The following is a 144179-nucleotide window of genomic DNA, read 5'->3' on the forward strand; positions in this document are numbered from 1 at the left end:
ACGAGTCGGATTGGGTAAACAGGTTAAACGGGTCGGATTGGGATGGGCAAATAGGTTGCCGGTTTATTAAACAGGTTAAACGGATCGGGTCAGGTTACCTATTTATTAAACATGACAGGTTCATGTTGTAATTTCTGACCTATTTAATAAACAAGTCGGGTTCAGATTTATAATTTTCTGATCCGACCTGCATGTGACCCAACTCGTTTATGATCCGACCTGACCCGATTGCCACCCCTAGATGAGTCTCCCTTGAGGCAGACCCGCTCCACACCAAGTACCTGCCACGCATAGGATATACCATCCCAAGTTGTCCGCAGCTCTGCCCTGACCACTGTGAGTCCTAGCGTGCGCCGCCCTTCTGCTGCAATCATCCTACCAAGGTGGTCCCTGATCACAAATCCAATCCCTCCAGTCACACCATCCACTGACCGACTGCCGTCGAAATTTACTTTAAAATAGCTAAGGGATGGGGGTACCCAAGAAATAAGGGCAAACAGGAGCGCTGAAGCAGCATGAAGAGTATCCTAGATATCCCTGGATATCCCAGAAGAAAATCCAACGGTAGCCGCAAGAATCTCCCTCGCATATAGCGTCGCTCTGTCCACCACCATCCTCGGGGGCGACCTCCTCCCCTCAAACAGGCCGGCATTCCTGTCCAACCAGATGTGTTAGGACAAGTACGCCACCAAAATCCCTGCCTCAGCAGATCTGGGACTCCGCGTGGACACTCTCAGCAGATGAATCATATCCTGCGCAGAAACCATCGAATCGGGTAGTGGGACCAGTGACCTCCTCCATATCTCTCGGGCTCTAGGGCATTGCAGAAGGACATGCTCGATCGTCTCCTCAATGTCTGCACACTCCTCACAGCACTGAGAGACCACCATGCCATGCTGGACTAACAAGCTCCTCGTTGGAAGGCAGCCTCAGGCTACCTTCCAGATGAATAGCGCCACCGGGGGTGAATCGGCAGCCTCCATATCCAACCACCCTCAATCTGACGAACTGGCTCCCTACTGATCAAGGCATGAAGATCTCTAGCTCGAACCCGCGACCGTCTCGTCGGCATCCATACTAGCCTGTCAACCCCCCCCGGTGGGGACTATAAGAGACAGAGCCGACTCTACCAACTGCTCCCCAAAAGCCTTCCGGATCAGCTCCTCCCTCCATCGACCCCCCTCTAAAGTCAGCAGCTCGCTAACCCAGTAGCCTGCTCGTCGAATCCAACATGGTTGGCATACAACAGATCGACAGCTCGATCACCCAGCTATCCTCCAGCACATCAATAGAACGACCGTCACCTATGATCCATCTGATCTTCAGAAGCACCACCTCGGCTCTAGTACACATCTTCCTCCAGACCGATGAGTGGTGACGGCCAGCTCGCACCCTGGAAACCAAGGCGCCATATTTGGCCCTCATCAGCGAAGACCATGTTGGGGTATGTGGAGACCATTGGTGATGAAGAGAATTGAAGGAGAATCAATTCTGCATAATTCTGTTTGGCGGACTGTCGGAGTCGACTCGAGCTACAGTCGAGTCGACTCGAGAACAGTCGAGTCGACTCGGGAACAGTCGAGTCGACCCGGGAGGAGAAAGGCCAGAAGACCGAGAAAATCATGTTTCTGTCTCGACTGTCAGAGTCGACTCGAGATACAGTCGAGTCGACTCGAAGCATCATCGAGTCGACTCTAGATCGTGCCAATTTTGTCCAGACGTGCCAGAGTCGACTCGAACCACAGCCGAGTCGACTCGGGCTCGCGAAAAATCGTACGGACGATTTTCTTTTGGTGTTTTTGGTGGCGTTTCGACGGCTATGATCATCTGAAGGTCTTGAGACTATATATAGGACTCATGAGAGCCCTAGGAGGAGAGATATTCAAGGATATTTTTGAGAGAGACTCTTGTTTTGTGCGGCTAGGGTTCTAGAGAAGAAGAGGATTGGGATCCTACTTCTTGTGCAAAGGGAATTTTGTGTGAATCTCTTGTAGAGCGATCGCGTGTGATCGTTCGGGTGTGTGCTATCTCTGTAATCTGTTTATCCTAATTGAGATTTGGAGCGGTGGAGGACGTAGGCTACTTGTAGCCGAACCTCGTTACATCTTTGTGTTTGCTTTGCTATTTTCTTCCTATTTCTTCTTCTTTTGGTTTGATAATCCGCTGCGGTGCTCAAGTGTTTTACCCTATTGATACCACGGGGTAATCTTTTGCCCTTCGTAGCGGAAGCGAAGCGGTGATCCTTGAGTCCGGTGTCGAGGGAGCGAGAGAGTGCTTATCCGTTTGCTTCTCTCTTTGCTTGTCCGACGTTGGTGGTTGTACCGGTGTGAGTGGGTTCCGGTGCGGGTCGCTGCCAACAAGTGGTATCAGAGCTATTGGTATTCTGCAATGGCGGATGAAGGAAAGTTGCGAATTGAGAAGTTCAATGGCACGAACTTCGAATTTTGGAAGATGCAAATAGAGGATTATCTTTACTAGAAGGATCTTTATTTACCTCTTGGAGGTAGAGCGAAGAAACCAGAGAAGATGTCCGATGAAGACTGGGAGGTCCTCGATCGGAAGACGCTCGGCACCATTAGATTGTCACTTGCATCCCAAGTAGCATTCAACATCAAAAACGAGAAGACGACGATGGAGTTGATGGCAACATTGTCGCGGATGTACGAGAAACCCTCAGCATCAAACAAGGTATTTCTCATGAAGAGGTTGTTTAATCTTCGTATGAAAAATGGCGGCAGCGTAGCAAAATACTTCAACGAGTTCAACGGACTCACGGCCCAGTTGGAGTCAGTGGAGATTAGTTTTGACGATGAGATTCGGGCATTGCTAATCCTCTCCGGACTGCCTGATAGCTGGGAGGGCCTGGTGATGGCGGTGAGCAACTCTTCGGCGATGGGGAAGTTGATCTTTGATGACGTTGTGGGAGTGCTTCTGAGTGAAGAAGCAAGAAGGAAATCTTCTGGAGCTACGGAGTCGTCTGGAAGTGCACTAAACATCTCTAACCGGGGAAGACAAAAGAAGGACGATCGATTTCGAAGCGACTCGAAGTCGAGATCCAGCAGGTCTCGAGCACCTCAGAACAAGAGAGCGAAGTGCTGGAACTGCGGGAAGATGGGGCACTTTAGGAGGGACTGCAAATCTCCTAAAGGGAAGCAAGGCGACCACACCGAAGGAGTCAGCAAGGATCTGGCAAATCTTGCTGAAAACGGTGACATGGATGCCCTCGTTCTATCTTTATCTATCGGTGACGAGTCTTAGGTGATAGACTCAGGCGCGTCTTTCCATGCTACATCCCAACAGAAGCTTCTTGGAGGATATGAGAAGGGAGACTTCGGCAAAGTCTACTTAGGGGATGGAGAGCCTTGCACCATACAAGGAAGGGAAAGCGCGGAAGTGAAGTTGATTTCTGGATCTTCACTTGAGCTTGAGGACGTACGGCACGTGCCTCAACTGCAGAGGAATCTGATTTCTGTTGGACAGTTGGCGAGCCAGGGGTACAAGACTATTTTCACAGCTGATCAGTGGAAGATATCCAGGGGTTCGTTGATGGTGGCTAGTGGCAAGAAGGTTGGGACACTTTATATCGCCAACGGCACGGAAAACTCTATTGGAGTTGCTGCAGCAGATGTGGAGCCAAGTTATGGCATTGCAGACTTGGGCACATGAGTTATCAGGGACTGGAGGTGATGCACCAGTTGGAAAAGCTGCAGGGTCTCAGGAGTGTTGAGATGGACTTCTGTGAGGATTGTATTCTCAGAAAGCAGAAGCGTGTTTCATTCAACAAAGAAGGTAAACCTCGGAAGCAAGAAAAGCTAGATCTCGTGCACACGGATGTGTGGGGGCCTGCACCGGTTTCTTCCATTGGTGGATCTCAGTACTATGTTACTTTTATTGATGATGCTACCAGGAAGCTTTGGGTGTTCTTCTTGAAGCACAAGTCAGAGGTATTTGGGGTCTTCAGGAGATGGCAGGCAATGGTAGAACTCGAGACAGGAAGGAGGTTAAAATGCCTGAGATCAGACAACGGTGGTGAGTATTGTAGCAGAGAGTTTGAGGACTACTGTGCAGAAGCTGGGATCGTCAGGCAGAGGACAGTTCCAGGGACACCACAACAAAATGGAGTTGCTGAAAGGATGAACAGAACAATTAATGAGCGTGCCAGGAGTATGAGGATACATGCTGGATTGCCACAGCAGTTTTGGGCAGAAGCAGTTAACACTGCTGCCTACTTGATCAACAGAGGGCCATCAAAGAAACTTGAATTTGGAATTCCTGAGGAAGCATGGACAGCGAAGAAGATTGATTTGGCGCACTTACGAGTATTCGGTTGTACCAGTTATGTCCATGTTGATTCCAATCAAAGAAGCAAATTAGACGCCAAATCAAAGAAGTGCATTTTCGTTGGATACGGAGGTCAACAGTTTGGGTATCGTTTTTGGGATTCCGAACACAGGAAGATCATTCGTAGTAATGATGTGGTATTTAATGAGAAAATGCAGCAGAGCACTGAATCAGAAACAAAACCTGTTGAGCCGTGTTTTGTGGATCCTGAAGAGGAGTCTACAAATTCTGGTTAGAAGACTCAGTCAGAGCAAGAACCTGAAGTATTGGCACCCTCTCCACAACTAAGAAGGTCCACTCGTAGTACTCATGGGAAGCCTCCTCAAAGGTATGATGGGACTCTTAGTTATTTGCTGCTCACAGATAATGACGAACCTGAATGCTTCATGGAGGCATTGGAGGTTGATACCAGGAAGGAGTGGGAGTTGGCCATGGATGATGAGATGGAGTCATTGGAGCAGAATCAAACATGGGATTTGGTGGATCTGCCCAAGGAGAAGAAAGCACTGTCAAACAAATGGGTTTACAGGCTGAAGGAAGAGCGGAATGGGAAGAAACGGTACAAGGCCTGGCTGGTTGTAAAAGGATTTCAGCAGAGAGCAGGTATCGACTTCACGGAGATCTTCTCTCCTGTAGTCAAGATGAGTCCTATTCGGGCAGTGCTGAGCATGGTGGCAGTAGAGAATCTTCACTTAGAGCAGCTTGATGTGAAGACAGCTTTTCTTCACGGAGATCTCGATGAGGAGATATATATGCAGCAGCTGGAGGGATACATTGCAGCTGGCACGGGTGACTTGGTTTGCAAATTGAAGAAAAGCATCTATGGTTTGAAACAGGCGCCCAGGCAATGGTATCTCAAGTTCGATAGTTACATGCTTGAGATAGGATGCAGGAGATGTCAGGAGGATCACTGTTGCTACTTTCGGGACTTCGGTACATCTTATATTATCTTGCTATTATATGTTGATGACATGTTAGTTGCAGGAGCTAGCATGCATGAGATTGCAAAATTGAAGCTGAAGCTGTCAAGAAAATTTGCAATGAAGGATCTAGGAGCAGCGAAACAGATCCTTGGGATGCGGATCAGCAGAGATAGGTCTAAACATATCCTTAGACTATCTCAGGCGGAGTACATCAGCCGAGTACTCAAGAGATTCTGTATGGAGGGTGCCAAACCTGTTGGCACACCACTAGGTGCCCACTTAAAGCTTTCAAAAGGACAAAGTCCGAAGACGCGGGTGGAGGAGCTCAATATGTCAAAAATCCCGTATGCATCGGCGGTGGGGAGCTTGATGTACGCTATGGTCTGTACGAGACCTGACATTGCTCAAGCAGTGGGAGTTGTGAGTCGCTTTATGAGCTGCCCAGGCTTGGAGCATTGGCGTGCGGTCAAATGGATACTGAGGTATCTGAGAGGCACGGAGCACATATCAATGTGCTATGGAGGTTCTGAGATTCGGTTACAGGGCTTTGTGGACTCAGACATGGCAGGGGACTTGGACGGCAGGAGGAGCACGACAGGGTACTGGTTCACCCTGGGCAGTGGAGCCGTCAGTTGGATTTCCAGGTTGCAACCAGTTGTTGCACTGTCGACTACGGAGGCGGAGTATGTGGCAGCCACAGAGGCGTGCAAGGAACTAATATGGCTTCAGGGCTTGATGAAGGAGCTTGGGAAGGAGTAGAAGGATTGCATGTTATATTCAGATAGTCAAAGTGCAATTCATCTGGCAAAGAATTCAGCTTTCCATTCAAGGACGAAGCATATTGACATACGGTACCACTTTGTAAGGTCATTGCTCGAGCAGGGACTCGTCAAGTTGGAGAAGATTCATACAAGTCAGAATCCTGCAGATATGTTGACGAAGGTCGTCACGGTGGAGAAGCTGAGGAGTTGTTCAGCTTCTGCTGGTCTTCATGCTTGAAGACGTTGAGGAGGCATCGTACCTATCTCACTAGGATGATTCAGTTTCAGTGGGAGCACAGAGGAGAGCCAAGTAACAAGAGGATATACCCAAGGTCTCCAAGTGGGAGATTGTTGGGGTATGTGGAGACCATTAGTGATGAAGAGAATTGAAGGAGAATCAATTCTGCATAATTCTGTCTGGCGGACTGTCGGAGTCGACTCGAGCTACAGTCGAGTCGACTCGGGAACAGTCGAGTCGACTCGGGAACAGTCGAGTCGACTCGGAAACAGTCGAGTCGACCCGGGAGGAGAAAGGCCAGAAGACCGAGAAAACCATGTTTCTGTCTCGACTGTCAGAGTCGACTCGAGATACAGTCGAGTCGACTCGAAGCATTGTCGAGTCGACTCGAGCTACAGTCGAGTCGACTCTAGATCGTGCCAGTTTTGTCCAGACGTGCCAGAGTCGACTCGAACCACAGCCGAGTCGACTCGGGCTCGCGAAAAATCGTACGGACGATTTTCTTTTGGTGTTTTTGGTGGCGTTTCGACGGCTATGATCATCTGAAGGTCTTGAGACTATATATAGGACTCATGAGAGCCCTAGAAGGAGAGATATTCAAGGATATTTTTGAGAGAGACTCTTGTTTTGTGCGGCTAGGGTTCTAGAGAAGAAGAGGATTGGGATCCTACTTCTTGTGCAAAGGGAATTCTGTGTGAATCTCTTGTAGAGCGATCGCGTGTGATCGTTCGGGTGTGTGCTATCTCTGTAATCTGTTCATCCTAATTGAGATTTGGAGCGGTGGAGGACGTAGGCTACTTGTAGCCGAACCTCGTTACATCTTTGTGTTTGCTTTGCTATTTTTTTCCTATTTCTTCTTCTTTTGGTTTGATAATCCGCTGCGGTGCTCAAGTGTTTTACCCTATTGATACCACGGGGTAATCTTTTGCCCTTCGTAGCGGAAGCGAAGCGGTGATCCTTGAGTCCGGTGTCGAGGGAGCGAGAGAGTGCTTATCCGTTTGCTTCTCTCTTTGCTTGTCCAACGTTGGTGGTTGTACCGGTGTGAGTGGGTTCCGGTGCGGGTCGCTGCCAATAGACCACATACTCTTAGGCTCGAGCACAAATCTAACCGCGTGTCTAGCCGCTAAGGCCTCCCGCCTCGCCACCAGGGACTGCACCCCCAAACCTCCGTAGCTAGTCGGCTGACACACAACATCCCATGCCATCAAGGTATTCGAATGATGGCCCGCCCTCTGCACGACTCTTGATGCACCCTCGCTTCTCACTTCGCTTTTTTTTTGCTAATGCGGATGGATCATACCTGACGGGTACGAATACATCCAATAAAGTCAAAAAATAGGATACCTCGGAGCGCTAAGGGCAACTCCCCATCACTAGTCTACAAGGTGCCTCCGGAGTGACAAGCTACATACGCAGCCACCTAATCCGCAGCACCATTGGCTTCACGGTAAATATGCTTGGCCTGAAGGGCCTATCCATCCCTCGCCATAGCCCAAATGTGACGGAGCAAGGGATGGTCACTACCGCCACCCCTTGGACCCCCCAGATCCAACTGATGACGGTGGCTGAATCACCCTCCAGGATGATGGACCTGGCCTGTAACACGCACCGGCATGGCGAAGGCCCGCCCAGGCTGCTCTCAGCTCCGCACTCGAAACCGAAGTGTCAAATAATTGACTACCACCAGCAGTCACAATCCTGGCAGACGGGTTCCGAATAACAAAACCCGCGCCTCCCCTCGTGCCACCATCTAGGACAGACCCATCAAAGTTGACCTTAAGGAAACTCGGAGGTGGGGGCTCCCAGGTGAAAAACACCATACGGGATACTGCCGAAGCAGAGTGGGAACCTCAGATGTCCTGAGTTATCAAAGTTCCTCCAACAGAGATGGTCTAACTCAGCTCTGCCGCTGATAAGTGCTAAATAATGCATAAATTAATATCTTATTCATAGCACTTATCATTATTTTAATTCATATATTTTATAAATTTAACTAAAAAATGTGTCACCGTCATCATTTCATTTTAATAAATTATTAAAGGTAATTCGAGTTTTACTTATTTATTTACTGATTGAGTCTAATGTATGCAGGTCGAGTCAAACCCGCTTGGGATGATCGCTGAATCTAAATCACATGCACCCTGCGATTCAAATCCTCTCGGATTTTCGATTCAGTCGTTCATCCCAACTCTATTGTTTCTTTCACATCCAACTGAGCTCGACTTTTTTTTCATGTTCTAATATTTTGTCCCAGAACTTCCCACGTTGCAAACTCATATCACATTCATTAGACTTTATCCCAGTTGAAACCAGCCAGTCCAGTCATCCCATCATCCGCGAATTAATTCTCCTGCTTTACATCTCGTGCATGATCTTCCCGTTCACATTTTTCTTATCCTCTCCTTCTTCCACGTAATTCCTCCCACACATCACAGCCTATTGGATTAACCCAACCGCCCGCGACGAATTCCTCCCGAGTATATCCACAGCTCCAAGTCCAACAAATTCCACATCCTTATTCACAAGCTCCCAGCCGATTATACAACTCATGTTCCATCCTTATCCAATCTCCCCATCCTGTGAGCATTTCAAACAGAGCCATCCTCCGTGGGATAAACTCAAATCCCAGCATCCTTATCTTTCTCCACGTCCGTTCCAGCTCCTCTGTTTCACGCAGCCGTAAGCTTGAATCCAGCCATTCACTTGGGTAGTTTTACGTCCACTGTCCGCGATCCAAGGCCTCCTCCATCGACACAGGATAAGCTCTAAATCCAACTGCATCATCCTCTGTTCCGCACCTCACGAATCAGTTCTCATCCCATGAAGCATCTCAGTCTGTGTTCATCCCGTTTGCATGTCATTCGAAACCCATCTTGTTCAAACTCCCAGCTCCCGTATCCCATTTCAAATCCAACCTTCACCAAATCCGGCGTCTTCAACCAACCCATCCTCATCCTCCCTCGTCCAGATCCTCCTCCTCTTCATCCTCATCCCATAGCCATCCCAACTAACTTCAATCTTCATCCCGATCCGAGTTGAAGCTCTGCTCCATGTCTGGAATCCATGCATCCCATGAATCACGGATCATCACATCCTCCTTGCTCCTCGACCACGTCCTCAACCGAATCCCCTGTTTCTCCGTGACCTCCTCCATATCCATCTGCATCATCCGAACTTCCTCAGCCAAGGATCCTTCCACGTCAACAAACAAGAGCTCTTCCGCATCTAAAGAATAACTTCACCGAGCCAAATCCCCATTCTTCCGGATTTCTCTCACCCGAAGCCCCTGCATCCCAAACCGATTAATCCCAAATAGATTCACATCTCCCTGTTATCAACCGTATCCACCGATTCTAAGCTTCAACAACGTCCTCCCCTGTTCCAATCTCATCCTTCCGAGTCCCTAGCAGTGAGCTTCTCCCACGAAATGCTCCATGTCGCAGCTTCATCCTCCCAAGCTTCACGGAAACAGAACACAACAGCATTCAACCGGATGAGCTTCATCCTTGCGAGCTTCACGGCAACCACTCCTGCGTCTTTTCCGTGATTCATCGTCATCTCCTCTCAACCGGGAATGGAGAGCCTATAAAAGGGGTCAGGCGTGAGCAGAGGGGGCATTCCTCCTCTTCCACACGAGGGGAGGGGGCTGATCCCATTCCTTCTTCCCCCACCGGGGGGGGGGCTATTCCCACTTCTCGGAGGCTGAAATCCCAGTGGATGAGGGAGGAAGAAAGGAAGCTGATCATGATGCAAATGGGAGCCCGCTGCTGTGCTGCTGCTGCCGCCCACAACTTCATGGAAGGCTGATTTCTTCTTTAGGGCTGGATGCAGCCCTAACAAAGGGCCAAGGGTTTTATATTTTTGATTTCTATTCTTGGAGTTGTATAAACCTTATTTTGCTTCTAATGAATATTTTATTTCATCTCATATTTAATTTCTGTGATTTTAAATGTGAAGTTTATACAACTGTTCTTCATGATCACTAGGTAAATATAAGATAGTCCATGCTTAGGGAAGATGCGATGTGCTGCCACCTTAGATTAGGGTAGACATTTCATGCCAACCGAAGATGGATTATGCCCAAATTACTTTTGTGAATTTTTATTTAAATGCTTATTAGGCTTGTAGCCAATTTGCATGTTAACCCAAGAACGAAATAAAATATAAATAACCCTTGTTCCGATGTTAGTGGTGAATTCCTTGCCCTAGGTTCTCCTAAACTGATATCCCTTTAATTGCATTTTTTTATTCAATTGCTTAGTTTAATAGTCTTCACAAATTCATCATTTTAAATATTTTTAAGAAAAATAACTATACCCCAATCCCTGTGGATCGATACCCGTAATCACTATCCTACTAGATACGTGCTATTGCGTGGTCTTTAAAATTGACTATCAATTTTTGGCGCCGTTGCCGGGGATTGGTAGCATAGTTGTTTTTCTTTTTATTAAAAATTTTTTTTTTCAAAAAAAAAATTCGAAAAAAAAATAAAATAAAAATAGTTTCTATTTTTACTTTCTTTATCCCCTTCTTCTCTCTTACTAATTTGTGATTTTTCCTGGTATCATTTGATCAGGAACCGAAGGGGAAGTTTGGAACAATCAGAAAGGGAACAGCTGAAAAAGAAATACTGTAAAGGTTTGCTTTAAAAATTGCTGGGGAAATTCCTCTTGGTAACATCTGAACCTTTCTTATTTAAATTGATTCCCAATTAGCCTGAAATTTTGTGGTGATTGTTTGATTTTAATTTCAGCAAAAGTGTGAATGCATGCTTGATACACATACACCAATTAATCCGCACATAGTAAGGGCAATCACCCCAACAAGATAAGAACTGGATTTCATCACCAGATTCTTGCCCAAATTAGGTGAATCAATTCTCACATAGCTATCACGTTAAATAAAATTAATTAGACGTTGGCCCCTAGGGACATTCGAGCTCAATAGGACGAAGATCACCGAAAGTTGCACCAATTTCGCTCTGTGGCTCAGTTGATGTCTAGGCAAGCTTTGTCCCTTTAAGGGAGACAGTTCATCTGTTCGAGGCAAGTGGGTTTTAAGTGGGACCTTTGCAAACGCATCGTGACCCCTCCACTTACCTGGGAGCTTACCTGGTCAACTCAGTTCATTAGACCGGATTGGAGGCTTAGGTGCCCTCTTCAAACCAGTTAGGAGCTGTCTAGTGATTTTGGGGCAAATATGAGGAATTGATGTGTTTTTCTTTTAATGCATGCTTAACTGCACCTGATGCGTCTGGCTGAAGACGTTAAACTTAGCGCTTGTTGGGAGGCAACCCAATTCTCATAGGTTATTTTTGCATATTTTCTTGTCGCATTTTTTTCAGGAGTCCTCATATTACTGATGCAACTAAGGTAAAATGCTTCTATCCTCCATATGCATCATATTTTCGTCCAAAATAAAAAAACTATATAAAACAATAAAAATAATAATATAATATTCAAAAAAAAATTCATCAAAAAAAAAAACATTGAGGACAATGTCTGATCTAGGTTGGGGGGGTATAGGATTCGAATTTTTGCAGAAATTTTTCGCATTTTCACATTTTTAAGTGAATTTCAAAAAAAAATGAATTTCAAAAAAAAAAAAACCTAATTTCTATGCTTTAGTGCTGAAATGATAAACACACAAAGTATATAAAATCTAAAAAGCCCAATAACTAGTCTGGAGTAAGTCAATTTGAGTTCTTTTTATTAAAAGTTCTTTTAGTAAGTTGTAAGATAATTTTTACTTGGGAATTTCACAACACACATGGCCTGCACTTCTAAGGGTTAGGTTCAACATGATGTTGTTAAGTTTGGTAGCAACCTTGAGTCCTGATGAATCATACCTATCTAATTCACTATTAAAAAAAAAAAAAAAGTGAATTTAGTCAGGTACATCGAAAAGGGCTACCTATCGTCAAAGGTCAGCAGGCTTGTAATGAGGAACCCGAGCATAGGTCCGTAGGGGAGTCTTGATGCCCAACACCTTACGCCATCTGGTGTGGGAGTGTTGACTGAGTGCTCGCTACACGGAGGAATCATTACAAGAGTAAAAGTGCGTAATTTATAAATCTCAAAAAAAAAAGAGAAAAAGAAAAAGAAAGAGAAAATAATATTGACCTTGAAAAAGACGATAGTGTGAAAGCCGTCGTTGTAAAAATTCGAGTAAACTGGAATATTACAGATAAAGCCCATGAGGTATTAAAGTAAACATCCACAACTCTCGAAATCCTGCAAGGTAGGATGATTTTGAATCAGTGATTAGGTCTTATCTGACCAATTCTTGGAAGCTACTAGCTTTAGCAGTATTTTGGGGATCTAAAGCCTTAGCTTGTGTATGGTCCAGACATCACCGAGCACCCAAGTATAAATTAGCCTTACAACTCTCTAACGGAAACTTAATGACTTCAACTTAAGTTGCATCTTGACCTAGGATTTGGGCTGATTTAGTAATTAAAACTTTGTGTGCTTTTGAAATTATTGGCACTTATGCATTTGAAATTAGATTTTATAAAATAATAAAATAAATTCTTTCGACAACAGTTTGTGGGTATCTGAGCCGAAAACCCTCACGAGACAAAACTCGTCCACTAGGGCCACCTAGGGGTTTAAAGCCTTATTGCATACGGTAAATGCAATCGCGATTCCTGCGAAAGTGAGTTAGTTTTATTTTGCTCGAGGACTAGCAAAATGTAGGTTGGGGGGTGTGATAAGTGCTAAATAATGCATAAATTAATATCTTATTCATAGCACTTATCATTATTTTAATTCATATATTTTATAAATTCAACTAAAAAATGTGTCACCGTCATCATTTCATTTTAATAAATTATTAAAGGTAATTCGAGTTTTACTTATTTATTTACTGATTGAGTCTAATGTATGCAGGTCGAGTCAAACCCGCTTGGGATGATCACTGAATCTAAATCACATGCACCCTGCGATTCAAATCCTCTCGGATTTTCGATTCAGTCGTTCATCCCAACTCTATTGTTTCTTTCACATCCAACTAAGCTCGACTTTTTGTTCATGTTCTAATATTTTGTCCCAGAACTTCCCACGTTGCAAACTCATATCACATTCATTAGACTTTATCCCAGTTGAAACCAGCCAGTCCAGTCATCCCATCATCCGCGAATTAATTCTCCTGCTTTACATCTCGTGCATGATCTTCCCGTTCACATTTTTCTTATCCTCTCCTTCTTCCACGTAATTCCTCCCACACATCACAGCCTATTGGATTAACCCAACCGCCCGCGACGAATTCCTCCCGAGTATATCCACAGCTCCAAGTCCAACAAATTCCACATCCTTATTCACAAGCTCCCAGCCGATTATACAACTCATGTTCCATCCTTATCCAATCTCCCCATCCCGTGAGCATTTCAAACAGAGCCATCCTCCGTGGGATAAACTCAAATCCCAGCATCCTTATCTTTCTCCACGTCCGTTCCAGCTCCTCTGTTTCACGCAGCCGTAAGCTTGAATCCAGCCATTCACTTGGGTAGTTTTACGTCCACTGTCCGCGATCCAAGGCCTCCTCCATCGACACAGGATAAGCTCTAAATCCAACTGCATCATCCTCTGTTCCGCACCTCACGAATCAGTTCTCATCCCATGAAGCATCTCAGTCTGTGTTCATCCCGTTTGCATGTCATTCGAAACCCATCTTGTTCAAACTCCCAGCTCCCGTATCCCATTTCAAATCCAACCTTCACCAAATCCGGCGTCTTCAACCAACCCATCCTCATCCTCCCTCGTCCAGATCCTCCTCCTCTTCATCCTCATCCCATAGCCATCCCAACTAACTTCAATCTTCATCCCGATCCGAGTTGAAGCTCTGCTCCATGTCTGGAATCCATGCATCCCATGAATCACGGATCATCACATCCTCCTTGCTCCTCGACCACGTCCTCAACCGAATCCCCTGTTTCTCCGTGACCTCCTCCATATCCATCTGCATCATCCGAACTTCCTCAGCCAAGGATCCTTCCACGTCAACAAACAAGAGCTCTTCCGCATCTAAAGAATAACTTCACCGAGCCAAATCCCCATTCTTCCGGATTTCTCTCACCCGAAGCCCCTGCATCCCAAACCGATTAATCCCAAATAGATTCACATCTCCCTGTTATCAACCGTATCCACCGATTCTAAGCTTCAACAACGTCCTCCCCTGTTCCAATCTCATCCTTCCGAGTCCCTAGCAGTGAGCTTCTCCCACGAAATGCTCCACGTCGCAGCTTCATCCTCCCAAGCTTCACGGAAACAGAACACAACAGCATTCAACCGGATGAGCTTCATCCTTGCGAGCTTCACGGCAACCACTCCTGCGTCTTTTCCGTGATTCATCGTCATCTCCTCTCAACCGGGAATGGAGAGCCTATAAAAGGGGTCAGGCGTGAGCAGAGGGGGCATTCCTCCTCTTCCCCACGAGGGGAGGGGGCTGATCCCATTCCTTCTTCCCCCACCGGGGGGGGGAGGCTATTCCCACTTCTCGGAGGCTGAAATCCCAGTGCATGAGGGAGGAAGAGAGGAAGCTGATCATGATGCAAATGGGAGCCCGCTGCTGTGCTGCTGCTGCCGCCCACAACTTCATGGAAGGCTAATTTCTTCTTTAGGGCTGGATGCAGCCCTAACAAAGGGCCAAGGGTTTTATATTTTTGATTTCTATTCTTGGAGTTGTATAAACCTTATTTTGCTTCTAATGAATATTTTATTTCATCTCATATTTAATTTCTGTGATTTTAAATGTGAAGTTTATACAACTGTTCTTCATGATCACTAGGTAAATATAAGATAGTCCATGCTTAGGGAAGATGCGATGTGCTGCCACCTTAGATTAGGGTAGACATTTCATGCCAACCGAAGATGGATTATGCCCAAATTACTTTTGTGAATTTTTATTTAAATGCTTATTAGGCTTGTAGCCAATTTGCATGTTAACCCAAGAACGAAATAAAATATAAATAACCCTTGTTCCGATGTTAGTGGTGAATTCCTTGCCCTAGGTTCTCCTAAACTGATATCCCTTTAATTGCATTTTTTTATTCAATTGCTTAGTTTAATAGTCTTCACAAATTCATCATTTTAAATATTTTTAAGAAAAATAACTATACCCCAATCCCTGTGGATCGATACCCGTAATCACTATCCTACTAGATACGTGCTATTGCGTGGTCTTTAAAATTGACTATCAGCCGCCTGAACGCGGGCACTCTCGACCATAAATCTCGGCGACATACGTCGTTCGCCGAAAATACGAGTATTCCTGGCCAGCCAGATCTGGTAGGCAATGCAGCTCGCTCGAACAGCCTCCTGACGAAACACCGGGGACTCCGAGCCTTGACGCATGGCCTGTAAGAACTGGTCCTTATAGCTCCACACCACCTGTGGGACCCCTGCCAGATGCCAAGTACCCCTAGCCCATGTGCACCGAAATAGGGCATGGCCCACCATTTCGACCACACCGCAAACCCCACACTCCAATGGGATCCTCACTCCTCGACCTCCAAGTACAGCTCTCGTAGGAAGACGGTCCCAGACGACCTTCCAGAGGAACAACGCGACCCTCGGGTGGAGTCCCAATCGCCAGATTCAGGCACAATCCAGGCTAGGCTCGTAGTCCTACCTAAGAATGCGGGAGAGATCGCCCATCCTGACCCTGGATCTGATCGAGGAACTCCTCACTCATACATCTCGTCCACCACTCCGTGGTAAAGAGAGGGAGCGGACCCGCTCCGCCAGATGCTCCTCGAAGAAACGGGCCAATCGAATATCATCCTTGCTGGCCACCTCGGGGGTCATAAAATCACAGACATGTAGACCCTCCCCAACCTCGACACCAACCATAGTCGGCCAAAGATGCAGAGGAAAGTCATTAACCCATGGATCCCCGGCCACATCGATGCTACGTCCGCCGCCTATTAGCCATCGGGTGTGACTCGACACCATAGGCAAGTACCTCGCTATCTCACGCCATAGAAAGAAATATCTCCGCCCTCCTCAGGCCCAACCCTCTGGGCCTGCCCCCCCATAACAGATAGTCATGATCCGGCTCCAAAACCTTTGTGGCTCCAGGATGAAGCGGGAAGCATGTCGGGCGAGGAGCAGCTCTCGTCTATCCAGGAAAGACAACACCCCTAGACCACCCTCCCTGAAAGGGAGGCAGATCCTCTCCCATGCCACCAGGTGCACCCCACGGCCCCCTCCATGTGAGCCCCATAAGAAGCCCCGAAGAAGTCACTCGATCTTCAGTAGAACTGACCTTGGCACCTCCGTATTTGCCATGAGATAGATGGGCATGGAACTCAATACAGATCGAATCAGCGTTACTCTACCCATCATAGACAGAGATGCTGCCCGCCAACCCTCTAGCCTGCTCTGGACCCGTTGCACCAGCCTGGTACACTCGGAAACTCGCAATCACCTACCTGAGATCGGAACACCCAGATAGGTCCAGGTCCCGTCCTGCTCGAGCATTTCCAGAATCCTCCGAATCCTCCATCGAACCCCGAGTGATGTACTCGAGCTAAAGAAGATGGTGGATTTCTGGGCATTCACTCTCTGACCGGATACAGTGCAGTAGACGGCCAAAACCCTCTTGATAGCCTGAGCATCCGCTATGCGAGCCCGAGTCAGGAGGAAGCAGTCATCGGCAATGTGATATTGGCTGGGCCCCTGGAGCTGGGACGTAAGCCTCCAGCTCTCCGGTGGCGCATGCAGCCCGCAACGATCGAGACAAGACATCAGAACAAATTATGAACAAGTACGGAGATAACGGGCATCCCTGCCGAAGCTCCATAGTAGATCTAAAAAATGGGGATGGAGAGCCGTTAACCAAGATAGAAAACCTCAGTCCCCAGATACACCCCAGAACCCACTCAATCTAGGTCTTATGGAAACCTAGACTCTCCAAAGCTAGCCTAAGAAAACTCCACCTGATTCTATCATAAGCTTGTTCCATATCTAGCTTGACAGCCATCAGGCTTCGCCGCTTCGAGGTCCGTCGAAGATCCCACATCATCTCTTGGGCCACCAAGACGTTATCAGAAATACTCCTACCTCTCACAAAAGCACCCTGCTCCTGATAGATAATGCCAGAGAGGAAGGGCTTCATACGATCCATTAGTATTCTTGGCACAACTTTGTATAAAGTTGTGCACAAACTGATCAGCCTAAAGTGGCTCGACTCGGCCACATCCTGACGCTTTGGTACAAGCGTGACAAATGTGGCCTTCCAGTCGTCAGGCATCCCTGCCCGACTGAAAAAACACAAGACCGCTTCCATCACTGCAATCCGGACGATACCCCAGTATCTCCGAAAGAAGAAAGGTGGGAAGCCATCTGGACTAGGAGCCCTATCCTCACCCAGTGCCCAGATTGCCTCATGCACCTCCCCCTCCGTCATTGGTCGAACCAACAATGCATTCTCAGTCGCACCAATTTGGAAATCAGCCCTCGAGAGCTAGCTGGCAGCGTCAGACCCACTATCCTCCGTCCAACGAGAGCGAAAGAAATCGAGTAGGATATGGTTGATCGCCGAATCGCCCTCCACCCGCTGTCCCCGCTCATCCCGCAAGGATCGAATCATATTCCTCTGCCTTTTGATAACCGTAGACCGGTGAAAGAAACTAGTGTTCCGGTCACTCTCTCTGACCCACTGAATTCTGGATTTTTGTCTCCAGAAGATCTCATGTTGATGCAGGATCGAGTGGTGAGTGGCGAGAAGTCCCCGGAGGCTCACCATGTCGGCCATATCCTCCAACTTCCTAAAGATATCGCCCACTACCTCACGGTTCCAATGTCGTAGCCGTCGCTTAGTCAGCTCCAATTTGCATGAAACCCTCTGTATGGCGTCACCGCGAACCGGCAAACTCCAAGCTCCTCGAACAATGTCCCAGGATTGAGGGAACGACAGCCAAACCTTCTCGAAGCGACACTGGTGACTAGATGACTAACCCTGTAGGAGGAAAATCTGATGAGCCAGTCAGTGGAAGCAACAGCCCTATCAAGCCACTCCCACACCCTGGCTCATCCGGACTGGTTATTCTACCAAGTGAACTACGGACCGGAGAAACCTAGACTACTAGGCCGTTACGCGAGAGGAAATCGTGGAACTCCCTCCTATCCACAATGTCGGTGAAAGCCCTACCCCCTCGTTTCTCACTCCCCTCCAAGATGCAATTGAAATCACCCACCAGCATAGTCGGAAGACCCTGAGCGATTAAGTGGGTGAGCTCATCCCACAAAATCCTTCTGGTCCGATGGTCAATACTAGCATACACTCCACTCAAGACCCATGGTGCAACATTAGATTCCGAGATAATCATAAGGACCTGTTGGGAGCAGTTATAGAATACATCGACTGTAGCCATACCCCGCTTCTACAGAGACACTATGCCCCCGGACAGCCCCTGGTATTCTACTACATATGACTCCCAATCAACCTCAAACCGCCGTAATACACGACCGAATCCTCTACCGGATAGTCGTGTTTCATAGACTAGGCAGATCTCTGGACTATGGATCTGAACCAACATCCTAAAGGATGACATAAAGGCCGGCTTTGCCGCCCCCTACAATTCCACGCAAGAATCCTCATGGGGAAAAGTCCGAGAGGTCGGCCACAAGCACATCAACCCTCTGGGCCGCAAGGTCCATCACCACCTCGTGATAAGGATCGTCCCACTGACCCTTATCCACACTAGCCCCGGACACGACTCGCAACACTGCCGCCTTCACCCGTTGTACGACCGTCGAGTAATCCGCGGACCTGCTAGCCGCCCCCTCATAACCACTTGAGTCACCTACCCCCGGCTCCACAAGTGCAGGCGCATCCCGCCCCACCAGAGGGTCACTCATAGGGCAGTCTACGCAAACAAGGAGCCCACTAGTCCTAGTCGCGTCGCCCAGATCGGGCCCGCCCGAGGCACCATCCCCCTGCCCCACATCCACCTCTAGAGGGCCTAGAGTAGTAGGGATCTCGGACGGCGGATCCACCCCCGGGGCCTGGGCCCTAAACTGGAAACCAGAAGCACTAGGCCCCACAAGCTCGGCCAGCGGATCAGGCCCGATGGTAGGCCCCATAGGGCCCAATTGGGCCGTGAACAGTGAAAGGCCCCCACCCATAGGGGCCTTCCCAGAAGCCTCCGCGCGTGGCCCAGCCAATTTGGGCCACGCACTGACCACCGCACGACAGGCCTGGGAACCCGTCGCGCGGTTCACCGCGCGCACCATGCGGGGCACACGTGCCCGGCGGGTCGCTAACTCGGCCGGGCCTCCCTTGTGGCCCGCCCGACCCTGTCCCAGGAAGTGGCCCACTTCCAGTAGCGACCTAGAGTTCCTGGGCCGCTTCTTGGATTGGTCTGCATGCTGGCCCACCGACCCAGCGCTCGGCCCGGCCTAATCCGACTGGCCGGCCTGAACCCCAGGTGGCCCGGTCCTACCGACCACGGGCACCGAGTCAACACCTCCCACGAGCGTGTCGTCGGCCGTGTCAACTCGAAAGCCCTCATCTTGCCCACCGGAGGCCAAGGCCCCCACCACCACCGGCGGGGAGTGGCGGCGGGCCACCTTGATAGGCTTTTGCCAGCCCTCTAAGTCCGGCGGGGACACCGGAGGGCTGGGCGGAGCAACCGGCGAGGAAGGTTGAGAAGGGGGCAACCCAGCTGAGGGCTCAGCCGCCTTCCCCAGCTGCGGCGGTCCTTTCTCCTGCGGCTGCCGGGCATGGGATGTCACCAACCATGGGCGTCGATCGGTCTGGTAACCTCCTCCCCCGGTGGACTCACTCCCATCGGCGCCGGAACCCCAAACCGACATACTAGCTCGAGATGTCCGATTCTACCGCACCGAACGCAGAGATCCGAGATACTCTCGAAGACAAAAGGCTGCCAGAGAGCCTTCGTCCTCCAGAGTATCCGGATTTCTGGGAGAAGGGGTTCGAAGGCGTCAATCGCCACCTTAATACGAGCGAAGCCCATGGCTCGTCGCCCCTCTATGATTCCATCCACGTCCATTGGCCGCCCTGCCTTGGCAGCGATTTCAAGAATGGTCGAGGTCAACCAATACTCTGGGGGAAGCCCAGGTAGCCAGAGCCAGACCACCACGGTCTTTACCGGAGTCTCCCTAGGTAGGAAATCTGGCATCCACGGCTCCATGGCTAATAGTTGCCCCGCCACCACCCAGGGCGCGGTCCCGGACCTCCGGCAACCGGAACCACAACTCAAAGTGGTCTTCGGCGAGGGTAACCGCCACCACCTCCCCTGTTTTCTTCAACCGGGCAGCCACATCCTTGGCCACCCACTCGACCGGCACCCGCCAGCCGAGGCTCCGACCGACCAACGCTAGTCCTTCCCACTCCCAGCGGGCAGCCTCGATGGGCTCCTCCGGGAGCTCGATGACCAATGAGAAGTCACTACAAGAAAATACGGTTTTGCCGACTCTTCCCTGCCGACGCTATCAAAAAGCGTAGGCGAATTTCGAGCGGGGGCCGAAATTCGACGCGAAATTTAGATACGACGACGCTTTAAAGCGTCGTCGGAGGCCAAAAGAGGCCCAACTCCCCCGATCCCTCCTTTTTCACCCAGGCGCTCCATCCACGCAGCATTGCTTCCTCCGCCGAAGTTCTTCTTTTAGTCCCACACCGGAGACCCCACCCGTTCTCCCCTTTTCTTTATCTACTGCACCTTTGGGCTTCTCCGTTCATCTTTCTGCTTCTCTTTGGCGTGGGGTGTTGGGAGGGAGAGGATGGGGATCGATCTGAATACAATCGAGGAGGAGGAGGAGGCGGCAGAGCACCCGACCTCACTCCAGCCACCGCAAGCCCACCACCACCACCGGCGGCAGCCCCCTCATCCTCCGCCGCCGGCTGCGGCGTTAGGCGGAGTAGTTGGAGGTTCTTCTTCTTCTGGGGCCTCGCCGCCGATGTGCCTGGAGCTCTAGCATGCCTGCACAGGGCCGTTGATATCCTTGCCGAGGAAGGGGAGAGTGGTGGTGTACTTGCCGCAGGGGCATCTCGAGCAGCTTGGAGACGGCGGCGGCATTGGGCTCCTCTGTTACGATGTGCCTCCCCACATCTTCTGCCGCGTCCTCGATGTCAAGCTTCGCGTCGGTTTCTTTCTATTTTATTTCTTTCTCTGTTGGGCGTTCTTTCCTAAATGTCATTTTTTTTTTGCGTCGGCTTTAGCCTTTTTAGCGACGCTTTTAAGCGTCGCTAAAAATCGACCTTTTACAACGCTTCTCAAGAGCGTCGGGAAAAACTTTTTCCACTCTGGTATCGCCGACGCTTTGGTGACGCTTTTGTTTGCGTCGGCAGTACTTTAGCCGACGCTAAAAAGCGTCGCTAAAGGTCCAAAAAAGCGCCGGGATAGGTCCTTTTTTCTGTAGTGAGTGTTGGCTCAACCGAGCCACCTTCGCCTCCGTCAGTCGGTGAGTAACCCAAGGTCCAGGTCGCACTCGGCCAATGGGTCGCTTCCCTTTCCTCCCCAAAGTCATACCTTTTCCTTGAGCTGCTATCTCCGCCACATCCTCGTCGTCGGCGCCGCAGTATGCTTCATCGAAGCTTTGCCTTACACCGTCGACGACCCCGATGCCTGCTTCTCTACCGAGCCCGTCGACCCCACCATCGGCTGCTTCCCCTTCGTCGGGTCCATTGGATTTTCTGAAAAGAACAAGCAATACACAAGAGCGAGCAAACCTTCGTGCATAGAATGTTAGTCAAAACCCTCGAGTCCCGGAGGAGACGCTCGCCGAGCACCAGATTACAGCAGAGCTCAGAGCTCCCCTTCCGCCGAGCACCACCGGCGAAGAAAGTCATTAGGCACGAGCAGATCTTTCTCTCTTCTTAGAGTTTCTTACTCTAAAGAGTCGTTCGTCTTTTACTAAGCAGCATAGCTTTTCCAATTGTTTGTTTGTTTGTTTGTTTTGTTTTGTTTTTTTTTGGTTTTATTATTATTATTATTATTTTTTTCATTGATCATATTTTTGCCCTCTCCCCGTCCCGCGTACCAAACGAGTCCAAAGTAGGGGTGGCAATCGGGTCGGGTCAGGCATAAACAGGTCGGGTCAAATACAGGTCGGGTCAGAAAACTATAAATCTGAACCCGACCTGTTTATTAAACGGGTCAGGAATTACAAACCTGAACCTGACCTGTTTATTAAACAGGTAACCCGACCCGACCCGTTTAACCTGTTTAATAAACAGGTAACCTGTTTACCCAACCCGACCCGACCTGTTTAACCTGTTTGCCCAACCTGACCCGTTTAACCTGTTTAGACCTGTTTAATCTGTCCAACCCAACCTGTTTAACCTGCCCAACCCGACCTGTTTAGACCTGTTTAGACCCGTTTAACCTGTTTAGACCTGTTTAACCTGTTTAACCCGTTTAACCTGTTGAACCCGTTTAACCTGTTTAGACCTGTTTAACCTGCCCAACAGTTAAACGGGTTAAACGGGTCAGACATCTAAAACCCGTATCCGACCCAATTAATAAACAGGTTAAACGGGTCGACCTGTTTACGACCCGAACCTGTTTAGGCCAAACCCAAATCTGTTTATGGCGGGTCGAATACGGGTCGGGTTGGCGGGTCGGTCATATTTTGCCACCCCTAGTCCAAAGTTCTTTTATTAAAAATTTCCCAGCTGCCAACCTGAGGCGAAGCTGACCCCGTCCAAATTAAAAAGGAGAGAAAACGGACACCGGGAGGAACGAGCAAACGAAACCCGGGACCAGCTCTCGGTTCCTCCTCCCATTCTTCTTCCCCTCCCGATCCCCCCTTCTCTCTCCCAACCCTAACCCTAACCCTAACCCCTAATTCCCCACCGATCCCGCGCCGAGATGTTTCGATCCGAGTAACCCCGCCTCTCCGGCACGCTGCCGCGCTGCTCCGACCCATCTCCGGCCGATTCCGTCCTTGCGATCGGCCTCCGCTGCGGATCTTGCGTGCGTGAACAAAGGTGAGTGGGGGTGGAGATGCCGTCGCACGCGGATCTGGACCGCCAGATCGAGCACCTGAGGGAATGCAAGTTCTTGCCGGAGGCGGAGGTGAAGGCCCTCTGTGAGCAGGCGAGAGCGATCCTCATGGAGGAATGGAATGTCCAGCCCGTGAAGTGCCCCGTCACAGTGTGCGGTGATATTCACGGCCAGTTCTACGATCTCATCGAGCTGTTCCGGATCGGAGGGGACGCGCCCGACACCAATTACCTCTTCATGGGGGACTACGTAGGTCAGTTTCTTGGGCAAAGGTTTGAAAAAGAACTAATATTTGCTTCTTTAGGGTTTCTTGGCTTCGAATTGTACTCTTTTTACGATTTTGCTGCCTTTTTGTGCGATTTTGATGCACTCTAGTTTAACCGAATCGCTTGGCTGTACTTTGACTGAGATTGGAGCTGATCTGTGTTTTCTATTCGATTCGTTTTTGATTCCTTTCATAATCAATATTTTTCCTCTGTATTGGTTTGATTCTGTCATCGGACCATTTACTTTCATTGTTATCGCTAAGGGCAGAAATCAAATTCCTGCACAAAGGTTATTTTCAGCGGAATATTTGGAGGCCATAAGTTCTAGAATTGTTTTTGGTGTATTTGATTGCTTTTAAGCTGATTCTCAGTTGAATCTTCAGGCTATTGATGATCAAGAATATTAGATCAAGAAAAGAATGTTTCTTGATAGCATTTTCCTGATGCAAATATTACTCTTGACAAAAGGTCCTAGCTACCCCCTTTTCTGTTAATCTTTTGGCATGGTGTCCTTTAATATGGCTGCTGAAGTTTCACAAGAAAACTGGTATTATAAGTTTCCAATAAGGCGGTGAGTAAAGGTCAAAATTTTTTAAAGTTTGAAGCAAAAAAGTTGCACCTCATATGCTTGGTTATCAAGCTGGGAAATGCATATTATGGTAGCTTACTGGTCAAAATCTATCTTCTGAAAAATATTTTATGTTCTCACTAGTACATCCACTTCGCATTTGTATTTAATCTTATATCTCTTTTCCCAACTTAGTTGCCAAAAATGTTCACAATGAGTAAATGCTGTGTTAAAAAACTTTGCCTTGTTACAGAATTTCTTTACTCGTTCATCATTGGTCACCAACTATTCGAATGCTTTATGGTCTTCATATTTAGCATATTCACTCACAACTGACATTTTAATCTCTATATTATTGGGAGCCTGTTAAAATGCAAAGCTACTGATTTTGTGTGGTCCAATATTTGAACCTTGCTTTCAGCTCATCAGGCTGTCGACAATATTATCTCAAAAGAAATTTTGCAGAGCTGTTGACTTCGGGCAATAACATATTGAAGCCTGATTTCAGTAACCTCTTTTGATTTAGACAAGATTTATATTTAGAGCATTTTTATGTTTATCCTGATGGATAATGGAGCGGATAATTGTATACCAAATCCTGCTAAGACTTCTTAGTACATAAATTTCTACTGGGTATGAACTTGTTGGGTACCATGGCTTGGCCATATTTCTTCAATGTTGGGTGCATGACAAGGAGTGGTTATCTTGAATATCTTTCTAGAAGACATGATGAACTTGGGTAAACTCTGTGATTCATTAATGCTCAGATTCATCTGGAGAATTTTTAATGTAAGGCTCCCTAGTAGTTCTCTTGTGAGTTTGATCATATGGAAATTGGAATTTTACTTCCTCAGATGTGGATTTTCTGTTGGGACCAGCAACATACACTTTTACATTACAGATGAGCATTATGTGGTAGCTAAAAGACTTGGATAATTTTCATTGTTGCTTTGGATTATAAGTCAAAGATCAAATAGGGTCTGTATTGGAAATAGGCTTTGTGACTTAAGCAAAATGTCCATGTTGCTTAAAAGAGATATGGAAATAGAGCAGAAGTTTAAGGATGCTACCTTTTCCCCCAATTAACTTAAGTAGGGTCACAAAAACAATATCCTACTGATTTCAAGGAAAGGGATTCATCTAAGAAGTGCCAAATGTTAGAAATTGTAATGATTTTGAGAGGTTAGTCAAAATTGATAGCCAAGAGATCACCTAGTGGGATGTTTCTTGTTATCTTCTGGGAGAAGCACATCAGAGTTCTATAGAGTAAGGTGCATGAAATGGAGATGTGTAACAATAAGGCTATATTATCATTAAGTCTTATTTGGATGACACTTGTCTTTGTAACCCAAGTTTACTAGTAAGGCTTCCAATGTTGTTTGATTCAAGGTACTGGGCAATAAAGGATATGTAAGCTGGCACGAGTACGGTGTATGTGTGATATGAAGGTGAAGATGTTGCAAAACTAATAAAGGTGAGGCTAGTTGCAAGTATATCAAGGGAGGGAAGTGAATAAATTGCACCAGTGGAGAGTGAAGGGCTGATTAGCAGAATAAGATGGTATAGACATGTGCAGTGAAAATACATCAAACATGGTTAAGCAAGGGGCTTGGATTTGTATCAATAGGCCAAGGAGTGGAAGTTCTCTGGATGGAACTAGGGAGAAAGAATGCAGAAAAGGTCATCATGTTTCCTTCTAATGGGTGTCAACTTCAATCGGAATGATTGAAGTATTTGATTGTCTAATCCAAATAGTTACAATGTCCTTTTGGTTCTGGATCTAGTTATAACTAAAAATGATAATTATGTGTTAACTTCTATAACTAAAAATGGTCGAAAGAAATATCAGCTGGGCTACACTGTAGGTAGAAATATCACATTTTGAATCATCGGGTCTACTCTTATTCTCTTTATGAAAGGCTATGTCGTACCAGTTCCTGATGTTTCTTTTCAATGCAATGTGATCTGCAGATAATTTGGTTGTCCATGTATCTACTTTGTTTAAATTGCATTATCAGATTGAGGCTTGGTGAATCCTTTTGGAACTATTTCAAATGTAAATTTTACCCTTTTCCTAACACTGATTGTTTATTTTGTAATGCAGATCGTGGTTATTATTCTGTTGAGACGGTCACACTCTTAGTGGCCCTGAAAGTTCGTTATAGAGACAGAATTACAATACTTAGAGGAAACCACGAGAGCAGACAAATAACTCAAGTGTAAGTGCTTTGTATTCTAAGAGTCCCTCATGTTTACATAGCTATGTATTTGTTGGTTTCAATAAAATTATAGAAAAAAGCTAGAGGTAACAAAATCAGTAAGTGCCAAAAGAATATAAATGTTGAGTTATTTTTGTGATGGATGACCCCTGTGTGTATTGATCCCTAGTCCTGACCACTATTCAAGCAATTGTTGACTTAAAAAGCTTTTGAGAGAGCCTTTTCCATATCTGATGGAGTGGGAGCCTGCCATAGAAGATTCACATAAATATTTTGAACCACGAGAAGATTCTGATGGTATGTGCTTATTTGCTGTGGTACCTCTGTTATGTATTCTTATACAATCTATCCAGTAGGGTTCTGATCCAACCATTGGTTGCAGAAATCATTTTTGACTCAAAACTCCCAATTAATGCTATCAAAAGTGATCATTTCATTAGCTTTAGAAAATTTAAAAAAATTTCGAGAATGTCTTTTCTATATATGTGGCACATGGTGGAATGAGAAGTTATCAAAATGTTCTTTGAAATAATGACTAATGGATATTTTTGGCCATGATGGGCTTTTGTAGTGATATCTGCTTATTTGCTCTGCACCCTGGTCACTATCTTATAAATCTATCCAATAAGTCCTGATCCTATCACTGGCTGTACAGAATAACAATGGTGTTTTCATTTCATAACCCTTCTCTAGAATGCAGATCACTCTTTAAAGATTTCCTTTATTCAAAAGCATTCTTAGTTTTTTTTATCTCTTTTCCTCAAAGGCAATAAGGTCTTTAAAACCACACAAAACGCTTATTTGCTTCCCACATCAGTGAAATTAGATGTGAATGTGGCATTTTTTAAAGATCCTTTGTAGAGCCTGATTATTCTGACATAAATGCCATGTTAAGCAAGTTAAGGAATTTATGGCTTATTGTTGCTGGTAGTCCAAACCGAGAACGATTGACACAGCGGTGTGAACGGGGTTCCGTCTGAGTTGTCTTGGTTAGTGTTGGTTACGCTCCACCTTCCACCGGGAAACCTGCGAGCAAGCCTCGCACCACCACTGGGGTAGTGGGGGCCCTCCGACGATCAAGTCAGAGGAGATTGGAGGAGAAGGAGAGATAATAATCGCAAGCAAGAGAGTGCTCTGGAAGATATTGCTTACCCCCCCTTCTCCCCCCAGCCGCATATATACCTGGCTGGGGGGTCTCTGAGGGGGGTTTGTCATCGTGGGCGCGGCGGAGTGGCCACTGACATGGCCGTTACAGGGCGTCGTGGAGCAGCGCTGGATACGGCCATGACAGGGCGTAGTGGAGTTCCGCTTTGTACGGCTGATACAGGAGATCGTGGAACAGCATCGGATACAGCCGTTGCAGGGAGTAGTGGAGCAGGAGGCCTCGGCGTGCCTCTGGGAAGCAGCCTGTCGTTATCAAGAGATCTCCGACTCGGGGTCGGAGTGCTGGATCAGGGGGCAGCCGACCCGGGGTCGGGCTGCGGTGCTGAGGATATCCGACTTGGGGTCGGATTGCTAGATTAAGGGGCAGCCGACTCGGGGTCGGGCCGCGAAGCCGAAGATGTCCGACTCGGGGCCGGACTGCTGGATCGAAGGGCAGCCGACTCGAGGTCGGGCCGCGAAGCCGAAGATATCCGACTCGGGGTCGGATTGCTGGATCAAAGGACAGCCGTAGTCTTCATGGGCGCGCGTGCCGGTCACGTGGAGCATGGCGGCTTAGTTCCCCCGTAACAGTAGCCCCCCACTTCCGAGCCTGGAACCAGAAGGGGAACGGGTGAAGGGAGTGATGCTTCGAGATTGCCGCCATCCCTCGGAGAGGCGCGCGCGCTTCGAGCTCCCTGCCTTCTTTATGGCGTATGGCGGTTGTTGCTGACCTGGCAGTCTGAGGATTTCGGCGGACATCCTTCCTTAATGGTGTCGATTTGCCTTTGGGGCGCGAGCGACCCTTCGGCAGCCAGGCGTCCTCTGGCGTCATCGAGGCATCACCCGCCTTTCCGCCTATTTAACCGGGGGCCCTCCCCCGTCCGTCTTCCTCTTTACAGACATTTTCGAGTTTCCCCTTTGCGCTGCCGTTGTTGCCGTCGGACTGTTCGCTTGCTTCTCCTTTGACGCTCTCGGAGCCGTTCTTCCTTCTCTTCCGGTGAGTTACCCCATTCTTCTACTTAGAGCTCTTCGTACTTTCTCCTTTTGTACTAGTGTACCCCAGTCGTTCCGGTCTTTCCCCCCTTCTTGTCCCCGTCCTGACCGTAGGTTTATTGGCCATTAGGAATGGGCGAAGTGAGAGCAGACCGCATTAAGTCGGAGCTGGTCGCCGAGGACTTAGACAAACTCGTGGCTCGGTACCACCTTCCCGAGGCCTGCAACGTTACGCTCCCGGGGCCTGAGGAGAGGATGTCCCATCCTCCTCCAGGGAAGATCGCCATCAATGAGGGCATTCTCCAGGCCGGGTTCCGCTTTCCCCCTTCGGACTTAGTCGTGCAGGTACTCCGGGGTTTAAGAGTTGCGCCGACGCAACTGGTGCCGAACTCGTGGCGTGCCCTGACGGTCTTCCAGGTTCTCTGCCGCATGCACGAGATTCCCGCCACTCTGAATGTTTTTTGGGAGTTCTACAGCCTGAGTGGCCACCCCCAGGACAAAGGGTGGTGGTGCTTTGCGGCGCGGCGAGGGTGCGGCCTCGTCAAAGAGGTTCCTTCCTCCATTCACGGCTGGAAGGAGCGTTTCTTCTTCATCGATGTAGATCCCTCTTGGGAAATCAGGGCGACCTGGGAGACGCCGATGAAGTCCCCGATCGGCCTATCGAGACTGTCGAGGGAGGAATCCGATGGCTTGGCCGCCTTGAAGGGGTTGGTTGCCGAGGGCCAGCTCCCCCCGGTGGCCCGCCTTATTTCCGAGGATACCTTGGTGAATGTCGGTCTGAGCTCGGTCCCCACCGACCGTGAGCCCGCCACCATTTCTTTTTTGACTCTTTTCTCCTCTTTCGTCTCGTTCTTTCCTTCGGTTTCTCAGCCCTCGACCATCTCGTTCTTGTTGCAGAGATTGACGACGTCATGCGGTCGGACAAGGGACCGGCTGTTGGTAGGTCGTCCCTACTGGAAGCGGTCCGGAGGAGGAAACGAGCTCCTCCGAGCGGGGCCCCGCCGGCGAAGAAGTCCCGCAAGGAGGTGCCTCCGACGCCGACCGACGAGTCCGGGCCCACCGATCAGGGAGACGCCGTGGGCACGGACCGGCAGCTGACGCTGTATCAGCCCTCCGGTGGTGAGACTGCCGCTATTCCGGAGGTATCATCCGAGCCCGCTCGAGACGGACGGGTCGGGCGTGATCGGTCCCCGGTCCGGCCTTCGACTCAGCCGGCTCCTGATGATCCGAGGAGGGACGCGCCGAGGCCCCGGCCGAGCGGGGCCCTATCAATTCCTGGAGTGACCCCCGCCCCGAGCACAATCAGCAGGACTCTTTCCCAGGCGATGGATAAGGGTAAGGCTGCAGAACCACCATCCGGCTCCGGGGAGAAATCGGGGTCGGCCTTCACTACCGATGGCGCCCGAAACCTCATCGAAATAGTGCTGCTGGAGAAGGACCGTCGGCGGGTCCGGGAGTTGGGGGTCTCTGACGTCGGGGCTGCCAGCTGTGTCTGTCTCATGTCGGTGAGTGTTCTTCTGGCCGCTTTTCACCATTTATTAGCTCTGTTGTTCTCCGCCTGACGCCCTCACTTTTCCTATCTCTTAGCTCGCCCAGTACATGATCCGTCTAGAGGAGTGCTACAAGGAACAGGCGGGGCTTCTGGCGAAGGCCGAGGACCGACTGAAAGCAGTGGAAGAGGGAGGCCAGGCCGTGGCGGGCAGGACGACCGGGGACCTCGAGGCGAGGCTCCGGGAGGCCGAAGAGCGGGCACTCGGCTTCGCCGCCCTCGAGAAGCAACTGTTGGAAGCTCGGGAGCAACTCAAAGCCGCCTCGGGCCTCGAAAGCAGGGTTAAGAAGGCGGAGGAACGAGCTGAAAAGCAGTCCCGAAAGGTCGCGGACTATCGAGAGAGGTGGGAGAAGGCTCAGCGGTCTGCCGACAGCGCCCGCAACCGAACCCGGTCTCTTGAAGCCAAACTGGGCGAATTGGAGTCAGCCTTGGAGAGGTCCCGCGCGAACGACCAAGAGCTCCGTTCGCGCCTGGAGGAAGCTGAGGCCGCTCGCACTGCTGCCGAGGCGGAGCGTAAGGAGGCTCAGGCTAATCTGCTGAGGGTCTCCTCCGAGGCTGAAGACCGGATTGTGGCGAAGGTCTTGGAGGCTAAGGCTCAGATTACGGAGCGAGCAGAGGCGGCGCTGGCCGAGAAGAGTGCGGAGATCGGGCGCCAGGCGGTACAGGCTTAACGTCAGTCCGCCGAGTTCACCCGTGATATGTCGGAGGCGGTACGGGCCTATCGTCAGTCTGACGAGTTCGTCCGTGACGCGTCGGACGCGGGGTCCGAATCCTTCATCTTAGGCTTCGAGGAGGGCCTGGCAAGGGTGTCGGCTAAGTACCCCGAAGTTGACCTGAGTGGGATTTCCCTTCTCGACTCCTCTCCGGCGCCATCGCCTGCTGATTCTCCTACCGCCTCCCTACCCCCTGCGGACGAGCCCGACACTCCCGACCCGGGGGTTCCTCCAAGCTGACCTCTTGTACCTTTCGTTGTCCTCTTTTTTTGTATGTCGGCATTTTGCCAAATTGTATGGGCCTTGGCCCTGAAACAATGAAAATTAATACAAGTCGAATGTTTCTTCATCTCGCTTTCGTCCTCCTCTTTTTTTTCTTTTTAACTCTTGGCGGCGTCTTGCCGACTCCTGACTCTCGAAGTTCTTCCGGCCCTAAGCCAGGCATCCGAGGGTTAGGCCTCAGGAAATTCTTCCGGCGCTAAGCCAGGCATCCGAGGGTTAGGCCTCAGGAAATTCTTCCGGCGCTAAGCCAGGTATCCGAGGGTTAGGCCTCAGGAAATTCTTCCGGCACTAAGCCAGGCATCCGAGGGTTAGGCCTCAGGAAATTCTTCCGGCATTAAGCCAGGCATCCGAGGGTTAGGCCTCAGGAAATTCTTCCGGCGCTAAGCCAGGCATCCGAGGGTTAGGCCTCAGAAAATTCTTCCGGTACTAAGCCAGGCATCCGAGGGTTAGGCCTCAGGAAATTCTTCCGGCGCTAAGCCAGGCATCCGAGGGTTAGGCCTCAGGAAATTCTTCCGGCGCTAAGCCAGGCATCCGAGGGTTAGGCCTCAGGAAATTCTTCCGGCGCTAAGCCAGGCATCCGAGGGTTAGGCCTCAGGAAATTCTTCCGGCGCTAAGCCAGGCATCCGAGGGTTAGGCCTCAGGAAATTCTTCCGGCGCTAAGCCAGGCATCCGAGGGTTAGGCCTCAGGAAATTCTTCCGGTACTAAGCCAGGCATCCGAGGGTTAGGCCTCAGGAAATTCTTCCGGCGCTAAGCCAGGCATCCGAGGGTTAGGCCTCAGGAAATTCTTCCGGCGCTAAGCCAGGCATCCGAGGGTTAGGCCTCAGGAAATTCTTCCGGCGCTAAGCCAGGCATCCGAGGGTTAGGCCTCAGGAAATTCTTCCGGTACTAAGCCAGGCATCCGAGGGTTAGGCCTCAGGAAATTCCGCTCGTTGGTCGGCCAAAGCTGGCGCAAGCCGAGGCGACCGGTCGGGGCTTCAGGCTAGTCTGCTTCCGGGATGGTCATCGGGTTAGCCTGGCATCCGAGGGCCGAGCCTCGGGAGATTCCGCTCGTTGGTCGGCCAAGGCTGGCGCAAGCCGAGGCGACCGGTCGGGACTTCAGGCTAGTCTGCTCCCGGGATGGTCATCGGGTTAGCCTGGCATCCGAGGGCCGAGCCTCGGGAGATTCCGCTCGTTGGTCGGCCAAGGCTGGCGCAAGCCGAGGCGACCGGTCGGGGCTTCAGGCTAGTCTGCTCCCGGGATGATCATCGGGTTAGCCTGGCATCCGAGGGCCGAGCCTCGGGAGATTCCGCTCGTTGGTCGGCCAAGGCTGGCGCAAGCCGAGGCGACCGGTCGGGGCTTCAGGCTAGTCTGCTCCCGGGATGATCATCGGGTTAGCTTGGCATCCGAGGGCCGAGCCTCGGGAGATTCCGCTCGTTGGTCGGCTAAGGCTGGCGCAAGCCGAGGCGACCGGTCGGGGCTTCAGGCTAGTCTGCTCCCGGGATGATCATCGGGTTAGCCTGGCATCCGAGGGCCGAGCCTCGGGAGATTCCGCTCGTTGGTCGGCCAAGGCTGGCGCAAGCCGAGGCGACCGGTCGGGGCTTCAGGCTAGTCTGCTCCCGGGATGATCATCGGGTTAGCCTGGCATCCGAGGGCCGTGCCTCGGGAGATTCCGCTCGTTGGCCATGCGCCTGTCGCTTGCAGCCCGACGGGGTTTCTCCGTGGCCAGCTGCGATCGTGTTTCTCCTCTTCTTCAAGCGTTGCCTGGGGAACACCAGAAGGGCATTAAACGCTAATTGATGCGTTACCTGGGAAATCGGATCGCCAGTTGCTGCTTGCGAGGAGTGTCAGTTAAGCGGCCGCGATGCGCGCGTTCTTCGAGGCGGATGCGGCCTGGGCGCGGGCGGAGATACGTGGACCTAGGGGTACAGGGCACCCGGAGTGTCCTGCACAAAAAATGTGATTAAGGAGAATGACGCTTAGGAAATCGCGGGAAGATACGCCTTGAGAGCCGGATCGGCTCCGGATTCAATGCACCCGCATTTATTGGAGCCACCCGTATCGGAACGACCGGGGGGCCGCAGTTTGGCTATAAATATAGGTGCAGGTGCGATGGAGCCTGCCAAGCCGGAGCTGTTCAAGTTGCCATGGATCGTGGACCTTCTCTTTGGCGCATGGCTGAGAGACTCCTGCCGAAGGAACGGGAGGCGCGCCCCTCGCGACTTCAGCCAACTAGCCGTTTCATCTGGGATCAGCAAGGAGGGTCTCCCCGGCGGAACTCCGCTCTAGGCGTTTCATCCGGGATCACATCTCCCCTCCTTGAAGTTCAGCCTCCCGATTGAGCTCTGCACCAGGCGCCTGATCCGGGACCGCGCCTCCATATGCTCTTCCCCCTCGTATTCCTTCTCTCCTCTAACACTGGGGAGGACCGGAATATCCCTTGGAGGTGGCGTTCCTCTGGAGGCAGCGGGAGCTTCGTCGGCGGCGGCTCCTCATCCTCTTCGTGGGGCGTGGATGGCGCCTCCGGTTGGAGGCAGTGTGGACTTCTCCTTCGTCCACTTCTTTTTCATCCGCGCCGGCTCTTCGTCTCTTTCGTGAGACGCCGATGGCGCCTCCGGTTGGAAGCACCCACTTCCGACGGGATTGCAACCGCTTCAGATGGAGGTTTCGGGATCCCAGATCTTCAGCTCCTCGGAGTCTCCACCTCTTCTTTACTTTCTTTACACCCTAATTCTCCCCTGGGAATTCCTTGTAATCACACGAGCACGCCGTTGTAACCAGAAATTATTGAAATGCAAAGCGTTATACATTTTTGAACTGTCTTTCTGTTATCGTCGTTCTACTGGTAATACATCCGCAGGTTAGCGGAATTCCAGCTCCTTAGAATTTCTCGACCATCTAGGGCCTCCAACTGGTAGGAGCCAGGTCGGTTTACCCAGCGAACCTTATATGGGCCTTCCCAATTTGGCGCCAGCTTCCCACCTTCCGCAGGTCGAGATGCTTTAGCTCGCCTTAGCACCAGATCTCCGATTCTGAAAAGCTTCGGTCGGACCTTGGAGTTGTAATATCGGGCCACCCTCCGCTGATACATCGCCATCCGAACCTGCGCCATTTCCCTCGCTTCTTCCAAGAGATCCAGGTTCCCTCGGAGTTGTTCCGAATTGGCCTCGGGTCGGTGCGCGGCCACCCGAGGTGAGGGGAGTCCGAGCTCCACGGGGACAACGGCTTCCGTGCCATAGGTTAGGCTGAAAGGCGTCTCCCCGGTAGGGGTCCGATGCGTGGTCCGATACGCCCAAAGGACATTCTCGAGTTCTTCGACCCAAGCTTGCCCCGTCCGACCGATTCGCGCTTTGATTCCTTGGAGGATTGTCCGATTCGTGACCTCGGCCTCGCCGTTGGTTTGGGGATGCGACACAGATGTGAACCGATGCTCGATCCCGAACTCCTCGCAGAAGTCACGGAAATGCTTGTTGTCGAACTGTCGCCCATTATCCGAGATGAGGACCCGAGGTACCCCAAATCGGACAATGATGTTCTTCTTCACGAACTTCCGGACTTGCACCTCCGTGATAGTGGCCAGCGGCTCTGCCTCCACCCACTTGGTGAAGTAGTCGATTGCAACAATCAAAAATTTCCGCTGAGCTGAAGCGACGGGGAATGGTCCGAGGATATCCATTCCCCACTGGGCGAAGGGCCAGGGTGCAGTGATTGGCGCCAAGGGGACAGAAGGGACTTTCTGGACGTTGGCGTGGCGCTGGCAGGCGTCACATTTCCGCACATGATCCTTTGAGTCCTCCAACAAGGTAGGCCAATAATAGCCTTGCCTCATGATCTTATGCGCCAAGGACCTAGCCCCCAGGTGCGATCCGCAGATGCCTTCGTGGACTTCGCTGAGGGTGTAGGCCGCTTCCGAGGGGCGGAGGCACCTTAAGAGGGGGGCGGTGAACGAGGTCCGATACAGCCTCCCTTCATAGAGTACGTAGTGGGCGGACTTCATGACGAGTCGCCGAGCTTGATCTTCGTCCTCTGGGAGGATTCCTTCGGCGAGGTAGGCGACGAGCGGGTCCATCCAAGATGGCTCCGGATCAATCGCCATCACCGCTCCGGCCTCGCCGATGCTCGGGGCATCCAGGGTCTCCAGGTAGATCGCCCTCGACAAGTTGTGCGCGTCTGCGCCCACCAAGCGGGACAGCCTGTCGGCCCTGGCATTTTCGCTTCTTGGGACCTGCTGAATGTCAACACTGCCGAGGTCGGGAATGAGTGCTTGCACCTTCCAGACATAGCTCTGCATGGTCGGGCTCCGAGCCTCGAACTCCCCTCGGACCTGCCCGACCACCAGCTGGGAGTCGGTGAAGACCTTCAAACGCCGGATGCCGAGCTCCTTGGTGAGTTTGAGTCCTGTGACTAGGGCCTCGTATTCCGCCTCGTTGTTGGTCACTGGAAATCCGAACCTCAAGGCATACTCGGCTATCACTCCATCGGGACTGGTAAGGACCAGCCCGGCCCCTCCACCTTCGGGGTTCGACGACCCATCAATGTGAAGCGTCCAGATTGGGAGGTCGAGGCTGGGTGTTTCCGGCGGCCTAGGTTCCGCCTCCTGCACAGTGCACTCAGCGAGGAAGTCCGCGAGCACCTGGGCCTTGATGGCGGGTCGGGGCTGGTAGCGGATGTCGAACTCACCAAGTTCTACTGCCCACTTCACCAGCCGTCCTGCATTCTCAGGATTGCTGAGGATCTGCCGCAGTGGTTGATCGGTCAAGAGGGTGACGGGATGAGCCTGGAAATAGGGGCGAAGCCTCCTGGCCGCGGTGAGCAGCGCGAAGGCGATCTTTTCCGCCTTCGTATACCGCGTCTCGGCATCCCGTAGGACCCGGCTGATGTAGTACACAGGCTTCTGGAGCTTTGCCTCTTCCCGAACCAGTACTGCGCTGACTGCGGTTGGGGAGACCGCCAGATAGAGGTAGAGCATCTCCCCCTCTTGCGGCTTGGACAGCAGGGGAGGAGACGCCAAGTACTCCTTGAGTTGGTCGAATGCCATTTGACATTCGGCCGTCCAAAGGAAGTCTTTCGGGCGCTTCAACACCTTGAAGAACGGTTGGCAGCGTTCGGCCGATTTTGCCACAAATCGTCCGAGCGCGGCGACCCTTCCAGCGAGCTCCTGAACCTCCTTCACTTTGGTCGGAGGGGACATATCTTGGATGGCCTTGATTTTGTCAGGGTTGGCTTCGATCCCCCGCTGGTTGACAATGAAACCGAGGAACCTCCCGGCCGAAGCGCCAAAGGCGCACTTCGCTGGGTTCAGCTTCATGCGAAACTTCCGCAGGGTGGCAAAAGTCTCCTCCAGATCCGCGATGTGCTGGTCGGCATGGCGGCTCTTCACCAGCATATCGTCCACGTACACCTCCATGTTCCGGCCGATTTGCCCTTTGAAGATTTTGTTGACGAGGCGCTGGTAAGTGGCGCCAGCATTCTTCAGACCAAAGGGCATTACCTTGTAACAGTACAGCCCCCGGTCTATTATAAAGGCAGTTTTCTCCTCGTCCTGTGGAGCCATCATTATTTGGTTGTAGCCGGAGAAGGCGTCCATGAAAGACAGCAGCTGATATCCGGAAGTCGCGTCGACCAGTTGGTCTATCCGTGGAAGCGGAAAGCTATCCTTGGGGCACGCCTTGTTCAGGTCGGTGTAGTCGACGCACATCCTCCACTTCCCGCTCGCCTTCCGGACAAGTACGACATTTGCCAGCCATTCGGGGTAGCTGACCTCCCTTATGAATCCTGCCTCCAAGAGCTTGTCTACCTCCTGGTCGACCACTCGGATCCGATCCGGGGCACAGTGTCTCTTCTTCTGCTTTACTGGTCGGTGGGTTGGGTCGACGTTGAGGGCGTGAGAAATGACCTCCGGGTCGATCCCAGGTACATCGGCCGCCGACCAGGCAAATACATCAGCATTGGCTCGGAGGAATTCCACTAACCTGAGCCGAGCTTCCGAGTCGAGGCTGGCACCGACCCGGACCGTACGGTCCGGGCGACCCTCCTCAAGGGAAACTTCGACCACACCCTCGGCCGGCTCCCCGTGCCGCAAAGCCACCTCGTCTCTGGCGTCAAGGGACTCGACGCTTAGGGCCTCCACGGGCTTCTTCCCTTTGAGAGTTGCTAGGAAACATTGCCGTGCGGTCGGTTGGTCACCTCGGACCTCTCCAATCCCGGCCGCCGTGGGGAACCGCATTAGCAAATGGTATGTACAGACTACCGCGCGAAGGGCGTTCAGTCCGGGTCGTCCGAGGATAGCGTTGTAGGCCGAGGGAACACGGATGACCAAGAACCCGAGCCGCACCGTGGCTTCTGCGGGTGCAACGCCCGCAGTCACAGGCAGCTCAACGACACCTTCGGCCGAGATAGCGTCTCCAGTGAATCCTATGAGCGGGGTGGATGTTTTGTACAACACTTGTCGGGACAAGCTCATCTTTTGGAAGGCCTCGTAAAACAAAATATCAGCTGAGCTTCCACTATCTACAAGAACACGCCTTACATCATAGTTCGCCATAGTGAGGGAGATCACCATGGCATCATCATGGGGGGTCTGAACCCCCTTTACATCCTCATCACAAAAAGTGATTATATTTCCGACCCGCTGCCTCTTCGCGACGGCCACCCCTGATGCTTCCACCGAGCCCCCTGCATTCCTCACAGGCCGAGAGCAGCCCCCAGTGATGGTGTGGATCACGCCCGCGACGGGTCGATTCTGCTCCCGAGGCTCCTGAGGGGCCGGGTCGGCCGGGCGCGGGTCTGCGGGGGGACGTCGGTCGTTTACATATCGACCGAGACGCCCTCGGCGGATGAGAGCCTCGATCTCGTCCCGAAGCTGGAAGCAGTCTTCGGTGTCGTGGCCGTGGTCTCGGTGGTACTCACAGTACGCTCGAGAGGGCCTCCTCCCAGGGATTTTCTTCATCTGCCTCGGGACCGGGAGGTTCTCCCGCCCCTTGACCTCCATAAGGATCTGGGCCCGGGGGGCCAGGAGTGGGGTGTACCGGTTGAAGCGTCGGTGCGGAGAACGAGGGCGTGGGGCGCCGTGGTTCCTCGCCGGTGACGGGCTTCTGCGCCGATGTTGAGGCGTCGGGCTCCTCCTCTGGGGTGCCTCTTTTCGCCTTTTCTTCCCGAGCTTTAGAGGGGCCTCGGCGGCCTCCTTGTTCCGGTGGGCGGCTGCCTCCTCGGCGTCTGCATACTGGTTCGCCCGAGACAACAGCTCCGGGAAGCTCCGCGGCAGGCGTTTGTCCAGGGAGAAGGTGAGTCTGCCCTTCCGGAAGCCACGCTTCAGGGCTGAGAGAGCCACCTCCTGGCTCAGGTTCCGGACCTCCAATGTAGCCTTGTTGAAGCGGGTAAGGTAATCCCGCAGGCTTTCTCCCTCGTTTTGCCGGACATCAAAGAGGGAGTCGGAAACCAATCGCCGCCGGCTACTGACGGCGAAATGGCTGATGAAGAGGCGAGTGAACTGGTCAAAGGACTGGATAGAGTCAGCCTCCAGGCCGGCGAACCACGCCCTGGCTGGGCCACGGAGGGTCGCCGGGAAGGCCTTGCAGAGGAGGGGATCTGATGCTCCATGGAGGAGCATAAGAGTCCTGAAACTCTCCACGTGATCCCGCGGGTCCGCCGCCCCGTCATAGGGCTCGATCGCCGGCATTTTGAATCCTGGCGGATTTGGGGTCCGCAGGATCCTCGAGGCAAGCGCCGGTTGGGAGGAGATCTCCAAGTCGGCGAAGAGATCTTTGGAGTGGCCCTTCAGGACCTGGAGTTGTCTGTGGAGATCGTTCACCCGCCGGTCCAGGGAGCGCGACCGGTGGGTGGGAGACAAGGAGCGGCGCGAGGGGGACCGACTGGAGTGCGGGCCCCTCGAGGACTGGGGGGTCGGAGAACGCGCCCGGGTCCGCCTCTCGTACCCCGCGCAGCTTCGATGAGAAGGTCCTGGCAGAATGGACCGTGCTCGAGATCCTTCCTCGCGCCGGCGCTCCTCCCCATGAGAGAGGAAGGAGCGCGGGTTGAGGAAGACAGGTGAGCGCTCGGGGGGCAGCGGCTCCTGGGCCCGCTGTGGCGCTCGAGACATCACACCCTGCAGGTTCTGCACTACCTCCGCGAGGGTGCGAACCTGCTGGGCTAACTGGTCGAACTGAGCGGCTTCGACCATCTGAATGGGGGGTGGAATGGTGGAGTGTTGCTGAGAATGTGTTGGAGACGCAGCGGCCTCCCGGCCGGAGGCGCGAGAGGCCCCGCGACCGGAGGCATTGGAAGCTCCACGACCACCTCGCCGTGCCATTACGATCGCTCTGAGATCAGTGCCCTTCCTTTAGCGCCAACTGTTGCTGGTAGTCCAAACCGAGAACGATTGACACAGCGGTGTGAACGGGGTTCCGTCTGAGTTGTCTTGGTTAGTGTTGGTTACGCTCCACCTTCCACCGGGAAACCTGCGAGCAAGCCTCGCACCACCACTGGGGTAGTGGGGGCCCTCCGACGATCAAGTCAGAGGAGATTGGAGGAGAAGGAGAGATAATAATCGCAAGCAAGAGAGTGCTCTGGAAGATATTGCTTACCCCCCTTCTCCCCCCAGCCGCATATATACCTGGCTGGGGGGTCTCTGAAGGGGGTTTGTCATCGTGGGCGCGGCGGAGTGGCCACTGACATGGCCGTTACAGGGCGTCGTGGAGCAGCGCTGGGTACGGCCATGACAGGGCGTAGTGGAGTTCCGCTTTGTACGGCTGATACAGGAGATCGTGGAACAGCATCGGATACAGCCGTTGCAGGGAGTAGTGGAGCAGGAGGCCTCGGCGTGCCTCTGGGAAGCAGCCTGTCGTTATCAAGAGATCTCCGACTCGGGGTCGGAGTGCTGGATCAGGGGGCAGCCGACCCGGGGTCGGGCTGCGGTGCTGAGGATATCCGACTTGGGGTCGGATTGCTAGATTAAGGGGCAGCCGACTCGGGGTCGGGCCGCGAAGCCGAAGATGTCCGACTCGGGGCCGGACTGCTGGATCGAAGGGCAGCCGACTCGAGGTCGGGCCGCGAAGCCGAAGATATCCGACTCGGGGTCGGATTGCTGGATCAAAGGACAGCCGTAGTCTTCATGGGCGCGCGTGCCGGTCATGTGGAGCATGGCGGCTTAGTTCCCTCGTAACACTTATCATTAAAAACTCTGAGTTCTAGGGCTACCTTCTATTAAGATTCAGGATGAATATTCAGTTACAAATGTGGTTCATTATGCAGCCGATGCGTGTATCAAGATTTTTTACAAGAAGTTCTGATAGATTTTTAGCAGTCACTTAGCGTGTTGAGGACTGAAAAAATATCATACAAAACTTTCTTGTTTAGTGCAACCATTATCTCCTTATTGTAAGGACTAAATATCAAGCCAGTTTCATATAATCATGCATGAGTAGATGCAACCGGATATATGCATATTTAGAATAAGTATTTTCAGCAAGGCAACAATAGCATTTGTTATGTGATGGCAATTAGAATGCTTGTCCAGAGATGCATATGACTTTCAAAAGGTCCAAATTTTTCTAATTAATCAAAGAGCTTGTAATCTATGGCTGTTGTGTGACAGAGCTGGTAATCGGCTGTCAGATATCCTCTTGTTTAATCTCACTGAGTATCAATATCTATTGCAATTTAATGCTTATCAAGGTGGCAGTCATTAAATTTCTGATTGCCAGATGAAGATGCCTTGATGTGCTTTATATCTCAACATCTTCCTATAAATATGACTCTTCTTCATGAACTTTATGGTTCTTGTTTCAGGTATGGCTTTTATGATGAATGCTTGAGAAAATATGGGAATGCCAATGTATGGAAGTATTTTACCGACCTTTTTGATTATCTACCTCTGACAGCTCTTATTGAAAATCAGGTTTCAGCTGCTTGGTCTTTTCTATTTCTCCCAATTTACTTAATATTTAAATTTAATTATCTTTGATCTCTTATATGGGCATTTATTGCTGTAGATATTTTGTTTGCATGGTGGTCTCTCCCCGTCCTTGGATACATTAGATAATATTCGTGATCTTGACCGTATACAGGAGGTATGCATGTACTTTGTTCTACTGCTCTATCGATTCTCTTAGTGGTGTCAAAACAATGAACTTTTAGAATCTGTGTCCAACGCAATAACAGCTGGAGTAATAGCAATTAGTGGGTAATTGCTCTGCCTTTGTATCAATACCACAATAATTGCTTTCATAAGGTAACATGAAGATATTATGCTTTTGTTATGCTTTCTCCATGAAAAAATATGCATGCAAAAAAAAAAAAAATCTGTTTTTGACTGCATTTTCCCCCTCCTTTTACTGTTATGTGAGAAATGAACAATATCATTATTGAGTTTCCATATAGAACTGCTCATGCTTTCTCTATTACACAATCTATCGGTCTTATGCCCAATTTCTATAATGTTTCTCAGCATTCTATTGTCTTAGTTGTTGCTATGTGTTGCCCTTAGTTGGCTGTTATTCGTTGTGTAGATCTAAATCTTTGAGGATGCTTGTTCCATGTCAAGATACATATGTGAAGAATTAAATATTTTTCCGAGGTGACTGCTTCAATGTTTTTCTTGTTCATCGTTGTAACTTAAAAATGGTAATGGACAATATCATAATTAAACTTCTACACGACTTCTTATTCATGTTCTTCTATAACCATACATAACAGTCTCAAACTTATGCCATGTGTAACCATACTTGTTAATCTGTTATATAATGTTCTTAACAACAATCCTTTTTTCAGAAATAATTGCTTTACTCTGATCCTTTTCACTTTACATTTAGAGTTACATGATAGACATGCACAAGTTCCCATGGTTATGTATTATATGCAGATATAAAGTTTATGGTTTTTTAGTCCTCTCTTTTAGCGTAAGTCCACCATACATTGGGGTGCCCATACAAGGTTCTTGTTGTGAGAGGATGATGGAGTCTCCTGGAGTTTTCACTTGCCATGATTGTTTGTCAAGTAACCTATGGTAATAAGTGAAGGGTTTAGATAAGAAAAGGTTTTTTTGTTTGTTTAATTTGAATCATAATATCTAATATGTATACGTACATACATACAAATACACACATTATTAAGCAACTTGGTCTTTTTTTTTCTTTTTCCTTTTATTTGTGTCAAAGGAGAGATAAACTCTATTTTTCCCACAAAAAAGGAAAAAGGGGTGGAAAAATTCTCTGTTTTAAAGTCCAACAGACTTGCATTCTGTACACTAGATTAGGCTGCAAAAACGTTAGTTTTGAAAGGCGATCGATGATGCTAGTAGTGATAGCATGCTGAAATTTAAAATTTTTCAAAATCAATGGCTGTACCTGTTCGGGTTGCCTATGTACCCCTTTGCAAGGGGGATCAAGCCACACGTAGTTATTTTAATTTTGAAAATCGCAGCGGAATAACTGAATTAAACATTTTAATTCTAGCATGCATAAGAAATCAAATTTCAAAGTATCACTACAAGTATTCATGATCAGTATGTCGGGATCGTTTAAACGATTATGCTAAAATCATTGCATGATTAATTTCAGATCTGAAATTGAGATTATTAAGTTCTAAACTCAATTAATCTAACATCCAACTAATCTTTGAATGCCCATCGAATAGGCTCTGAAGATTACTTTGTGAAGAGCCCCAAAAGAGGTTTAACCCTCGGGGATTGGAACCTATAAGTGATATAACTTTGGAACTAGATTCATACCTTTATGAAATCTGAAAGTAATGTATCCGATGCTCGAGCTTCGTAGCCACACATTTGTCCGGCCTCTATGAGTAATCCACGCAAAGCTTCTGGAGCGATCCAATCCCACAGAAGTACTAGCTTGCGCAGGATCGTCCTTTGCTGAACTTGGATCTTCCCGATGCAATCAACTTTTGATTCACCTTCTTGGAAGAACTTGGAGGAAAGGTTTATAGGGATTAAAGAGGACTTAGATCTGATCTAAAAGCTCTTTTCAGGATCCCTAACACTAATGGCGAGATAGACTTAGGGCTCGTTTGGTTCGCGGGAAGTATTTTCCCTCCTAGGAATATGATTCCTGGGAATCATATTCCTAGGAAGAGGATACCTAGGAAAGTATTTTTGGCATGTTTGGTTAACCATGGGAAAGTGATAAATTTCCAAAGTGCTCATGTTTGGTTGACCATCCACTTTCCTAGGAAAGTTATGTATAATTCCTATTATGCCCTTAATAAAAATTAGTTCTTTAATGCCTCTTTAATGCTTCTTTAATGTTGAAGGGTCTTTTTGGAAAAAAATAAAAAAGGAGTGATTCCCACCTCATGGGAAAGTAACTTTCCCATGTTTCTCATGGGAAAGACTTTCCCATGAAATATGGGAATCATATTCCCATGGGAATACAACTTTCCCATCTCTCTCCTTTGAAAACTCCAACCAAACAAGAGGCATTTCATTACTTTCCCGTTGACCATACTTTCCCCCCTCCTTTTCCTGCGAACCAAACGAGCCCTTAGAGGAAATGGAATGGGCGAGATGAAGGCTGAATTTCATTCAATGATTTCATGCTCTTGGTGACTTGGAACTCTTTCTTTTTATAGGCATGCCATCTGATCATTTGAATTCGAAATTCAAATGGAAATTTGGTATCTTGTTGGCGCATGAAGGGGATGGTTGCAACAAGATAGATCTTATCTTTGTTTGAATTCAAAATTCAAACAATAGTTGGTTCATGCGGGTGAGATAGAATCGAAATGGATGGTGATGATCTTCTATCATCACCTAGCCATTTTTCCACATGTTCCACGATCCAAATCCCACCAGATTTTATTGAAAAACAACTTCTGGATCGAATCTCGCAAGATCAGCCTGTCCGCGAGCTCCAGAATTCCCGGAAGGAGTTGACCTTCCCGATCTCGAGTCGACTCCAAGTCGCCTCGAGTCGACTCCTTCCCTTTCGAGTCGACTCCAAAATCAACCCGAGTCGACCCCGATTGAGACGACAGAGAACTTCTTCCCTTGATACGCCCAGCGAGTCGATCCCTTGGGAGCTCGAGTCGACTCCAACTTTCTTCGAGTCGACCCCAAGAAAACTCGAGTTGATCCCACCTGGAAAAACAGAAGAAGTCTTCTTCTGGATTCTCTAAGAGAGTCGACCCCAGCCAGGGTCGAGTCGATCCCCGCCCATCTCGAGTCGACTCCTTTTGGCTTCTAGTCGACTCCAATCAGGTCAAAAACCCTGATTGTGCCCAAAATTGAATCCAATTCAATTTGGCTCATCCTTAGTCCATTTACTCAATCAGATTGAGTTTATTAGTAATCCAATTACTAATTAATCCTCCAATAATTACTTTAATTATTTTATAGAATAATTTGTTAATCGAATTGGCCAAATTATCCCTGAATGATTCTCAATCATCCATCAGCTATTTTGATTAATCATGAAACTTCAATGCGTGTGACCTCATAGGTTCGAACCTAAGCCGGTAGTACAGGAACGACTTTCTGCACTAATCGATGTGACCATCTAGCAATGGTACCCGACGTCCGAATAGGCCGAATATATGCGAAGCAAATATTCTGGAACATTGGACTATGGTTACTGTATAATTCATTCCTTTGACTCCTAATTCTAGGATGATCTCAGAGCTTTGTCAACTCTCTAATCAGTACATCCACTATGTGATCAACTTTAGAAATCTTATGACTCATCACAAGAATTACCCTGGCCAAAGTTTTGCTAAATTGAACACTAAGCATTTTTTCCTGTTTCCAGGAGGGATCAATTCCATCTTGACTCACGCACCGATTTCGCAAGTACTTGACTGCACCCAGTAACCTTCCGTTCCAGAATTAGAAATTTTGCTAGTCCGGTATCAAAGTACAGTGAGTTGCTTGCTAATCACTGTGGTGATCTCAGATCTGAGGGATACTTATATCCATATCCACTCGAAAATCTCTTGACAGTAGAGCGTTCCGAAATTGGTCACGTTCAGTGAAATGTACTCCTACACTTCACCTGTGTGACATATCAGTGTCTCCACACTCCTTGGTTAAGAGGACAACCAACGTAAATATCTCACAACGACCTAATCTCGACAATGCTGTCGTCCTATTAACAACATATCATTTGGTCACGAACAGGTTTAAGGACTTGAAGATAAATCCTTCTTTATCATAAAATAAGTCCTAAGGACTTTATTATAAGAGTTCATTTGAAGATGTACAATGAAATGATGAATAATGCCAAATAACACTTTATTAATTTGTCAATTCACTTACAAAATTCAATCATCAACATGCTGACGATTGACATTTAGGATACAATTCCCAATAAGTTTGCAGGTAGTCAAATTCTTTCTAAGATACTAGGAATTATCTTTCTTAATAGGTAAACATAGGTGACAGATCAAGCCCTCTTATTTTATGATCTCGCGTATGATTGCACAGGAGGGCAAACTAGTATTAGACATAAAGAGACAGAAGATCTCCCTCTGACCTTTCCTTCAACTTGCACCTGGCGACATCAAAATTCTCCATGGGTGCTAACTTGATGGACTATTAATTGATTACCCAGCTCACTGTTCATTTATGGTGCAGGCATAAAGCTGGACTGGTCATGTGGATTTGTGTCTAAACACTGCAATTTTCTTGGTAAAAAAATTGGGTTATCTTATGGCAACATGGACCAGGTGTGAATGAACCAACCAGTTGATAGACAGAAAATACATTATTACCAAATCCACTTGGTCATGATCAGTAGGCAGACTGGTGCTTGGCCAAATTCCTTGACCTGCTGTCCAATTGGAGTAGTGTCATAATCTGCTTCACGGTTAATTACCGCAAGTTAATCCATCTGCAACAATTTGATGGAAAACTTATGAGATTTGGACAGAAACTGTCTGATTTTATGTAGTGGCGTGCTCTTCTCTGGGAAATTGAGTGCTGGTCTTGTTAACTGGTTGCTACATTTCTCGTGGCCTTGTTCTATTTTGTGTAGAAAATGTGGGAGAACGTTTTTCATTGATCATATGTAGTGTGAAATGTATTGTTTGTGATGTCCAGGGTCGGTGGAACTGGTACCGGGCACCATACCGGTTGTCCGACGGAATGAGTCAACACGAGAGAGGAAAGGCGGGGCCTATGCTGACGCAGTAGAAAAGGCAAGGGAGAGGGAGAACAAGAGAGGAAAAGAAAGAGAGAAGAGGGAGGTCGGCAGAGGGCCGGAGAGCCGAAGAGCCGCCGCGTGGAGAAGGCGAAGCCCGGAGAGTCGCCGCGGCTCCCTTTGCGTGGCGGTTCCCTAGCCTCTGTTGGCCGACCGCGACCTTCCTCTTTCTCTCTCTCTCCTCCCTCCCTCCGCGCTCTCTCTTCCTCTTTTTCCTTCATCTTCTCCTTCTTTGGCGTGGGTCTTGTTTTTGTTGCCGGAACCGTCCCAGTCTGCAGCCAGTACGACTCGGGACGCCCCGAACCGGGCAGTTCAGGACGGTTCCGCCGACCTTGGTGATGTCAGTATCCTAGATTGATAGAATGCTTATGATGATTCAATTCTTCAATGGTTGTCTTGGCGGAGAACTTTAGGTGAAAGTTTTGAATTTTTCAAGATTATATTTTTCCCTTTACTGTTCAATCATCGTTTAGCATGTTACATATAATTGTATAGCTTCAAGCACTAGGTTTGATTTTATTTCTTTACATACTTTAACTGGGGGAATTCATGAACCATACTTATTGTTTAATTTCTGAGTATGGTTTTTGAATTTGTGTATACAGAAACTTGTTGGCTTGTTACCCCTCGAGGAAAACTAAAGGCTGTAGTACTTTTGTTGCCATGCTAGTATTTGGATTGTATCCTTTTTATTTAAGCATGCCTTGCATGTCACTAACTTATGAGAAGATTTATATGTATTTGTTATTTTCCTTCAATATGTCTAAATATTTGAATGGGCTTTAGGTCCCACACGAGGGCCCCATGTGTGATCTTCTATGGTCTGATCCGGATGATCGGTGTGGGTGGGGAATATCGCCAAGGGGAGCAGGATACACATTTGGACAGGACATTGCTCAACAATTTAATCACACAAATGGTCTTAGCCTTGTTGCCAGAGCCCATCAACTTGTCATGGAAGGTTACAATTGGTGTCAGGTAATTTATTAGTCTAGGAAAGGAAAACATCTTTCTAGCATCAACTGTTGTCAACTGGATCTTCTTTATCTGAGCCTTTTCTGGTCTGGCTGCAGGATAAAAATGTTGTTACAGTATTTAGTGCACCAAACTACTGTTACCGATGTGGTAATATGGCAGCAATATTGGAGATTGGAGAGAACATGGATCAAAATTTCCTTCAGTTTGATCCAGCACCCCGGCAGATTGAGCCAGATACTACTCGCAGGACTCCTGACTATTTTTTGTGATCTTAATAACCCTTACATCAGCTGGTAGCGATGCTTGTCTGCTGCAGTTTTTGTTCTGTAGAATTGTCCTATAAAAGAGTTTTGGTAGACGGAGAGAGATCGTATGATTCTTTCTCATGGAGTTTTTGCTGCTGCTGCTAGTGTAAAGAGAGATCACAGAGGCTTTTGCCATGCATTACTGTTGTATTCCAAGAAGAACAAGGAAGCGGCGATGGCAAACCAGATATACCGCTTTATACACACATTGTCCTGCATTATTGTTGTATTCCAAGAAGAACGAGGAAGCAGCGATAGCAAGCAAGATATCTCCCTTTGTACACACATTGTCCATTGAAAGGAGAAAACACAAGCATTATGGCTGCCCATACCCATAGCAACTATAAGCCCAAGATTTCTAGTAGACACTGTGTTTATTGTATCTTTATTATATTTTATTACAGTGAAAGCTAATATCTGGAAGGTTGAAACCAGTAGCAGGTCTGTCAATTTTCTCTATGCTTTCCGGGGTTCTCCAAGTTGGTCCTTGAAATTAATTTTCAGTTCGCATAGCTCAGGTGTGGATGTTAAGTTATGCATCTGTTAAAAGTATTTTGGTAGCTTGGTGACTTGGATCATCCAAAAGATGTTCCATGTGTTTGACTTGAAGAACTTTTATTTTACTCGGACTTACTCTTTACTATTTTCAACCGAATGGGTTCTCAGCAGTTAGTTTATATGCTAATGGATGGCTTTGCTTTGAGTCCTATTTTTCATTTTAGAGCTTCCCGGCATGTGATATTCTTCTTTGGTTTTATTTTTATTGTTCCTCGTAATTGCTGGGAATATAAGGGCAGAAGAAAGATAAAATTCTGAATGGAAATAATTTGTCTGGTAAAGCGAGTTACTCTTATCTTTAGTCTTTTTTTAATTAAATTTTTAAACCTTCGGTTCTAGTTCTTGGACTCGTTGATGCTTGTTTTGGAAGGAACTCTATAAATAATGTTATTTTAAAATAAAAGTGCACTATTTAATTAAAAGAAGTGCACTCCAATTAGGAGAACCGAAAGAAGCCAGCTGGTCAAGAGCAAGCGTATTTATAAGATGAGGATTGCAACCACCATCAACGCGGTCTCACGGCTTTTTTTTTTTTTTTTGTCATATGCATCGTCTTCGAATTATAATGCCATTCCGCTCATTTTTTTTCCCGGCCTTTTGGCTAAGATCGAGAGTATTTCTCTTATGAAATCTTCTCTAGCTTGGCTAAGAAAATGCAGCTTAAGCCATTCCAACGCTCAATGATTGATTAGAAATGTATTGACATTATCGTATCTTAGGCGGTGAGCCAGGGAGCACGAGCCACGTGATCAATCAGGCGCATTGCCCGTGCCGACCTGAAGCGTGTGGCCGGCACCCCCTAATCATCTTAAGATGAGCTTTGATGCTAGCGTGACGTTGAAGAGAAGATCCGGAGGGGTTGGATTTGTCATTAGAGATCACCTTGGGCGTCTAGTTGCTGCAGGTGGCTGGTGCACACCAGGGCTCACAGTAGTGGGGGGTGCAGATAGGTATGGTGATGGTCATCCTCTTATTCGTGAAACCCGCAGGCTAGTTTTGAAGATGGACGATTTTGAGGCAATGTATTTCGAGAGGCAAATAGAGCAGCAGACTAGATCATCTCTTATATTGCACAGCATTCAAGGGAGATCTGCTGGGCTTCTACCGTAGAGCTCCCGCTCCCACTGTATTTTTTTCTTTCTTCGGATCTGGCAGGATGTACTCACTTTAGAGCTACATGTAATTGCCGTTAAAAAAAAAAAAAAAAAAGCGCGGCCGGCGGCGATGCATATGAACCGCCCTCCTCACCCGCCGGCGCCGCATCCCTGATATGATTCTGATCTGGCAGCGCGCAGGAGAAAGAAGCCAAGCTCGGCCGCCGCGAAGGAAGAAAACCTGGGGCAAAACCAAAGCCAAATAGAAAGCGAGAGAGGAGCGGAGAGCGAGTGGGGTGGGTGGGGATTGGAGGGGGGCTAATGGAGACCGCGAGGGAGGCTCGTCGAAGGAAGATAATGGAGCGCGGATCCGAACGCCTCGCCTTCATCACCGGCCAATCCCGATCCCTTACCCCGTCTTCCTCCTTCAGTTCTTCTCGTCCTCCCACGCTCCAACAACAGCAAGGAGAGGAGGAGAATCCACGATTCACCCCCGCCGGTACTTCTTCCTTCCTCCTATCTCCGATCATACACACACACACACACACACACACACATATATATATATATATATATATATATCTTTCATCCTTTTCTCTGCTCTAGTTTCTCTTTCTTTATTCTCTTAACTTATCGTCACATCCCTTCTTGCTTTTTCGGTAAGAACCTTGTTGCTTTTTTACTAAGAACATCCCTTCTTGCTTAGATAATAATAATTAAAGCAATCTACTTTACCTAAGTTTCCTACTATAACCATGGGATTCTACAGCCTAAAGAGAAACCTAGTGTTTTTTTTTTTTTTTTTTTTTAATATACAAAGATGTCCTAAAATTTGTGTAGGATCTCAGGGTTGAATTTTTTAATTATAATTCATATGAGATTGGACCTGACCCACCGAGCTATTTGGGCTGATCAAAGGCTAATATTTGTGACCGGATTTGATTGTGTTTACATCCTTAATGAGAAGGATAGCTCTAAGACTTAAATAAGAGGAATATATGAGGAATCCTGTAGGTATGTATTTAGTCTCATGTCGGTTATGTACTGGATTTTGAATACTTATATAGGGTCAATAAATCTAAATAACACCTTTCGACTAGTATGTTGGATGAGATTATGAGTTATCATAGATTAAGTCTCTCTAAAGATGCAACAGTATTATATGATGACTAGGTGATAGAAAGCATTCTTATGTCATGATATGCAAAACCAAATGGCTTTTTCCATTTCCATCACCTTTGCTTATGCCTTCTAATTGAGTATTTCGTGGCAGCTTCTTGTGTACGGATAAGGTTATAGAAGAGATAATTGAGATTGATGGGCGATGATGCAGTTTTCTTTCTTCGTGTCTGAAAAAGATGGGATCGAAGAAATTGAATTGAAAAATCAAGGAGTTCTTCCGGTGGGATGCAGACTCGTAAACCATGAGATAATTATACGACCAAGAAAAAGAATATATCTTAGTGGTTGCTTCAATTCTTTGTTTTAGATGCAGTCTTTTCAGCTTTTGTATTTAACCATTCTTCTTCTTTATTTAGTGGATTGAATACAAAAAATAAACATCCTCTGAAACAAAAAATGGGAGCAATCATGGGGATACATTCTTTTTCTTGGTCTTGCTTTGAAGAATATTATTTATTGGGTTAAATACAAAAATTAAACAAACTGCCTCTAAATTAAAAAATTGGAGCAACAACTATGATATATTCTTTATTATTTATTGGGTTGAATATCAAAATTAAACAGAGTGCCTTTAAAACAAAGAATTGTTGCTTGAATTATCCCATGGTTTACATGTCCGCATCCCACTGGAATCCCTCCTTGGTTTTTCAATGGTGCGAGAATGTGACTTGAATCTTCTCTATGTGGGAAAATGGAAATAACTAGATCCTCCTTTGGAATGCCATTTGCTTCCTGTCATTACATCGTATCTGTGCTAATGTAATGCTTGAATGAGAAGGACTGGTTATGATGTCTTATGAGTGCATCATCACTATGATTTAGAATTAGATTCCTTCTTTTCCACCCACCAGAAGTTCTAGTATTTCTATCTGTTTTAGGAAAGATACTTAAGAAGCTGCAATATTTATCTCAATGCTAACTGTGCCCTCTTTACCACTTACTTGTCGAGAACTAGGATGGGAAAAATCCTGGGTAATATCAGGGTGGGGGCTGGACTCGAACCTAAGTCCTTGTTTCCATGCTGACTGTGCACTTTACCACTTCTTTTTGAGAACTAGGATGGGAAAAATCTTGGCCGAAATCCTTTCTACCGACCCCTCAAAAGGCTTTTATCTACTGCACTAGTTGGAACCAGCAGTGCTCTCTATATACCACTTGGTTAACCCAAAAAGAAGAACCATTTTCCATCTCTTTATGCATTCTAGTCATGCAAAGGGCATGCAAGATCGTGCCTCTCTTTCATTTTCAGAGCATGACTCTTTTTGGGGGGATCAAACTATATAACTGGAAGGAACTATCTATTTATTGAATTTTGTCGAGGCGAGAACCAATCTGGTTATCCCTAGTAAACTTGTATATCACTACTGAGAAATTAGTGATGACAACCACCCTTCAAGGTCTCGAAGTATCCTCCCAAGTTCTAAGTATGCCTAGCATGTGGATGAACATTATGATGTTTTGCAGATGTTCTCTGTCATGATGATGCAACTGGCATGGAGGCACAACACAAGCATCGACCAATTGATCAGACCTTCAGTACTGCAGTGGAGGATGATGAAACAGAACTGCTTCCCAAACACGATCAAACAGAGAACTCTGCATGTGTGAGACAAGCAGCGAATTCGTAAAATGCAAGATGGGCAAAAGGTTTCAAAAAGGTGGGATGAGAAAGGAAGCCGCAGCTAATGCAGAGCAAGATGGCAAGATTGCAGAATTGTCAACCAGTCCAGTAGCTAACTGGTTGATAGAGCTACATGTGTAAACTTGCCAATGAGTCACAGAGTCTTGACATCCAAGCAAGTCAGTCATGCCATCTCAGCTTATGAGAATATCGGTTCAAGAAAGACAGCCTGCTTAGGCAAATTCTCTTTCTCGCTTCGGGTTGAAGAAGAGTCAGGTGGCTTCAGTCCTTCATTGGAAAATGCTATACTTTCGTTATGTCGCTATAGCCTATAGCCCTTTTGGTAGTTATGTCGACCCATGGCCATTCCATGGGTGGCAAAATCTTGGGAAGCATGCTGAACCTTAGGCCACCATCTCTAGTGTTGCTAACTGACGCAGCATTCATCATCGGGCAGCTATTACTAAATCGAAAAAGTCACATTAAAGATGGGGCAGAAGCAAGGAGGACAAGGCAAGAGGAATTTGGTTTTGCTGATAACATAGGTAATGCACTGGCGATTGGCCTTGTTTTCCAGAAAGCCTTGAATGCTGCCTTCATGGATTGCAGCATTTGTGCAGTTATCATGATCTCCGGCTATTTTGTTTAAGGCCTTCCTATTGAACTATAGGCATAAGGCAGTACTATTTGTACCATATTGAATCAATGTACCACATATGATATTTTGAAGGGACTGATGCATTGGCATAAAATTGAACATAGATGTTGCTGGCTTTGTTATCTTTCTTCCAAAGTCTTGCATTGAAGCATCGCATTGAATTGAAATGGTAAAATAGAAACTTACAGGCAGGAGAGATGCGAATGACTTGACAGTTGAGACAAGCTAAGTAGATGTTTATGTTTCAGATATCATACTGGCCTATTTCGTTGAGCTAGTAATGTTGCCGGGCTATCTTATACTGAATGGTTCCAATGACTCTTTAACAGTGAGAATGTTAATTGGGAGGATTTTAACTCTTGGGTGCAACTAAATATAGCCTAGCACTGACCAGCCACCAGAGTATTTTTTTCATAAAATTATGGATCAATTTGGTTTTTGGCTGATTCCAAGATCGATACAGGCAACGGATTCATCCAGATCTTTCAAACTCATCACATTTAAGTCATCTATTGAAAATGGGAACAGAAAATGCATATTTGGTACACCTGTCATGTCAGCAGAAAATATGTACTTCCAGTCAAAAAAATTATTGAGGAAAGCTAGAAATCAGAGAGATGACCAAGGCATCAAAGCTCAAAGTAAACAAGTTAAGCATAGTCATTGATGACATTTGTTGTTCTTCAACCAGTACTTAAACTATATAGATGAATGTTTAAAATCAATATGCTTCAAACAATTCATGTTTAAACTTCTGAAAATACGTTTGACAGAATAAGTTTCATAAGAGAGATTTCTAGAACCCTAGTCAGATATGAATGAAAAGTGAATCTAGATAAATTTTACTTTCAATATGAAGCACGGTGGAGACAAGTTAGCAATTGCTTGATTGTGCTATCCTCCCATAAAAGATACCTGATGTTTGTGAAACTGTATCAGCTAATGAAACTGGAGTTCAGATAACTGTTTTTCTGCCCTGGCAATATGTTCATCCAGCTCTGGTTGCTCAAGATTTTGTGGCACATTTCCCGACATGCAAGGGGATGAGCTTCCACATCCCTAAGAAATGGCGAGGTCAGTAATAAAGCATATCAACATGTATCGTGCGAAGCAAGTGGTAGGCTGCCAACCTTGTTGCAATGTTCTGATCATGTATTAAACCTTACAGATGAAGTTGCACCTATGGTGGATCCAGCAAATCTATATAACCTATACTACTACACTAAAAGAGCGCCAAATATTGTAGCAATTGAGCATTCAAGATAAAAAGGAATATGTAAAGATGCTCATCCTAAAGGCTCATGATGATGTTTAGATAAACGATAGCAGGTAGCCAGGTGTCAATGCCAAGCAGATATGTCATAGTTTTGAGCATTGCAGCTAAACAATAGGTGGGGGCAAAATGTCAGAAAGAGGGTAACTAATTTCTTTTTCTCTTTTTTTGTCAGACTATGAGCATATACCCATTGACATATTCTGGGGAAAAAAGGGAAGTGCAGTTCTGTTTTTTAAATGGTCCTCAACTCTGTTCTTAAATGGTTCTTTGTGAATCCATGGGTGCTTGGCTTTGGAAATGTGCATATTGATTGTTTCTACCATTCAAAGATAGCCATGCTTCAATGTTGGGACCTAATCACCATATTAACCATGATCATTTTTACAAGACGTTGTCTACTTATAATCTGATTGGAGCAATGATAGACAAACTAAGTGATTTAAATTCTCAAATACATCTAACTACAAAAAAAGATAGTTCTACTAAGTAGACATACGAGAGAAATCAAGTTTATCTCAGTTACTCTTTTCGAGCGTCGTTACGTAAGAGGCGGAATTCTGCTTCCAATTTTGTTGGAATTGATCAAGCACTTTAGGGCTCTCCTTCATGGTGGCACACCATAAGGATTGAACTTGTATTTTAAAAAATAAATAAAAGCATGCAAGGTGGGTTTTTTAGGAGGTGAAATCATAAAAGCCAAAAGACAGAAAGCATCACAAGTAGTTACCTGCAACAGACAAGTAGGAATTTGAATAGAGCCTTGCAAAAGGAGATCAACTTTTTCCAGAGTGCTGTGAGGGACAGGTGTAATTAAATAGAGTATATCTTTCGAAATGTCTACAGCTCGCACAAGCCCTGATTGAAACAGGAACCAAGTCAGTGGAACAATCAAGTATGATCTCGCAACAATGCATCCTATTTTTTAATTTTCCTTGTAAAGAAACATCAAGAAAACCAACAGCCATTGCCATATAAGTTCAATTACTACATGCAGACTTATTCAAGAGTTCACAACAAATTCCACCAACATGCAAAAGCAGCTAAACCTAAAAGGTTATTGAAGGAAGAATTACAAACTAAAAAGAGAGGAGGGGTGGGGGGTGCTAAACCACAAACCATATGTGCATGGTTTGGCAACAAACAAAATCTATGACAGATGTTATAAACACAAGAAGATTGTTTTTTCCATAAAGGGAATATAAGAACCATGGAGGTCTAGTATATAGGTTATGCGTGCCCAGAAAGGAGGTAAAATGACATTGATAATACAGAGAGGGTTGCTACTTCCATACACATCATCATCCAAGTGTTCAAGGGCAAGAGAAACAATGACACAAGGGCATTTATCATGGCTTATTCCAAAATCTTTTCATTATTTGCTTTAGCCACAAGGATTCCTTAGATGCAAGGTAGGTTAGGATTTCTTTATGATCATAATATGAAGACCTAAACTTAGTAGCAGGAAACTTTCACTTTGGGTAGCAAACCCACTTTGGATTCTTTCCGGACCCAAACCAGCATCCTACAAATTTCCTCCGACTTTTTAGAAGACCCACTTCCCTGTAAGCACACTTGAACCCACTTCTGGTAACTAAGGTCCTAACAAGTTTAGGAATTACTTGATAAGACTAAATTGAGAACCATTCATGACAGTCTAAATCATGTGTATTTTCATAACTTTCAGAGATGAATCTTCTGTCCTTTATAATAATACTAATAATAACTCCACAGTCTTGGCTAGTAGCTGACATGATAACTAGAAAATCAAGTTTAGGAGTTACTTGATAAGAAAATGGTATTTGATTAAATCATAGACTGCCCATAACAATTAACAAAACATATTTTCTAGGTATCTAAAGAACCTATTTAGGCCTAAACTAGGTGACTTAAAGCCTACAAAGAGTCTTCTTCTACCTGCAGTTCAAAATTAGCAACTTTCTTTATGACAGTTGGCAGGAGATTTCCCTGGGAGCGACTAACCCGACAATGTACCATTTTCCTTCACTTGGGGCATCTAATCCTCATCCTTTGTTTATTAGATATCACATATAGTATATTTAATTGAAGAGGTATTCTCTACTCTCAAATATCAATGGCCTGGTATCTGCTCCACAATATAGATACACATTCATATTCAAACTACTCTGCCTACAGATGCAATTAATTCATAGATCAAACATGTAATAATGAATAATGGGCAAAATGACACAATGACCAAAGATGAGTGGCAAAACATCACAATGCAACAAGATTAGCAAAAAGATGTGCATAGACATAATAAATCGCTAACAATCAAGGACATTCCTGCCTTCATGGAAGTTGAGATGTAAAGAATATCAAGTCACTCATGCATGAAGAAATTCCCAAATACGCCAATCAACATCAAGTTCTGTTCCATCTCCCTTTTCATAATCATGACCAAATGTCTTTAAAATTTGGAGTATTTCAATATATATTTGAAATATTTGGAGTAAGCATTAAATATTTGGATCATTTGAAATCAGAAGCAACGAATAGTAAGCAAAAATGAAATATGGCAAGATGATGACAGCCTTACATGTTCACATGCACAGTGATCATGGTTTTATGAGGGAATGTCAGAAAGATATCAATCATAATAATGCAAAATTCTACAAATGCTGGTTGACCATAATGCATCAAGTGATAGTAAAATTTACCAAGTCCAACACACCAAGGTGTGCAATGTTCAGATGAGGCAGGCACCCCTGAACTAATTGCAAGGCCAACAACTGAAGCATCCAAACCGTGATATAGATTGCTGCTTGAAACCTAACATTAAGAGAAAGCACAGAAGCGATAAAAATATGAGAAACACCATAAATAGGGATCAATATTAGCAGGAAAAGTTTCAAGTTTCAACAAACAAATGATATAGCTAATTGTTACAGAACAAATTTAAACATGTGAAAATATGATATGAAATGAAGTCCAGAGAAAAATTGCAATGTGAGAGGAGAGGGAGGTTAAATTAATTTTCGTAGTTCAAAAGACTGTAACCATACCCACAAAAATTTTAAATTATTACAAGATCGATGGTACTATCCGAACCACTAGGATAGGGGACGTCGACCGGGACGGTTCTGGCCTTCAGATCAAGAAACCGGCGAGGGAGGGCGAGAGGGAGGGAGAAAGAGAGGAAAAGAGAGAAAGAGAGGGAGGGAGAGGTAGAGGAAGGGAGGAGAGGGCGGCGGAGAGCGAGAGAGGTGAAGGGAGGGGGGAGAGAGGGCTTTCAAAGCCCTCTCTCCTCCATGGTGCTGAAACAAGGGTTCCAGCCCCTTTATATATATATTTTTGAATTTTTTAAGTGAGGTCAGCAATTACTGCCGACTTCACTTTAAAAAATTTCAAAAACAAAAGTGAAGTAGGCAGATGCTGCAGACTTCACTTACAAAAATTCAAATATATATATATATATATATATATATATATATATATATATATATATATATATATATATATATATATATATATATAAAGGGGTTGAAGCCCCTATTTCGTTTCGAAACAAGGCCTCCACCCCTATTCCGGCACCGCAGAGGAGAGAGAGCTTTGAAAGCCCTCTCTTCCCCCTCCCTCTGCCTCTCTCGCTCTTTGCCGCCCTCTTCCTCTCCCTCCCTCTCCCTCACACTCTCCCTCTCCTTCCCTCCCTCCCTCTCTTCCTCTCTTTCCTTCTCCCTCTCCCCTCCCTCCGCCTCTCTCTCCACCGTCCTCTCCCTCCTTCCTCTACCTCTCTTTTCCTCTCTCCTCCCTCTCCCCCTTCCTTGTCGGTTCACGCTGGAATGGCTTAGTATAGTACCATACCTTGCCGCCGACCTACCAGCATGGGTGCCAGTTTCAGTATTGCAGATCTTGAATTATTACTTAGAGGAAACATAAAAAATCTTTGGTCTTTTACTACCAAACATCCTCCAAATCCCATGGAAGCGTGATAATATTCTTGATACAAAAAGGATGGAAATGCCATAATAGTAAGACAGGAGCCAAAATTACCAAATCGAAGAGGTTAACTTATTCTTGAGGAGAAAGAAGTGCAGATCATGAGAGATGGTATGGAAAATTTGGGTTTTACCTCCAAATCGCATGGAGGTGATAACTTAGTTTTTTAAAAGGCCTATGTGGATAATCAAGGGATCGTATAGTGCATATATAGTATGTGGACTGCATATGCAGGTGTATATGCAGTTACTAATTTTAACTTTAAAAATAAGTATAATATTAATTACAATAATAATGATAGTAATATTTTTTGGATGGATGATAACAATGTATTACTTACCTACTAGCAATAAGGATAAAATGACATATATTTTAATTTATCAATATCCATATCAAGCCCATCTGAAACCTACATCAAACCTAATCATCGGCTTAAACCCACTTAACCTGCATGGGATATGAGTAGGTTGAATATGTAGCTCCAGAATGCTAAGCACATATGCAACCTACAATACTAAGCAAGTTGTACATGTGGCCATACAATGTTAATCAGATTGCCTTTTTGGTTCATATGTGGTATGATTGCATATAGTAACATGGATCCTTCGACCGAACCAACCGTCGATGTGACGACATGGCTCAACAAACCATTCATGAAACTCATGCAGGAGCATGCAGTGGTCACATTAATGGACATGCACTAGCTAAGAGAACTTTTTAGGTTAGGGTACTATTGGCTGGCTTACTATGGGGAAGGAGAGAAGGACAGCATAGAGTTTGTGCGTAGGTGTAAGGAGTGTCAGACTCATGAGGATTTCATCCATGCCTCTTCAACGTCTTTCTTTCATGTAGCTTGGCAAGAAAATTTTTAGTTTCAGTTCTGGGTTTAGGGGAAGGAGGGGGGCTGTGGCGTGTTCAAAAAAGAGGTTGTCCTGGGTTGGAAGAGTCTTCAGCATATTGGTCACAATCATTAAAGACCTGAACCGGAGGTGCTTGAGGTGCAGTAGAAGGAGCTGACTTATTGATGGCTCGGTTCAAGCTTTCCTTTTGGGCTAATAGAGCCTGGAGAATGTTGCGAGTGGTTGGTTCAGGCGGAACCGGAATTTCGGGTTCACTGACATAGTCAATACAATAGGGGATCCAAAAGCGACGAAAGGAGGGAGAGAGATAGAAACAACCCTTTTCAAGGCAAGGGAGCCCCCTTTTTGCTTACCGCCCATACAATGCTAACCAGACAGCCTTTTTGGTTCATTTGTGGTATGATCGCATATAGTAACTAGACATAAGCAATGTGATGCGATTAAGAGATCCCATACATATATGCGAGTGCATATGGCGGCATATAGTATGCACCACATTTTAAAACATTGATAATAAGACAAAAGCCAAAATTACCAAGCTAAAGAGGTCAGCTCATTGTTGAGTAGAAGCATGGTTCGCCATACCGGCCCAAACCAAGCAGTACGAGCTATACTATACTGTACTGGTTTGGTATCGGTACTCGGTACGCTCCCGTATCGACACTCGGTATGCCGAAAAAATTATGTACCATACCATACCGACACAGTGGTATTGTGGAATCGGTACATAGTCTAGTACCGAGACTGCGAATGTTGAGTAGAAGCAAGTGCAAACTAGGAGGGCCAGTAGGACAATTTTCTCTTTTACCTTTAATGGGATGCAAAGGGTATTTCCATCTATTTGCCAACTTGAAGAGAGATCAACCTGTCCATAGGATATAGAGCGTATTTTACTGATTTATGTAACCAAACATGTTCCACCCTTTCATAGGGTGTAGAGGTTCTAGTGTTGATTCTAAAAGAATAGTTTAACTGTACCATAGGAAGCTTCAAGACAAATGACTCTACCTTTTGACCTAAAGGTTCATTTAGTATTTACAAAATCCAAATAACCCTTCAGGGAAATAGAATTTACTTTGCTAGTAAGAATGCTACACTCTGGGATGGCAGCCCCTCCCAACACTTGACCAAAAGACAAATGCTTCTCTTATTCAAAATTGTCATATTTTTCAAAGCACGACTAAGTCGAGGCGAAACAAGAGTGTAGCTCCAACCGATCTTTGACCTAGCAACATCTTTGGATAGAATCTCTAAGGAATCCATTATTGAACCGTAGGAAAGAAGGCAATGAGGAATCCATCTAACCTAGGGTCCTCAACTAATTTATCGAACTTACCTTTTTTTTAAAAAAAAATAATGCCTCAATTGGATAAATTCACATAGTTTACACAATTCTTCTGGTCATGCCTTATCAAAATATAATATTTGTTTATGCAGCTATTGGTCAAAGAGAATCTTCTGTGGCTCAGGTAGTAATTATTTTCCATGATGGAGGAGCAATTGAATATACTGCTATAAATCCGGTTTGACTGGCAACTCCGTTCATAGTTTTAAGATTTTGTAATTGAAATTTTGCAAAAGCAGGGCGTGCCTACTCAAAGGATGAACACTCGTAGCTTTTGTGTTTGTGGTCCAGTGTTAAAAGCTTGCTAAACATGTATTAAAAGCTATTTTTTTGCTATTCTTCTTAATTTAATTAATTGCATATTCTAATTCAAAAATAGGGATCTCGCTTTGCCTGTTCGACCTCGTTCAATTGCCTTTTCCTTATTTTCAATGCTGAAATCATCATTTACTTGATTATCTATGACAATTTATAGTTGGGAATCTATGTGCCTCTGTGAGAAACTGCTAAAAGCCTCCATGCGGAACTAGGTAAGTCCATGGTTGGAAGGACCCGTAGCAACATTCCATAAGATTGTTAATCTCATGAGGCCCGTCACAAAAGAAAAAAGCATGATTGTCCCGGGTGTTTGCAGGTGGAATAGAGACCTAAGAGTAAGGCCTCTATTGTGGTTAACATGAGACAAGATTCAAACTCATGAACCAAAGCATCCTTTTGCTTCAGCTCTTTTTTTTTTCTCTGAAGGCCAAGATAGGCGTATTGACTGTTTTGACATTTGATGCACTCTTTTGCTTGAAATGGATGTTGTGAACCCAAATCCATAATTGCAACCATGTAATCACCTCTTTCTAAAGTTTGCCAGTTTCGATCGAGGAAGCACGCCTGTAGTGTTTGCTTTGTCGAAAGGTGAGGCTATGTTTCAGCTGATCACTAATAGAGGTCAATCTAGAGGCAGTAATCCCTTGTTGGCACCACATTGTGCAATTGTCGAGTTAACAACTACACATGAAAAGGTTTAAGTTATAAAAAGTTTGTCCAAGGAACTAATGCGGCGAAGCATGCTCAGTTACCTACCCAAAGTGAACCAGGGACTCAACATTGCTATCACAAGAGTTGAAAAACCTTATGGAGAACCTAATAGTCTAGCATAATATATAGCTTTACAATCAAAAAATAGAGTTTCATTTCAAAAGGCAATGAAAAAAGCTATTGTTCGAGCGTCAATTAGCCGAGTCATGGATTATCTTATTCTATATGCTTTTGGCTTCCGATTACGCCAGAAAGTCTTCCAAGAAAATGGAGGCAAATACATCCAAGGGTTTCTTCTATAAGAACCTCTAAGAAGACAAATATACTGTTTGCCAGTTTACTGCATAAACTGGATCACTGGACACAAAATGATGTAAAGTGAGAGGAAGGGTCAGACCATCAAGTGGATCGGAATAATGTATATAGGAATCAAGGGCTAAGGCATGCCTAGACCTACCGGGCTCAAAAAGAACATTCAGCAATCTCAGCATTGCTATTATAAACGAGAAGCCATGTCACGAGACGCATGGGGTTAATATTGAATTTTCGTCCCTATTTGGCATAAAGGACAAATTAGATGGCAATTTGCAAGTCAAGCTTTAAAACCAGATCAAGGATTGCAGTCGTTTAATTAGAAGCAAAGAAGTATATAGCCCTTCAGTCATAATTAGTATGCAATTACCGTCCCTTTTTGAACAGTAGCTAAGTTTAATTAATATTAATGGCAGAATAACATTAAATTCCCTCAGCTTAGGCTAAGCTCAACCAAAAGCTGGGGAGTAAGAAGCTGACAATATCACAGCGATATAGAGGATAATCTGAACAAGTAGAGCTACAAAAAATTGAGTAATTAAAACAGTGTAAAGAACAATAGAAAAATTTCTAAAGCTGCATCAGTGGATACAATGGAATATTCTTCCTGACCTGACAATGAAGATGCTGAACTTTAATCCTTGGGAGAGGAACTTCATGAGGAGGAATCGAAGCCAAGCTTTGAACAAGTCCCTGGTATGTTGAGATGTCCAAGTCTCTTGGCAAGCACTGCCTAAAGTAAGCAACCAGTCGAAGATCTCGGATCATGCGTGCATCCTTTTTTATCAAGACCCTGAAAAAATCTAGCTAATTAGCACATGATGGCTTCTGAGAAAATCTACAAATGGTGATTCCACAGACTCCAGCCATCGTAGAAAATTTTAAGTTCTCTAAATTTATTAATCATATATACATATGATAATTCTATCAGTAATCAACATGCTGCATCCTATGTTCCTAGCATGCAAATTGTACTACAAACCCTTATATAAAGTTATTTGCATTTTTTGGAGCCTTATGACTGGCATATTCCTTTCTATATTTGGCTACTTTAAAACAATAGAAGTAAATACTAGACATTATCTCCCATAGTTGACTCCGTCAAGTTTTGCTGTATTTCATTTAAATAATAGATGCAACTGATTTTTATTCACATAAAATATGATTATCCAGATTGGAAAGAGATAAAGCAGACAAACTTAAGGGGAAAAAATAAAGCATGTGAAATGGTACCATTAAAAGTGGGTGTTATAAGATGTCACCCATTCCTACAGACAAGTGAACTGAAAGGTTCCTAATAACAAATGATAACACATAAACAAAAATTTGCGAATATTTTAACATCAAGTGATGCAAGTAAACTCTTGTTTCTCATGTTAAAAATCAAGGTTTGATGTCCTATGGGATGCGAGGCATCCCGGCTATTATGTCCCATTCTAGTGATATAATAGGACTTGAGATGGTGCAGGACCCCGAAACCCACATCCGTAGGCCATCCCGCGCATCCTACCTTCATCCTAGCCGAGACACACAATGATACGATTGTCTCGCTTTCGTCTTGTTGGATGGCAATCATAGGCCTCCACAATGCCAGTAGTTATTGACCTTCCGCACCTCATCCGCTACCCCTCACAGATCTGAAGCCGAGGACTCGGAATTTAGGGTCGTCATCGCCTAGCTTGTCAAGATCTCCTAAGTCACAATCATTGCTCTGCTGAGCAGGAGGAAGGGATCATGGGGAGGGAAGAAAGGGATCAACTGGATGGAGGAGGGGGAGGTAGAGAAAGAGGGAAAAGGATGGACCGGAGGGTGGAGGAGAAGCAAATAGAAAACATAGAGCCAGAGAATGTAAGGTTTGAGATGGAAGGGGTTGAGCGAGTTTCCTTTTTTTGTCATACTTAGCTTTCAAACTTTCAGTAAAGTTTAATTACTTGTTGACAAACCAAGTAGTTACGCTGAGTGGCTAGAGGGAGAAGTTTAAAACCCTATACATAGGAGTGCACAAATCTGAACCTCACAGCATTATTTTTCCCTAAATAAATATTACACACAAAAATAAAAGTAGAAAATAAAAAGAATATATATTGTTGCATATAATATTATATATTTTAGAATTAATATTATATGATATATATTATATTATACAGAAAATAATATCACATAATAATAAAAAAGATGTTAATCCTCATTAATAACAATATTTTAAAATCCAGAAGAATGGATCACTATGTTCATTGCTAAGCAACAATCTGAGAAAATTAAACAACAAGAAAACAATTGTGCACGTATATTAATAAACTTTACTTGTGCTTATTTTGTTATAATTTATATAATATAATAGTCCACTTTTTCATAAAAACATTATATAAAACTCAAAAATATAAAAAATAAAAATATAAAGAACATATATTACTATATATAATATTATATATCTCTACAAAATAATATTATATAAAAAATATAAAAATGTAAAATATATTATAATATATATGTAAAAATAAAATTATATAAAAAATCAAAAAAAGATGTTCCAAGTACTAGGTCCACCTTTTATTACTAAAAATATGAAAATTTACACAATATTTATTGCTCATTCTAATCCTCTTTAACAACAGTATTTTCAAACTCTGAAAAATGGATCACCATGTTAATTACCTAAGCAACAATATAAGAAAACTAAACAACAAGAAAACAATTGTGTACATATATTTAATAAATTTTACTCGTGCTTATTTTGTTATATAAAATGACAATCTTACTTGCTTCACTGTTGCTTATTTGGCATCTAAGCATCAAGTTGTAAGTTTCAATGCTAAAGTACTAAAAGTTAAAAAGTGGCTGGCTATGCGACCAAGCTTTGTGCAGTAAAAATTGCCATTTTTCATCAAACTGCTTCATTTTTGTCTTGTCAAGGGCTCATGCAATATTAATTATAAGAGATCGTTGCTTGGTAATCAAGAAAGGATCTCCAATAACCTAGAAGGCCAGAAGAAATTGTAGTATCAATTTTAAGAAATATGAACATTCAACCAAAAGGTTTCAATGCATAATGGACCAAACATAAACAAATCTCCTTAGCTTATACAAACATTTATCCTCATGAAATCTAACAGTAGCAGGTCTTAAAACAACCTAATCAGCATTGACCTAATATGGCGCGGTAATATTAATTGGCATTGTTTGATCAACAAAAAATGCTACCAGCCAATATTCAAATAATTATATTTCCATTTACATATCTTCTCACCTTTAAGTTTACACTAAATAGGGCCAATTTGTTATAAATATATTATTGTTGAAGTTCAAATATATTTATAAAACAACAAAACTTTGCAGATAAATTAAGAAAAAAAAAAAAGGTATCCCAAGCACGTACCGGGATGCTTGACCGGGATGGCCATCGGGATGCAGCGGGACACATGACATCTTGTTCCATGGGGAAACCAGGACACTCCTGCCATAGGATATAAAACCTTTATAAAAATGGCTATTGCCATACTTAAACCGGAGACTTTGACACTTCAAAGTAAATTTAAAGAGAGAATCCTCCCTCTGATGCACACAGAGGGAAAAAACCAGAGGGCTTGCATAGCATTAATTCAAGGCCCAAACATTTATCCTTACTATATGATAACAATAGTTTTCAATTTGAGGAATATTCCATTTAATTTCATCTGTCATTTTTTCCTCCAAAAATACTGTTCCACATCTCTTACAATCATAGCTCCTATTCAAATAAATCTGACTTGTTTAAAAAATAAAATAATCAAAATCCTAACTAATAAAAAAGGAAAAATAATAATTAGATTCTAATCCCTCTTTTTAATGTTGACAATGTAAACATATGAGAGAGATCCCACAGCTCTATTAATGATTTGTATATAATCAAATATAAATTTTATATTTCTCAAACATGCATTGCCTTTGCCTGGTGCTAATAATTATAAAAGAAAAATGTATAAATAACTTACTGTCGATTCAAAGATTCCTTGCAAGCTGCACAAATTTCAAACATTTTAACCGAGTGCTTCTGGTTTCCGTCCAACCAGAACGTTCCAGTTGGCAGATTCTTTCTTTCGGCAGAGATGCGTATCTGAACCACATGAGAGGGAGACATATACTGCAACATCTTCACCAACATATCATATCCAATTCCTAGGATAGAAGAAAATTAAGCAAATTGTTACTGCATCTGAATTTATATCAAGTTAACAAAACCCCATGAACTTCTGCGGTCAACAAGCCCCAATCAGATCTTAAGCAGCTGATGCTCTTTTGCCACAAAGAAGCCAAATGCTACAGCAGAAGCAAAGTTACAAATGCTAGGAATAAAAACATACCTTTCACCCATCCTGATGTGTTAATAACAAGAGGCAACATAGGTTTCCCAGGGTTATCAAGCTCAGTAGATTGATAGTACTCACTCAGAAAGTGATTGTAGAGGCTGAAAATACTATTTAAATAAATTTTGGGATCACTTCTTGAAGAAACATCACCAAAAAATAAGCACCTGAAGGAGACAGACTGCAGTTAAGTTTCTTGGAACTCAAACACAAGATAAGATGCTATAATTAATGAACTGGAACATGATAGTATCATATGCAGGTAAAAATTGAAATAGAGCCATTTTATACGTAAGATCCAACGAAAATTGGCTGATATTGGCTGATAGGTAGATCATGATACTTTTCTCAGAAGGAGGAGAAGGAGGAGGAGGAGCAGAATATAACTCAACCTTCAACAAACATATTTTCTCAATAACTACCCAGCAATATAGCATCATAAAAACCCCATCTTTAAGTTCCACTAACATCCTTCTACAAATTTAGAATTTTTAATGCTTACAGTCTCCAAAACAGAAAGGGAGACAAAAGGAGGAAAATGAATATTTTCTCAATAACTACCAAGCGATATAGCATCATAAAAGCCCCACCTTTAAGTTTCATTAATATTTTCCTACCTTCCGACCAAGAAGCTCCTATATGAGTGGGCAAACTGCTTCCTGGCAACTATGTTGTTTACTGAGATCAACGCCAACATTATAACTATATATACATATATAGAAACACATCTCCACAACAAGAATTACGCACCTATATTGGAATAACTATCGGTCCTTGTTTAAGGTCCTTTACAATGTAGAATCTTTAGGACCTTACATGTCCAATGGATATTGTCTAGAAATGGATTAATGTTGATTATATGTCTTTGGTGCAAGATTATATCCAGTAGATGATCTAAGGCACGCAAGTTATGTTAAAGCAATTTTAGCAATGAAGCAAATAGCAGAAGTGCAACAACATCAAAGGCATCTAATCTCATTCATATACCTTCACAATAACCTCTCCGCTCCAGCTTACCAAACATATGTTGCATGATTTATTCGAAAACAAAGAAGAAATATTTTACCAAATAATTGATAATTTACGATGCTGAGCATAAGTGATCCGATGGTATAAAAAATGAAAAATTAAAAGTTGCAAATCAGCTAGAGATTCTCTACCTCTCTGGTGTCTTCAGATACAGAATCGTCAAATCTGCAAACACATGAAACGCAGCTCAGAAGCTAGGTCTCATACTTCACTGATCGTCGGGTTAAATGAAATAGCACGTTAAAGAAAGAAAGCCAAGAACGTATGTGGATCAGAACATGCCTGGAGTTTGCTTATCGATGATGTGAAGGGAGACGCAACCAGGAGCGGTGAATTCCGGCTGCCCCACATCCGTATCCAAATAACCCACTCTCTTGTACCTGCAAGCATCCATTTCAACATAAAATTTTACGAAAACCCTGAATTTTATAATGACCCGGATCAAGAACAGGGCAGCCAGAAGAGATGACTGAGATAAACTCATACTCTATCTCGCTCCGGCCGGGAGGGATAGTTACAGATAAAACCAAGAAGAGCGGGAGCAAAAGAAAGGGGGAAAAAGATCAGACCTTGCCAAGAGGGTATTGAGGAGAACGCGAGAGAAGGTGGATTTGCCGCTGTTGCCAGGGCCGCAGACCAATGTGACGGGAGGAGGACAAGTAGAGGAGTCATAAGCTATGGCATCCGCCGTCTCCTCCCACCCCTGAGGAATGACCCATCCCGGATCCGAAGAAGCCTTGCCAGCGCTCTTCTCCACTCGAGCCATCCTTCGGTCTCTCTCTCCCTCTCTCTGTCTCAGGCTTTGGCTTTGTTACTTAAAAGGGTTTTTTTTTTTGGAAATGGGTTGGGTTGGGGGGGAGAGAATTAATTGCAGGAGGACAAGTGCATGATTCTTGTGAAGGTAATCACGCTCTTTAGGGGCTCGGTCGTTTGCGGCAGCGAAAGACGACGGAGAACTTCAATTCCTCGGATGTCTCTAACTCTCTTTGTCGCATCGATTTCTCAGGGGGGGCTATATAATAAAATTGGGTGGAAGAGGGCGAGGGGTTCTACTTCCACCGGAGAAGAGGATCCGGCGGCGACGGCGACGGCAACGGCAATACACGGTGCCTGGGAATCCATGGGGTACGTATCGAAAGAGAAAAAACGGAAACAAAAGCAGGAGAAGATACTCTGATGCCTGACGGTAGCGGGAGCATATCGGTGGGTATTAATGGGGGTTTATTTGGTACTTCACAAATTGGAGAGAGGGGCTGTATCTTTCGCGCGAAAGAAAGATTCGCCTTCCTTCGAGCGAAACCACCGTTGGATCGCGGAACGGTGCTTCGAGATATGTGCAAGCAGAGTTCGGATGGCTTTCAGATCTGCGCCGAGAGCGATCCAACGGTCGACGTCGCGAAAGTTTCGCATGACAGATACAACCCGAACACCTGAAGTTGCGTAGAATTTTACAGATGGCGAAGAGGTCGGCCTGCATGAACTGGGCTCGACAAGCAAGGCCCAGTTAATTTCTGATTAGAACTAATTCAATCTACCGGGCAGCAAGGTAATAGACTAATAGTAACATCATTATAAAATAAGAAAATAATTTTGATTAATAATATAGTGCTTTCTTTCTCACAAAATCTTCCAAAATTTATTCAATTTTGCCCCTAATAAACTACCTATCCATGTATTTGGCACCAAAAACAATAAATTTATAATGGTTCGGAGAAAGAAAGCACTATATTATTAATCATATATTCACATCGATCCTCGTAATGTGTTTATTGACATTTATGAAAAGTGGCATTTAACACATGCCAAAGATCATTAAAATTTCAAATTTCACTCAAAAGATTAATTTTATATTAATTAACTTAACATAATGATCACAAATATATATAGTAACCGTTTTTCTTCTCTTCCCTTCCGCGTGATCCATTAAACCCGGCTAATTAATAAAGTCATAACTTATCCCTTCAAAACGGAGAAACCTTCGATAGATATTTTTGCTTGGGTAAAAGAAATGATAGAGAAATAAAACTATTGGTTTAAATTAAAGAGAGAAAAAAAGTAATTTTTCATTTTAATAAATGGCTTTATTGTTGTAAATAAATGAATGTAATGAAAAATTAATGAAGGAACTATTATAGTTATAAATAAATTTAATATAAGATTAGCGTGTCAATGAAATAAATGATTTAAGTTACGAGGAAGTATCAAAGGAACATGCAACTGGCTTGATGAATAGAAATTAAGGAATACCATGATGATCGGTTTCAATATAATAGAAAGCAATGATACAAATAACTTATTATTCATGGTAATCAATATAAAGAAAATAAGCTAATAAGAGAATTCAATAATATAAGAGAACATATGATTAAAGAATATGACTGGTTGGAGGGGTAGTTTCGATATTTCCCTAGATACAGCCAAAATTTAGGTACAACAGAAATCAAAATTATTTACTTTTAGGATACTATTGATAGTTAATAATTCTTGGTTTAAGAGGAATGTGTAAGTTATAGTGACCTTTCTTTTGGAAACAAGTGCAATTTATAAAGCATAACCCAAGCATGGTGCCCCTCGCCTCTTTGGTGAGTGGTGAGGAGCCGCCCAAGTGTGTGAGCCACACACATACAATACGATGGCTGATAATGAATTTAATAGCTGCTTCATCCAATTGCATGTATACTGGTTATTGCTCACTGAAGTCTGATTAGGTACAGCTTGTGAGCCACAAGCAACCTCATCTTAACATAACTGACCTTGTACACTCCTTTGCTTTCCTCGATTGCCTTCATAGGACGGTTAGGTTGTAGGAATCTATATGAGTTCTGACGTCCTCGCTATGCTAAGAATTCAAATACATTCAAATCTAATCATAAGTACCATGATCAACTCGTGGTCAACTCCAATGGAATTGTGTCCGCCAGTCCACAGCCTATGGGCCTGGTCCACTCTAATACCATTTATCACAACTCGAAAACTTATCCAAAAAGGCTAGTCGATGATATTATTTGGGTTCCTTGATTCTATATAAATACCCAAGATTTATTCAGTGTACAGCCGATGTAGAACAACACGCACGCCCGTACGAATCCTGTTGCCCAAAAAGACAACCCAAAGGGGGGGGGGGGTGAATTGGGTTTTAAGTAATTATTACAAATAAAACCTTAATGAGTAACTAATTAAACCTTATTGCAAGTGGATGAATTAGTTTACTATATGCAGTGAATGAAGGGGATGAAAGAGACAATGAACCAATCACAAACACAAGAAATTTTATAGTGGTTCGGAGCTAACCCTTGCTCCTACGTCCACTTCCCAAGCTTCACTTGGGAGTTCACTATAATCCCTCGGATTACAGCCGGTTGTTTTACAAGTTCACAACCCAACTTGTTTTTTACGAGATCACAACGAACTCGGTCGGTTTTCACAGGCTCACCGACTAAAACCATCCGATTGTTTTTCTGGGATCACAATCGAACCCTTACACGTTGGTTTTACCCTCGGCTCACCAACCAACCTTAACACCCTTGATTCAATCTCCTGATTGAATCAAGTAAGAGAAACAGTTTGGAAAGAGTACAAGGATAGCTTCTTAAAAAGCAAATATGAACAATATGAATAAAGTAGAGTTAGAAGCCCACAAACAGATTTTTGGAAAGGGAAGAAGGGGCTTCTCGAACACTGGGACTCCTCTTTGAGTATGTTGAAGATTTGCTGTCAGAAGGGGAGCCTTGAAAGCGAGGAAGGCGTTTGTAGGATTGACTTCAATGTACTTCTTCCTTCTTTCTCTTGTATTTACTCTAGAGAGGCCTTGGTAGGTGGAAATCACTTTTTCTTTGAAAGGAATCTCTCTCTTGATGTCTATTACTGTTCACTCTGGCTATTTAAACAATCCCCTTTGAAAACTAGCCGTTAGACACAACTTTAGAGCCGTTCTGCACAATCTGGAACTCCTGACAAAGTGTCCATTGGGATCAGAGTCGACTCGCTTGATCTGGAGTCGACTCGGCTGTTGCTGGAGTCGACTCATGCTTTACTGGAGACGACTCGCCCACTGTTCAGGATTTGAATTAAAGTGTTGTCCCGTTCTGGAGTCGACTCGGCCAAACTTGGAGTTGACTCGCCAGTATCCGGAGATGACTCGGCCCTCTGGAGACAACTCGTTCTCAGGATTTCAGAGATCTTTCTTTCAGGTTTACTCCCTCGAGTCGACTCGGATTCTCTTGGAGTCGACTCGGCTCTCAGAGACCGAAAAACTGGTCTTCTGTCTTTGGAGTTGAACTGCCTCGGAGTCGACTCGGATCGTCTTGGAGTCGACTCGGCTCTCAGAGCCCAAAAACTGATCTTCTGTCTTTGGAGTTAAATTTCCTCGGAGTAGACTCGGATCGTCTTGGAGTCGACTCGGCTCTCAGAGCCCGAAGTTGGTTCTCTGACTTTTAGTCTTGCTTTCCTCTGAGAGTCGACTCTTGCTTGTTTAGGAGTCGACTCCCCAACCGTTGGAGTCGACTCGAATTCTTCTTGAGTCGACTTGGTAACAGGGTCCAGAAAACCACTTCTCTGTCTTTCTGTCTGTTACTCCTTGGAGTCGACTCGGAACTATCGGGGGTCGACTCGGCAAGCATCGGAGTCGATTCGAATTCTTCAGGAGTCGACTCGGTGACAGTGTCTGAGATTCATCTTTCTGTCATGCTGTCTGTTCTCAGTCGGAGTCGACTCGCAGTGTGCCGGAGTCGACTCGAGCCTGTGCCAGAACATCTGAAACACTTGGAGTCGACTCGAAATCTTCCGGAGTCGACTCAAGTTTCAGCCTTTGACTTAAGCTGATTTCCACATGCACTCAAAAGAGGATTCTTACAAATTTTGCTTGAGATACTGGATTGAATTCATTAGTATAACATAAAATATACTCAAATGCTTTGGTCTCATCAAAATCAAATTGGGATATTATCAATCACTCCACAAATCCTCACATATATTTTCTTTGCACCCTCCACATCTGGTTTGGTCCGCTTGCTAGAAATTACTTGTGCTAGTGGGCCAACCTGTAGAGGCCCGAAGCTTTGGAGTTCTTGAACGTGCATTGCATGCAGATGGGGAGGAAAACTTCGATTGAGAGTCTTCTTCCTTTCTGATCACACCGAAAATCAAGTATTTTATGGCGATCCAAAAACCGGCAAAGACCCTAGGTTTGCATCTATAAATAACAATCTGTCACCTCTTACGAGCTCCACCGCCAGAAACGCCAGAAATCACCGTCAATTCTTGAGCTTTTGTTGAGTTTTCTCCTTCGGTGTTCGCTGAAAAAGAGTCGTCAGATCTTTGCCGGATTGAGATAAGGGGTCACATCTTCTTCCTTTTAGTTTTCCGGTTCGGTGGTCGTTGTCGCCATAGATTTGGGCCGGCGAGTTGCCGAAATTGCTTGAAAGAGGGCATCCCCTATTTTTCTCTTCCATCCTCCATGAATTTTGCTGACCGCCGATCGCGACCTATTGCTCGAGGCTGTCGTCGTCGGTGCCGCAGGGATTGCTATGAGAAACCATCCCTTGGCTCTTCCATGGTGGGATTGAGAAAGAGAGGGATAGAGACGTCTCCCTTGTTTTGGGGAAGAAGAATAAGAGAGTTCTCTCTCTTTTCCCTCTCTTTCTCTCTCATTTTCCTACTCTTCTCTCTCTTCTATCTTTAATTAGGTAGAAGATTTGTGGAAGAGAGATTCAAGGGACGCGATGGTAGATCCCTGGTGAACCCCAGTAGAGGGTTCTCAGTAGCTAATTTTTAGTTTATGGTTTTTTTTATCTTAATTATGCATTTGGTATTTTAGGGGAATGATCGACACGATTGGGGAAACTTAAGTAAGGTTCTTGACACCGCAATTTCTAAGTGAGGTGTGGATTGAGTTGAGTTTGTCGGAAGTTGAGTAAGAATTTTCGAACATTAATCACCTTTATTTATATATAATTATTTTGTGCATTGGTGTTTGTGCCTTGTATGGCAACTGCTTATTATATATTTATTTGTTAAGTATACAAGGATCTATGTGAAAGAATGTACCATGTATTTCTAATTTTGATTGTATGGACCTTGATACTTGCGTGTATCTTTGTGGAAGAATATTATGTTGAGTTATATTCAAATAATAAGCATATTATTGAATTGTATATTTGCATGGTTGATTGTGGTGCTCTAGATTGGCCACATTATTGGTGCCCCACTACAGTTCAGCAATATGGTACTATTTATGCCCCACCACAGGCTAGAAATATGATACTGTTGATGCTCCACCTGAAAGTGTGTCTAGGGTTCTAGCAGTAATTAGCATGCTGAATTTTAGAATTTTTTTAAAACATGGCTGAACCTGATCAGATTTGTGGAGTGATTGGTTATACCCCTATTTGATTTTGATGAGCTCAAAACATTTGAGTATATTTCATGTTGTACTAATGAATTCAATCTAGTATTTCAGGCAAATATATGTAAATTTATTTTTAAGAGCATCGAGCTTTTGTTCAAGATTATTTGGCTAAGTGTTGAACACAATTAAGCCAAAGTCTGAAGCTCGAGTCGACTCCGGAAGCTTGCGAGTCGACTCCAAGTGTTTCAGAAGTTCTGGCACTGATCGGTTATTTCAATTTCAAAAATAAACCACGCAATAGCACGTATCCTGTAGGATAGTGATTACCGGTGTCGGTCCATAGGGATTGGAGACAAGTTATTTTTTTCTAATTAAATAATTACTTCAAAGGGGATAAGCTAGAGTAAATGATAAAAACAAAAAATTAATATGGGTGTAGTAGTATGAATTATCTATGGAGAGATGTGTTTGAGGGCTAGATTCCACCGATAGATTTATATCCGTAACGCTTTCAATGATTGAGTTGTATGTAAGACTTGATTGCTTCCGACTACAAGCCAAAGCAATCATTAAAAATTATGATTAATTCACAGCATGAATCATCTAAGTCTAGCACAAACCATCTACTCTAACGATAAGCATGACCTGTCTAACCTAGCATGATGCATCTGATCATTAAATCATTAAACATGAAATCAATGTCACATGAATATCTCCTCCAAACCACAGGTGTTGGATTCGATGAAATAGATCAATCTATGTAAAATATTTTATGCAAGATAAATGATTCACATAAATTGGATAAATCATAAGATCAATTGATAAATTCTTCATCATGCAACCATCTTACAATACAAACTCAAATCAATAAAAATGAAACGAATACTCCTCTATGGCTTCATCAAACCCCTAAACCGAGGCTTAGCTGCTCATGGTGCTCGTCATCTCCATTGGTATGCTGAAGAACTCCTTTGCCATCCACCTCAAACCCTCTCTTGGTTTTTTATTCTCTTTTCCTTCTTTTTTTTATTTCTTTCTCTTCACCGAAATAGAGCAAGCTCTGTTCTAGAACCGAGCTCTCCCCCCTCCCTCCTTCACCGAACGCCTCAGCCCCCTCCATTTATAGCCGTCCGGCGCACGCGGAGAGAGGGAAGAAGGGATCACGGTGGCTGATTTTGGGGCGTGGTGCCGAGATGCAGATCGCGGGAGAGGAGGAAGAGGGGCCGCGGGATCTGGTCGGTGATGGCGGAGAGAGGTGCCGACTGATGAAGTGGCGGAGGATCTAGTCGCTTCGGATGCGCCACGGGCGGAAGACGGGGCGACGATGCTGGGATTTCGACGCGGCTAGGTCGCTGATCTTGGAGGAGAAGACACCGCACGCGGTTGATGGCGGAGGACCCGGGGACGACGACGACGTTGGGGCGTTCGGCTGGGACGAGCTCCTTTGATCGCGCGGGGGAGGATTGCATCGCGGGAGAGGAGGAAGAGGCGCCGCGGGATCTGGTCGGTGATGGCGGAGAGAGGTGGCCGACTGCGGGAGGAAGAAGATAAAAAGTGGATTCCCAATTTTTTTATTTTTTATTATTTATTTATTTATTTATTATGTATTATTTATTATTTTCTCTAACACTGTTCACATGAACAGTGTTTTCACGAACACTGTTCATATGAACAGTGTTTTCGGCATTTTGGTTTTTTTTTTTTTTTTAACACTGTTCATATGAACAGCGTTTTAACTGGACACTGTTCATATGAACCGTGAATCGTGAATATTTAGTTATTACTATTATTATAAATTTTATATGAAGGCATGTAATGAATTGGTTGGAAATTGGCTTTGGATTTGCGGTAGGTCATGATCGTTGAGTTGCTTGAACTTGTTTTCGAGCCCAATGTATTCCAAATTTAATTATTGCTAAACTGCTTCAGATCGAACTCGACTAGTTAAGACTAGAAACAAGACCATGACTTAATAAAAAGGGTTAATCAAATATTTTTCTTAGCAAATTTAATTATAACTTTTGATCGAGCCAGGACCAGAACCTATTTAATTCTAACCTTAACTTCATCAGGTTACCAAACCGAATCAACACAATCTCCTCCTTATATGTTTTTTTCTGTAGTTTTCATGAAAGATCGTAACCAAAAACATATTTCAAATTTATTTCAATGATTATTCAATTTTCTGGTAAAATATGTATTTATTAGTTTAAGAACATTGATAAGTGCTATGGAAAGATAACTAAATTATGAATTATTAAGCACTTATCACACCCCCAAACCTATATTTTGCTAGTCCTCGAGCAAAATAAAAAAAAAAAAGCTCTAACTCACTTTCGCAGGCATCGCGATTGCATTTACCATATGCAACAAGGCTTTAAACCCCTAGGTTATCCTAGTGGACGAGTTATAATCTCGTGAGGATTTCTAATGAAGATACCCACAAACTTCAATATTAAAATAAATCATTATTGTTATGAAAAAAAATTTTCTTTTTTTTTTAAATTCAATTGATCTATGAAGTGAAAATCGAATTCCAAATGCATACTAGCTAAGAATTTCAAAAACTCTCTTCTTTTTTTTAAAAAAATCTAATTTAAGATACATAAATGATAATAATTTCAAAACACACACGGTTTTATTTACTAAGTCGGCCCAAATCCTAGGTCAAGATGAAATTCAAGTTGAAGTCATCAAGTTTCCATTAGGAAAGTTGTAAGACTCATTTATACTGGAGTGCTCGGTGAAATCTGGACCGTTCACAAGCTAAGGGTTTGGATCTCCAAAATGTTGCTAATACCAGTAGTTTCCAAGGATTAGTCGAAAGAACCTGCTCACTGATTCAAAATCATCTTATCTGCAAGATTTCGAGAGTTGTGGATGTTTACTTTAGTACCTCACGGGCTTTATCTGTAATATTCCAGTTTACTCGAATTTTTACAACGACGGCTTTCACACTATTGTCTTTTTCAAGATCAATACAGAGTTTTTTTTTAATAAAGACATATAAATTGTGCACTTTTACTCTTGTGGTGATTTCTCCGTGTAACGAGCAATCAGTCGACAACTCTCACACCAGTTGGCACAAGGTGTCAGGCATCAAGACTCCCCTACGGACTTATGCTCGGAGTTCTCATCACAAGCCCACTTGACCTTTGACAATAGGTAGCCCTTTTCGATGTTCCTGACTAAATCCATTATTATTGATGATTTTTTTTTTTGGATTAGATAAGTATGATTCATCAGGGTCCAAGGTTGTTACTATACTATCAACATAATATCGAGCCTAGACCTTAGAAGTGTCGGCCAGTGTGTAGTGAAATTCCGAAGTATTAATTAGCTTACAACTCCCTAAGAGAGACTTAATGAAAAGAACTTAAATTTGTATTACTTCCAACTAGTCATTGGGCTTTTTAGATTTTATATACCTTATGTGTTTAGCATTCTCGCATTAATTTATAGAAATGAGGTTTTTAAAAACAAAAACTTTTTTTTAATTTTTTTTTTTATTATTATTTTATAAAAAATGAAAATGAACACATTTTTTTAAAATATATTTTTATTTTTTTATTTTTTTTATTTTTTTTTGATAAACCTGACATTATGAAGTAAAAACGAATGCAAGAGATGCAAACAAAACAAAAAATGATTAAAAATACTTAAAAATACCCCCAAACCTAAACCTAACATTGTCCTCAATATTAAAGAAAACTAAAAGAATTGGGTTGCCTCCCAACAAGCGCTAAGTTTATTGTCTTCAGCCAGACACAGTGAGGTAGTTTTTGCATCTCCTTCTATGAGTTCATCTATTTTGTCTATCATAAAACACTCAACTTTTCCCACGGGTTGGTCGTCCGCATTGAACACATTTAATTTTACCTTCATGTTCCCAAATGATATGTTCATTACCCCCGTTCTACAATTGATGCATGCATTGGCTGTTGCTAAAAAGGGGCACCCAAGGATCACGGGGATTTGTTTCTTAGGATTAGGTTCTTGTTCCATATCAAGGACGATGAAATCTACTGGAAAATAGAATTTGTCTACCTTGACAAGAACATCTTCAGTTATCCCACGTGGTGTTTTTACAGATCGATCAGCCAATTGAAGGGATACCGAGGTTGGTTCTAACTCACCTAACCCAAGTTTCTCATAAACTGAATAAGGTAAAAGGTTGACACTTGCCCCTAGATCTAAGAGTGCTCGATCAATGAAATTATTTCCTAAGACACAGGAGATGGTGGGAGCACTAGGATCTTTGAATTTCGGAGGGGTGTTGTATTGGAGAATAGAACTCACTTGCTCAGTTAGGAAGACCTTTTTAGGCACATGTGTCCTAGATTTTTGCTTTTATGTACAAAGGTTTTTGAGAAATTTGGCATAGGAGGAAACTTGTCTAATAGCATCAAGAAGCGGAAGGTTGATTTTCACTTGTTTGAAAACCTCCATCATTTTCTCTAGTGAAGTTCCTTTTTTGCCAAAGAAAGAGGGTGAATTAAGAGCTTCAGGAAATGGGGCCTTTGGGATATGAGTTTTGGCAGAAGGTGGACTAGCTGAAGAAGAAGAAGAAGGTTTTAGATTTTCATTTGACACATTTTTATCCTCTTCTTCACCTTTCTTATTGTTGTCCTCCCCAATCTTATTGTCTACTACACGTCCACTCTTTAGGGTAGTCAAAGCATTGGCTTGTTCATGATGAATTGCATTTAATTGATTTTCTTGAGCCATGTATTGTCCCCTAGGATTACTTAGTGGTTGGCTTGGAAGCTTTTCTTCCTCTCGCTTGTTCAGTGCATTAGCTAGTTGCCCCATTTGGGATTCTAGCTTGATGATGGATTGCGTGTGAGAGTGCACCAATTGTGTAATGGTTTCCAAACCTTGAAGGGCGTTCAACACTTTCTCCTCAAAGGTTGTGTTTCTTTGGGGTGGAGGAGGAGTGTGTTGAAATTGAGTCGAGGGACGGTAGAGATGAATATTTTGTTGTGTTTGAAAATTCTGAGGATTTTGAAAATTTTGGGAATAGGGTTGGGCTGTGTTCAAAGCTTGCTGCTTCCAAGAAAAGTTTGGATGATTTCGCCATCCTGGGTTATATGTATTGGAAAATGGATCATTACCCAGTCTAGGGTGTGTTTGAGCAACATTGATGTGTTCTTGCACGAGTTCGGAGAATTGGGGCGCTGAAGGGCACTCATGAATAGGGTGGGATGGGCTAGAACAGATAGTACACACTTGTGCTTGGGAAGAGTTCATGTAATACCCACCTATCATCAGTTGATCAATCTTATGGGACAATGCATCTACCTTGCTAGACAGGTCCATAGAATGACTTATTTCACAAATGGTCCCTTTTCTTTGAGAACTCAGGGGTGCTTGACGAGAACAAGAAGCATGGTGGAGGGAGTTATCATTTAGATTTTCAAATAATTGTCATGCTTCATGCTCATTTTGAAGCATGAATGTCCCCCCGCATGCGACATCAATCATCTGACGGTTTCGTTCAGTCAATCCGTCATAGAAACATTGCACCAGCTGCCATTTAGTTATTTGATGATGTGGGCATTTACGGATTAGGTCCCGAAATCTCTCCCAAGTTTCATGAAATTCTTCTCCCTCAGTTTGGGAGAAGCTTGTGATGGCACGTCTAAACTGGTTCGTTCTTCCAATGGGAAAGTATTTTTTTAAGAATTCTTGTTGCATTTGATCCCAAAAACGAATCGAGTTGGCTTCTAAAGAATTCAGCCATTGTTTGGCTCTATCTTTAAGGGAGAAGGGGAATAATCTAAGTTTTAGAGCATCATCAGTAAAGTTCTGAATCTTGACAGTGGTGCAAATCTCAAAGAATTCATCTAGGTGTTTATATGGGTCTTCATTGGTGAGCCCATAAAAAGATGGGAGCATTTGGATCACACTAGATTTTATTTCATATTGTACAACTGCTACTTCAGGTAATCGAATGCAAGATGGGGAAGTGTAAATGGTGGGAGTAAAGTACTCCCTCAGAAGTTTGGGTTGTTCTTCAGCCATCTCAGGAGGTGGGGATGATTCTAATGTTTTGATCTTAGCTCGAATGTTCCTAAGGGTTCGTTCTATTTCAGGATCAAAAGGTAATAGGTTTCGTACTCTAGAACGACTACCTTGCATACACTAGTACTCGATCAGTCAAGCATGCAATAAAAGAGAAAAGCATATCAATCCTAGTCTTTGTCCTAAAACCACTAGACAGCTCCTAACTGGTTTGAAGAGGGCACCTAAGCCTCCAATCCGGTCTAATGAACCGAGTTGACCACGTAAGCTCCCATGTAAGTGGAGGGGTCACGATGCGTTCGCAAAGGTTCCACTTAAAACCCACTTGCCTCGAACAGATGAACTGTCTCCCTTATAGGGACAAAGCTTGCCTAGACATCAACTAAGCCACAGAGCGAAATTGGTGCAACTTTCGGTAATCTTCGTCCTATTGAGCTCGAATGTCCCTAGGGGCCAACGTTTAATTGATTTTAATTAAAGTGACACTATGTGAGTTGAGTTCACCTAAATTGGGCAAGAGTCTGGTGATGAAATCCGGCTCTTATCTTGTTGGGATGATTGCCCTTACTATGTACGGATTAATTTATGTATGTGTATCAAGCATGCATTCACACTTTTGCTGAAATTAAAATCAAACAATCACCACAAAATTTCAAGCTAATAATTAATTTAAATAAGAAAGGTTTAGAGGTTACCAAAGGAAATTTTTCCAGCAATTTAAAATTTTTTAAGCAAACCTGTAAAGCATTCCTTTTTGATAACCCATATCTTCTCTTCGATTCCTGATTCCTGATCAAATAAGACCAAAAGAAAAATTAAAAAAAAAATTAGTAGAAGAGAAAAAGGAGATAAAAAAAGTAACAATAATAGAAAATAATTTTTTTTATTTTATTTTAGATATATATATATTTTTTGAAAGTTTTTTTTAATTAATTAAATTTTTTTTAATGATAGAAAAAATAACTATGCTAGCAATCCCCAGCAACGGCGCCAAAAATTGATCGGTTATTTCAATTTCAAAAATAAATCACGCAATAGCACGTATCCTGTAGGATAGTGATTACGGATGTCGGTCCACAGGGATTGGAGACAAGTTATTTTTTTCTAACTAAATAATTACTTCAAAGGCAGATAAGCTAGAATAAATGATAAAAACTAAGAATTAATATGGGTGTAGTAGTATGAATTATCTATGGAGAGATGTGTTTTAGGGCTAGATACCACTGATAGATTTATATCCGTGACGCTTTCAATGATTGAGTTGTATGTAAGACTTGATTGCTTCCGACTACAAGCCAAAGCAATCATTAAAAATTATGATTAATTCGCAGCATGAATCATCTAAGTCTAGCACAAACCATCTACTCTAACGATAAGCATGACCTGTCTAACCTAGCATGATGCATCTGATCATTAAATCATTAAACATGAAATCGATGTCACATGAATATCTCCTCCAAACCACAGGTGTTGGATTCGATGAAATAGATCAATCTATGTAAAATATTTTATGCAAGATAAATGATTCACATAAATTGGATAAATCATAAGATCAATTGATAAATTCTTCATCATGCAACCATCTTACAATACAAACTCAAATCAATAAAAATGAAACGAATACTCCTCTATGGCTTCATCAAAACCCTAAACTGAGGCTTAGCTGCTCATGGTGCTCGTCATCTCCATTGGTATGCTGAAGAACTCCTTTACCATCCACCTCAAACCCTCTCTTGGTTTTTTATTCTCTTTTCCTTCTTTTTTTTATTTCTTTCTTTTCATCGAAACAGAGCAAGCTCTGTTCTAGAACCGAGCTCTCCCCCCTCCCTCCTTCACCGAACGCCTCAGCCCCCTCCTTTTATAGCCATCCGGCGCACGCGGAGAGAGGGAAGAAAGGATCACGGCGGCTGATTTCGGGGCGTGGTGCCGGAATGCAGATCGCGGGAGAGGAGGAAGAGGGGCCGCGAGATCTGGTCGGTGATGGCGGAGAGAGGTGCCGACTGATGAAGTGGCGGAGGATCTGGTCGCTCCGGATGCGCCACGGGCGGAAGACGGGGCGACGATGCTGGGATTTCGACGCGGCTGGGTCGCTGATCTTGGAGGAGAAGACGCCGCACGCGGTTGATGGCGGAGGACCCGGGGACGACGACGATGTTGGGGCGTTCGGCTGGGACGAGCTCCTTTGATCGCGCGGGGGAGGATTGCATCGCGGGAGAGGAGGAAGAGGCGCCGCGGGATCTGGTCGGTGATGGCGGAGAGAGGTGGCCGACTGCGGGAGGAAGAAGATAAAAAGTGGATTCCCAATTTTTTTATTTTTTATTATTTATTTATTTATTTATTTATTATGTATTATTTATTTTTTTCTCTAACACTGTTCACATGAACAGTGTTTTCACGAACACTGTTCATATGAACAGTGTTTTCGGCATTTTGGTTTTTTTTTTTTTTAACACTGTTCATATGAACAGCGTTTTAACTGGACACTGTTCATATGAACAGTGAATCGTGAATATTTAGTTATTATTATTATTATAAATTTTATATGAAGGCATGTAATGAATTGGTTGGAAATTGGCTTTGGATTTGCGGTGGGTCATGATCGTTGAGTTGCTTGAACTTGTTTTCGAGCCCAATGTCTTCCAAATTTAATTATTGCTAAACTGCTTCAGATCGAACTCGACCAGTTAAGACTAGAAACAAGACCATGACTTAATAAAAAGGGTTAATCAAACGTTTTCCTTAGCAAATTTAATTATAACTTTTGATCGAGCCAGGACCAAAACCTATTTAATTCTAACCTTAACTTCATCAGGTTACCAAACCGAATCAACACAATCTCCTCCTTATATGTTTTTTTTCTATAGTTTTCATGAAAGATCGTAACCAAAAACATATTTCAAATTTATTTCAATGATTATTCAATTACAGGTAAAATATGTATTTATTAGTTTAAGAATATTGATAAGTGCTATGGAAAGATAACTAAATTATGAATTATTAGGCACTTATCAGGCACAAGCTCGAGTTGACTCCGGTACACTACGAGTCGACTCCGACTGAGAACAGCAGAAGGACAGAAAGATGAAATTCAGACCCTGTCACCGAGTCGACTCCGATGCTTGCCGAGTCGACTCCAAAGGGTAACAGACAGAAAGACAGAACGATGGCTTTTGGACCCTGTTACCGAGTCGACTCCAGAAGGTTACGAGTCGACTCCGAAGTTTGGCGAGTCGACTCCTAAACATGCAAGAGTCGACTCTCAGAGGAAAGCAGACTGAAAGGCAGAAAACCAAACAAAGTGACTCTGTGAACGAGTCGACTCCGAGAATACGAGAGTCGAACCCAAGTCAGCCGAGTCGACCCCAACAAAGTACGAGTCGACTTCAAGGCAGTGCAACTCGAAAGACAGAGGATCAGTTTTTGGACTCTGAGATCCGAGTCGACTCCAAGATAATCCGAGTCGACTCCAAGGCAGTTCAACTCCAAAGACAGAGGATCAGTTTTCGGGCTCTGAGAGTCGAGTCGACTCAAAGATGATCCGAGTCGACTCGAGAAAGAAATGCAGAAATATAGATCTTTGGAATTCTGAGAACGAGCCGTCTCCAAAAGTGCCGAGTCATCTCCGGATATTGGAGAGTCGACTCCAGGTTTGGCCGAGTCGACTTCAGAACGGGACAGCACTTTAATTCAAATCCTGTACAGTGGGCGAGTCATCTCCAGTAAAGCAAGAGTCGACTCCAGCAACAGCCGAGTCGACTCCATATCGAGCGAGTCGACTCCGACCCCAACGGATACATTGTCAGAAGGTGCAGACTGTGCAGAACGGCCACAAATCAGTGTCTAACGGCTAGTTTTCAAATGTGATTGCTTAAATAGCCTGAGGAAACAGTAGTAGATAAGAAGAGAGTTACTCCGTTTGAGCATTAAGTGTTTTCCATCTACCAAGAGTCTATTGAGAGAAAAGACAAGCAAAAGAAGGAAGAAATGCATTCAATACATTCCTAGAAGTCTTCCCTTCGCATTCAAGGCTCTTCCTCTGACATCAGATCTTCAGTGCACTTAAAGAGGAGACTCAGAGTTCGAGAAGCCCTTTCTTCCTCTTCCAAAATCTGTTTGAAGGTTTCTAACTCTACTCTATTCATATTGGTTAATATTTGCTTATTAAGAAGCTTTCCTTGTAACTTTTTTCAAACTATTTTCTTACTTGATTCAATCAGGGGATTGAATCAAGGGTTGTAAGGTTTGTTGGTGAGCCAAGGTTAAAACCAACGGTGTAAGGGTTCGATTGTGATCCTGGAAAAACAATCGGGTGGTTCTAGTCGGTGAGCCTGTGAAAACCGACCGAGTTCGTTGTGATCTCGCGAAAACAACAAGTTGGGTTGTGAACTTGTAAAACAACCGGCTGTAATCCAAGGGATTATAGTGAACTCCCAAGTAAAGCTTGGGGAGTGGACGTAGGAGTAAGGATTAGCTCCGAACCACTATAAATTAGTTTGTATTTATATTGGCTGCTGTCCTCTCTCTCTCTCTTCATTCACTTTATCTAGTAACTTAACTAGTTTGCTTGCAATAGATTTAGTTAATTACTAATCATAGTTTTTAATTGGTCGAGATTTAATCCAAACCTAATTCACCCCCCTCTTGGATTGTCTTCTTGGGCAACAAGTGGTATCAGAGCAGGTGCTCTTACATCTAAAAGAGTAAAAGATTAAAAAAATGACAACCCCTTTTGGATCTTCTCTTAGTGAGGGGCAATCCACCAATAGGCCTCCGTTCTTTAATGGAACCAACTACACCTATTGGAAGGCTAGGATGAGGATATTCATCCAAGCCCAAGACTATGATGTTTGGAGCATCATAGTTAATGGACCATACATTCCTTCTATTTATGTAGATAACATTGCTATACCCAAGCTTGAAAAAGATTGTAATGACAATGATAGAAGGAAGGCACAACTAAATGCCAAAGCAATGAATATGCTTTACTGTGCCTTAGACCATAATGAATTCAATAGAATCTCTACTTGCAATTCTGCAAAAGAGATATGGGACAGACTTGAAGTGACCCACGAGGGCACGAATCAAGTAAAGGAATCTAAAATAAACATACTAGTTCATAAGTATAAACTATTTAAGATGGAATCTAATGAAACTATCACTTGCATGTTTACTAGATTTACTGATATTGTCAATGGCCTAAAAAGCCTTGGCAAAAGTTATACTAACAGTGACCATGTCAGAAAAATTCTTCGATCTTTGCCAAGGTCATGGAAAGCCAAGGTAACGGCGATCCAAGAAGCCAAGGACTTGAACAAGCTGCCACTCGAGCAGCTTCTTAGATCCCTGATGACGCATGAGCTCACAATGAAACAATACAGTGAAGAAGAATCCTCTCATAAAAAAAAAGATAATAGCCCTCAAATCTACTTCTTCTAATAAGGATCTATCTTGCAGTAGCAGCAGCGAAGAAGAAGACAATGAGGGAGATGATGAAGAGGCTCTTCTCGTGCGAAAGTTCAGAAAATTCATCAACCGGAAGAAGTTCTTTCATCAGAAGAGAGGTCCTCAAGTTCCTACAACAAGGATAAAGGTAAGGAAAGAAAAAATGAGGGAATCGGATGCTATGAATGCAAGAAGCCAGGATATTTTAGAGTCGACTGTCCCTTGCTGAAAAAGGGCAGCAAATACAAGAAAAAGAAAGTTCTCGTCTCCACTTTGACAGACTCCGATTCATCATCATCATCATCGGATGAGGAACAAGAGGAAAAAACAAATTTTTGCTTCATGGCAAATGATAATGAGGTAACATCTGAAACTCAGTTAGAATTTACTTTTGATGAATTGTATGATGCCTTTAATGAACTAATGAATGAGTATAAATCCTTAACTCTTAAAAACAAAGATTTGAGGCTGACTAATAAATCGTATAGTCATAAAAATGATAGTCTAATTAAGAAAAAGGACTCCATTAGTAAAGAAAACTTAGAACTTAAAACAAGCAATCAATTATTAACTCAAAAGAACTGTACCTTGATTAAAGACAAAGAAAGGCTAACTAAAGAGATTTTAGAATATAAAAATAGTAATCAAATTATAAAAGATAATCTTACAAAAGACTTAAGCTTACTAAGAACAAAAAAACTAAACTTAACAAAAGAACTTGAAAAATACAAACCTATTGTAGAAAAGTTTACATATAGTTCAGAAAAATTAGAGATAATACTTAATAGTCAAAGAGCTGTGTTTAATAGAGCTGGTTTAGGGTATAAGCCTAAGAATAAGCAAAAGTTTCTTAAAAACTTTTTTGTAAAAGCTGGGAAAAGTAAAACTAAAAATTTAACCTGTTTTTGTTGTGGAAAAGTGGGACATAAAGCTAATGTGTGTGACCATAAAAGATAGAAGATAAGAGAAATATTAAAAAGATTTGGGTTCCAAAAGAAACCAACATTACTAACCATGAAGGACCCAAGAAAACTTGGATACCTAAAATTGTATGATTTTCTTGTGTAGGAGTGTCTTGCAGCCAAGGTCGACAAAAACTGTTGGTACTTGGATAGTGGCTGCTCAAGACACATGATGGGTGACAAGGAGCAATTCTTCACCCTAGAGCCTAAAAAGGGAGGTGCAGTGACCTTTGGAGACAATAACCAAGGTCACATCGTTGGTATAGATAAAGTACAAATCACCTCTTCAACCTTCGTTGATAATGTACGATTTGTAGATGGTCTTAAGCATAACTTACTTAGCGTTAGTCAATTATGTGATAGAAGTTTTGATGTTCTGTTTAAGCCATCTCTATGCATCATAACCAACTCAAATGACAATAGCTTAGTATTCAAAGGAATAAGACGTGGCAATGTGTACGTAGTAGATCTTGAAGATCTTGCCAAAAATAACCCTTGCTTAGTAGCTAGTGATACTAAGGTCAATGATGCAAGTTGGTTATGGCACCGTAAATTAGGTCATACAAGTATGGATACAAAATCTAAATTAATTAAAAGAGATTCTGTAATTGGTTTGCCAAATCTAAAGTTTGAGAAAAATAAAATTTGTGAAGCATGTCAATATGGCAAATAATCTAAGAGCTCTTTTAAATCCATAAATTGTGTCACTACTACTAGACCCCTTGAACTACTACATATTGATCTTTTTGGACCAACTAGAACCACAAGCCTTGGTGGAAACAAGTATGGTCTTGTTATTGTAGATGATTTTTCTAGATATACATGGATCATGTTTTTAGCTCATAAAGATGAAACATTTTCTGTATTTAAAAAATTTCATAAGGAATTAACTAACGCAAGAAATGCTTCAGTTATAGCTATTAGGAGTGATCATGGAACGGAATTTGAAAATCATCTATTTGAAAAATATTGTAGTAAAAAGGGGATAACTCATAATTTTCTGCTCCTAGGACTCCACAACAAAATGGAGTGGTAGAAAGAAAGAATAGAACTCTAGAGAAAATGGCCAGGACCATGTTATGTGAAAGTGATCTCCCTAAATATTTTTGCGGTGAAGCAATTAACACATCTTGCCATATACTAAATAGAGTTTTATTGAGACCAATTATAAAGAAAACACCTTATGAACTTTGGAGAGATAGAAAGCCCAAAGTAAACTATTTTCATGTTTTTGGGTGTAGGTATTTCATTCATAATAATGACAAAGATAACCTAGGTAAATTTGATTCCAAATCTAATGAAGGTATCTTTTTGGGATACTCTACATCAAGTAAGGCTTATAGAGTCTTTAACAAAAGAACCCTTGTTATTGAAGAGTCTATACATGTTGTTTTTGATGATACTAATGATGTCTCTTCTAGCAAAAGAGTAGCTCTTGATGATGATGCAGGAATACTTGAGAAAAGGATAGATGATATGACATTATAAGAGAATGAACCAAAGCAAATTGGAGAAACTTCAACAAGCCAAGAGGTAACTGTTGATCATGGGCTTATTAAGACTTGGAGATATGCTCATGGTCACCTAAAGAATTAATTTTAGATGATCCATCTCAACCTGTTAGAACTAGAGCATCTCTTAGGAACTTAAATAATCATCTTGCATTTGTCTCACACTTTGAACCTAAGAACATAGAAGAAGCTGAAAGTGATGTAAATTGGATAAATGCTATGCAAGAGAAACTTAACCAATTTACAAGAAATAAAGTATGGAACTTAGTTGAAAGACCCACTAAATACTCAATAATAGAAACTAAATGGATCTACAAAAATAAACTTGATGAAAATGGAATTGTGGTTAGAAACAAGGCTAGACTAGTAGCAAAGGGCTATAATCAAGAAGAAGGTATAAATTTTGATGAGACTTTTGCTCCTGTAGCCAGACTTGAGGCAATAAAATTGTTACTAGTATTTGCATGAAATAAAGATTTCAAATTATTCCAAATGTATGTAAAAAGTGCTTTCTTGAATGGGTATATTAATAAGGAAGTTTATGTAGAACAACCTCCTGGTTTTGAGAATCATCAATACCCCAATCATGTTTATAAACTAAATAAAGCACTTTATGGTCTAAAACAAGCCCCTAGAGCATGGTATGAAAGACTTAGCAAATTTCTATTAGACCATGAATTTTCTAGAGGAAATGTTGATACAGCTCTGTTTTTGAAAAAGAAAAACAAAAATATGTTGGTAGTGCATATTTATGTAGATGATATTATTTTCGATGCTACTAACAATCGCCTTTGCGAAGAGTTTGCTGAGTTAATGCAGAGTGAATTTGAGATGAGCATGATGGGAGAATTGAACTACTTCCTCAGACTTCAAATCAAACAATCCAAGGAAGGAATTTTCATCAATCAAGCTAAATACATCAAGAAAATGCTAAAGAAGTTTGATATGGATGGAAATAAGGCAATTAGCACCCCCATGAGCTCATCATGCAAACTAGAAAAAGATGAATCAGGAAAGTCAGTTGATCAAAAGCTGTATAAAGGTATGATAGGATCTTTACTATATCTTACAGCAAGTAGACCTGATATTATGTTTAGTGTATGCATGTGTGCTAGATATCAATCTAGTCCTAAGGAATCATACCTAATTGTAGTTAAGAGAATTTTTAAATATCTCATAGGAACAAAAAACATAGGTCTATGGTACTTTAAAGAATCAAGCATAAATTTAATAGGATACACTGATTCAGACTTCGCTGGTTGTAAACTTGATAGAAAAAGCACCAGCGGGTCTTGTCAATTTTTAGGAGAAAACCTAATTTCATGGTTTAGCAAGAAACAAAATTCGGTTGCACTATCTACGGCTGAAGCCGAATATGTTGCTGCCGGAAGTTGTTGTACTCAAATTTTATGGATCAAACAACAACTTGAAGATTATGGCATTAAACAAGATAAGATTCCCATAAATTGTGATAATACAAGTACCATAAATCTAACTAAAAATTCAATTCAACATTCAAGAACTAAACATATTGAGATAAGACATCACTTTATAAGAGATCATGTGTTAAATAGTGATGTAGTGCTTGAATTTGTTTACACTGATGATCAACTTGCTGATATCTTCACTAAACCCTTTGTGAAGATCGATTTTGTATTCTTAGAAGAGGGTTAAAAGTGATTGATCCATTCTTATGATACTCCCATCTAATTGATTGATTTTGATGATTAGCTTATGTTAGACATAGGATTTCTTATCTATGGTCATCAAATCAGTTCTTAAATTTTAGATATGTCCATAGCTCTCTCCTTTGGCACGGTAATAACAAGTTTGTTGGTTATGTGCCAGAGTTCGAGTCGACTCGAATAGATTTTAGAGTCGGCTCGTGGGCGAGTCGACTCGCGCATATTTAGGAGTCGACTCGAGGCCGAGTCGACTCGCGACATACCAGAGTCGACTCAAGATCGGAAATCTGATTTTTAACCCTAATCGAAATGTTTATTCCTCACTTCTATTCTCAGCCGCCACTGTTCCAAAATCCTAGAGTCGTCTCCGACCCGTTCTAGATCCTCTCCCTCGAGTTTTCTTCCATTTCTCTTGTCCATCCCTCAGTTTTTAGGTCAAAATGCCTAGGAAAGCCGTTGTTCCAAGCCGGAAGAGACCTCTCTCCGCGAGCGGCGCCGAGCGACGGTCCAAGGCACGAAACGAACCCGTGAGGCCACCACCTCCGGTTCCTTCCCCGCCTAGGCCGGTTCCCTCACGTCCGTGCGCCGGGAGGGCAGTCTCTACCGGGAGGAAAGTCAACTTTGACTTCCTCTCCCGGGAAGGGTTCACCCTAAGGCATCATCTTAGGGCTCAAGGGTTAGAGTTGTTTTGTTCTTTAGACCTCCCTACTTACCCAGAGTTAGTTAGGGAATTTTATGAGACTGTAGCCCGAGGTAGTGATGGTATCCAGGGAACCGTAGCGGGTGTTCCTATCATTATCTCGGAGGACTTCATTGCTCGAATCCTCCATCTCTTCCGAGAGGGGATCTTTCCCTCTCATCCCCATGATAGGATTGAGGCCCTTACGGCCATCTTAGGGAGCCCACCTCAATCCCCAATAGAGGAGATGTTTGCAAATCAGCTATCAGCTGAAATGCGGCTCCTCCTAAGTATCATTTTTAGGACTCTTTTTCAAAACAGGTAGGTTTGACTTCATCTCCGAGAGAGACCTAGCTTGGATGTTTCACATTCTTCAAGACACTCCCATCAACTTCCCAAAACTCATCTACAAATATATCTGTGAACCCCTAGATAAACCTAGGTTGAGTCTTCCTTATGGCATGCTATTCACACTCTTCTTTAGGGAGTTAGGGGTCCCTATCCCTGAGGGGGAACCCTCTCGTTCACTTCGTAACACTGATCACATGGGTGAGGGGACTCTCCACAGAATGGGGTTCCATAAAGTCGACAATATCTGGGTTAGGAAAACTTCTTCATCCACACCACCCGACCCTACCACTCATCACTCACCTAGTCCTGATCATGACCAGGACCACTACATAGCTCCTCCCACTTTTCCTTCCACATCTGGTCCATCATTCCTATCCACTTCAGCTGGACCCTCTACTGCACCACCACCTCAGCAGCCCCGGAAGTCCGGATCAGCTCTGAGCAACTCCGGGAGATGAGACAGGAGATTGTGAGAGAGCTGAGAGACAACTTGTTGAGAGAGCTCCGAGGTTCCCTGACTGCTCCCTCCACTGATATTGTACCCTCCTTAGCAGCCGTGTCCAAGATGGTAGCAGATCTGAAGGAGGAAATCTACAACATCATGAGTCTTGTCCAAGCTCAATATTGGAATATGAGCGACGTAAAGGATGACACGAGGAAGATGCGAGATAGCATCAGAAATGAACTTGGTAGCCAAAGTCAGGGTGCAGAAAGGCTAGCACATGCCTTGATCTCCAAACTTGACACCCTCCAAAAAAGTGTGACCCAGCTCACTTCGATACAGTCTAGGGCCACCTCGGAGATCATCGAACAACTAGGGAATGTCTCAGAGGGGCTAAGCTTGGTCCTAAAACATACTAGACTGAGTACGGGAGCCACATCCTCCACTACAAAGAAATCCTAGTATATTTTTTTTATGTACAGTCCCTTGAGAACCTTTTCTGTAATGTATTCACACTTGTACTCAATTTGACATTAATACAATGAGTAGAAATTTACTTTCAATACTGTGCAATTTGAGTTCTTATACTTTTTCTGTGTTTTGTGCCTTTTTGTTATGATGACAAAAAGGAGGAGAAAATATGATGTAAAGAGAATCACTAAAAAGAGAATCTTTAAAGCAAAAAGAGTAATTTGTTCTTAGTGGATTCGATACCTCGAGGCTCATTATCTCTCTGTTGGGGCTCCTCAAGGAGTAATCTTCAGAATCTATTTACGAAATATTCGGAGATTAGTTGAATCATACTCAAGAACAAATTGACAGATTTTCCCTCTGAAAGTAAAAATTTAAGCTCAAAAGCTTCATGACATTAAAAGAAAATTCAGAGAACCTAAACAAAATTGAATGTATATGTTGAGGGAAAGAATCTGAAATCTTAAGAAAGCAAATTCATTAAACACCTATAAGCCAAACAATTGATTGCATGATATGAAGGCTTATATAATTCCAAATGAAAGGGGGAGCTCTAATTTCAGGATTTACTGATTCATACCTTTCAATTTTGGATAAATTAAATGACTAGACATTTGAATTCATTTCAAAAATTTACTATAAATCACCTTTTGGTTGAGCAATTTACTTTACAAATACTCAATATTTTGTCATCATCAAAAAGGGAGAGATTGTGGAGTGATTGGTTATACCCCTATTTGATTTTGATGAGCTCAAAGCATTTGAGTATATTTCATGTTGTACTAATGAATTCAATCTAGTGTTTCAGGCAAATATATGTGAATTTATCTTTAAGAGCATCGAGCTTTTGTTCAAGATTATTTGGCTAAGTGTTGAATAAAATTTAGCCAAAGTCTGAAGCTCGAGTCGACTCCGGAAGCTTGCGAGTCGACTCCAAGTGTTTCAGAGGTTCTGGCACAAGCTCGAGTCGACTCCGGTACACTACGAGTCGACTCCGACTGAGAACAGACAGAAGGACAGAAAGATGAAATTCAGACCCTGTCACCGAGTCGACTCCGATGCTTGCCAAGTCGACTCCCGATAGTTTCAAATCGACTCCAAAGGGTAACAGACAGAAAGACAGAACAATGGCTTTTGGACCCTGTTACCGAGTCGACTTCAGAAGGTTACGAGTCGACTCCGAAGTTTGGCAAGTCGACTCCTAAACATGCAAGAGTCGACTCTCAGAGGAAAGCAGACTGAAAGGCAGAAAACCAAACAAAGTGACTCTGTGAACGAGTCGACTTCGAGAATACGAGAGTCGACCCCAAGTCAGCCGAGTCGACCCCAACAAAGTATGAGTCGACTCCGAGGTAGTGCAACTCGAAAGACAGAGGATCAGTTTTCGAACTCTGAGATCTGAGTCGACTCCAAGATAATCCGAGTCGACTCCAAGGCAGTTCAACTCCAAAGATAGAGGATCAGTTTTCGGGCTCCAGGAGCCGAGTCGACTCCAAGATGATCCGAGTCGACTCGAGAAAGAAATGCAGAAATATAGATCTCTGGAATTCTGAGAACGAGCCGTCTCCAAAAATGCCGAGTCATCTCCGGATATTGGAGAGTCGACTCCAGGTTTGGCCGAGTCGACTCCAGAACAGGACAGCACTTTAATTCAAATCCTGTACAGTGGGCGAGTCGTCTCCAGTAAAGTAAGAGTCGACTCCGCAACAGCCGAGTCGACTCCAGATCGAGCGAGTCGACTCCGACCCCAACGGATACATTGTCAGAAGGTGCAGACTGTGCAGAACGGCCACAAATCAGTGTCTAATGGCTAGTTTTCAAATGTGACTACTTAAATAGCCTGAGGAAATAGTAGTAAATAAGAAGAGAGTTACTCCATTTGAGCATTAAGTGTTTTCCATCTACCAAGAGTCTATTGAGAGAAAAGACAAGCAAAAGAAGGAAGAAACGCATTCAATACATTCCTAGAAGTCTTTCCTTCGCATTCAAGGCTCTTCCTCTGACATCAGATCTTCAGTGCACTCAAAGAGGAGACTCAGAGTTCGAGAAGCCCTTTCTTTCTCTTCCAAAATCTGTTTGAGGGCTTCTAACTCTACTCTATTCATATTGGTTAATATTTGCTTATTAAGAAGCTTTTCTTGTAACTTTTTCCAAACTATTTTCTTACTTGATTCAATCAGGGAATTGAATCAAGGGTTGTAAGGTTTGTTGGTAAGCCAAGGTTAAAACCAACGGTGTAAGGGTTCGATTGTGATCCCGGAAAAACAATCGGGTGGTTCTAGTCGGTGAGCCTGTGAAAATCGGCCGAGTTCGTTGTGATCTCGCGAAAACAACAAGTTGGGTTGTGAACTTGTAAAACAACCGGCTGTAATCCAAGGGATTATAGTGAACTCCCAAGTGAAGCTTGGGGAGTGGACGTAGGAGCAAGGGTTAGCTCCGAACCACTATAAATTGGTTTGTGTTTGTATTGGCTGTTGTCCTCTCTCTCTCTCTCTCTCTTTATTCACTTTATCTAGTAACTTAACTAGTTTGCTTGCAATAGATTTAGTTAATTACTAATCATAGTTTTTAATTGGTCGAGATTTAATCCAAACCCAATTCACCCCCCCCCCCCCTCTTGGGTTGTCTTCTTAGGCAACAAGGTTGCCTACGTACCCCTTCGAAAAGGGGATCAAGCCAAACGTAGTTTTTTAAGAGTTTTAAAATTGCAGCAAAAAATTTGAATTAAATAATTTAATTCATGCATGCTAACAAGATCAAATCTAGAAATCAGCACTGTAAGAACTCACAGGATCATGCCAGAATCGTTTAAACAATTATGCAAAAAAAACTATTGCATGATTAATATCAGATCTGAAATGAAAAACTCTAATCCAATTAATCTTCGAATATCTATCGAATGGACTCTCGAGATAACTCCGTGAGGAGCCCCAATGGAGGATGAAACTTCGAGGAACTAGACCTAGACTGTAAAACAAGTATAAATGTTTTAACTCAAGACAAAAAATTATACCTTTATGATGATCGAAGCTTGTGGATCTGATGCTCGACCTCGCAACCACACAAGTGTATGGTCTCTACATGTGATCCACGCGAAGCTCCGGATGGATCGAAGTCCTGCAAGAGTGCTAGAAAGTGCAGAACTTGTTGGCTGAATTTTTCTTCCTCGTTCTTGAAGTCACCAACACTTGGTGATCAAGAAAGGAAGAAGAGGGAGGATCTGAAGGAGAGGAAGAAGACTTCACCATGATGGATCAGCAAGAATACACCACATAAAACTTCTTCTCTAAAGGAACTCAAGGCATGTGAACCATGAAAACAATTCTGCACTATCTCATGCTTCATTTCGAAAATGAAGACACCCATAAGTAGAGATTTAGAATGGTTGCCCCTTGCTGATTTTCCTCCAAATCTCACGCCCCAATCAAGGAGAAGATCTGATCATTTAGTTAGGAATTTTGAATTCAAAAAAATAACCAAAAAAATTTGAATTCAGAATTCAAACATCAATGTTGTGGGCAAGTGGGACTTTCTTCATATGTCATGACACCATGAAGTGTGATGGCTTGACCTCATCAAAGCCATTCATCACTTCATGTCATGGCATCATAAGAGGCCCCATTCTCCATCAGATCCAATACAAAAATTTGAATTCAAAATTCAAACAAAAAAAGAAGTGGGCGTGAGGGATAAAAAAGGACATGTGTCATGGCGCCTTCATGGAAAGTGTCATGCAATAAAGGGAAAGAATGAGTTGACCCATTAAAACAAATCATAAGATCAAATCTGATGATTCCCCTTTTTAGATGGTTGCCACTTGTCCCATGGTGCCATTAATCAAGTATTAATAATCCTAATCAAATTAGGATGGCGCCAAGCATTGGATGAAGGACAAGTGTCCAATGCTCCATCATATGTTCATGTAGACTTTAAGATCCGCATGATTCGGATCAAACCCAATCCAATCGGATCAAGTCCTATCAATTAGGGAAGCCTAATCTCCTTGGGTTGAACCTAATCCGATTAGGTCAAACTCTGATTAAAGAACAATCCTTTTAGGTCGAACCTAATCCAATTAGGTCAAACCCCAATGAAGCCTAAATTGAATCCAATTCAATTTTGGCTCATTCTTAGTCCAATAACTCAATCAAATTGAGTTCATTAGCAATCTAATTGCTAATAAATCCTCCAATAATTCATTAATTATTTTTCAGCAATATTTATTTAAGGTAATTTGTCAATCGAATTAACCAAATTACTTCTGAATGATTCTTAATCATCCATCAGCCAAAATGATCAACTCAGAAACCTCTATGCGTGTGACCCTATAGGTCCAACCTAAGCCGATAGTATAGAAACAACTTCTTATACTAATCGATGTGACCATCTACCAATGGTACTCGATGTTCGGATAGATCGAATATGTGCGAAGCAAATATCCTGGAACCCTGGACTATTTTTACTGTATAATTCATCCCTTTGACTCCTAATGCTAGAATGACTTTAGAGTTCTGTCAATGCTGTAATCAGTACATCCATTATGTGATCAACTTTAGGAATCCCATGACTCCTCACAAGGATAACTCAGGCCTAGGTTTTGCTAAATTGAACACAGGCATTATCTCTTGTTTTCAGGAGGGGTCAATTCCATCTTGACTCACGCACCGACTTTGCAAGTCCTTGACTGCACCCAGTGACCTTCCGTCCCAGAATTAGAAATTCTGCTAATCCGATACTAAAGTACAGTGAGTTGCTTGCTAATCATCATAGTGATCTTAGGTCTGAGGGACACTTATACCCATATCCACTCGGAACTTCTCTTGACAGTAGAGTGTTCCGGAATTGGTCATGTTCAGTGAAATGTACTCCTACACTTCACTTGTGTGACGTATCAGTATCTCTACACTCCTTGGTTAAGAGGACAACCAACGTATATGTCACACAACAACCTAAACTCGATAATGTTGTCGTCCTATTAACAGCATATCATTTGGTCGTGAACTCGTTTAAGGACTCACAGATAAATCCTCCTTTATCATAAAAGAATCCTAAGGACTTCATCATACTACAAGAGTTCATTTGAAGATGTACAAAAAATGATGAATAATGCTAAAATAATACTTTATTAATTTGTCAATTAATTTACAAAATCAATCATCAACATGCTGACGATTGACTCTTAGGGTACAATTTCCAACACCACCATAGGCCAGAAATATGGTACTATTGATACCCCGCCACGAGCCAGAAATGAGGTACTGTTGATGCTCCGCCACGGGCCGAAAATGTAGTTGTGATAATCCAGAGCTGAGCATCTAAATGTTATCGAATCCAATATAAGTTAATTTGAGAAAATTATTTGGTGTGGTTATTGCATTTTAAAGATGTGTATGCCATGCTCATTTTGCAATTATGGTATTTTGTAGCATAAAATTTGCATAAAATTATTTGTCATTTTAGTCATTTATTATTATAAGATATAGGTGTGTGGAAATTCTTTCTCGGATAGAAAAGCTCATATCTATCTCTTGCATTTTTTTAGAGACACATGGTACGTTGTCACAGCGGGTGAGGCATGGAGTTCGAGATTCAGAATACTAGTTAGTTAGTTAGTTATTTTTATTTTCTGATACCGATGAACATTTGAAATTTTATAATTTAACAAGTTGGTTATTTATTTATAGTTGTTTTATTGGATTGAGTTGTCCATTAATTGTTGTTTTAAATTCTGAAATTATTTGGTTATTGTTTCTTTTAAGCCTTGAGTGATCTCTAGACATCGTTTTAGGGTTTATGTGACTGTGTCAAGTTATGACATTTCCCCAGACTCGTTTGATTCGGAGATAGAGGAGGAGGACAAAGATGGTCAATGAAAAAAATGGAGAAATACCCTATGTTTTATTGGAGTTTTTAGAGGAGATATGGAAAAATGACTTTCTCATGGGAATAAGATTTTCATATTTCATAGAAAAGAAAATTCTATATGAGATATGAAGAAGCCTAATTCCTACCGACTAGAGATTGGAATAACTTTTTTTGCCAAAAGTGCCCTTAAGCTTTTAAATAGAATAGGGTAAGGTTGGGCATAATAGGTATTTATATAAAATTTTCAGAAAAATAGATCCTAAGAAAGTAGATGTTCAACCAAACATAAGCAATTCTACAATGTGTAACTTTTTTATGGTCAACCAAACATGTAAAATCTATTTTTCCAGATATCAGCTTTCTAGAAAAAATATTTCGGCGAGGAAAATTTCATTTCACAAACCAGATGAGTCCTATGAGTTTATTTAGACAAGCCCTCTTCCTGTCTACTGAATTCCTCGATGGTTAAAAGCAAGTTAATCATTCTGTACTCTGGAGAAGCCACTGCTTTCTGAGCTCTTCACATTCTGGGTCCGTTCTATTCTCCTGGCAAGCCCACGCTAGAGGAATGGTGAAGGTTAATTTTGACAAATCATAAACGGAAAGTGGCATGTTATCAAAGACTTCTAGGGGAGAGAATTCTGGCAGCTGTATGTAAACCCTCCTATTTAACCTCCGCGTCGACCATTAAGCTTGATGCAGCATGGACAAAATAGGAGAGCGGCCTGTGGGCTAGTTCAGTTTGGCTTGAGGGGGATCTCAATGTGGTAATTAACTGGATTAATAGAAGCAGCGACCTGGAACATTTTCCTTCTCCATTGCTGATATTTGGGCTTTGGTTCTCCTCCCTACCAAGCTTATTGGCATCTGATACTTTTCTCGAAGCCAATCAAGTCACCAATTAGCTAGTTTCCTGTGCTGCTAACAAATGATTCTCCTTGGTTATTGTTGAATGGTTTTCCTTCTCATTTGAATACTCTAGCCAAGGTGAACGCCTCGAATTGTCAGTATTTGTTAGGGCTTAGTTGGGTTTATGTATCATTTGAAAAAACAAATCCAGAAACAAAAACAAATAATGAGTGCTATGTAGACTAAATCTACTACTTACAGTAGCGTAAGTCGCTAAAATTTTGATCTTAAGTTGGACCCTTTAATCAAATTGGGGCAAGCAATGAGATGGTCCAGCATCAGTGACTCCGAGGAGCTGGACCAAGAGATTTGACGCCTTGGAGCCCAAGCCTAGGCTCAGTAGAGCCCTAGAGCCCAAGCAGTCCAAATAAAGAAAGCTCAAAAGTATTCAGGTAGGCACGAATGGGTTGGGGTTGTATCTTTCACGCAAAAAAATAATTGATCTTCATTTGCAACGTCTATTGCTGGATCGTGCCTTGCAGATCTTCAGTTGCAACATCCATTGATAGATCCACCAGTTGATGTCGTGAAAGAAGGCCACTCATTCTTTCGCACGAAAAGATACAATCTGAACCTAGCATGAACTTGGTAAAAAATGAACATAACCTAGGCTAGCCTAAGAAAATAAATCCATCCGGGTCATGTTCTAGAGTCGCACTTTCAAGCATTGTTTAAGTTGGATCATACTTGAGCTCGAGTTTTCTACCCCTAGCTAACAGCAAACCCAGTCCTGACAAACGCATGGACACATCTTAAGTGAAGAAAGCCAGGACTGATAGTTGCATGGGGAAGCTTAGTGCTGAAAGACTGTGGTGAGGGAGAGGAGGTGAAGGTGCTCCCCCCACAACCCTGGGCTTGCTCTTTCCCTGGGATTGAGCTATAAGGTGACTGGGCTAATACTACACCCCAAGCAGGAGGCTCGAACGATCTGTTGCACTCCATATCTCCCATGTTTCTGGGAGGCCGGACTAACTCTGTCTCATTTTCTTCTTCATTTTACGAAAAAAAACAGATGCCAGAGTGTTTGGTTGCCTAGGATTCTAATTGAACTGCAATAAATTTACAGCTAAAAGTAGAAACATTGTATTTAGATTTTTAACTAAAAAAGAAATTGTTTTGTTGCTGGTAATTGATAGAATACAAATGTATTTATGTTTGTTTATTGTATAGTATCGAAAAAGATGCAGTAGCCCTACAAATAACTTGATAAGGTTACCGTTGGAAGCAACGAATTTATTTATTTATTTATTTTGTTAAATATGACCAACAAACAAACAACTATTGACATTTCTCGATCAATGTTATGATATATAAAACATATCAATATTACCTTATCATATACAAGGAATTGTGGAATCCACTATTCCGTGGCTCGAATGGTGCACGCAGATATCCTATGATGCTTTCTACCAAGAAAGCAAAATAAGATGCACCATCCGAGATTTGAATACTTGTTTCCACTCTCAAAGATTGGAGGATTGCAACCACTAGGACATTGCTGTGTTTACATCAAACGATGTTAATTAGTCAACTTGCTTGTCGTCCGGTGCATGGATATGCATGGATATCATATGATTCCAAGTGGATATGAGGTAGCTGAATGGATAAGGTGGATTCAGTGACTAGCCACGCTATTGCTAATACTACTTCGTGCATTTCGGGGGGGATTAAGAGTAAATAATAACGATCCCTATGGAAGGGGATGTATGCACCTTTTTACTTTCTTCAAATGTTACAATTGTTAGAGGAGCTTCAAATGCTCTAGGGACAGGGATGCCAAGTCAGGCTCATAGACCACAAGCCCAAGCCCAGCCCATGAAGACATTGGCCCAATGCTTAGATTGCAGGTTGGGGTATGGGTTAGCTTTGCCCTAAGTGCATCCTAACTGAACTCAACAATTACTGACAGTTATTTCAGTTAGGAGGTTTTGCAGAAAATATGGTTAGTTTTACAATTTGCAATATCGATCCTCTTATTCTTTGTGCAAGAATATGTTATTTCTCTGCAATTGGAAGAGGGAAAAATCGGCCAACTTCTTGTACTCATTCAAGCTCCTCATGTGATTTATCTAGCTAAAGTGTTCATTACTAATTTGGTTGTTTAGCTCATTATACAATATCTCACTATTTTTATAGATCTAAAAAATTAGCTTGACTCGGAGATTTATCATAGGAGAGTGATTAGAGACAATATTTTGACATCTTTATTTAGCCTAGATTTTTATTTTAGAGTTGATGCAAGATTTTGAAATATTATTAGTTTTGTAAGACTTTTAATTTTATTATTTAATTAGAATTTAAATAATATTATTTAAATTATTTTTGTTGTCCGATTATAATATTATGATGAGATGGAAAAGAATTTTTATTAGTGTGCAGCTATTGTCGTGACTTGCGGCTTGCGATCTTGAATTGGAGGCATGACATTGTATGGCTAGAGGGTTCCAGCTCCTACTCTTAAAAAAAAAAGTTTAAATCTTTAATAGTGCATCTAAAAATACTTTGGGTGGGATAACGACAATCTCATTCAGCTTCGCGTTAGAACTAGAAGCAATTTTTAGATAAGTCGGTAAAAAAGATATGAAAAGAATATTGAAGCGTGTGACGGGAGGTGGGATTTCTACGCAAACGGAATTTATATTAAGAGATTGAGATAATTAATGAGATTATATAATAATATTATATAATTAATTATTTTTTTGGATACAAACGGCATTCATATAGCTCTTACGTGGGTACAATCTGCCAAGTCAGAAGAAATAAGATGATACAAAAAAAATGAAATCTCAACGACACTAGTCCAAATAATCAATCCAAAGTGCCGAACAATATAGGAGGCAACTCAGTCTGCAGCTCTATTCGTCTTCTGATGCATATGTGATATCTGAAAGAAGCTCATCGTCCTCATCAGTCTGCAAGTCTTCCGAATCGATGGGTGGCCGTTTTTATATGGATCCACACTCTGAATTGAATTGATAGCCGACTTGTCTCTCCGTTAGATCTAACGTGGAAATTATTTTATGGCGGAAATTTGCACCAACGCTAGTTGGATGCCGGCGAACGTCAGGAATGATAGTTTATTTAATTATAAAAGAAGCACGATGCAGTCAGGAATGATAAACAATAATAACGATGAACCACTCCTTGTTTTGATAAATTACTCATGACTTTCTCAAACTTTCATGCTTTCTCATCCGCTCCCATCGAGTAGAATATTTCAGATCGGAAGAGTAGATGAAATTTCTCTGGCATGACTTGAAGGTGTGACACGTCTGGCCAAGCAACTAGTCTTATCTTACCCAACGAAAGACGTCGCCATTGCGTGTATTTTAGAAAATATATCGGTGTCACGGTCATTCGGTCGCCCAATAGATAAAGAAATGAAGAAAGAGAGACCCCGGGAAGTTGCTCCCCGCGTGCGCTGGGCCAATCCCACGTCCACCGCAAGGAAGAATAACTTTAAAAAAGAACAAAAAAAAACAAAGGAAGAATAATGCCACTCGGTGGTGACTTTTCCTCGAGTCGAGACTCGCGCTTGCCGTGATTCTTGCCGTGATAATGACGTGACGATGACGTGACGTGTACGACACCACTACGAGACCAAAAAAATAAAAAACAAGTCTGAAAGCGACCAAAATGGCACCCAGAAAAACGGCTAACCAATTATAACAGGGGTGACAGCGGGCCCACGTTCGATTTCCATTTCATCCAACAAGGAAAGGAACTTCTTTAACTGGGTTTCGTCTTGGGTCCAAATGGCGAGAGGATTTCGAAAAGCCAAAAAATGACGGAAGATGCAACATCTTAGGAACTTTCCGCGAAACTTCCTCCGGTGGAAAGTTTCATCATCTGTCGTTTCTACTTTATAAAAGACAAGAACCGCACCAATAATTTCACTTTGGGGACCAAACTATGACCGGCTGCGAGGTCGATGCAACCAAACAAAAACGACGCCGGAAAAATATATAACTAAATAAAACATTTAGATCCTAAAAATTTAAAAATTATTAATTAATCGTAATAAAAATTTTAAATTTATCAGAATATATTTCAAATTTATAAAAGGCTATGCGCTTCGAAATGTATGTAGATAGATAGATGACAAAAATGGATTGAATTGAGATCTGCACAGATGAATGAATGATCGATGATAGATTGCTTTGAAATTTGTGCAAACAAATAAAGGATGCAACGCTGTGAGATATATGCGGATGGATAAATGAAGGAGGATGTAGCGCTTTAAGATGACAAATGGATGGTAGAGAACAAATTGCTTTAAGATCATTGCAAACAAATAAATAATAAAAGATGGAGTGCTTTGAATCTATGCAGGCAGATGAATGATATAAGATTAGGAATGGCAACGGGTTAGGATATCCACAAAATTTGTAATTACTCATATTCGAACCTGTTTAAAATTCTACTTTCGAAATCCGTCCCAAATTCGATTAAAAATTTACCAAAAAATCTCAAACTCATCCCATCAAAAACTGGTAAATTCATTTCATATCCAAACCCATCCAATTAACATTTATTCGGATTGGATTATTCGGATATCATATAAAAATGAGCATAAATAATTTGGCAAACAATCTAAATATAATTGAGTTTTAGATCTTAGTTCTAAAGGCAGAGGTTGATGCCCATGAGGTTTTAGGTTCAATTCCCCTCTCATTAAATATTTTTTTGTTAAAAATTATTAAAAAATAGTATATATAATTTGGTAGCAGGTACTTAAGGGTGTCCCAAAGTCTAACGGGTTCTAATTTAAAATCCAAATCCGTCCCAAAACCCTATAGGGTTTAGCTAAATGGATCCTATTAGAATTCAGAACGGGTTATCCGGTTGCCATTTGGTAGAGTGATTTGAAATTTGTGCATATGGATCTTTGATAGAGGACAACGTACTTTGAGATCTATGTAGATGGATGGATGATAAAGAATGGAACACTTTGAAATCTGTACAATTGGATAGTTGACAGAAGATGAAGTGCGTTGAGATCTGTAATAGGTATAAAGATAACAGAGGTGGAGCGCTTTGAGATCTTTGCAAATGGATGGACGAAAGAGGATGAAGCACCTTAAAATTTATGCAAGCGGATGAAAGTGTTTTAAGATCTATGCAAACATATGGATGATAGAAATGGAATGCTTTGAGATTTATTTAGGCGAATGGATGACGAACGGATTGCTTTAAGATCTATGCAGATGGGAGAATAATAGATTGAATGCTTTGAGATTTATTCAAGTGAATGAATGATAGAAGATGGAATGCTTTTTGATCTTTACAGATGCATGGATGATATAGCAAAGACACAGACCTGTCGGTCCAATACCATACACTCCACTCTTCAGCTTCGATGACACGGGCTTTGCGCGTGATTCCAGACCAGGAAGGTGCATAGACTTGTTGGGAGTGAAAAAGCTACATCACAAAAAATTAAAATAAAAATGAAAAAGAAAAGAACTCGAGAAACATTAGGTTGACGACAGGTAATGAAATCAAAACGAAGAAGTGCGCGAATATCACATTGGGAAATTCGCATTGAATAGACTGGAGATTGAGAAGCTAAAAAAAATATTACGATTAACAAATAAAAAATACCCAAAATCTTTTTTGTTTTAAATTTTATCTAATTAAATTATTCTAATAAAAATTTATGCTGCATTTACCTGTATATTAGAGGAGGTTCAAATGAAAAAATTTCCACTTATTTCAATTTAACCCACCGACATGATATATTTATTCGAGGAGTAAAAAGTAAAACTATATTTCCATTCATTTTAAAATAATTCATTCTGGCGGTAAAGATAATTTAATCTATCCATTTCATCTTAAACATATTCTACAACTTTATCTCCTTTTTCAATTTCACTTTTAATATTTTTAAAAGTAATCCTAATATTTATTAATTGATAAAAAAGAAAATTTTACCCTTCTAAAATTCTATAAAAATTATTTATACTCTTCTTGTTCAAGCAAATCTCCCTTTCCAAATAGTCACTATTAAAAATTATTCCACACGTCAAGAGAAAAAAATTAAAGCAATGTCGCATCCCTAGGATCCTAGAAATTGCCTTGTCCCCCGGGAAATGGAAATCTGTCCTTTTTCCAAATATTTGATTAGACAAGTGAAGCCAGCTGCAGTCTACGAGAAACTGGACAAGTTTCGCAGAGACTCGCAGTCTACAGGCCAATCCGCAGGATTTCAAAGGATGGAAATTTTACGGATTTCAGAATTCAACAAAGATCTTGGACTTTTGGGAAAGTTTTTTTTTTTTTTTTTTTTAAAATCTACAATTCATATCGCCCGCCTTGGTCAGATTAAAAACTTGTTGGATGTGCCTTTGGATCCGTTTGGTTCACGTTAGAATTTTTTATTATTAAAATATTATTTATAAAAAGTTAATACATACTTTATTGAGAAAATATTTTACATATTTATTTGACCAAAAAGAATAGCACATTCTAGAATAGTTTGTATTTGGTTAAGTAACACTTGTCAAAAAAATATTTAAAATATTTATCATATTCTTAATAAAAAATATCCTATTTCGTTCTATCTAAAAGCTTAAAAGTATTTTTTTTAAAAAATATTCTCATTTCCCCCTAGCAGAAAAGTTGGACTTTTCTATATTCTATATATTTTTTTAATAAAATATTGGATTCTTATTTCTATGAAAAAGTTATATTTTTATATATATTTTTTAAAAAATTAATTAAATATAAGATATTTTTTCATTTTATCATCGACTATTTTTTTTTTTTTTTTGAGCCAAATGATCCTTTAGGTGTTGGGCAGTCTGGACTTATATATTATATATTATGACAGTGACCTTTGGTCTCCTCTTGCAATGATGATGGTATATTACTGTGGATGCATTTCTATGAGGTTCTCTATCATGATCTTCTACACCATAACACCACCATCAAGAACTAGTCCTTAAAAGGTGTACTTAAACACAATTGCTACTTAAATATTATTCTAGTTATTTTTAATATTTCCATAATTCTATAATAATTTATTTAAATTATTTTCTTATTAATTTTTGTCTATAATATGTAATTTTTTATTATTCATTATTATTTGTGTATTATACATGATATTCTTGATTCTAGGAAGGATGTTGATCCTAAAGAGGTGATATTGAATTTACAAGCTGCATCACTCTAAAAAGCTCGCTGCCATAGTCGATGACCATCCTGTTTCAATTTTTTCTCTCTTTCTACCAGCCTGTGAATTAGTTGACATTACCAAGTAAAAGTCTTGGACCATCCGTGAATGATTTTTTCTTTAAAAATATATTAATAATCACGCTGGATGTTCTCTTTAAATTAGTCGATGGCCCGTCCTTTTCATCCTTTCCACGAGTTTTATGGTATTTTTGTATTCATTTAATTATTAAATATGTTTATCAATAAATTATTTACATCAATTTTAATATAAAATTATTAATTAATTATTTAAATTGATTAATTTTAAAATGCTTTGATAGAACAGTGCGTGCTTCTCCATTCATCCAAAGCATGAATGCATGAATCGGCCCTGCGCTCCGACAAGGCCATTAGCTCACCATATAAACATGAGATTGATTGATCCACATGTAGATACCGGTCGGCTGCCAGTGGTGATCTAGCGCAGAGATCAATTGCGTCACGGCACACTATCAGGCCAAGTAATTCACCTGTTTCTCACTTATAACCGTAAAAAAATATAAAATATATAAATAAATCTATCTCATCTTATAAGCTTAAGTTTTTGAGATAAATTTGTGATTTCAACATAGTATCAAAGCAGAGGTTCTGAATTCAAACTTTGTCTCGACTTGCATACATATATCACTGGTTTGTAACTGGAACACTTTTTCGCACGGCGCATCTATGCCAACCAATTCCAATTTTAGTCAAATACCAGACTTTGGCTTTATTCTATTTTTTTATTATAAAAATTTCTTGCATCCAAGGCAGCTTTCCACGGACACTCCAGTCCAGAGACTCTACAGAGATGCTCACAAGACGACAATAATAAAAGTTGGTATTTTTCTTTTTTTTAAAAATAATTATACCCTTCTGAGACCGGGATATTTGCACTTACAACGCAAAAATTTGAAAAAAAAAAGTCTATTAACCATCAACATATTTAATTTGTTACAATACGATCCAACCATCTATATCCATACAAAATGTTACGGCACGGAGGTCATCTAATACTAAATTTATAAAATTACAAAACTGCCCTTCTCGCTAACATGGTAAAAGACTTTTTTTTTAGCATGAATTGTAGAAAAAGAAGAGTTAGATAGACAGAATGCTTTGAAATCTGTGCAACTAGATAAATGACAAACGATGAAGCACTTTGAGATCCGTGCAGATAATTTGATGATAAAGAATGAAGCGCTTTGAGATCTGTATAGATAGATGAATGATATAGGATAGAGTGTTTTAACAATTGTGTATCAAATAAATGACAAAAGATGGAGTGCTTCGAGATTCAAACAGGCAGAAGATGATAAAGAATGAAGTATTTTGAAATCAGTACATATGGATGAAGGATAGAAGATAAAGTATTATCTATGTGGATCAATAATAAAATTAGTGCTTTTAGATCATGTGAAAAAAAGAAAAACCGGCCTCTGATTCGAGAATGGTTTTGTCATTTTATTACTCTATTTGTCTCGTGAACACAGATTGATTGATGGTTGGAACATATTGTAATAAAAATAAAATTTTGGTAGCTAATTAAAATTTTTAAGATCCAAATAAAGCTGGCACAAACTTAAAAGGGATACCACGCGTAATCTTTCCATTTCTTATTTCCCTAAGGGCTCGTTTGGTTCACGGGAAAAGAAGAGGGGAAAGTGTGGTCCACAGGAAAGTAATGAGATGTCACTTGTTTGGTTAGAGTTTTCAAAGGAAAGAGATGAGAAAGTTGTATTCCTATGAAAATATGATTCCCATATTTCATGGAAAAGTATTTCTCATGAGAAACATGGAAAAGTTACTTTCCCACGAGGCAGGAATCACTCCATCTTTAGTTTTTTTCAAAAAGACTATTCCGCATTGAAGAGACATTAAAAACCTAATTTTTATTAAGGGTATAATAGAAATTACATATAACTTTTTCAAAAAAGTGGATGGTCAACCAAACATAAGTACTCTATAAATCCGTCACTTTTTGATGTTTAATCCAACATTCCAAACGAGCCCTTAAAATATTTGTCTGTCCATTTTTTTTCCTTTGCGAGGGAGCAGCAGCCACAAAGTCAAACCTCTCGAAGTCTTTTTCCGAGCGCGCCATCGACTCAAGAAAGCGAATTCCCACCGCGGACGGGTTCCAACCTATGGCCCACCTACCTTAGGTCATTTTCACGAAAAAATATTCGATATTCATCCGCACAAGGCGCCGTGAGAATACGACGATGGATGGCGTGGAATTGTGGAAATCGAATATTTCTGCAAGTTCGGACAGACTCCGCGAACCAAATCTTCTAACCCGAGCGAAACCGAAACGAAAACAGCGATTCTTGCTCCCCTCTGCTCATCTCTTCCGCCGATAGTCCCCGCCATGACCAAAACTTCGCAGCTAGCAATCTCGCCGCCATGGCTGGCCAAAGCCTGACGGTCGTTCGTCCGCGAGGCCCTCGGCAATCCCCAGATCCTCCTATTCCGCCGCTACCTCATCCTCCGCCGTTGCCGGCTGAGGCCAGTGCCCAGAGCGACAGCTAGGGAAGTGCTCGAACGATCTAGTTTCCTCTCTCTCTCTCTCTCTCTCTCTCTCTCTCCCCCTCCTCCTCCTCCTCCTCCTCTTCCCTGCCGCCGTAACAGAGCTCTTCTGTTTCCACTCCGTTTTAGCGTCAGCGCTCTCGCCTCCGTCAAATAACTCCGCGCGCGAAAGAACTCCGTTCTATACCTAACCACCAACCCTCCTGCTCCAAAGGGCAAGAGGTCGTAGCGTTTGAACCAAAATGGAACGATTAATATTATTATTTATAAGGGAGAAAAAGTGATGAAGATCTTATCAAGATAACTTATTCAGATGCAAATCTCTTACACCTGGATAGGAATCGTGTAAGAAAAAAAACATCGTCGCTGTTAAGCGTTATAATGATCTATAGAGGCCACAATATTCGTACTTGCATAATTATCTGATATATTTTTTAAAAAGTGATATAGATAACAGCTATTATTTGAATAACTTTGATGCAATTACAGTATAACAATAATATGACAGCCATGACGCCTGTATAAGCCTGCAACGTAAGCACCATAAGAATTAATGCCGGCGATATTTCTTTCCGTTGTTGGAGATTCTAATAGCTTCAAGAAACAATCTATAATTCTATGTTCATAGGCACACCCTGATTCATCATCTACAATCCAATTCGGTTGCCAAACACACGTCAAACATATGAAATCTTACATGAATTGTTCCAAGACGATTGATATGGACCTTGTGATTCCATGAACTAGCATTTAGAGCATGCAGTGAAGGAGAAAATATGATTAATGTCATCCTCTATTTGATTAAAAAGTATTTTATTATCAACGAGTTTCTTATTTTCTTTTTATAAATTTTGGCAAGTTTGCTTTTATTAGAGATGGCAAACTCTGAAAGAAATGAGAAAGAAAACAGTACCTAATACTAGTGAGAGTTCCAAGAAACATATATGAATGTGAAATGAAAGGTTATGATTGCTACAAAAGAAAATATTCTCCGAACATAATGGAAAGTACAACAGTTCTACAACAAACTATTCATGAGCCAAAAAGAAGTCCAAAAGCCTTATAATTCAATTTATAACCCCATTACCATACAAGCCATATGGCAATCATAATTTGGCATTTTATAGCTTATAGCAATGAACTGATGAAACTATACAAATCTTACCTTCAAATAAATTGATCTAATATCAGCCCGTGGATATATCTACAAATGTCATCATTTAAAATTTAATATACTTCAACATGAACGATATTGAATTGCAAAATTGTCCTCATCAAATGTGGATAATACCTACAAACGTAACGACTTTTTTGATTATGAGCCATAATATTTCTTCACAATGAGAAAGTGTGACGGTGTCATGTCGACATCTATTGTTGATATTACACCTAAATATATAATGACTTTGCAGCAGCATCGTTTCCGTCGAGAAAAACTAAAAGATCCAACATTTTCCAAAAGTTTCACCATCACAAAGTTTATTTCAACACCAACTGCTCTTCAATGTAGCTATATTTTTTTTGAAAAAAGAAAGAATATGTTGCAGGCAGTGCATTTAAATCTCTAAATATCAGTCATCTCCAATGAGTGGACAAGATGTGGAAGAGCCAAGTTTTGAATTTGTCTTCACCAATATGGTAAGCGGAAATTTCGGTGACATTGCAAGAAAGCAACCATGTGACGCCGACACCCATTGTTGGGCCAATGGTTGTGTGGGCCGTGAGTTGGGCCAACATGACCAAGACCCGTTGTCCTATTAACCAATTCCCCAACAGGGTACAAGAAAGTGACCATGAGATGGAGAAATTATATCTTACATTACGTGTATTGTGCGGCCGTGTATTGTGTTAATCATCATGTCTCCTTCTGGCGGGCCTCATTCATCATATGCCCGTCTCGATGATTGGCCCTCAGAAAGAAAATGAGTTGACTGGCATAGTCCATGGCCATATTGGTGCATGCGGTATAGGGTATAATTTGCCCATGAGATGCCCTGCTATCAACCAAAGAACTTGGTCCTCTCGACCCAGCAGAGGACGGGCACAACGAAGATGGGCATCAATGAGAGAAGGCAAAGGGCAAAGAGGGAAGAGGCAGCAATGAGGGCATGATGACTATAGCTAGTGGTAAGGGTGGAGGATGAGAAAGATAGTGATATATGGATCGAGAGACTTGATGGCATGATTGAGGAGGCCAATAACAAGATTGTCTAGGGAGCTAATAAGACGATAGGCTTGCGATTGATGAGGAGCAACTCAAACTCAAACTTCGATGCAAGGAAGGCGTCGAGGAGCTTGGAGAGGAAGACAGGTGGAGGCAACAATCTCTCGAGGGACTCAACTAGGGGAGGGGAATCTGGGATGCGGAGGTGGTGAGCATGGAGTGCCAGGTTTCTTTTTACTAAAAGTCGCATTGCAGCTCCTTACCAACCTAGAGTGCCAATTTCGATATTAATTATTGGGTCGCCAGCTAAGCTGGGGGATCAATCTAACCGTGAATCAACATAGATAAACATACGTACATTACATGCTTTTCCATTTTGTTTAGCTACGTGCATGCTGTTTCATAATTAGACTAGTCCACTAGCTTGGTGGTGGACCTGGCCAACCAATAATCACTCCAATCCAGAGCGCCACAAACATGCCATGTCAATGTGTGATTCTTGCCATATAAAATCTGGTTACCACAACTTTACTCATGCTACCACTAGAAGCAAAGCCTACGCTCATAAGACTCTAAGGGCTCGTTTGGTTCGCGAAAAGTATTTTTCCTCCTAGGAATATGAATCCTAGAAAGCAGATTTCTAAGAAGAGGATGACTGAAAAAGTATTTTTGGCATGTTTGGTGGACCATGGAAAAGTGACAGATTTTCATAGTGCTTATGTTTGGTTGACCATCCACTTTTTTGAAAAAGTTGTGTAACTCCTATTATACCCTTAATAAAATTAGGTCTTTAATGCCTCTTTATTGCTAAAGGGCCTTTTTGAAAAAAAATAACAATGGAGTGATTTCGGACTCATAGAAAAGACTTTTCCATGAAATGTGGGAATCATATTTTCATAGGAATACAACTTTTTCGTCTCTCTCATTTGAAAATTCCAACCAAACAAGAGACATCTCATTACTTTTTTGTTGATCATACTTTTCCTCCTCCTTTCTCCGCAAACCAAACGAGTCCTAATTTGCTGGACTTCAGTTCACAAACTATGAGAAATATCTCCAAGTATTTCTTCCGTGCACCACCTTTCGGGGCTTCTCACTTTTGTGACTCCACATAAACTCCACTATGCAAACCCGCCGTGCTTCGGTCTCTATTGCTCCAATGTGCTTGTCCAGCCTTCGTGATCGTGAGAAGGGTATTAAGCACTTATTTAAAACATAAGAAAACATTGCTTTTGTTGTTATTGGTTTTTACAAATTGTTTAAAATATTAGTCATTACATGAAAAGTAATATTCATCAATTACCAATTCCATTGTTCCCTCACTATAAAAAATAGTAACTTTCGAACAATTTGTAATCAATTTAAATTACAAATTTAACAGTTATTAATTTATTAATAAACTATTATAGCACTTATTAATTTAGATTTACAAAAATCAAATTTGGACACTTTTGAACAACTGGTGGTCATTATAATCATTACAATAATTAATAACAATTTAAAATTTTCCTCTATAATAGAATAACAATGTCCCAAAAACTTTGATTACAATACATAGTCATCAAGCCTGAAGCGAACCAACTGGATTCTTAGCAGGTTTGATTTCTAATGGAATAGTACTGCAATTAAACCGGACAAAAACCACCGACCAACTGATTTTTTAGAAAAAAGTGATTCAAGCAAGCTAAAGCCAGGTGAACTGAGGTCCTCTAAGCTATGGTAGACAAAAAAAGGAAAGAAAGTAAATCTCTCGACCACTACAACTTTTGCTATTTCTTATTAGAATTATTTATTTTATTTTTTCTATCTTTTGGTGAAGTAGTTTTAAATACGCATTCCACAATAAATTATTTAACGAAAATAACTAATTCTTTTGGGGTAGAAAATGAAGTTTGTGTATATAAATGTGTGTGAGTACGCCTGTAAGTATGTATACTCATTTTGTTTTTTCTGATATTTTCAAAAATTTACTATTTATAATATTATAAATATCAATTTTCACTTACCTTGCTACATGATACATAATTTATTTTGTAATTTTCAAAAATTAAGCAAGTCGGTGATTATTTTTTTAGATATGATGCAATTGAAGGATAAAAAATAGAAACTTCATCAATTATTATGCATATTTTAGTTTTATTGTTTTTTAAATTTTAAAAGATATTTTAACATAAGCCCCATCTGGCGAAGGCCAATTGACCCGGTGGGCCGGATGAGCGACCGATCCGGAGCCATTTTTGAAATTGATACCCGCTATCGCTCCTAACGTCCGTTAGTTTAACCCTTTTCCTCGGGATCCTATGGACGCTTTTCTATTTATTTGGTTCAATAGAAGGATTTTATGTCGCTGGAAAATCCTGTAAAGCTGATGATGCCTCGACCATCATTTGGCTATATATATGAGCCCCACACCTGGTATGGAACCAGGAGGCTCATGGATTTGAAGCCGGCCCTGGAAACCAACAGGCAGAGACCCACCGCGAGTCCGGTGGCAAGCCATGGCAAGCCGGAGTCGGACGGGTTCTCATGGCTGCAGCCGCTGGCGCTGGCCTTCCTCACCTTCAACTCGGGCGCGGCCTTGTACAGATCGAGGAGCGATCCCTGGGGGGTGGCCTTCGTAGTCACCTCCTACGTTGATCTGCTATCGCTCTTCTGGTGCCTCCGCCGTTTCGAGAGCACCCACGAGGGCTCCCCCGGTAGAGGGATTCTCAAAATGGCCGTTTGGTCGCTTTCAACCCTCCTCACCGCCATGTTCTCGTACCGCGTGGCAGCGATGATGCCACTGCCCGTTGCAGTGGTCGTGTGGGCCATGGCTGGGCTCACGATTGCTGCGGGCTTCTACGCCTTCTTCATTTACAAAGAGAAGACGAACCCCATCGACGTCCCAAACCCTTCGAAGGTCTGAACAAAGTGAGCGTGCAGCCAGCCTTCTGGATCACCATTCTACCACGCAACTTTTTTTCTTTTTTTCTTTTGATCCCACTGTGTTATGAAGGCATCCTGAGACTTGCAGTATTTTAATTCCTTTGGATGTATCCACACCACAAATATATAAATCATCCATTGTAGTAAAACAGCTCGAAACTACTGTTAAAAAAAATAAATAAATAATTATCTGTTCTCAGATTTCAGCCCTTTGTTGTGGCTGTTGTGGTTTTTTTGCTCACGTATTTCTCACAGGGAAAAAGAAAATATCCAAGAATTGAGTGGCAATATTGCTTGCATAGAGTAAATCAACTAGGGGTCTAAGAGGCTTTGTTGTGGCTCCTGCAAATTTGAGTCCGGCATGGGAAGGCAGCAGTCATAAATTTTGACATCCTCTTCGATGACATCTCACTTCAAAATAATCCATGGACGGTTGCCAAGAATCTCCTTTCAAAATCAAATTCAAATCATAAAGACATGCTTTAAGTATTTCCGTGCTGCTAAAGCATCAGTATAGGGGACGGTAAGCTGATTCAACAATTTCCATTTCCTCATGACAATAATTTTCTATAAACCACATTTGCTGCTTGATTCATCAGCTTACAAGAAGATGGTTCCATCAAAGTTAATCCCCTGGTTCTTCTAAGGAGCTTCAGCTTCCCATAATGAAAACATGCATGCAGTACATAAGAAATCCTGGACCTACCCATTCTTCTTTCCCAGTTTTGACGGCGACTACTGACTTAGGGCACTCCAAGCATCTAAATTTTTCCAAGAATCCGCTGAGAAAGTTCAATACCTTCTAGTTGAAACATGATTTTCACCTCATAAATGCCCTATCAATTCCCAACCGCCCAACCACTAGGTACCTTCCCGTGTCGACAACAGCACCAAGAATCCTATAGCTTGATGCAGAGCACAATGACAAGATCGTTGACGAGGTCAGACAAGGCAGAGAAGCAGAACCAATTGGAGCTCATTACCTGCTGGGCTGATAGCTGATCTCATCCGTTTCATCTTGATCCTCAAACGCTTCTTACAAGATCGTCCCACATTTGCCGAAGCATCAATTGTTTTATTAGAAATCTTGCAACTTTGCAGCTGTATTACATCCACACATATTACGCGTCCAAACTCTGATTTTTCTTTGATCTTGTGGTGTAGATATACACAATGACGATCGTGAGCTCGACTCAACTATTTTGCATGTTAATGTCGCTATCCCTTTGTATTTGATTGAAATCAGAAATGCATCTGCCGTCCAGCCATTTACTGAAGACAGAAGATGGTGAACAGAAATTGATGCTTATTTTATGAACTTTGGAACCCGCCCTAGCTATTCTATTGCTTAGACGGCCAACATTACATATTCGCACAAATTTAGCCTCTATTATATTTTTGATAGACACCTAATACAAGTCTCATAGGCTGAAAGACAAAATTGAAAACAGCCGGTGAGGATTAGGCCTCGTACATTAAATCTTTAATAGCCCTGGCACAAGGGCCAGACTGGAACACCTAGCAGCAGCAGCCTAAACCCGTGGACAACTAATTTCCAACACGACCGCCAACGGGTCGCTTGATGGACCTGGAAGTCGGCATGCCCCTTTTACAAGCTTCTCTGAACTTTTGCCTGATGGAATGCATCAAAGTTCTTTATTTGCGCAGTTTACAACTCAGCTCTGTTTTGCTGCAGGAGCAATTACTAATAGCATCTCCTACTAACATGTGCTAGGATTGAATGACACGTTGTAGACTTACAATTCTCAATTCAAAGATCATTTCTCTTTATTACTAATCCAATAGGTGCTATCTGCTGGTAGATGACTAGGATAGAATGTAGAGAAACATTTGTTGGATAGCTAAATGAGTAAGCTACTCTCTAAGAAAATAGTATCTCCAATATCCGTCCAATTGATAAACCAACTCTGAACTGTATGATATCTTGCTGCTGATTCAACGAACAACTGACCTAGAAAACCAGCATACAGTACAATTGGTTGGGGTATATCAGTTCAACAGATAGGTTTATAAGCTGCTGGTGATTGTATGTCTGCCCTGTGAGAGCCTTAGATCTGTACCATCCTATCCAAACAGATTATAATTGATGATTCATATAGAGAATAATAAAAGGTCCAGCCTAGTTAAAAATTGTGTTCCAGATCCAGTCTGACATAAAAAGGGTCTGTTCATATCGGGCTCATCCCCAAAACTTGGACTCTGTACATCCATTTGAGCTCCAGAAAATCTGATATACAGTCCTCTAAGTCCTTGAGAAATCTTGTCCTTGTGAACCAACTCTCTCCATATATGTCAATGAAGAGGTATCATCCATGGGGGTCCTTTCCACCATCCCAAAATGGCCAAAGCCTTGAACCGAGACTCCTTTAAGTGGAACAAGGTTACCTTTCTATACCATGGTCAGGAGGAACAGTCCTCGGCAATCAACATTTTTGAATTCCCACAAATGTTTGGCATTTTGACAACAGCATCTTAACCGGAGCATGGAATCACTTGAAGGAGGATTCCAGCTGCTCGAGTCCAGTCATGGTAACAGCAGTCTCATGAATGAGCTCCTTAATTTGTTAACAGCAACTCTACCCGTTCCAATCTTCAAGGCAGGAGGCGCCCCAATTTTGTGGGGGAATGCCTCCACTCATCCTCATCCTTCCCCGTAAAATTCTTGCATTAATCTTTTCATTAAATTAATGTTGCTTCCAGCAAACTTCTTAAATCATTTCCACTGAATGGAAAGTCACAATCTTATTGAGAGAAAGATGCTGATTTGATTGCTGAAGCTGGGTTGGTGGCTATAACCTCATCAAAGATAGAAAAGGTTTGTGAAAGATAGGAATCATATAACAACATTGTTCGCACAAGGGGGAAAGGAGGGAAGGTTACGTCTCCTGAGATAAGTGAACTCAAGATGTACATCAACATCATTGTTGTTGATTATGTACATCAAAGATTAAAGCATAGATTCATAAAAGAATTCAATAACCATATGGTGCATCCTTATGTGATATGGCTGACACAATATGGTACGATATCATGCCATCTGGTTAAGTATGAGGGCTCATACAGACGAAAAGGACCATGTAGATCCATGTGGGTCCGTGTCGACCAGCATATCTTGATGCGATGTAGCACAACACTATACATCCAACAATGTTCAGACTAATGGACACTAGCAACTAAGGGCGCATTTAGTTCATGATTGAGAATCGGGATAACCATATTTCCGACATTTTTGGTTCGTGTCTGGAATTGGAATCGAAATCAGAATCAGAATGAGATTTGAATACTAGGGAGAGTCGGGATTGGATTTTGAGAGATTGTGATGAGGACATCAAAGTGATCGTCCGCCCATCTAGTCCACCATTCTTATTTTGGATCTTATTTGTGTTTTATTTTTGGGCTTGTTTACATTTTTATTGTTGTAGGGCTTTATTTGTGTTATTTTTGGGCTTTATTGAAAATTATTTTGTGCAAGGTTTTATGTTAATTGTTCTTATTTGGGCCCTATATATAGGGGACTCTCATCATGATTAGGTTTCAATGAAGTGAATAAGAATTTCTTTCCCCACATCTCCTCTCTTCTCTCTTTTCCCCCCCTTCACTTCCCCCCCTCTTCTTTCCTTCTTCTCCTTCTTCTTTCCCCCTTCCTCTCTTCTTCTTCCCCTTTCTTCCTTCCCCTCTCTCCTATTATCTTTGATCTATCGCCACAACAGCCTTTCCCGTCTTGGTGCTGCATCAACTTGGTATCAGAGCATGTCGGCTTTGCCCCAGTTGTTTTCTCTCTTCTCTCCCTCAGTTCCCATCAACAACCAGAACAAGAGAAAAAAATCCCCATCGCCGGATCCTTCCCACCAGCCTCCAGACTCGCGGTCGCCGCCTCCACCACTCACCGCCAGTTGCTCCGCATGCCACCAACGCCTCCTTGTCTACCATCCTCCGACGCTGCCGCCCCGTTCGCGTCCGACCCCGCCGTTGCCATCACCAACCCCTTCACCCAAGGCCGCCCTCGCCACCGATCGCCGTCGGTGACTCGCCACCAGAAGCCGCCACTGGCCAGAGTCCGTGACCAGCCGCCGCCTGTCGCCGCAGAGCCCCGCCGTAGCCCGTCCCCGCAGCCACCGCCACGAGGAACGGCCCGCCCTCCCAAGCCGTCGAGAGGTTGAAGACGTTCTGCTCAACGGGTAAGAGTCCCCCGTGGTTAGCCCACAATCCGGTAACTCGGATCCAAAAAAAAAATAGTGCACATGAGTTGCACGTGCGGGCTGTACGGATATCGGAGCGGGTTGCGTCCGAAAATCTAAACCCATAAAGGGTCAAAAAAAAGAAAAGAAAAAAAAGAAAAAAAAAAGTACATGTTTGTCTCCCTCCCCGTGACTGCCCTACTCCTCCGCCGCTTATGCCGTGCCACCGAGCTCCCTCCCCGTTGCGCCGTCTCCGCTTCGCCACCGCCGTGCTTCACCTCCTTCGGCCGTCTCCTTCCCGCGGTCGACCGCAGACGACCGAAGCCAACCTTTGCCGAGCCCCGACGAGCTCCACCGCCGAGCCGCGCCGCCTCCTCCATCCTCCGCCTGCTCTGCCGAGAACCGCCACCTCGGCCTCCCCCACCGTCGCCGCTTCCCAGCTGCTGCACCGAGCCACTGCGGTTCGGTTCCTCACCGCCGCCGAGCTCCACCCCTTCATCCCCTCCACCTCACGACACTGGCCAACACCAGGCCACCCAGCCGACCAACCCCCCCTCTCCCCCATCTCCTTCCAACGCCTATCTAAATCCTCTTCTCCCGAATCCCACCCACTTCACACCTCCATTTTCTTTCACGGGCCACCTCTGTCATTAGACTCGAGCCCGTTTTCACCCCAACCCTCCTCGAGGACCCAAACAACCTGCAGGCCCGTCAGGCCTTTTGGGCCCGCCAACGCACACCACACCAGCCCCCTCCTTCGTAGGCCCTGTCTCAGGCCCGATCCAGCACATTCTTCAGTCCATTCCAGGAGCCCAAGAGCCCCTTTTGCTGCAGGTCTAGGTCCACAGCTTCAGCTAGCTCTCTGCACTGCGCCCGTTATCCTCTTTGCGCTCGAGACTCTACAACGGACGCTTCCGGTTGACTGCATCTACAACAGGTAATAGGTTCTTCCTTCTTTTGGGCTTGCTTATCTAATTGTGTTCTAATTCTCTGCATGATGACCCCATTTTGAAAATTTACTTTACTGTCAAACTTCAAAACTTAGAACATCTACTACCAAACCCATCCTATTCACCATTTAAATCTAGATATTAAATTAGCACACCCTAGCGACAGGATATTTTTCAACATCCGTCGATCGGGTTGCTTTAGGATTAGAACTACTGTAAAACATACTTGCAACCTAACTTCTTATAGTGATTAATTTCATACTTTAATTCCGAAGTAACCGAAGTACAAATCGGTAACATTTAATTTTAAGTTATTTTTGTAAAAAATTGCTGATTTCCGAATTCATAGTAGGTTGCATTAGTAGGTTGTTTTGCATTACATTTAGTCAGTTAGAGTTCATTAGTAACATTGCATTTCATATTATCAACTAGTGTTGTCATCGCATGCCAACCCATAGCGGTAAGGAGCACCACTTCGTTCAACCTAAAACCCCTTGAGCTACCATGGATTCCGAGGCTCTACAAGATCTCATGGAACAGTTCGCTGCCATTCAAGTTGACCATGAAGAATTCAAGCGAGAGGTTCGTGCACTAGTACGACACATTAGGACTCCTGAGCCGCCAACCCCAATCGCAGCCTATCATGAGTTCGGTTTGGCCGCACCACCTGTAGGTCTTTCCCATCTTCCTAGGAACCAACATCCTCCTGATTACCAGCACAATCTTGACGAATGGCTACTGTGTACCGTAAGAGTAGATGCCCCCACCTTTGCTGGTCAATTAGAGCCAAGCGTGTATCTTGATTGGAGAGCAGCCATGGATAATTATTTTGAGTGGTACGAAATGACTGGCAATAGAAAAGCACGATTTGCCAAAATGAAGCTTATTGGGCAAGCTCACTGGTACTGGCATAATGTTGAACATATGCGTAGGACCCAAAGGCTTTCTCGTATCACCACATGGAAGGATATGAAGAAAAAGCTGAATGAGAAGTATCTGTCATTCTCTTACCGACAACGCCTTATGGATAGGTGGCAGAAACTAACTCAAGGAACATCAACCATTGCAGATTACATTGCACGATTTGAGGAGTTTCATATGAGGTGCGGTGTAATCGAAGAGGAGACTGTTACTCTCTCTAGATTTCGGACAAGATTCCGTAAGAAGATTTAGAAAGAACTAATCCTCCGAGAGATTACCACCCTTGGCCAAGCATACCAGTTGACTCAAGATGTGGATAGTTTATTACAAGTCCCTGTAGTGAGGCATACCGACCCTTAACCCAAGGCCCCAAAAGCCCGGCCTAATTAAATTTATCTTCCGCAACCCAGACCGCTTTCTAATCCTTCTAACCAGCCCGGCCCTAGCCAAGCACCGACTAGGATATCACCGATGCCTATCCAAAATCCTTCAAATGATAAAGAAAAAGACATACTAGATCCCAACCCTCATTCTAGAAGCCAAACCCAATGTTTCAGGTGCCAAAAATTTGGCCATATAGCATCCCAATGTAATACCAAGACCTATCTAATGACTGAACTCGAAGTTGAAACCCAAGAGAATAAATGTGTCGAATAAGTCTACGAACCAAACATCGAGGATTTTGTAGAAGACTTTGAAGACGAACAGATCGAGTTAGAGTTTATCCAAGCTGAACCCCAAAATGAGCTCACTGATCCGCATAACCAAAACTCTAGGCTTCATGTGGTTAGGTATACTCTAGCTCATACTAAGACCAAACAAGATTGCCGTAGGACCTTTCTGTTTTACACGCTCATTAAGATCAATGGTAAAACGTGCAAAATCCTATTTGATAGCAGGAGTTGCATCAATGCCATTGCTTCCAGAGTTGTTTCCCGCCTCGGCCTGAAATCTATCCCTCATCCCAACCCATATAAGGTAGCTTGGGTAGATAAGACATCCATTTCGGTGTTGGAAAGATACCTTGTCCCGATTCATTTCCTATCTTATAAAGACGAAATCTAGTATGACTGTATTCCGATGGACGTAGGTCAAGTCATTCTAGGGAGACCTTGGCTGTACGATATGGACGTCACACTTCATGGACGTTCGAATTCGTGTAGCTTTATGTTCCAGGATCGAAAAATTATACTGAATTCATTGCCTCCTAGAGAGCCCGCCCCTGAAAAGAAGAGTGCCACTATACGAAAAGACGAAATCTATTATGACTGTATTCCGATGGACGTAGGTCAAGTCATTCTAGGAAGACCTTGGCTATACGATATGGACGTCACACTTCATGGACGTTCGAATTCGTGTAGCTTTATGTTCCAGGATCGAAAAATTATACTGAATTCATTACCTCCTAGAGAGCCCACCCCTGAAAAGAAGAGTGCCACTATACGAAAAGATGAATCACTTCACATCTTTACTCCGAAAGAGGTAATGAAAGTTATTGAAAGCCAATCACCTGTGTTTGCCCTTGTGGCTAGAGCATCAATATGGAGCCGAACCCTGAGCATCCACCGACAGTAGTTCTTTTGTTGGAGGAGTTTCATTATGTTTTCTCTAAGGATCTTTCAGACACACTTCCTTCGATGCGTGATATCCAACATGTAATTGAGCTCGTTCCTAGAACATCCTTACCAAATCTTCCCCATCATAGGCTCAACTCAAACGAGCATTTTAAACTGAAACGTCAAGTTGATGAACTCTTCACACGAGGGTATATTTGTGAGAGTCTGAGCCCCTATGTTGTACCCGCACTCCTCACCCCCAAGAAAGATGGTTTTTAGAGGATGTGTTGATATCCGTGCCATCAATAAAATCACGATTAAGTATCGTTTTTCCATCCCTAGGCTGGACGATCTCTTAGATTTTATGTCTGATGCCACGATTTTTTCTAAGATTGATCTGAAGAGCGGGTACCACCAGATTCGGATTCGTCTCGAATGTCCATGGCAAGATGTCAGTATGGACTTCGTGTTAGGACTTTCTCGTACCTCTATCAAGCACAATTCCATTTTTGTGATTATGGACCATTTCTCCAATATGGCTCACTTTTTTCTTTGTTCTAAGACTTCTGACGCTTCTAGAGTTGCCAAACTTTATTTTAATGAAGTTGTTAGAGCTCCTGACTTTCCAAAATTTATTATATCTGATAGGGATGTTAGATTCGTGAGCTACTTTAGAAAAATTCTTTAGCACATGATAGGCACCAAACTAAAATTTTCTTTTGCCTATCATCCTCAAACCGACAGCCACACTGAAGTTGTCAACCGTAGCCTTAGAAACTTGTTAAAATGTCTGCAAGGTAAACGTGCTAGGACCTGAAATTTAGTGTTACCGACAGCCGAGTTTGCATATAATAGTTCGGTTAATAGGTTCTTAGGCATGAGTCCCTTCAAAGGGGTGAATGGTTATAAACTTAGGCAGCCCATAGACCTAATTTTTATGTCTCATCAACATAGAGTCTCTGAGTCTGCATAATCATTTGTATCACACCTGCATTCATTGCATCAGAAAATCAGCAAACGTATTCACTCTAATAACTTAAAATATAAATCCCTTGCTGATTTGTACAAACGTTATAAAGAGTTGAATGTAGGAGATTACGTCATGGTGAGAATTCAACCAGAACGATTTCCTTCGGAAACCATGAGTATAAAATCAAGCAACCAATCCAACTCAACCTTCATATAGCACTTCACAAAAAAAAAGAAAAAATTGCAAGTTCTAATTAGTCAACTCAGGAATCCATTATTCATGCGTGAGTTCTAGAAGAAAATATTTTCAGCCAAGGACTTTTTTGCCGGAACCGGAGCCCGGACCGGTTGCCCGGCCACACGGGTCAATACGGCCCTGTGCTGTTCTGTGCTAGGCCCGTACCGACACAGTTGAGGGGGCGAAGGAGGGGGAGAGTGGGAGAGAGAAAAAGAGAGAGAAGGGAGAGAGAGGGAGGGAGAGAAGAGGGTGGCGGAGGTCGGCGGAGGGTCGACGAGCCGTGTGGAGGGGCGAAGGAAGGGCTCTGCCTCTGGTCCCCTATTTCATTCGAAACGGGAGTCCCAGAGGGGCCCCCCTTTTATTTTCGTTATTTTTAAGTGAAGTCGACAAACTCCTCCTTCTCTTTCTTTCTCTTTCTCTCCCTCCCTTCCCTGCTCTCTTTGTTTTTCTCTCTTTCCTTCTCCTCTTCCTCCATCGTCGGTTTCTCATTTTGGTTGCCGGAATCGTTTTGGTCTGCTGCCGGTACGGCTCGGTACACTCCGAATAAAGCAGTTTGGGACGGTTCCGCCGACTATGTTTTCAGCAGATACATCCTTAGAATGAATTACAAAATCATTCCTTAGGCAACATCAACTACATGACATGCCAACACGGCCTTCAAACTCGGCTTGGTTTCCAGAGCTTATACTTTGTAGTCCCATTAATGTACCATCATGTACGATCTCGCTATCTCTCTCTATCTATCTCTCTCCCCCCTTTCCTCCCACCACTCCCCAACCCCCTTCTCTCTATCTATCTAATTATACACAAAAACAGAAATTGAATGCATGCATTTATATCTGCATTAGCCTCAAATTCCAGGTCAAAATTGACGGTGTCATCTGCAGTCAAAACTTCTAAAAAATCACACAATTGTTAAGCATTCCAATAATCCCGAAAACTTTCACATGCTTGTTGACTGGAATAATAGTTGAGCTTGTTTCAATAAGTCTCCTTTCTAACACAAATTTCTTGCTAACAGCAATGACCTTATCTCAGCACCATTAGTTTCTTAAACAGACAGATATGAATATCAAAGTCTGCAACATTATCAACAGTCGGACTTTTTATGGATCTATTTAGTAGCTACCAGCCTTGCTTTCAAGAACAGAATGAACTTAATGCTAGGACTTCAGTCCATTCTCCATTATTACTCATAATAGTTCTATATGAAAAAAAAAGCTTTGTACTTTGGGGGAGTTGTTTCAACCTTATCAACTAGCTTCCTAATAGTTCACAAGAAAAGAAACACTATGATGCATAACTTTCTTCTCCTAAACCCAAATCCAATAGGATATCTCAAACTTAACTTAAAAGAAGAACATTCCCCAAAAGAATAGAAAGCAGTAAGCATCTTCAGATCTCTTGCTATACTCAAAGGTGACAGCCATCATTGAAATGGCACACAACAAGCCTATTAGATGTATGAAAATTGCTGAAACTGTCACTAAAACATCTCAGAATTTGATCAGCTCAAGCTCTATGAAACAAATCACTTGTGATGTGTTCCTGGAGAAAATTACATACCGTGTATTTTTTTTCTTTCTGAATTCCAAGTAGCAGAGCAAAATGTATCTTAATGAGTATGTTCATTTTGTGAAACCTTAATGAAAAGCATAGAGTTGCATGCACCTATCAAGACATACTTAGTCCCTTTTATGATTGTTTTCATGTTCCTTTTATGATTCTGTGTAACACCCAATACAAAATCAAGTAATTCCGGTAACTTCTGATTCTTGATAAACCATTTGCAAATTCAGATGAATTTAAATGACTTGCTGCATGTTGTTTTTAGGGTTTTTTGCATGAATACCTTTCTAAAAATTCAAATTTGCGTAAATACCCTCTTAAATTTATATTTATTTCTGTATCCTCATAAAACACTGTTTTTGCACAAATGCCCCTTAATATTACTTTTCTTCTAACACCGTTAATAGAAACTATATTTATTTTAATTAAAAATAAAATAAAATTTTTATGAAGTTTATGTCAGCCATAGAGCATGAGAACTGAGATTCTGAGGATAACGTGTATTCTAGAAAACATATTAAATCCCCAAACACTACCACTAGAGAAGTTTACTAGAAAGAGACCTAGTGATCATGATTTCAAAGAAGGCCCAAGCCTAAGCATGTATCTTAAAATGGTCTTTTGTGGAAAGAGACATTGATATAGTGGCCCAGTGGCCACATGAATTCTTCCAACTTCATGAAGACCATAAATCTCTCCATTTGGACATTACCATATCCTCATACTTGAAGAAATTATGAAGTAGCATTTCCATGATTTAGGTTATTGAAGAATTATGAAGTAGCATTAACCATGATTGTCGACACTCTACACACTCCCTTATTATATGCACTGCTTACATATGGATAACTGAATTGGGTAATTTAATCAGTAATCTACTAAAACCATATATTAAAACAAGAGCAAAATGTATCTTAATGAGCATGTTCATTTTGTGAAACCTTAATGAAAAGCATAGAGTTGCATACACCTATCAAGACCTATTATTTATTGTCTAAGAATATTGATTTAATCATTCAACATTATGACCTATTATTTATTGCTGAAAGTAGGGGGGACTCTAAATACTGCTAGCATGGGTAATAACCAAAACTTAATCCTATCTCATTGTAAATGTCAACTCAATCTTCAAAATTTCACTACTTGATCTTCCTCCTAGATTGAAGATACGCCCGACCAAACTCTTCTTTGAAAAGAAAATTTTTACTATGACTAATCTGTTTTGAGCCCTGAACGTTGTTATAGAGAGATAGACCTACATCAATTGTATGCAACGAACCCCTTAAGGTGGTCTCACCCTCATAGTACTCGTCAAGAGCTAAGTTTAACGCCTGACACACCAAAAATGGACACGGCATAGAAAGTTATGGCCTCTGAAAGTTATGACCAAGTGTTGGATGCAGCTGATCTTACTCCAAAGTCCCGTCCAAATCTACCTAGCATGGCTAGAGTGGTCTACAATAGGACCACCAACACCAACACTAGCCAACCCAGACTGCATAGCAAGCCATAAACCACAGAGTATGAAATCAAGCAACCAATCCACCTCAACCTTCATATAGCACTTCACAAAAAAAAAGGGACTCAAATACAAGTTCTAATTGGTCAACGCAGGAACCAATTATTCATACACGAGTTCTAGAAGAAAATATTTTCAGCATATACATCCTCAAAATGAATTTAAAGGTCATTCCTTAAGCTACATGAACCATAAGACTTATGCCTACATGGCCTTCAAATGCAGTTGCGTTTCTCAAGCTCAGACTTTGCAGACCCATTAATGTGCCATCATGTACAATCTCTTTCTCTCTCTCTCTCTCTCTCTCTCTATATATATATATATATATACATATATATATATATATACATATATATATATATATATATATATATATACATATATATACATATATACATATATATATACATATATATACATATATATACATATATATATATATATATACATATATACATATATATATATATATATATCCACACTTCCCTCCCTCCATTCCCCAACCTCCCTTCTCTCTATCTCTCTAATTATACACAAAATCAGAAATCCACTGCATGCGTGCATTTATATATACATTAGCCTCAAATTCCAGGTCAAAATTGATAGTGTCATCTGCAGTCGAAACTTCTAAAAATCACGTGACTGTTAAGCATTCCAATAATCCCCAAGCCTTTCACATGCTTGTTGACTAGGCTAATAGATGAGCTTGTTTCAATAAGTCTTCTTTAACACAAATTACTTGCTAACAGCAGCGACCTTATCAACATTATTAGTCTCTTAAACAGACAGCTATGAATATCGAAGTCTGCAACATTATCAACAGTTGGACTTTTATGGACCCATTTAGTAGCTACAAACCTTGCTTTCAGGAAAAATACGAATTAAATGCTAGGACTTTAGTTCATTCTCCACTAGTACTCACAATAGTTCTATGTGAAAGAAAGCTATGTACTTTGGGGGAGTTGTTTCACAAGAAGAGAGACACTAAATCCAATAAATCCAATAGGGTCTCTCAAACTTACCTTAACGAGAGAATATTCCCCAAAAGAATAGAAAGCAGCAAGCCTCCTAAGATTTCTTGCTATACTCGAAGGCGAAAGCCATCATCAAAGAGGCACAACAAGCATATGTAGACATATGAAAATTTATGCAGATGGAGACTTCTTTATACATGACCAATGATGCCAGCAAAATCCCTTGACCATTTGTTCATCAACAACCTTTTTCCACACATCAGTAGGTCTTCTATCACAAAATACCTAAGAACATGCCTTCAGTCACTCATTCTCGATGGCATGTTTCCTTAAAAAATTCAACCGGTTTTCATGGAGAAAGTCTTCTCCATGGGCAGATGCAGCACAATGAGCCTAATACCATAGGCATAATCCTCTTCCCACTAATCAGGAGGAAATGCAGAAGCAGAGCTTAATTCCTTGAATTACTCTTGAAAGGATGTTTACAAGAGACTTTGTCTAATTACACATCCTGAGTGTATTGCTGGCTTATGATGATAAAGAGTAGCAATCTTATTAGCGATGGAATGGTTTGCTCATTCCATTCAATATAGATCAACAATTTTGAATGGAAAATCATTTTGATCACAAATAAAAGAAAATCTATAAATAAATTGCTCTCTATTTTAAAGCAAAAAGGTGGTAGATAAAACTTGTTAATGCAAATAAACAAAAGTAACAGAGGATAAAATAAGAGCAGGGATGAAACGAAACATCTCGTCTCTATCTTGCTTTAATTGATATAGCAGGGGACAGTTTCTTTGCTGCCTTTCATGTGACTAAGTGAAGATAATGGAACAGGAACACTGACATGTAAAACATCATGTGTTTCACAACCAAACAATGTCATTCAATTTTTGCACATCCATGAAAGAAAAGGATTCAGTGCATGGTAAAATCTAAATAGCTATGGGTTAGAGCTGACACTAAATAACATTATATAAGCAAAAACACATCAACTCCTTTAATTGATAACATGTCCAATCTATCTCGGAACAAATTGAAGGCAAACCTTCTTCAAAAAACTAAGAATTACTCACAGTACCAACAAGAAAACTAAGAATTACTCACTGCACAAAGAGAATCTTCATCCTACGACTGCGATACTGTTTAAACCCACTTACTTCAAAACAAATTTTAACTGTTTTAAAAATGTATCAAATTTTTATTCTTTATTTTTATATCCCGTTAGAAATTTTTAACGTTAGTATAATGTCCAGATCCGCTAGGGAGTTGGAAAGGGAGAGTATCAGAAGGGGAAAAAAAAAATCGCAACCAGAAAGTTCTTTTTTCTACTTTTCTAAATCCTATCAACAATCTGTTTCTTGGGACAACGGGGACACCGTCTCGTTCGAGGGGGTGAGATTTACAACTGCCAGGAGCCTGGGAACGTACCTAATGCAAAATCATCCCAAAACATTTCTTTGTTCCTTCCATCTAATAGCTTAATTTAATTTAATTTTCTGTTTAGTTTTTGTAACATTGCGATCAATAATCAATATAGATAAAAGAAAACGCCAAAACAATCTCCATACTGAAAAATCGACGATCTGAAAATTAGTGATTTGACAGAATCATCAAGACAGAAACAAAACCCTAGCGCAAATTAACATCTTAGAGGACGAGTTCTTGTTGCCTACCTGTTTCGACGCCATCGAACCCTCAAGATCTTGCAATCGCCTCTGCGGAGCCACCCTATCATCCATCCGAGCACCATGGGAACAAAAGCACAAGAATTTTATACCTGTCAAGGATTTGGTACATTGCTTGAACTCAATTAGAAAGGAAAAAGCAAAAAAGAATCGAAAACCTAAGAAAGAAGACGAAGAGCACCGATCTCAAGGAAGGTATAAATCACTACGAATCTTATATCTATCCGGATCTCTGCATCCTGATCAGCGTCGGAGGAACGGGTGGCTGCCGCAAGAGAGATCGAGATCCTTGATAGGTCGCCGCCGGCCGCCCGTCGAATTCTCGCGGATCGGGGAAGAACCAAAACCCTAAATTGGATTTGGGTGGAGCAGAAGAAAGAAAGCCAGCTGAAGAGCTTTTCGGTCCGCTCCCGAAGAGCTTTTCGGTCCGCTCCCGAGGAAGCGAGGAGGGTTTTAGAGGAGAGAGCCGTGGCTCGTAGTAACGGTCCGTGGGGCCCGCAATATGGGACGCAAAAATTCAACGGTGATGATTAAGTCTGACGGAACTGGACGGCTTGAATCAGGAAGATTCCGGGTACAAAATATTTCGCTCCATCGCCCTCTTTGGTTACGTCCGAGATTGGGCTTGTCGTTTTTTTTTTTTTTTTTTTTTAAAGAAAAGAACAAGAGCAAACGGATGTGATAGGACAGCGCTGCTGGGAAAGAGGAAACAAGTGTCTTAGTGATGCTGCACACGTGCAATGGCCGGCCGCAATTTTTTTTACGGCTGATAATCCAACTTTAGGAGGGGTGCGGCCAACAAAATTGTAAGTGAAAAAATAGCCTAAAGATAAGAGAAGCTCCCTAATATGTTCAGAAAATCTCTTCAAAATACTAGACGGCATAGATAGTAACTCTGTCTGTAGCCCTGTTCGTTTTATTTGGAAGGCGCTGCACTCTTCCGCTAATGAATGGATGTCGCAAAGAAGGGGAGACTCTTCTCTCATCCGCCCCTCCCCGCATATCCAGTCGACCGCCATGGCCACATCTTCCTCGAGAAGGATCCGCTTCGCCCTCAGCACTGTAGCCGGCCGCGTTTTTATCGCATGCTTGTTGTACTTCGGGTTTCGGATAAGTCACCTTGCGCAATAAGGTGAGATAATGGCTTTCTTCAATTCATAACCCACTTATTAATCAGGTTGAGAAAAATATAGATTAATGTGCTCAATTATCATATTTTCAAAATAATGTGGATTAATATCCAATTCACCAACTTAAATATCGTAATTTTAGAGTGCTAGACTTAATTGTAGATTCATCTATCTTATGGAGAAAACAGAAAACTAAGGCTAAAAATAGACTGCTATAATTGGATGCCGATAAGAGAGTAGAAGAGGATAAAATTAATGAGGAAAAAAATGCGTGTTTCTTAATAACTCAATTGTGAGTTGGTTTTCTTTTTTAACTATTAGTTGCATGGCTTTGTTATTTACTTGAAGCAACCTTGGCAAAAGATCGACCTACTGCTTTATAATCACGATGTCCAAAAGTTTAGAACTAGGTTTTAAAGATTTGTCCCAACTGTGGTATATAAACTCTATGAATTGAACCCAAGTATGGCGTACTCATGATTGGATTGGTTACAACTGACTCAAAGCTGACCTAATTACGAAAAATATTATTCATCCAACTCCATTTATTTCAAATAGATTTGGATAAGTTGGCATGTCCCAATAAGAACTTACCGTCATTAAGATAAAAGGTTTTATAGAAGATATGGCGTAGCATCTTTCTTTTTATATATCAATATAAAATAGTTGATTTGCATTTCTTTGTCGATATGTTTTCTTTCATTTTGTTGATACTAAAATTGAATGCGCTATACAATGCTTGTCATTTCTCAGCCGAATATTTTTTTATTACTTATACAATTAAAACATATATTTATAGTTTTGAAACATAAACTTCTTTTCTCGGCCTATTTAAATTAAGATCTAAAGTAGACTGCGTATATTTGAATAGCATATATCAGATAGATGTTGAAATTCTCATATTACAGATGGTTCCACCTCTAAATGCCATTTTTCTCATCATGTTTATCCTGTAAATCCTTCTCATCATGTTAGAACTGAAGTGAAAAAAAAAACCCAGTATCGCTTGCTGGACTCCAAAACTTCTACATTACATTTGACCAAAAAAAAAAAAAAAACTTCTACATTACATGCAGAGAGACAAGTAGGGTTTGGAAAAGATACTAAAATATTATTTTAAGTGGATCCAACTGGTGTCATATTGCTTTAAAAAAAAAATACATATCTTATCAGCAATCCAAAGGTACCTGTTAATGCATGCAGCGGTATGTGACGTTATTCTGTGATTAGAGAATCTTTTCTTGACGTCCCTCTCCCTTGTCCCTTCTACTGGCATCTTTCTCAACTAAGGGCCCAATGTGTCAAGCCCAGACAAGTAGAATATTCATTAAATAAGCAGTTCCTGCAAGTACACTAAAACATGAAGCAATCTATGTTCTCGACTTACTTTATGTGTACATCAGAGAGAGAGAGAGAGAGAGAGAGAGAGAGAGAGAGCTTAGATGGCTGTAAGATTATCAATTCATATTATTTATATGACTTGATAAATCAATTCAGTACTTCTTTATTTGTCTAATTCAAAAGATGATAGATTAAATCTTTTATTTAATAAGAGATAGGTGTGTCTATAAAGAGAGGAGAAGTCCACGCTCAAGCTGGTCAACGATAAGCGCGGGCGGGGATGCATATGTTGAAATCACCACTTATCCTAAAACTTCAAGCTTATTAGATGAGGTAGATTGATTTATATATTTTATATTTTCTTACACTCCCCCTCACATGTGAGCCGGACTTTTCTTTAATGGGCGAGCCCAACATGTGAAATTTTTAATAATGGGGTTAAAGAGTGCGGAGACAGAGTTCGAACTCGGGACCTCTGCTCTGATACCAAATTTAAATCACCACTTTTCCTAAAAGCTTAAGTTGATAGGATGAGGTAGATTTATTTATATATTTTATATTTTCTTACACTCCCCCTCCCATGTGGGCCGGACTTTCCTTTAATGGGCGAGCCCAACATGTGAAATTTTTTATAATGGGGTTAAAGAGTGCGGAGACAGGGTTCGAACTCAGGACCTCTGCTCTAATACCATGTTGAAATCACCACTTGTCCTAAAAGCTTAAGTTTTTAGGATAAGTGGTGATTTCTACAGTATGAGTTCCAGGGCCAAACCTCGCATGTTATGTAGAGGCCAAGCCCATTCCAATAAACTATTTGGTGATCAAGCCCAATCGATGTCGCATTCTTTCGCAACATAAACCATTGGATTGCATTTTGCACAAATCTCAAAGCAGTCCAAGTTCTTCCTACAACCTACCTGCATAGCTCTCAAAACAGCCAATATGCGATCTAATGGTTGATGCTTCGAATCATTCTATCGCATGAAAGATACAATCTAAACCCTATGTTTAAGTGATAAGTATAGAAGAATGTTGATTTCAGCTCTTATTTATGCCTACTTCTCCGCTTGGCACCTGAACTTGCACCGTAGGGAGTTTGTAGCCCGCCCAACCTGATAGACATGCCTAAAATTGTCTGTCTCTCTTTTCGTATCAAAACAAAGCTTCTGTTCTAGAATAGTGCTCTTTTTAAGAGTAGACGTGGAGAGGAGAAACTTGCAAGTAGAAATAATCAAAAAATTATAAAATTTAATCACATTTTTGTTGAAAAAAAGATGTTTTTTAATAAAATAAGAGTCGGAGAACGGCTTGGCTTTAGAAAGTTTTTTTGGGAAAAAAAAAGGGGTTCCCAATGCTTCTCCACACCCAACGAGATGCACCAACCTCGGGATGCTTTACTCCTACCCCCTCCCTCCGGGCGCTATCTTATAAGCAGACGCAACTAGAAGATATTATTGTTTTTATCTAAGTTAGAAGCTTTTATATAGCTTAAACCCTTTTCTTTTCTCAGGTATTAAAAATAATCTTTCTAAAATGTGAACGAGAGAACCAGATTGACCCTTGCAATCCACTTTCATATATATACTTTGGCGCATCTCTGAACAAGCAAATCTCAATGCTTCTGTCGGATGCGCTAATAGCAACGGCTTGAGCGCCTTTTGGTCAAGACGGTGATTCCTGCTTTTCAGCCTCTGTTTGCTATAAAAGGTCGAAACTATAACAAATGAGAAGCTATATGGCTCAGCTCCATCATAATTATTCTGATATAACTAGCTCCAAAAATAAATGAAAAAAAATATCCCATTTCATCTTATAGAATGGAGAGAAGAGCTTGCCTTTTATGCCGGGGAAAGTTTCCTGTTGCATCAGATAAGGTCCCTCGTATTCATACAAAATCTGAAAGGCTTATTAGGATCCTGTTTGGCCTTGATGTTATCTGTGTTTTTGTTTCTTTACATGTTGTTGATATGCCAAAAGGTAGCGTTTTCAAAAATTTCTTGTTACTTTCCATATTCAATTTTACTCTTTTTTTTCAAAAGTACTACATCTTGATTTCGAAAGCTCTAAGAACTTTTATAAATAATTAGAAAAAATTAAAAAGGCTTCATTATACATGTTGCCGCTCTATTTTATTCTTTGTTTTCGAGAATAAAAATAATATCAAAGGGACTCTGATTTAAAGGATTTGAATCTTCAATTTTATGATTAAGAGCCGCAAACTCTAGTTGAACCACTAATTGGTTTAAACACAAGCACCATGTACTTCAACTTCTAAAGTTGTGCCATGGGTTTGAGATTGATATATCTTTCTCTAGCCATTAAAACTAGCCAACAAGCACAAGTGAATATGGGATGAAGAATACCATGTAAGAATGAAAAAAATGGATATATAGGAGGAGAAACATAGGTGGATGAACCTCTTTGGAATTCTTAATGCTACATATCATTAGATGAGATGTGTAATCCAGGAAACAATATATTGCTATAATTCGAATTAATAATGCTAATTGGTTATTTAATTGCACTAGTCTTGTGCTAGTAAATAAATTTGATGAAGGGATGGAAGGCTATTAATCACAAGGAGGTTGTGGATTATAATGGTTATTCTGGTTGCTCATGAACCTAATCTTGAGTGAAACTTGACTATGTCCAACATCAACAATGGGGTTGCAGAAAAAAAGCAAAAATTGCTTATCTTTTTGCATATTTGAGATTTTATCAGCCCTCAATAATAATGAACTAGTTTGGAAAAATTTTGGATGCATTTTTCCAGTCGGTATACTCTATATGGTAACTATATATTGTAAGTTCAACAAACATATATGTATTCCATATTAAACATCCTCATTAGAAATATACATATACACACGCGCATGCACACACACATATATTACACGCATATAAATATTTCAAAAAAAAATTAGAGCTAAGTATCTCCTAAACAAAAAGTGAAATGAGCTTTTTGTGCAAAGCCCCAAATATAAAAGGGGACATAATGATGCACATTTTCGATGGAATAACTACGGGGAAAAAATGGTTCCAATTGGATGTTGGATGCTAAAGCATGACAGTGATTAGAAAGACAAAGAACGCTTGAAAGGCATCATAAATTGTATTGAAATTCTAAATCTAGATATATTTTTTTAAGGATTTTTTGCATGGATATCCTTCTAAATATAGAATTTTGCGTGAATACCCTTCCAAAATTGATATTTGCATGTATACCTTCGTAAAACTCTGTTATTGTATAAATATCCTTAATATAACGGTTGTTCTAGTGATGTTAAAAAAATCATATTTATATTAATTAAAATTAAAATTAAAATTTGAAATGGCGTTATTAGCCTCACCTTTCTCCCACACCCCCTCCCCCCCCCCCACAGCGCCGGGCTTCCCACCCCCCACCCCCCCGGCGCCTGGCTTCCCCCGACCCCCCCCCCCCCCCCCCCGATGCCTGGCTTCCCCCCCCGCCCCGACCCTGCACCACCGCGGCGCCCGGCTTCCCACACCCACCCACCGCCTCCCGGACGGCGCCCAGCTTCCGCCCGCACCCCCCCCCCCCCCCCCCCCCGGCGTATTGGGATCGCGATGGCGAGAGCCATGGGGAGCGAGATCAATATCCCGCAGGCCATGGGGAGCGAGGTCGGCCCGAGAACGCGATGCAGCTCGCTCGCGATCTCCTTCCTCCTTTCTCCCTGCTCTCCTTCCTCATTGGCTGGCATTTCCCATCCCTTTAGAGAATAATAAGGCCATGGGAGCAAGCTAACAAGCTCCTAAGAAACCCATATCTCTTGAAAACCCACCATAAATTCACTTAAAAACGACCAATAGTACCACCGCCCACGCACAAAAAAAAGAAGCGACTCTCTTGCTTGTTATCACAAAGCAAACTCATTTCTCTGAGCTTTTGCTGGATTTTAGGTGGCTTTGTGCAGCCTTTATCCTGATTTTGTTTCTCTTTTTCTGTTTCCATTGCCACCAACTCGATCAGTGCTGTTAAAGCCACACACTTAGCATCATTTATGGTCCTTAGACAAGCCACCTTCTTTCCAACTCAAACCAGCAGTCCTCTCTCTCTCTCTCTCTCTTCTGGGCCCAAGAGATTCTGAAGCAGAGCACAGCTGTATGGAGCTCCTGTCTTCTTTTTCTTCTGGGACAAGAACAGCTATCTTCTGAAGAACGAGTAAGGATAATAATATCATTTTAAATTTTTATTTTAATTTTAATTAATATAAATATGTTTTTTTTTTAACACCGTTAGAACAACCGTTATATTAGGAATATTTATACAATAACAGAGTTTTACGAGGGTATACAGGTAAATATCAATTTTGAAAGAGTATTCACGCAAAATTCGATATTTAGAAGGATATCCATGCAAAAAATTCTTTTTTTAATTATACAAAGCCTTATTACAACAAGGGAGTCCATTCAAACTCTAATTAGAGTCGGACTAATATTTTCTTATTTGGGGCACGGGGAGGGCTCCATTGATTACTGGTTACCGCGTGGAGGACAACCATCCTTGCGTTTTTTTTTTTTCCCCTACTTTCCTCACAAGTTCAGTCGATCCAAAATTCTTATACTGCTAAGAGCCTTGAACTTTGTCTTCTAGCACGTACATAAGTAGAGAGAGAGAGAGAGAGATTTGGCTGAGGAGCCAAGTCTTTCTTTATAGAGATAGATTTGGTTGCACCTGAGTGTAACACTATCTTTCTCTATAATTTAAAAAAAATATTTGTAATTATCAAGCAGCAAATATTTCTTTAACAAGATAATATTGAAATCATTAAATAGCAAGATAAAATTTTCTATTTTAGCAATAGTTCCTAGCAAATATCTAAGTTGGATTATGGGATTTGATTCTTCTATCATATTATTATATTTTGAATGAATTGTTGAATGGACCAATTCAAGAAAAATTGGATAACAAAATTATCAAAATTGATATTCCTTATTTCGATTTAACCACATGCCGCTACCAATAGTTCCTTTATGCTGGGCAACTGATTGAATCTTTGCCTTGGAATAACAATGATTCATATATATATAGAGAGAGAGAGAGAAAGAGAGAGAGCTGGAAATGGGTCTGGGATGACCTGACGCCTGTCAGGCTAGTTTTAGGTTGGGCTTCCATCCAAGGATGTACAAGTTTAGCTTAAAGCTGAAAAAACATAGGCTAACTACATTTTGGCCCACGATCGGGCCAATGCTCGGCGGAGACTAACCACAGTGCTAAAGCTTGAATCATAGAACTTGCGATCCTTCAAATGAAAGGAAGCCTACACCTTCGTTTCAGGGGAAAACTCCGAGAAAAGAACCTCCTCGGTGTCATTGTTCTTCAGGTTCTCCGGTTCAGGACACAGGAATAGCCCATAGAAGGTAACCAGAAGGGTGAATCCAGACATACCCCAGACGACGGCGTACAAAGCCAGAGGCATCATCTGAGCGACACGGTAAGCGAATGCCACATTAAGAGCGTTGGCGAGCACCCAAATTGCAACCTTTAGACTCGTGTTCATCTCGACCGTGCCGAGAGGCTCCGCGCGCTGCTTCTCGTAGGCCCGGAGGCAGCCGAAAAGGGCCAAGAGGTCGAGGTAGGCGAAGAGCACGAATGCGACGGTCCACGGGTCATGCCGGGCTCGGTAGGCGGAGAGGACGGTGTTGGTGGTGAGGAAAGCGAGGCCGATCGAGGTGCCGCAGAAGGCTTGACGCTCGTCGGTGTTCTGAACCATCTTCTTCTTCGGCTTAGCTACGTGAAACAACGAAGGCCAATGCAGAACGATCCGCCCACTCGAATATATAAACACCACCGTTTCCGCGTTCCCCAGAGCGGGGAGCTTCGTTGAAGAACCGGAACGGCACATTAAATATATATAACGGGACCCGGTCCATCTAAAAAGAAGACCTAAAGTCACCTAAAAAAACAAGGTAGTTGGACCTTCCTTGAGGAAAAGGGAGCGTTTTCCAGACAGCGAAGCTTCGAGGAACGTTGGGGGTTCCAAGAAAGAGACGATATCTCTTCCCTCAGGTAGATAAAAAGGGTGAGAATAGGGAAACGGGAGTTCGTTTCTCGGAACCTGCGTCCTGCTTGCCTTGTAAGTGCGAGAAAGGGAATGATTCGCTACCTTGGAGATTTCCCGCATTCTCGGTTCCCATCTTGCCTTGTAAGTGCGAGAGAGGGAATGATTCGCTACCTCGAAGATTTCCCGCATTCTTTTTTTTACTTTATCTTTGATTTCGGCCTTGTTTGGGGAGCTTTTGGAGGGCCAAAAAGCACTTTCTGGCCCTCCAAAAGTACTTTTAAATAAAAAATGGTGTTTGGTAAAATTTTCGAAAAGCTGTTTCAGCTTTGGCGGGAAGCTGAAAACAGCTTTTGGGGAGAAGCTCCAATTTGGAGCTTTCCGAAAACATTATTTTTAGCTTTGTCGGGAAGCTGTTTTTTGGACCAAAATATCCCCATTTAAATCTCACTTTTTTCTTCCAAAACCCTCATCCTGTCTCTTCCTCTCTCACCCATCCCCTCCCTCTCCCTCTCTATCTTCTTCTTCCTCTCAACGCCGCCGTCTCTGTTCCTTCTTCCTCTTCTTTTTTTTTTTCTTTTTTTTTTTTTATTTTAGGAGCTCATGGTTGCCCATGGTGGCAGCCACCATGCCGGCTACCACCTATGGCCGACGACCCCTTTATATTTAAATAAAATAAAATAATAATAAATAAATAACCAAATAAAATAAATAAATAAATAAATAAAAATATTAGTAATTATTTAACCAATTTTATCACCTAGCTAGAAAATTTGTTAGAGAGATAAATGGTCATTAGAAGAATGAAAAATTAATTTACACTAATAATTATAATATTTATATATTTATTATTGTATTATACTAAAAAAAATATTATATTACATTATATCATAATATATTGATATGTTAAGTTAAATAATTTAATATTATATTAAATTATTATTCTATAATACATAATGTTATAGTACTATATTATAATAATATTATATTACATTACATTAATATTATACTATATCATATATTTATGTATTAATACATATTATATTTTATTATGCTCTGTTATATAATACTGGTAATGTCCTTTATGGTCATTTTGTCATACAAAAGTATTTTCTCAGTTTGTTTACCAAACACGTGTTAAAGTGCCACAGCACTTTAGAAATGTATTTACCAAACAGGAAACAACTTTTTATAAACGCTCTGTTTCAGACAGCTCTACTTCAACAGCTCTAGTTTCAAAAGCTCTACTACAAACAGCTCCCCCAAACAGGGCCTTCCTCCCGCACTTGAACATGGTGGGACTCCGGCGCCAGCAACAATTAAGGAGGCAAATCAGTATGGTTGACCCATAACCCGAGCCACTTAGATCCAAACCGACCTATTTTAGAGAACCCATGAGGTTGGGTTAGATTCTAAAATTAGACTTGTTCTTTTTTTTAAGTCAGGTCTAGATTTACTGAATTCAGATCTGACCTAATCTGACCTGACCTATTTGAATTTTGGACAATTTTGGGTTTCCAACCATATGACCCGAGCTAAACCATAATCCTAGATTTTTATTTTCTTGGATTATTGAGGAGAGTAATGGCGATGCCTCCGACGGCCCCGATGCCAGCGCTCTACGTCGGAGACCTCGACGGGACAGTGACGAATGTGCACATCTCGAGCTCTTCTCCTCCGTCGAGATGCCGACATCCGTCCAAGTCTGCTGCGATTCCACCATCGGGCACTCCCTCGGCTACGACTACGTCAATCACATTCCCACCCAAGATGGTATGAACCTTGGGTTTCTTGTGCCTTTCCTTGTTTTTGATTTCGATTTCTTCTTGTTGAAACCTTAGATTTCGTCGCGCTTTTTGTAGATGTAGATCTTGAGGTCGAGGCTGGGGCTGTAGCCCCGATCAGGTCAGGGGAGGGTGCCGACATGGTCGAAGAGGGAGGCGATGGAGTGGTCGGTGGAGAAGGGAGCGGGGGGAAGGGAGGCGGTCAAAGACACAAGTGAGGAGGAAGGTAGCAAGGACGAGGGCAAGGGCACTGATCTGGTGGGCCCTCGTGAAGAGAGGGAGGAGGTGGTTGTTGTGGTGGGGCCTGTCACCGACAGTGGAGAAGGGGATCTGGCTCTGGTTCAAGCTCCCCATAGGAGCAGGAGGGGGAGAGCAGGAAATATCTTAGTGGGAGATCAATCTCGAGCAACAAAATCTAGAGGAAATAGTGATCTAAGAATACATTGATCAGATCACTTGGGAAGCCCAAACATTAGTGGCTTTGGGTTTGTCCCCGCTAGCCTAGCTCGCACAAGTATGGGCAACACAACAAGGGTCTATCCCTCCCAGAAATCAATGAAAAAAAAAAATACAGTTTTCTCTGTGATGATTTGTTTATTCTATTGTATATAGTCTATTTTTCTACTTTGTAATTTTTGCAATGGCTTCCAATGTTTTGACCCAAATCAGACCTAAATTTTTTGGGTTAGGATCAGATTATACATGGACCTGACCCGATCCAAACGATCCGTTGAGTTAGAAATTTTAACAATTGACCCGATCTTTTATTAGATTGGATCTGGGTCCAACATTAGAATCCGAACAAGAAACTGGATTGGGTCAAGATTACTCATGACCCGGTTCGATCCGACCGATTTGTACTCCTACCAACAATTGCATGCTAAATTAATGTGACAGGTTGAGGTAATAATGGGACGGGCTATGGGCCTTCTGGTCATTAGGTAACATGAGAGATTCCCACTCGAGCACAGGCATGACTTGGGAAGTCAATGAAGCAATCTTGGACGTGCTAAGAACATTTGATGGTGGTCTTGTGACATCTTCAAGATGTGCCTTAGACGTGGGCACACCGACTGTTGGGGGGAATAAGATTTTTTCCAAATGACATAAATGCCCCTAAGAAGCCGTACAACTTCCGACCCCGGGCGGCCGAAGTCGGCGTCCGACTTCGGAACGCCCGACCTCGAGACCTCCGACCTAAGAAAAACCCCGATGTTCGAGGTCTACTCTTGTCAGCCACCTACTACGGCCGTGCGCCTCAGAGGTCTGGCCGAGGACCATACCCTGACGCCCCTCTGGCATTTATTGCGCATGGTCGCTGTAACCCTCCGGCTTACTCCACAATAAATGCGGATCTCCGGCTTACTCCACAATAAATGCGGATCTCCGGCTTACTCCACAATAAATGCGGATCTCCAGCTTACTCCACCATAAATGCGCATGGCTCCTGTCATCTACGGACTCTCAGCTCTCCACGGCAAATCAGCCCAGCAGAGTCTAGTCAACTATGATAAGTCTCCGATCTCGGCCATACCCCCGACACCAATGCAATAATTCGTCTGACAGCGTGCTAGTTCGGGTTATACGACGTCCTCACCGCCGACATCAGAGCAATGATTCGCCTGACCATGCGCCGACCTGAACAACATGCCGAGCCGTACTACGGCCTCGCCCTGTTACATCGCAGGTAAACCGACCCCCGCCTATAAAAGGGGGCCTTGGCCCCACGGTGGAAGAGGGATGGATACACTCTACAGACATTATTTATCTCCCTTTCTACACTATTTGCCCCCTCCCTGACTTGAGCGTCGGAGGGCCGGCGCCGGAAAACCCGGCCACCGGTTCGTGTGCAGGCACCCGGACGGAGGACGCCGCCAACTGACGGATCGCCGCTTCGCCACGAGGACCTGCCGCCCCTTCTCTCCGACCGCCCTAGACGGAGGACGCCGCTCGCCGACGGACCGCCGCCCCGCCGTGAGAACTCACCGCCGCTCCCTCTCCTCGACCGAAGACTGCCCCCGGGTCCAATTTCCAGCAACAGTTGGCGCTAGAAGGAGGGCCCGAGTAGCAGCCATGAAGTTGAGAAGTAAGGGAGCCTCTAACGCCTCCCGGCGTCCCCCGCAAAGTCCTGGACACTCTGTCCAGAATTCTCCAACTCCGGCGGACCCGGTTCCTCAGGTCCAGCCGGAACAGTTTGACGCCTTGGTACAGCAAGTCCAGGCCCTGGCCGCCGCCGTTCAGGATCTGCGGCGCGAGGAAGCCTTACCTACGCTCCCCCCACGGGCCCAGGCCCTGCCGGAGTGTCTCCCCAACGGCCCGGCTTTCCCAAGCCAAAACCTGCATGGCTCCTCCAGAGCCAACAACGAAGAACGAGTTTCCCCCCGGGAGAAGGCTTCGACCGGAGGCCCCAGCTTTCTGAGGCGGAGTCAGCCCCAGACCACCGTGAGCCGGCGCAAACCACGGCGACAATTCCACGAGTGGGGGAGCTCGACCGGAAAGTTGAGCATCTGGAGCGCCAGATTGCGGCGCTCCACAGCAAGAAGGCAAGAGAAGAGGGAGACTTTGAGTTCACTACTAAGTCCCCCTACTCCCGCCAGATCGAGGATAAGCCGGTTCCCGCGAGGTTCAAAATGCCTCAAGTGGAACCCTACAACGGGATGACTGACCCTCTCGACCATCTAGAGAGCTATCGGGCCCTCATGGCCCTGCAAGGGTCCTCGGAGGCCATACTCTGCAAGGCCTTTCCAGCGACCCTCCGAGGGACCGCTCGGCTTTGGTTTTCTGGGCTGAAGCCGAATACGGTGTCCTCTTTTGAGCAGCTCGGCAGGCAGTTCGCCACCAACTTCGCTGCCAGCCGGCGCCAGCGACGGACGTCGGACTCCCTCCTCGGCATCAAACAGAAAGAGGGGAAGTCCCTCAAGGAGTACCTGGACCGCTTCACCGCCGCCACATGGGAGGTTCGCGAGCTAGACCAGTCGATAGCTATGTCGGCTCTGAAGACTGGGGTTCGCTCCTACCGATTCCTCTTCTCCATCGAGAAGAGCTTCCCGGCCGACTTCACTGAAATGTTGGCCCGAGCCCGGAAGTATGCCAAGGCCGAGGAGGCAGTTGCATCCAGGCGGGGGGCAATTGAGCCCGCCTCGAAGAAGCAGAAGAAACGCCGCGAGGAGCGCGGCCGACAAAGGAGCCAATCCCCCCGCCGAGAGAAGAACCTCCCCAGACTGAGAAGTCCGCCCCGACAGCAGAGGCAATCTCAGCAAAGGACCCCCCCTCGGCCGAGGTCCCCACCACGGCCTCAGACGTACCCGGGAAAGTACGAGAACTACACACCCGTCAACGCTCCCCGGGCCGAAATTCTGATGGAAATCGAGGGTCGGGACTTCTTCCGACCCCCGCCTCCTATGCGAGACACGGGACTCCCCCGGAATCCCAGGAAGTATTGCCGCTTCCACCGAGATCGCGGGCACGACACGGAGGACTGCTACCAACTCCGGGATGAGATAGAAGCGCTCATCCGACGGGGAGTACTTAACCGGTTCGTGAGGAACCGACCTGAGGAAAGGAGGCCGGCGGAGAATGTCGCACCAACCGAAAATCCGGGCGACAACAGGCCCATCGCCGGCACCATCAACATGATCGGGCGGGCCTCGGCAGGAACGGCCGCCCAGGGAGCACCCCCGAAGCGCCCACGTACTGGTGAAGTCATCTCGTTCTCGGACGAGGACTTAGAAGGGGTCGAAGCCCCCCATGATGACGCTGTGGTCATCTCTATGATTGTAAATAGGTTTGATGTAAAGCGTGTCCTAATTGACAATGGAAGCTCAGCCAACATTTTGTATTATCATGCCTACCAAAAAATGGGATTGACAGAAGGGCATCTCCGGAGAGTCAATGCCCTGTTGGTTGGGTTTACCGGAGATGCAGTCCCGGTTGAAGGTGAGGCTAGCTTCCTTGTCACAGTCGGCCTCGCCCCCCGGGAGAGCACTGTGAGGATGGACCTCCTGGTGGTCCGTCTGCCCTCGGTCTACAACGCCATCCTTGGGCGCCCAGGGCTAAATGCCCTTCGAGCCGTGGTTTCAACTCGCCATTTGCTCATGCGGTTCCCCACCGACCAAGGAGTAGGCGAGGTCCGCGGAGACCAGCTGGTCGCCAAGCAATGCTACATGGCGGCCCACACAGTAAAGCAACCAGCCGAGGCGCCGGACCACCCGATGGGCCCTTCGCTGCCCATAGAAACCCTCGATGCGAGGGACACCCTCTGGAAGAAGCAAGTAGAGCCCGGTGAGCTCCTTATTCAAATCCCACTACAAGAAAATTTTTCCGAGCTAACTGTGCAGGTCGGCTCCGGCCTCGGCGCCCGCGAGAGGGATTGCCTTGTCAGCTTCCTGCGGGACAACGCTGACGTCTTCGCCTGGTCGCCTGCGGACGTGCCGGGAATTGACCCTGGAGTCATGGTCCACCGACTCCAGGTAAGGCCGACCAGCAGGCCTGTGAAGCAGAAGAAAAGAGGCTCTGCTCCGGAACGACAACGGGCTGCAGCTGAAGAGGTGGACAAGCTCCTCGGAGCCGGTTTCATCCGGGAGGTCTCCTACCCGGACTGGCTCGCCAACATAGTCCTTGTAAAGAAGGCCAACGGAAAATGGCGTATGTGCGTGGACTACACCGACTTGAACAAGGCCTGCCCAAAAGACAGCTTCCCCCTCCCGAGCATCGACCAGCTCGTCGACTCCACTTCAGGACACCAACTGCTAATTTTTATGGACGCCTTTTCAGGATACAATCAAATCCGAATGGCGCCAGAAGACGAGGAGAAGACGGCCTTCATCACCGACAAGGGCACGTACTGCTACAAGGTGATGCCCTTTGGCCTGAAAAACGCTGGGGCCACCTATCAGAGACTGGTCAGCCAAATTTTTAAAGACCAGATCGGCCGGAACATGGAAGTCTATGTGGACGACATGCTGGTAAAGAGCCGAGCGGCGGAGCACCACATAGCCGACCTCAACGAGACATTCGCCAAGCTCAGAAGATACCAAATGAAACTCAATCCGGCGAAGTGCGCGTTCGGGGTCACCTCGGGCAAGTTCCTGGGTTTCATAGTGACCCAGCGCGGAATTGAAGCCAACCCGGAGAAAATCCGGGCACTGCAAGGGATGTCGCCTCCAAAGACTGTCAAGAAGGTGCAACGGCTCGCGGGGCGGGTTGCCGCCCTGAGAAGGTTCGTCTCTCGGTCAGCCGAGCGATGCCTCCCCTTCTTCAAGAGCCTCAAACGGCCGAAAGACTTCCGGTGGACGGAAGAATGCCAGCAGGCCTTTGAGGAGCTTCGGAGCCTTCTGGCCTCTCCCCCGCTGCTCACCAAGCCCCAGAAAGGCGAGATTCTTTACTTATACTTGGCCGTCTCCCCAGCTGCAGTGAGCTCAGTTCTCGTCCGGGAAGAGGACAAGCTGATGACCCAAAGATTGATTCATAGATTGATTTTGATGATCACAAAACCTTGAAGTATAGATACTAATGCTTATGTTGCAAGGAGAAAGATATTTATTTTGCAAGGAACATAGCAAGTTGGGAGAACACAAGAAGGCCTCCAAAGCTCTCAAGTTGGAAGAAAGCTACAATTTATTGGCCCAAGCTTAAAGTTCAAAGGATTCAAATTGGAGGAGTAAAATCAAAGGAAAAATTCAAAAGAATAGTCTTCGAGTCGACTCCTGAGGAATTCGAGTCGACTCCAATGTTTACCGAGTCGACTCCGGGGAAGTATGAGTCGACTCCTAGGAGTCACAGGACGAAAAGACAGAGAGTAGTTTTTCGGACACTGAGATTCGAGTCGACTCCCACAAAGTCCGAGTCGACTCCAAGATAGCGCATCCCCAAAGACAGAAGACTGTATTTTCGTCTCTGAGATTCGAGTCGACTCCCAGACAGCTCGAGTTGACTCCAAGGCAGCGCTACACCAAGATGGCAGAAGGCTGTGTTTCGAAAACTGAGAGCCGAGTCGACTCCGGAACAATTTGAGTCGACTCCAAGACCAGACAAGCCAAAAATACAGAGGATCAGTTTTCGGGCTCTGAGAGCCGAGTCGACTCCAAGAGAATCCGAGTCGACTCGAGGAAGAAAATCAGAAAGAAAGTCCTCTGAATTCATGGGATGAGCCGACTCCGAAAATGCCAAGTCAGCTCCAGATGTTGGCGAGTCGACTCCGGGTTAAGTCGAGTCGACTCCCAGTCAAGGCATGTACTTTAATTCAAATTTGGAACAGTGGCCGAGTCGTCTTCAGTAAAGCACGAGCCGACTCCTGCAACAGGCGAGTCGACTCCTGATCGCGCGAGTCGACTCCGATCCCAACGGTAATATTGTCAGGAGGTGCAGACTGTGTCCAACGGCTCTATTTTTGTCTCTAACGGCTATATTCTTGTTTCCACGCCATCTAAAGCTATAAAAACAAGAAGAGAGCTAGGGGAGAAAAAAACGGAAGTGGGAGAAAACATTTAGGGAAGAGATTCCAAGGAAAATCTCCCATAAGCACAATAAGGGCCATTCAAAGTGAAATAGAGAGAAGAAGAGCTTCCAAGTGTATCCCAAAGCTTCCTCTCCATCCGTGTGCTGCCGCGGTGATCCTCTACTTCGTGCCAAATCAGAAGAGGGTCAAGTAAAGAAGAAGTCGAGCTCCTCCATCTTCAAAACTCGTTTGAGGGCTTCTCTTTACTCTATTTGTTTATATTGTTATATTTGCTTGTTTAAGAAGCTTTGATTTGTTTTTATTCCTTGTTTTAATATCTTGTAACTTGATTCAATCAAGGGGTTGAATCAAGGGGTTAAAGGTTTGTTGGTGAGCCAAAGGGAAAACTAACGGTGTAAGGTTTGTTGGTGAGCCAAAGGGAAAACCAACGGGGTTTAGGTTTGTTGGTGAGCCGAGGGTAAAACCAACGTGTAAGGGTTCGATTGTGATCCCGGAAAAACAATCGGGGGTGGTTCTAGTCGGTGAGCCTGGGAAAACCGACCGAGTTCGTTGTGACCTCGTAAAACAACAAGTTGGGTTGTGAGCTTGTAAAACAACCGGCTGTAATCTGTAGGATTATAGTGAAATTCCCAAGAAGTCTTGGGGAGTGGATGTAGGTGCTGGGGTGCACCGAACCACTATATGTTTGTTGTGTTTGTAATGCTTCTGCTTATTGTCTAAC

At 43.1% G+C, this 144179-nt stretch overlaps 4 protein-coding genes and 1 non-coding gene across 5 annotated transcripts; 4 read left to right on the plus strand and 1 right to left on the minus strand.

The window, feature by feature from the left end:
• The first annotated feature begins 22872 nt into the window (after window positions 1-22872).
• Window positions 22873-48024, plus strand: LOC103697180 (serine/threonine-protein phosphatase PP2A-1 catalytic subunit). Its single transcript, XM_008778988.6, has 6 exons — window positions 22873-23488; window positions 26174-26288; window positions 40732-40840; window positions 40935-41012; window positions 46878-47069; window positions 47165-48024. The coding sequence occupies exons 1-6, from the start codon at window positions 23236-23238 to the stop codon at window positions 47336-47338; spliced, it is 921 nt and encodes a 306-aa protein (XP_008777210.1). The 5' UTR covers window positions 22873-23235; the 3' UTR covers window positions 47339-48024.
• A 1194-nt stretch (window positions 48025-49218) lies between these two features.
• Window positions 49219-52604, plus strand: LOC103697181 (uncharacterized). The gene is made up of 4 exons (XM_089928662.1): window positions 49219-49525; window positions 51673-51832; window positions 51990-52008; window positions 52158-52604. The coding sequence occupies exons 1-4, from the start codon at window positions 49348-49350 to the stop codon at window positions 52476-52478; spliced, it is 678 nt and encodes a 225-aa protein (XP_089784788.1). The 5' UTR covers window positions 49219-49347; the 3' UTR covers window positions 52479-52604.
• Window positions 52605-53129: 525 nt separating this feature from the next.
• Window positions 53130-67820, minus strand: LOC103697179 (polynucleotide 5'-hydroxyl-kinase NOL9-like). The gene is made up of 10 exons (XM_088710792.2): window positions 67208-67820; window positions 66921-67018; window positions 66770-66803; window positions 65607-65776; window positions 65238-65421; window positions 64643-64720; window positions 61879-62059; window positions 56442-56553; window positions 54491-54618; window positions 53130-53546 (listed from the first exon to the last, which is right to left on the minus strand). The coding sequence occupies exons 1-10, from the start codon at window positions 67402-67404 to the stop codon at window positions 53427-53429; spliced, it is 1302 nt and encodes a 433-aa protein (XP_088566918.1). The 5' UTR covers window positions 67405-67820; the 3' UTR covers window positions 53130-53426.
• Window positions 67821-78526: 10706 nt separating this feature from the next.
• On the plus strand, window positions 78527-78632 carry LOC148715513 (small nucleolar RNA R71). The gene has a single exon (XR_015974236.1). It is a non-coding gene; the product is annotated as a small nucleolar RNA R71 (small nucleolar RNA).
• A 32906-nt stretch (window positions 78633-111538) lies between these two features.
• LOC103723219 (uncharacterized) lies at window positions 111539-112343 on the plus strand. The gene has a single exon (XM_088710808.1). The coding sequence runs from the start codon at window positions 111554-111556 to the stop codon at window positions 112115-112117; it is 564 nt and encodes a 187-aa protein (XP_088566934.1). The 5' UTR covers window positions 111539-111553; the 3' UTR covers window positions 112118-112343.
• The last annotated feature ends 31836 nt before the right edge of the window (window positions 112344-144179 follow it).

This window comes from Phoenix dactylifera, chromosome 1 (genome assembly GCF_051530095.1).
Source record: "Phoenix dactylifera cultivar Ajwa chromosome 1, Ajwa_hap1_PhDact_Kaust_v1.1, whole genome shotgun sequence".
NCBI classification, from domain to species: domain Eukaryota; kingdom Viridiplantae; phylum Streptophyta; class Magnoliopsida; order Arecales; family Arecaceae; genus Phoenix; species Phoenix dactylifera.

Coding starts and splice junctions, on each gene's coding strand:
- LOC103697179 (XM_088710792.2), bottom strand. CDS start 67,404: ATGGCTCGAGTGGAGAAGAGCGCTGGCAAGGCTTCTTCGGATCCGGGA. Junction 64,721..65,237: donor AAGGAATCTTTGAATCGACA/GTAAGTTATTTA, acceptor ATCCTATGGCAG/GAGTGTCCTGGTTTCCCCAT. Junction 56,554..61,878: donor TTCAGCATCTTCATTGTCAG/GTCAGGAAGAAT, acceptor TCTTAATGTTAG/GTTTCAAGCAGCAATCTATA.
- LOC103723219 (XM_088710808.1), top strand. CDS start 111,554: ATGTCGCTGGAAAATCCTGTAAAGCTGATGATGCCTCGACCATCATTT.
- LOC103697180 (XM_008778988.6), top strand. CDS start 23,236: ATGCCGTCGCACGCGGATCTGGACCGCCAGATCGAGCACCTGAGGGAA. Junction 23,489..26,173: donor CTTCATGGGGGACTACGTAG/GTCAGTTTCTTG, acceptor TTTGTAATGCAG/ATCGTGGTTATTATTCTGTT. Junction 40,841..40,934: donor CAGCTCTTATTGAAAATCAG/GTTTCAGCTGCT, acceptor TTATTGCTGTAG/ATATTTTGTTTGCATGGTGG.
- LOC103697181 (XM_089928662.1), top strand. CDS start 49,348: ATGGAGACCGCGAGGGAGGCTCGTCGAAGGAAGATAATGGAGCGCGGA. Junction 49,526..51,672: donor TCCACGATTCACCCCCGCCG/GTACTTCTTCCT, acceptor GATGTTTTGCAG/ATGTTCTCTGTCATGATGAT.